The sequence below is a fragment of the Dromiciops gliroides genome, chromosome 6 (assembly GCF_019393635.1).
Source record: "Dromiciops gliroides isolate mDroGli1 chromosome 6, mDroGli1.pri, whole genome shotgun sequence".
NCBI classification, from domain to species: Eukaryota; Metazoa; Chordata; class Mammalia; order Microbiotheria; family Microbiotheriidae; genus Dromiciops; species Dromiciops gliroides.
Window position 1 is genome coordinate 87906578 of NC_057866.1, and position 121896 is coordinate 88028473.

Genomic DNA, 121896 nt, shown 5'->3' on the forward strand with positions numbered 1-121896 from the left:
AGAAGAGGGACAGAGGATAAAAAGCTTCAAGGGACCTGAGAATCTATTTCTCCACCCCTTCTTACTTATTTTACAAATGCAGAAACTGGCACCATTATGAGGCAGTTAGGTGGCTCAGTGGATAGAGCAATGTGCCTGGAGTCAAGAAGACCTGAATTCAAATCTAGCCTCAAACACTTACTAGCTAATCCTGGTCAAGTCTGCCTTAACTTCCATCTTAATTTCTGTCTGCCTCAGTTTCCTCAACTGTAAAATGAGAATAACAAACACCTACTTTGTGACGATCAAATGTTATCATATTTGTGAAGTTCTTAGCACAGTGCATGACACATAGCAGTTGCATAATAAGTGCTTGTTTCCTTCCTATCCAAGTAAAATCACTTGGCCCAAGCTCACAGAGCTAATAAGCAACAAAGAATTCAATCTGACTGGTCCTCTCTCTCGTAGACCATGCTGATACTTCATAATAGTTGTCAAGTCAAATCCACAGGCATTTACTAAATGCTTACTATGAGCCAGGCACCATGCTAAGTGCTGGAGATTCAAAGAAAATAGTGTTGATTAGAAGAATTGAACCAATTCTGTATCGCTCCAGGAAGAGTAGAGCTAGGGTCAACCAGTGGAAGTCACAGGAATGGAGATTTCTGCTTAATGACAATTAGAGCTGTCCAGCGAGGGCATGAACTAATTTCGTAGGTAATGAGTTTGATAGAAAAACATAGAAATTTGATTGGCTATCTCCTCCATGACCTCCATTCCTGTGCCCTTTTAACATCCCTCCACTCTGAGCCGGTGACTCCCTCATCTACCTGTTTGTTTTTCATATTTAAATGTTTCCCTTGGTTTCTGTAGAAGGATCCAGCAACACACAGAGCCCTAGAAGCACTGAGTTTGCAGCATCCATCCAACCTGGACTCAGGAACTTCCTCTCCTCCTCCCCCAAACACAGAGCACTACTCTGACTTGGGGGAAGAGATAAAATAATTGGGCCACTGAGTAAAGAGGTGTATTCAGAGCAGGGGCATGGCTCCCCTGAGGAAAATCTTTATTAGCTCTAACTGAGGTCCTGCTCAGTTAGAGAGGCAATGTAATAGCAGCAGCAGCAACAACAGCAACAGCAACAATAACATTTGTATAATGTGTTGTTTCCTAAGCCCCTTACAAATATTATCTCATTTTATCCTCACAAGATCTCTAGAAGGTGGATGCTGTTATTATGCTCATTTCATCCCCAGGAAACTGAGCGATAGGAAGGCTAAGTCATTTGCCCAAAGCCATACTAGTTCGTAAGGATCTGAGTCCAGATTTGGACCCAGGTCTTCCTGACTCCAAGCCCAGTGCTCTTTCCACTTTGTCATCTAACTGCCTCACTGATTCTGTTAAGTATTTGAATCCAAACCAGAAATACCAAGTGCAAAAGGAATCTTGGCAGGATCTGGGATAGGGGAACATCTTGGAGCTATTTAAGGGACCACATAACCATTCGTTAGGGCTGTTGTGAAGGAGAATTATGCTTCAAATAGATAACCTGACTTAGGCAAGATGATACAGGGGAAAGAACACTGGATTTGGAATTAGAAGAGGACACAGTTTTGAATCTCAGCTCTACTACATGTTCCCAGTGTGACATTGGGGAAGTTCTCTTCCCCGTCTTTGAGCATCCATTTCTTTTTCTATAAAATGAGGATGTTAAACCTGATGGTTTTTAAAGGCCCTTGCATCTCTAAATCTATGATCCAAATAATTCTTACTCTAAGGTTGTCTGATTTTAGTGAAATATGAAAAGAAGATAGAATATAGGACTGGGACAAGGAGATAAAGAAAAATTCGATTATAGGACATAGCAGTTTTCAATAGATTAAGGATTTATGGAAATGCTTCCAAAACCAACAGACACCATTTCACAGAGCTGAAGTAAAGGCTAGTGATAGGTATCTGCCACTGGATTTGTTGAATAGAACCAAAATCCGTTTATCTCTGGATGGAGTCTACAAAATGGCAGGACCCACAAGTGTAATCAAAAGGCTCCCCATGAATGAAAGCAAGCTGAATTGAACCAAAAAGATGTCAATAAAGAAACTTTGAACAATGGCTGCCATGCCAGTTTGTTATGAAATTGTGTGTTGATGGCGATTCAATATTAGGTCATTACCTCCATTCCAGAAAAGGTATCTTTATGGGTACCACATTATTCATCAATGGCAGATTATTCAAGAACTGAAAGTCACAAAAATTCAGCATCTACCAAATACTTAGCAAAATGACTCCTGGTGGCCACTGCCTATGCAGACATTGAGTAGAAAATCTACATCTTACCATCTTTATTTTTCAGGTAAGAAAACTGGAGCTCAGAGAAGTTTATAGGATTACAGATGTAGAGGTTGACAGGACCTTAGAGGTCATCTAGCCCAATCCCATCATTTTACAGATGAAACGCCAAATCCCAGAGGGGTTAAATAATTTGACAAAAGTCACACAGTAATGAAGAGGCAGAGCCAGGAAATAAACGCAGTCAGACTCCAGATGCAGCATTGTTTCTACTGTGCTACATATACCTCTCACAAGTGAACTTCCCAGGATCCTAGAGACAACAAGGATTAGAGCCTGAATTCAGATCCAACCCTTCTGACTCCAAGGTGAATGAGCATTTAATCCACATGACACAAGATTCCAATCCAACATTAAAGATGCAAACAATAAGGTTTTCTGTTAGCAAGTTTAATTCCATCATTACCCAGACTTCCCTTAGGGAATTTCAACACCTCCAAGGATCCCAAACACTTGCCTGGATAATAAGGGGACAGAGATGCATGTGCTTTATCTATTTTTCTTCTTTTTTATGAATTAGATGCAAGAGAGAAAAAAGAGGTGAGTAAGGATGTGCCACCTATGAAACTGCCTCAGAGCCTGGTATCTAGGAAGACAGGATTCCTGTGTAGATACAGTCCAGTTTCCATTGCCATGCTCACCTATCCCATTCCTCCCAGCCCTGTGTGCCCTCCTATACTCCCAACCTTTGTCCAGCTATCTCTGGCTATCATGAATGATGCCACAGAAAAAATGGAATGGTCTCAGGTTTATTTGTAATAATAAATAATAGCAGGGGGCAGATAGGTGGCACAGTGGATAAAGCACCGGCCCTGAATTCAAAAGGTCCTGAGTGCAAATCCAGCCTCAGACACTTGACCCTTACTAGCTATGTGACCCTGGACAAGTCACGGTTAAGTGCCCTGGGGGGAAAATTCTCAACTTAGAAAACAAATAACTAGTATTTATATAGCACTTTACAAATCTCTTATTTTATCCTCAAAACAACTTTGCAAGGTAGGTGCTATTGTCATTCCCATTTTTTTTTTTTTTAGTGAGGCAATTGGGGTTAAGTGACTTGCCCAGGGTCACACAGCTAGTAAGTCTTAAGTGTCTGAGGCTGGATTTGAACTCAGGTACTCCTGACTCCAGGGCTGGTGTTCTATCCACTGTGCCACCTAGCCGCCCCTGTTATTCCCATTTTATAGATGAGGAAACTGAGTTTCACAGAATTACAGATCAGAAACTGAGAAACAAACAACAAGATAAATGACTTGCTAAAGTTCACACAGAGGTTATAAGTGCCAAAACAGAGATATGAACACAGGTCTTCTGACTCCAAAGTAAATAGGGTTTAAAAAAACAATGACACACAGTGATTTCTAACCACACAGGCAAATATTTTTATTTTTATATTTCTGCTTTTGAAAAAATTTGTGGCCATTGCCACCATCATTTTACAGGCACTAAAATTATATCACAGAGTTTGTTTTTTAAATGTAATTATATTTGGAAATTTAATTCACAAATAATCTAAAAGTCATGTTGAAACAGACTTTTGAATATGGTAAATATCAAAATTAATTTCATTTTTACTACATATGATTATATTTTATTCCAATTATTTTTTACCAAGCTGCACATTTACTGTTTTCCTTTTCTCTGTCCCAAAGTATATTAACCATCTACAATGTACCTTCCCCAATTCTAGGAAGGGAGGGGAGTACAGAGCAGCAAGGAGCTGTTTAGGGGCTCTACCTATACCCCAACATTTGTAGAGAAAAGTTCACATTGTGGGGAAAAGAGGGAAGAGGGCTGGGTTGGAAATCAGAAGACCTGAATTTGAGTTCGCTATGTAATTGATCACATTTAAATGATGCTTTATGACTACAAGCACTTCCTTAGTACTGATACCCTTGTGGGGTAGGTAGTGCAAGGTTTCTTGTGGTTATTTTACACAGTAGGAAACTGGAGTTCTGAGAGGAAAGTGAATTTGCCCAAAGTCATTAATAGCTGAACTAGAACAAAAGCCCAGGCCTCTAACAGGCTTTTCCCTACACCACTATCTTAATCATACCTAGATATATGACCCTGGATATGACACTACACCACTGTCGATCTTAAACCTAGCTAGATGTATGACCCCAGGTATGTCATATACTCTCTGAATCCCTACATCACTGCTATTACTGGTCTCCCTTAAAATAAGTCCAACAATTTCCAGAGATGAGGAAGAAATCTTCCCACTGAAGGGTAAGAGAATCATGAACTCACATTTCTCTATGTTCAATCCTCCCATTTTATAGATAAGTAAACTGGGGATTTAGAGAGGTTATGGGACCTGTCCAAGGTCATACAAGCAGTATGGGTCAGAGGCAGGCTTTGGACTCAGGTCCTTTAACCCTAGTCTTCCTTCCCCCATACCATATTCCCTCCCTTCTTCCCTCCCTTTGTTCTCCTATTCGCCCTCTGTCATCCAAGCACCTGATACTCCATTGGTCATCCATCTTCTATTCGAAGACCTCTAATGATAGATAACCTATTACTTTCCAAAGTCACTGATCCCACTTCTAGGTAGCTCTAATTGTGAAGAAATTAATCCATCCATTAAGTGGCCTTCTTCCTTTCTGTAGCTTCCACCCATTGTTAGTTCAGCCCTCTGAGAACAAGCAGAGCAAGCGTAATCTTTCTTCCACGTGGATTGAAGCAAGCAGTTGGATACTTCCTGAGTCTCCTCTGCTCCCTACCGAACAATCTCAGTTCTTCCCATCATCCTATTTGCCTCCTCTAGATGTGCTCCACTAGGTCAATGTCTTTCTTCAAATAAAACAGCCAGAACAGAACATGATATACCCAATGTGTTCCAACAAAGACAAGAACAACGCGGTCCTGGAGACATAGCTTCTGATAATGCAGCAGCCTAAGATCACATTAGTATCAGGGGACTGCCGGAAAAATGGCAATGACCTCAGACACAAAAGAAAACTTTCCAAAACAAACCAGCACAGTGAACTGAAGAGAAGCAATCCTGGGGAAATGGGGTGTCATGTAGTAGAACAGAGTGTCCAGGTCTTGGAGTCAGGAGGATGGCCTGTGTTCAAGTCTCAGACAGATGTGACACTTCTGGGCTCCGTGACCAGGGAAAAGTCATTCAATATTTTTGTTCCTTAGGTTTCTCGTCTTTCAAAACATGGATAACAAGTAATACCCAACCTACTTTCCAAGGTTCTTGTGAAAAGAGGCTTTTTGCAAACAAATCTTTAAAAAGCATGTCATTGAGGTGGCACAGTGGATAAAGCACTGGCCCTGGATTCAGGAGGACCTGAGTTCAAATCCAGCCTCAGACACTTGACACTTACTGTGTGACCCTGGGCAAGTCACTTAACCCTCGTTGCCCCACAAAGACAGATAGATAGATAGATAGATAGATAGATAGATAGATAGATAGATAGATAGATAGATAGATAGATAGATAGATAGATAGATAGATAGATGAATAAATAAATAGATAAATAAGTAGATAGATGAATAAATGAACAAATAAATAAATAAATTCATGAATAAATAGAGAGATGAATGAATGAATGAACGGGAGTTTGGGGGGAGTTTTGTGGAAACCACAAATGCCACAAGAAGGCCAGCAGAAAACACAGAAAAGTTTAGAAATTCAGACAAGCATAAAATATATGTAGAATATTATATAATGTCAACATCTTTTATCTTTTAATATCATAAGAATTCAGAATTCTTCTCTGGTGTGAAAGGAGGGCCAAAAAATGTTATGTGGTTTTTCCAGATCATGGGGGTGCCACACTCCTAGACCCCCTCAATGTTGAAGGGACAACTGTACTTCACCTACATAAGCCTCAGTCTCTTCATCTGTAAAATGGGTCTGATAATAATATTTACAACAGTTGTCTTATAGTACTGATATAGGAAAGTTGCTTTGTAAATCTTAAGTGCTTTAAAATGTGGGTTATGATTTGAGGCAAAATACTCTTTTCAGACAGGTGGCCCAATAGATAGAGATCACTGGGCATGAGTCAGGAAGACCTGAAGTCAAAATCCAGCCTTAGACATTTACTTACCTCTATAACCCTGGGCAAGTTGCTTAACTTTTTTACCTCAATTTCCTCAATTGTAAAATGAGACTATAGGATACAGACAAGACAGACATAAGATGGGAAGGAATGAGTGGGTTATTCTCTGTACCAGGACAGAAAATGTCCAGATTAATGAGAGCATGGATTCATCCCAGGATAAAATATTAGTTATGAGATTTAATTCCTTTAAAACATCTTTTCCCTCCTCCTCCCCAACCCAAATGAACCTCTTTTAGAAATGGGTATAATAAAATGGGGACTAGATTTGGAATCAGAGGGCATAGCTTGAATTCTGGCTCACTACTTACCACCTATGTAAACCCAGGCCAATGTCTAAGCCTCAGTGGGCTTCAATTGGATTAAATCATTTCTACAGTCTCTTTCATCTCTAAATCCTATGATCCTAAAGGCAGCATGGTGTTATGGAAGGAATATTAAACATAGAATCACACAGACCCCCCTTTGAAACCTGGCTCCATGACTATGTGGCCCTAGTCAAGTCTTTTTAAACTTTTCAAGCCTCAGTTTCCTCATCTGTAAACTGGGGATCATAATATTTTCACTGACTACCTCACAGTGTTGTTCAATTCAATTCAACAAAAAGTTATTAATTCCCTACTATATGCAAGGTACAATTCTATATTCCAGGAAAACTTCTTGCCTTCCCGTAGATTGCATTCTACTGGGATATACAATATATAAAGTTAAATAAATATAAGGTAATTTCAAAAGGGAGGGGGAATTACTTGCTAGTGGAATCACAAAAGACTTTCCCTAGCTGGTGGTACATAAACAGAGCCTTTAAGGAAATTAAGGATTCCAAAAGGCAATGGTGACAAGGCAGTGCATTTCCAGTTGTGCAAAGGTATGGAGCTAAGATAATACCAAGATGGGCAATAGCAGAGTAGATCAATTATAAATTTTAAAGCACCATAGAAATAATAGTTTTTGTCCTATCTTTAATTCTTATCTTATGAAAAGATATTTTAACTTCTATAGAAATCTCTTCAACAACAACAACAAAAATCAGTCGCCATCTGGTGGGCACTTTTGTGTTCAAATAATTTGAATTGATCAGACTCCGGCAATTGCTTAGAAAGAATGTGGATGTTGAGGTGATGTCTGAGAGCAAGGAGAGTTAACTTGGTGCCTACTGGAGGGTTATTAAATATCTCCTTGCTCATGACAGCCTTCACTGAAACTGGACACCCAACAGGTGCAGTTATGCCCTTTTCTGCTGTCTTGGGCAAAGAAGCCAGGGTCTTTCTGCAGAACAATGACATTTAAAAGCTATTAGTTACTTTTCTGTCATTGTCCTTTCCTTTCAGGATGTTTAAAATGGCATTCTGGAAAAGTTACAAACAACTCTTGGAGAATAAAAACTCCCCAAACAGGCATACTCGGTACACTTTAGTTGTTTTTTTTATTTTATTTGTGATATATAATTATATTTTATACATATATCAAACATTGATATAATATATACATACACACATATATGACATATATAATGTAAATTTTCTACATGATTACATTTAAATATACCTAGATATATTCTACTACACATAACTTAATATTTTAAATCTTTAAATAAATGTTTTAGAAATAACAGATATATCAATTTATATAAATAATATATATGACAAATTTGTTTAAATATATAAATAAAACCTAAATAACTTACATATGTATTTATGTGTGTGTATAAATACATATATACCTCCTGAACCCTTCCCAGCACACCCCTCCCCCACTTTCTTTTTTTTATTTTTCCAGATCAAACATTTTTATTTAGGTATTTTTGTTCCTCCTGCCCTTCTTCCCCTTCCCCCCTCTTGAGGTGGCAAGCAATCCGATATGGGTTATAGATATATAATCTTGCAAAACGTCATCATATTTGTCACTTGATGAAAGAATGTGAAAAATAGCAGGCTTCAATCTGTTCTATCAATATCAGTTCCTTTTTTGGAGGTAGATCGTATGTTTCATCAATATTCTTTTGGGATTGTCTTGGATTAATGTATTGTTGAGAATAGTCAAGTCATTCACAGTTCTTCACTGAACAATATTATTGTTCTCTTGGTTCTGCTCACTTCCCAATACATCAGTTTATACATGTCTTTCTAGGCTTTTGCGAAGTCATCCTGTTTGTCATTTCTTATTATGCACAGTAATATTCCAACACCATCACATACTGGTTTGTTTAGCACTTCGAATAAGGAATGATGTGTCAACCCTTTCAAGTCTTGCCTCAAAGCTCACCTTCTGCAGGAAGCCTATCCTTCTCTCCCTATCTTCTAGCGCCTTTCCCTCTGAGGTTACCTCTCACCTCCTCTGTATATATCTTGCATATATCTTGTTGTTTACATGTTGTTTCTCCCATTAGAAAGTTAGTTCCTTGAGGTCAGGGACTGTTTTTGCCTTTCCTTGTAACCCCTGTGCTTAACCACAGTGCCTGGCTTATAATGTGTTCTTAATAAATGCTTTTTTGGTAGATTGATTTCAGTGTGGTCTGCTAGGATAGGTACTGAAATTATAAATGAGGAGAGAGGTAGATGGATGGATGGAGGGAGGGACAGAGGGAGGGACAGAGGGACAGACAAACAGATAGATAAGAAAAAGAGAGAGAAAATTTATTATATTGGAGGCATCACAGGTAAAGGAAGAGACAGAAAAATGCTATGGAAATCTGGAACTGGCAAGATACAGCCAAAGCTGTCCTATCAGAGCCCAAGAAGGCTCCAAGGCTCCAGAAATAGAGTCCAATTTTCTGGTGGGGAAGAGGTAGAACTGATAGTCAGAGTGGAGTGATAGAAGGACATCCTAGAGGAGATAGCCAGGGAAAGTAACAGATTGGGCAATATGAGACCCAGGATCCAGTCATGGAATTTTTGTAATATTGGTCAGTTCAAATGAGGCAGCTGGGGGCAGCTAGGTGGCGCAGTGGATAAAGCACCAGCCCTGGATTCAGGAGGACCTGAGTTAAAATCCAACCTCAGACACTTGACACTTACTAGCTGTGTGACCCTGGGCAAGTCACTTAACCCCCATTGCCCCGCAAAAAAACAAACAAACAAACAAACGAGGCAGCTAGGTGGTTGTAATATGATTGCCTTGAATGTATAAAGAAAGATGAGCTTGAATCCTGCCTTGAATAAGTTACTTGCTAAGTAGCCCTGGGCAAAGTCTCTTACCCTCTGCAACTTCAACCTTAGTTTCCCAATCTATAGTATCTGGGGATAAAATAGCAACTGGTTCACAGGGTGAGGATCAAGTGTAAAACAAAAATGTGCAAGGTGCTTTGAAAACCTTGAAAGTACTTTAGAATGTGAACTGCCATTTTCAATTAAGCAAATATTTATTAACAATAATTCACATTGGAGCAGCTAGGTGGCGCAGTGGATAAAGCACCAGCCCTGGGTTCAGGAGGACCTGAGTTCAAATCCAGCCTCAGACACTTGACACTTACTAGCTGTGTGACCCTGGGCAAGTCATTTAACCCTCATTGCCCCACAAGATAGATAGATAGATAGATAGATAGATAGATAGATAGATAGATAGATAGATAGATAGATAGATAGATAGATAGATAGATAGATAGATGAATGAATAAAATAAATTCACATTTTTCTGTCATTTTAAGGTTCTCAGGATGTTTTCCTCCAAACACTAATGATGAGATAGATGGTACAAGAATCTTTAACCCCACTTTATAGATGAGGAAAATCAGACTTCAGAGAAGTAAAGTGATTGATATTCCATCACCATCACATACTGGTTTGTTTAGCACTTCGAATAAGGAATGATGTGTCAACTCTTTCAAGTCTTGCCTCAAAGCTCACCTTTGCCACTGCCACATAGACAGGAAGTTTGGGGGCCCAGAATAGAGCCCAGGCATCCTGATTCTAAGTCCAAGGCTTTGTTCAGGATGTCATTCTGAGAGCCTGTTACTTGCAAAGCACTGTACTATGTACTGGAGGAGTGCTAATCACGACCCCTCTCTGGACCTCAGTTTCCTCATCAGCAAAATGAGGTCGTTAGACTAATTATTACCTAAATTCTCTTCCAACTGGAAGAAGTAATGTAAGGTTGATAAATCTGACCAGACTAGGTTTTGAGGATTCTTCATTACCCTAAAAACATTTGTGATTGCCAAGAAAGTAACCTTTTTCCCAACTTGGAGTTAAGGATTGTACCTGCTATTAAAACTGACATAGGCGACTATTGCAGAGATTGCCACTAGATGGAACCATTCACACTGGTATTTTGTGCTTTGCCAAACTTGAATCACTGAATTTAGAACTGGAAGGGGCTTGAGAGCTCACATGATCTACCCCACTCATTTTACAGGAGAAGAAACTGAGGCCACCCATCCTTAAAAAGCTATCAGTATAGGCATAGAAAGGGAATTCTGGAAGTCTTAGGGCATCCAGGGCCTTCAGGTGAGGGATAGGCTATTGGAATAAGCTAGGCAGCACAATGGCTAGAGCTCTGGCCCTGGAGTCAAGAGGACCTCAATCTGGCCTCAGACACTTGCCAGCTGTGTGACTCAGGGTAAGTCATTTAACCCTGTTTGCCTCAATTTCATCTTCTATAAAATGAGTGGGAGAAGGAAATGGTGAACCACCCCAGTATCTTTGCCAGGAAAACTCCAAATGGTGTTACAGAGTCAGACACCACTGAAAAGGACTCAAGAATTGGAATAAAAGTTAGATTTATAAATACTTAGAAATCAAGAATCCCCAACTAGAGGCTATGTTTATATAGATCCAAAAATCTCTACCAAAGATGCAAATAAAGAGTGAGATTTTTAACCCAGAATTTCTCCTCTTGTACCTAAAAACTTTAAGGACTTTAGCTAGAATGAACACAGTACTAATTAATCCTCCCTGAAAGGGAGAAGAAGGTAGATTGAGGAGTTATTCTGGCAACAAAGACCAATTTCACTTAATTCTGCCTAGGGTACCTATATGCACATCTTCCTCAATTTATGTGCCATACATAGTTATGAACCACATCTATAAATTATTACGTTTTATTTTTTTTTAAAAAGAATTTTATGTTAATATTATGAATTCTGCAAGATTCTGCCAAGATTATTTGGGTACAGTTCAATTAAAATTCTAAGTAGTTCCATTTCCCCACTGGCAAAAAAAGACCTCCCAAATCAGACTTGGCATTTAAAATCCTGGATGAGCTGATAGAAAACTCCAGGAGATATGTTACCATGTATATCAGTTACATGGATTGCTGGCAAGAAGTTTTCTCAGCTTAAAGGAAAGGCTGAAGGGTCCCTAGAGATGGGAATGAGACAGAGGAACCAATGAATGTCAGAACTTTGCTGAGAAAGACAATTGCAAGTTGTGCATTGCAAGCAAATGAATGGTACCGCTACTCTGGACTGACTAAATTGGTGAGCAATTGAAGCCTTGTCTGTCTTGTTAATCTGCTTAAGGAGTGATCTGCCTGAACAGAACTTGCAGTTTGCCTGAACGTGCCTGCCTCTCAGCAGGAACCTGGGAAATGTACCCAATCTCCACTATCTTATCACTGACTAGTGAACCAGCATTACTGACCTTTAGGAAGTTACGTGTTTTTTTAAAGTTTTGTTTATTTGTGATTTGTGCTTTTTTAATGGATTTTCTCTCCAGATAAAATGATTGTTAATATGTTCTGAATAAGGATTGCAAGAGGAATGGGTAAACACCATGTCTAGAGGAGATTTGGGGTTTTTAGTGGTAGCGATGGTGTTTTTTTCACAGAGTGCCAAAGAAATTGAAAGGGGAAGCAGTCTGTACTCAGTAGCTAGGCAAAAGAAAAGATTTCTCCCCTAGTCTGAGGGCTATAAGGTCACCGAGTTACATTAATATTTGGCATAAACAGCTCCACAAAATAGCAAACGGAAAGAACAGATGTGAAACCAGGAGACCAATTGCTTGGACTTTAATTAGAGACAGAGACTGAGAAACAGAGAGGCAGAGAGAGAGAGAGAGAGAGAGAGAGAGAGAGAGAGAGAGAGAGAGAGAGAGAGAGAGCCTTTTTAACTTTCTTATGACATAAGGGGAGGCGGAGTTCGCTTATCTAAAAATGACTTCAACTATCCCTAGTACAACACAAAGTACCCTACCTACACACACACACACACAAGCAAAGATATAGAAAGACAGCTGGATTTGGAGTCAGAAATCTATAAAATGTCAGTTTTGCCACTTTGCCTGGGTAACCTTGAGAAAGTCTTTTCTTTCCCATCTCTGGGCCACAACATCCTCATCATTATATTGATGGGTTCAATTAGATCATGTCAATTCCATTCCAACTCTAAACTTCCAATATTCTATGACCACAATCCTCTCTCTTGGCCTGGAATCTTTCATCCTCCTAATGCAGATGTCACACTGGCTTTGAGCCCCACCTCCTCCATGAAGCCTTGTCTGTCTACTCCAGGCCACAATGCTCTCTCCATCCTATGGCTCCCATAGCTCAGAGTCTAGGCCACTGACTAAGCTGTATACTGACTGTTCTCTCCATTACCAGGCCATGAACAACTCAAGGTCTTATACTTTTCTCCCCACCACATAGAGCCTAGCCCTGAGAGCAGAACACTCAGTAAATATCTGTTTTATTTATTGCATGGTTTTAAAAGTCCTCCCGAATGGAATAGGCTAGGCACAGGAGACACAGTAGTAAATGACATTAGTAATGTAGTGTTTGGTAAACCCAAAGAGTCCATCTTCTGGGATAGGAACTCGGTATTTGACAAAAACTGCTGGGAAAACTGGAATATAGTATGGCAGAAATTAGGCATAGACCAACATCTTACACCTTATACTAAAATAAGATCAAAATGGGTAAATAATTTACACATAAGACAAGATACCATAGGTAAATTAGGAGAGAAAGGAATAGTCTACTTTTCAGATCTTTGGAAAGGAGAAAAGTTTATGACCAAACAAGAGATAGAGAATATTATGAAATGCAAAATGGATGATTTTGATTACATTAAATTAAAAAGGTTTTGTACAAACAGAAGCAATGCATCCAAAATTAGAAGGGATTCAGAAAGCTGGGAAACAATTTTTATAGCCAGTACTTCTGATAAAGGCCTCATTTCTAAAATATATAGGGAACTAAATCAAATATATAAGAATCCAAGTCATTCCCCAATTGAGAAATGGTCAAAGGATATGAACAGGCAGTTTTCTGATGAAGAAACCAAAGCTATCTATTCCCATATGAAAAAATGCTCTAAATCACTATTGATTACAGAGATGCAAATTAAAAAAACTCTGAGGTACCATCTGACACCTATCAGATTGGCTAAAATGACAAAAAAGGGAAAATAATAAATGTTGGAGAAGCTGTGAAAAAATTGGAACACTAATGCATTGTTGGTGGAGCTGTGAACTGATCCAACCATTCTGGAGAGCAATTTGGAATTATGCCCAAAGGGCTATAAAGCTGTGCATACCCTTTGACCCAGCAATACCACTTTTAGGTCTTTTTCCCAAAGAGATCATGGAAAAGGGAAAAGGACCCACGTGTACAAAATATATTTATAGCTGCTCTTTTTGTGGTTGCAAGGAATTGGAGGTTGAGGGGATGCCTATCAATTGGGCAATGGCTGGACAAGTTGCGGTATATGAATGTAATGGAATACTATTGTGCTGTAAGAAATGATGAGCAGGAGGAGTTCAGAGAAACCTGGAGGGTCTTGTGTGGGCTGATAATGCGTGAGATGAGAAGAACCAGGAGAACATTGTGCACAGTATCATCAACATTGTGTGTTGATCAACTGATAGACTAGATTCTTCTCACCAATCCAATGGCACAAGAAAGTTCCAAAGGACTCATGATGAAAAAGGCTCTCCAAATCCAGGAAAAAAAAGAGAAACTGTGGAATATGGACGCTGATTGGACCATACTATCTCTTTTGGTTTTGGAGCTGTTGTTTTTCTTTTTTGAGGTTTTTCCTTCTTGCTCTGATTCTTCTTGTATAACATGACTAATGCAGAAATATGTTTAATGATATATATCACATTACCTGCTGTCTAGGGGAGGGGAGCAGGGAGGGGAAGGAGGGAGAAAAAAATTTGAAATTGGAAATCTTATCTAAACAAAAGTTGCAAACTTTAATTAATTAATTAATTAAAATAAAATAAATAAAATAAAAGTCCTCCTGAGAAAGTTCAAATGACCTGAATAGTTCTCCTTCCAGGTTAGTTTATTACACAAAGGGACAGCTTGGAGCTATACTGAGGACATGCTGCAACTGGGGATAAAGAAATGCACTTAAAGACTGAATCTCTGAGTTTAAGGATGGCTGGTGGCACTTTCTGTGGTAGAAAATAGTAGGAAACAAAGACTTACAAAGTGGCGAAACAAATTATAGTACACAGACATTAGGGAATATTACTGTACTATAAAAATGATTAATTCAGAGAAACTTTGGAACACTTACAGAAATGAATGCTTTGTAATAATACTATAATGTGTAATAATATATAATAATAATATAATAGCAGAACCAAGAAAAATATATAATTGACTATAATAATGTAATTGGGGGGAAAAAAGAAATGAAACTATTTAAATTTATCCTGTCAAAGTTTGGCTCTGGAGAAGAGTCTTTTAAAATGTACCTCCCTCTCTTTTTTTTGAAAAGTGGGGGCCTATGGGTACAGAATGTTGCATTTACTGTCCAAAGTAATTAATGTATTCACTGGCTTTACTGAATCCTTTTTTTTCCTCTCTGCTTTATTTTTTGTTACAAGGGAAAGTTGTCTGAGTGGGAGAAGGAAAGGGAAAATTTTAGAAAGGAAGATGATATAAAAAAATATCCATTTTTTAAAAAATCTATTGTGGATATTAGAAGCTCTCCCTGGCCTTCATCCTGATCTCCACTCACTTAGAAAGCAGTAATAACTTACGTTTACATCGTTTCTCACAATCAGTTTGCAAAGCTTTTCCCTACAACACCATACTATAGGTACTACAGGTATCTTTAGGCCCATTTTACAAATGGGGAAACTGAGGCTTGCTGAGGGAAAGTTATTGCCCCCACGGTCACACTGCAGGTAACCCCCCCTGCTGGTAAGTGGCAGAGCCAAAATTCGAAACCAAACCTTCAAATTCCAACTCCAGCATGAGACTTCCTTGGGATATACGGGGTAAAGCTTAAAAAGCCAATGTCAACATGAGAAATGTACCAGCATAGGTTTTATCAAAACAACCCTATTATCACAGTCAGGCCTTATTGGGACACAACTCCATGCTGTTGAGACAGGTACTAAAGCATAGCCATAGCATACACGCCCCCACCCCGAGGAAGGGAAATACAAAAACAAAAACCCATCTCCCCATTATGTTTTCACTCCAGGAAACTCTGGGAAGACACCTAGACAGACATTCCTTTATCAGGGAACCCAGGCCAAGCTTATTCTTTCCTTTACCCCAACCTAATTAGGAAACAGCAACCATATCAGTCCTTAATATTCCTGGCAGCTAGGTAGTACAGTGGATAGAGCGCTGGGCCTAGAGGCAGAAGACATGAGTTCAAATCCAGCTTCAGGCACTGTGTGACCTTGGGCAAGTCACTTGATCTCTGTCTGCCTTAGCTTCCTCATGGTAAAATGGTAATAATAATAGCACCTACCTCCTAAGGTTGCTCTGAGGATGAAATGAGACAATATTTATAAAGCACTTAGGGCAGTGCCTAGCCTATCAAAGGTTAACTAAGATAGCTAATGATAATAGTAGCTAACATTTATATAGATATATTATTATCTAGCTATAATTATTATTCCTTGTATACTCCAGATAATGCTGCCTCCACTTGCTACAGTTATCTTTCTTTCTTTCTTTCTCTCTCTCTTTTTTTTTTTTTCAGAGCAATGAGGGTTAAGTGACTTGCCCAGGGTCACACAGCTAGTAAGTGTCAAGTGTCTGAGGCCAGATTTTAACTCAGGTGCTCCTGAATCCAGGGCCTGTGCTTTATCCACTGCAGTGCCACCTAGCTGCCCCTCAAGTTCTTCTCAATATAATATTAATAGCATTTTACATTTATATCTCATTTTAAGGCTTGCAAAGCACCTTATGCACATATGAGACTCAAAGGTCTTTGAACTGGGTGCTTGTTGTTTACCAAATAAAGGTTAAGTGAATTGCACGGGATCACACAGCTATTAAGGTTATGAGGACAGACTGGACATGTTTTCTAGACATTGTCCAACCTTCTATCACCTGTGCTTGTTCCTCACATGCCCTTAAGGCTTCTCTGATTACAACACTTACAGAACATTCTTTCCATTGTACCTGTCCTGTTACAAAATTTAAAACAGAAGAAGGGAACCACTGGAGACCATAACTTACTTTCCTTTCATCCTCTCCCATGAGGATGAACAGAGAAGCCTCCCAGAACCAAAGATATTCAGTCTCCTTCACTTCCTGTGACCTGCAGAAGACCTGAAGCTCCATGGCTTCCTTCTGGCCATACATATGTTTACCATCTACAGTCAGTATCTTGTAGCCTCAAGTTTCATCATCCTTCAAAGAAAATTGTGGTTTCTAACCGTTGCTCTGTGGAATGGCACTCTGCCCTAGAGGGCATTAAGTTATCCCTAAACATCCTGTATAAAGTAGTCACTAAGGCTTGGGGTCTGTTTGTTTAAGGAGAGAGAGAGAGAGAGAGAGAGAGAGAGTAGAGAAGTCTGCTAGGTGATACATGGCAAGAGTGAACAAAGCCATTGCCTGTGGCGGTCACAACCTGGCCAATTTTCCATCCTGCTCCACTGGAAACTGACACATCATTTAAACCCCTGTGGACTTGGCTTTCCCTTCTCTTTCTCTTTCTGCTCCCATTGGTCACTACGTGCAAAAATGTGGGAGTCCCCCTTTTGGGGGACAAAAACACCAATGGGGGAAAAGAAAGTACTCAAACCTTATAATGGCTGGAAATAGACAAGGCGATGGATCCTGCCCCAAGAGATGATTTTATAGCATAGTGGAAAAAAGAATTACAAACCTGGAACACAGAAATCAGAGTAATGAAACTGACCTGATAATAATCTGATGATGGTCCAAGTTCTAAATTCCTTATGATATTTGCCCCTTTCCTGTGATCAGAATTACCAATGGGAGGTAGAGACAATTCAGTTCATTTTAATTCAATTCACTAAACAAATATTTTTGAGTACTTCCTTGGTACTCATCTCTGTGGAAGTGGTACAAAAAAAATTAAAAATAAAACCAAGACCCGTTCCCTACCCACAAGAGGCTTAGGTTCCCCTTGAGGAGATAATAATAATGTAATTTATATTTACATAACATTTGTTGGTAGGAAAATACTTTTGTTAAATCATTTGATCCTTAAAACACTTCTTTGAGGCAGAAAATTTATTATCCCCATTTTACAGATGAGAAACTTCTAACTGTATGTCCCTTGTCTTTTCTCCTGCCCCATACCAACTGCCTCTTATCAGGCACATACCCATGAAAGAGTGAACCAGATGGGACAACATCAGAAGCTTAGGTAGGAAAGGATTGCTTAACCTTTCTAGCTCCTAGTTTCCTCAAGATACTTTCCAGAACTAAGACTGAATAGACAAATTAGGTAGAATCAGTTCTTTAGAGAGCATAGCTGGATATAGAGCAGCCATAATCAGAGAATGCTAAGGGTAGGATCAGAACTCAGGGGTCACCATTTCCAACAAATGGCTGTAAACCTCAGTATGAATACCTCCAGGAGTGAAAAATGAAAAATATGAAAAATCTTTCATAGGGAGGCCCTTTTCATTTTTAGAACAGCTTGGTTAAAATAGTCTTCCAATAATAAACCTAAATCTGTCTGCCCGTAATATCTATCCAATTCTCTTAATTCTGCCTTCTTGAATCACATGAAACAAGCCCCCAGAACCTACAATGTTCCCCATTCCAGATGTTCTCCTAGGGGCAAGATCCAACTTATCAATGAATGTCCTTCCTTAAAGATGGCATCTAGAATCAATACTCAAGATGTGGCCTGACTAGGATAAAAAATGGGCTTATCATCATGCTTGTTCTTGGTTCCATCAAACTGTAAAACAGCTTAATACACAACTGAATGAAGAATTTTGAGGCAGGAGGTGGAGAAGAGAAAAGTTCAAAATCTGAACCTTCACAAAAAATCTCTTTAGATGCATCATTGTAGCAAGGAACTGACCTTGGACTCTCAAAGGTCTGGTCAGTAGAGTGAGAAATTGAGTAGGTTTTATCAAGTGCTTTGAATTTATTTCCAATAATACCATCTCTGTTTTCTGAAAACAAGCTTAACTACATATAAAGCAAAATAACCTCTAGACTGACCATTTGGTGATGAATACTTTGTCTATGACAACCCATAAAACAGGTAAAAATACAAGATGGCCCCGAGTCCAGTACAATCCCCTTTTGCTTATATAGTCATGATGGCAGAATAGTTGAAAGGGGGAACAGAGAGTTTTAAGACTCACACAGTTTTTTGAGTACTTTCAAATATTAATCTAACTACCTGTACTCTAAATGTGAGTTCTTTGTCCTGTAACCAAGGAATTGATATGGTTCTGAAGGAATTCAACCACATCAGTATTGGCATTCTTTCTACAAATGGCATTTCTACAAATTACATAAAAAGTTGAAGTTAGAAGAATGGCCCATTTGGTTTTCTTGAAGAATCAATCCATTAAATCACTCATTCATTTGACAAGCATTTCTTAAGCACCTACTACATGGTAGGTGCCAAGGACACATAAATAAAAAGTAATAGTCCCTTCCATCAAAAAGTTTATACTCTTCTGGGGAGGGGATGGGAATGGCAAATGCTTATATAGGTAAATCAAATGGAAAGAAATTTAATCACTCTCAACATAATTATATAATTCCTGGGAAATACTAGTAATTGATGACAATAGCCATGTCCAAGGAGATGATGTATGCTCAAAGACCATAAAAAGCATTGTTTCCTGGGATATGTGACCATCTAACTTGCAGATCTCCTGACAACTGTAAACAAAAAGATTCCCATGAAAAGAACTGCAGTTTACATGCCAATTTCTCTTCAAGAGGATGAGAAGATAAATTCTCAACCAAGTCAAGTCTACTGCAGAGCCATGACGAGGCATTTTTATGCCCTATAAAAGTTTGAAAATTATGCCCTCCCTGAGACTTTGCTATAAAACAAGTGGCTTGACATTTTAAAAAATAATAATAAATCTCTGTAGGCTAAGGAGAGTAGGAATTTTCTGTCAATAAGAATATTGACTCTTACTGAAAGTCATGTTTAAAAGTATCCATTGAAGGAAAATAATCATGAAAGACTTAAGCTCTATAATAAACATAATAATCATTCAAAACTCTAGAAAAGTGATGATAATCATGTTTCCCATTCCTTGGCAGAGAAGGGATGGACTAGAGTTGCCAGATGAGATTTGGCCAAAGTGTGGATTTATTTTGCTTACCTCTACTTATTTGTCGCAAGGGAAAGATTTTATTTTTTGAGAAGGTGGAGGAATTAGAGGGTAGTAATACTTATACTGTGATGATTAAAAATATGAGAGACATAATTTCTGGGTAATGTAATCATTTTATTAATAAGGTCAGATTATTAATAAAAGGATAGGCATTGGCAATTTCTCTTTGACCAAAGAAAAAAATGGAAACGGGCTCACAGTTTATATACCCTCCTAACTATAGGTGGTTCATCAAATCTAATTGGTTAACACAATCAAATCTAACTGGTTGACATGATTGGGGGTGGGCTATATTAAAATAAAGAATGATGGTCACTTGGATTTGGAAAGTATGTCTACATAAGGTCATGGATTAGAAGAATGTAGATCCCACCCAAGATAAGCAAAACATAGTAGCTTCCACCTAGGTGTGGTCTGATGCAAGAAAGTTAGTCCAAATCTAATCAGTAAAGTCTTCCAGATAAAAATCTGAAGGATTTAGAAAGAAGGGGAGAGTGCTGAACTTTCCATGATATGGATTATTAATATTCACTTCTCATAATACTAAAAAAGGAAAGAAAAGAACATTGATAAATTATATAAAATAAATGAAAATAGCAGAAGGAAATTCAAAAGGGATGCAGATAAGCTGAGCAATGTTGAAAATATCAGGTTAAGTTTGAAATAAACCTCCCCATAAAAATCCAAGTTGTGGTGAATGAGCTATTTGCAGAAATACAATGATTAAAGACAGTTACAAAAGACACATGAAGAAAAATGCTATCCATTTCCAGAGAAGTAATGATGGAATCTAAATGCAGAATGTAGCATACTTTTGCTTTATTTTTCTTGGGTTTAGGGTTGAGGGTTTTTTGTCTATGTTTTCTTTCACAACATGTTTTCTTTCACAAATGTGTTCTGCATAACTGAACATGTATAACATCAAATTGCTTGCCTTCTCAATGAGGAAAAAGAGCAAGGAGAGAGGGAAAGAATTTGGAACTCAAAAATTTTTTTTAATTAATATTAAAATCATTTTTGCTTTATTTGGGGGAAAATAAGACAAAAAATTTGAGTTGTATGTGGCCGAGATTCATGGATCTATAGCCAATCTTTTTTAAAAAAATTATTTTCATTCTGATCTTGACAAATACAAAAAAAGGACTCTTCCGTATATGAAACAGTATAAAATTGATCATGTTAAAGTACTAATCTCTATTACATACAGCTTTCATATATACATATGTGTGTGTGTATATATATATATATATATATAAATTTAATGAGCGAATTCAACATGTCTTGCTCATCTGTTTGCTTCTGAACTTCCTTATGTTCTTTTCTGTGCATTTAAAAAAATGCCTCAATGACCTTCTTTTCTTTCTTTTCTTCTTTTTTTTTTTTTTTTTGGTAACACTATTGCTAGCTCCCCTCTCCTCCCAAGTTCTTCCCCCAAACCATGAAAAGAGAAAAGAAATACACAATCTTTGTAATGAATAAACATTTTCCAGCAAAACAAATCCACATTTGCCATGTCCAAAAATGCATTTCATTTTGTACCCTATGTCCACCACCATTCTGTCAAGAGGGGAGAGTCATGTTTTATCACTGGTCCAGAGTTCTTAAGTCTTTCAATATCTGTTTTTCTACATAATGTTGTCACATATAAATCATTCTCCTGATTCTGCTTACTTTACATTGCATCAGCTCCAACTCTCATTTTCGTTTTCCTTCCCATTTGTTGATGTTTACCAGGTTCATAAAAATATAAACAAAATTAAAAAGAATTTGTAAGTGTCCCTTGATGTGATTCTTTTAAGTATTGCACACCAAATGACCTTTCCTTACCTTACCTCTAGTCTTACCTCTACCCAGTTCTCCCCAATATCATTTATGCAAAGCATCTGTGAAATAGACTCCAACTAGCACATTACCTGAACTAAGCATAGGTGGGGTTTTTTTTCCTCCTAGGAGAATTATTTCAACATGCTTTTAAGTTGTCATTTTCATTACACCCAAAGTACATTATCTAGGATAGATGTCTGGGGGAGAATTTCCATCTGATTGCTTTAGCAATCTCTGGAAGAAGAAAGAAAGAGAAAAAAAATCAAATGAGTTAATCTACCTACTTTGGATTGAGCCATTATCTTAAAAAGTTGAGGGTGGGGGGAGGAAGCATTTAAAAAGAGCATTTTTTTTGTCCAAACTACTCAGGAAAAGCAAAGCATGGTCAAGATGACTTCCCAATCACAGCACCCAATGTAAGCTGTCATATCATAAAATGGTACTTCAGTCAATCAATAAGTATTCCTCCTATGTGCCAGCCACTGTTTTAGTTGCCAGAAATGCAAGTACAATGAATACTTGAACTTCAATGTGCCAGAGGTACGATCCGGCATTACCAATTGCCTCCTGGCCATCTCTGCCTAAATTTTTTACAAATATCCCAAATTCATTAAGTGTGAAACATAATTCACTATCTTCTTCTACAACTTATCCTTTTCCCTAACTTCTTTATTTCAGTAGAAGTCTCTATCATCCATCCTTTTGATCACCCAGGTTCACAACTTTGGGATTACATTGAATCTTTCCTTTACTCCCCATGCCAATGTTGTTCTTACTCCTCACTTCTACCATGTAGAATCTCTAGCTTCCCTCAGAGCACTGTTCAGTTGTCATCTCCTATAAGAGGACTTTGCCAATCTCCTTGGGCTCTCCCCCTTTCTGACCCTTAAGAAGTTATTTTGTATTTTCTACATATATATTTGGAATATAATTTAACACTTTAATGGGGTTATGATCCAATCAAGGTGATCTAGGTTAAAATAATTATTTGAGGAGCTCATACATTGTCATAATGTTATGCTTTTGTTCATTGATATCAGTAAATATGCATAAAGGGGAACAGGAATCAGCAGGAATACAATGTTTATGAAGTTAATTTATATGTCTCAGGCACTAGGTACTATATAGGAATTAAACCTAATTATCATGTGGGAATGAAGAACTTTCCAGTCAGCAAATAGTTATTAAACACATACTATGTCCCAGGCACCATGCTAAGTGCATTAAGTATTGGCCAAGGATGGTAGAAATGGAAGGTATTTGATGATTGGCATGGAAGCACTTTTCTGTTCTAGCTGTAGGTGACTGTGGGCCTGAATAATAAAAGAGCTGAAAATTTGTTGATTTGCACAAAAGTAGAAGCACAGAAGTAGATGGTGGCTTTAGCCAAAGCTAATAATAATTGCTAGCATTAAAATAGTGTTTGAAAGTTTACAAAATGCTTTACACATAGAATCTTAGGTGCTATTATTGTCCTTATTTTATAAATGAGTAACTTGAGTCAGATAAAGATTAAGTGACTTGCCCAGAGTCACAGAGCTAGTAACTGTCTGAAGCAGGATTTAAACTCAGCTCTTTCTGACTCCAATCCAATGTGCCACTTAGCTGAATGAAATAGAGCAACCAGTTACTAGATGTGCTGTAGATATCTTAAACTCCATATCTCCAAAACTGAACTCATTATGTTTGTTTTCTCCCCAAACCCTCCCCTCTTCCTAATTTCCTTGTCTGCCAAGGGAATCAAGATCCTCTCAGTCACTCAAACTTCCAACCTCAACTCCCCACTTCTCTTACTCCTCATATGTGATCTGTTGCCAAAGTCTATTTTAGCTTCATACCATCTCTTTCATAAACCTGCTTTTCTCCTTTTTTTATGGCTACCTCCCTGGTATAGGTCCTCATCATCTCACATTTGGACTACTGCGATAGCATGTCTTCCTGTCTCAAATTTCTCCCTACCCCAGTTCATCTTCCACTCATGTGTCAAAAGATCTTCCTAAAGTACAGGTCTGACCATCTCTCTCTCTCTCTCTCTCTCTCACACACACACACACACACACACCACAACAGACACCACACTCAATAAACTCAAGAGGCTCCCTATCACCTCCTATCACCTCTAAAATCAAATATAAAATACTGTTACTCAGAGCCCATCATAACCTGCTCCTCCCCCACCTTTCCAATATTTTTACACTTTATACTCCACCCCCTCCACACATCCAGTGACACCGGCCACCTTCGTGCTCCTCTCTCTTAAGACACTGCGTCCCCTAACTCTTGGTATTTTCACTGGCTGTCTCATATCCAGAATATATATGTAAATGTGTATGTAGGTCTAAAGAGAGAGAGAAAGAGAGAGAGAGAGAGAGAGAGATGAGATAGAGATATAAGTGTAGGTATAGATGAAGATATATGCATAGGTTTTTATACACACATATGTGTGTATAAACATGTTGTACCAATTATCCACAGGACTACATTTGTATGTGTATATATGTATACATGTATATATCCCTTGAAAGAAACTGTAAGAATGCTAGATTTTGTTTAATGGTATTTTGTTTAACCACTAGGGGGCACTGCTGACTAGTTGCCTGATCCTGCTCAGTAACAAGGAGCAAACATTAGCAACCAAATGTTCACCTTCAGAAGTTATATGATCCAATTAACACCAGAAGATGTTCTCTCTGGCTCTCAGTGAGCTAGATACCTATCTTACCTTGCACTGCCCCCTTTTATGGGTGGGTGGCAATGATCATCTAAGGATATAGTGTAGATTTATTTAATCAAGACTCCTGCCTCAACTGTTATCCCTACACAAAGGAAAGTTATATACCTGTCCAGTCCCTGCTGCATTTCTTCTTTACCAGCTTATAACTATGCTGCAGCACTTGCTCCTGCCTTCTAAATCTAGCACTCCTATATATGCTGTCTTCACCTGTAAGAATATAAGCTCTTAAAGGGCTTGCTTGCTTCTATTTGTAACTCCAGCACTTAGCGCAGTGCCTGTCACATGATAAGCATGTCATAAATATTTTTATTCATTCATTTCAATTGGAGTTTCTTTTAGTGTATCATATGCAATTTTTGATCATAAGAAATGCACAAAGCTACATATATCAAAGCAAACACTTCAGATATATCCTTCCAGCCAAAGATCAGGCAGTTTTCCTACTTACTTTGCAAACAAGAGAAAACCAGTTCCTATTCTCAGATACTCCCACACAGAACCAGCAAGTATCCTCCCTAGGGTTTACCCATTGATAACAAATTCTCCTAAATTTTTGGAGTCTAGCCAATGGATGTGGCTCAAGTTCTTCAATTAGTCTCTATCTATCTATCTGTTTCTCTCTGTCTCTGTCTCTGTGTGTGTGTGTTCCACCCCCCCTTCCCCCCACCCCTTTCAATTTGGAGAAGACAAAGATCCTATCCTCCAGGTGACCCTGTGTCTACCTCTGCTATTTGTTAGGTTCTTCAAGCATTTACTACTTGTCCTTTCACCTACTTCATGCCCAAAATCACATAGCCTCCATACTTAAGTCTTTTCATATATAAAAGAATTATAGAACCAGAATCAGGCTAGCTCTGTGTCAAGAGTCATTTGGTTTCCATCTTCCCTCTACCTTTCTAAACACTTATACCATTCCATTTCCCTAAACCTGGATACCTCTCCATCTAAGCTTGTTTCCTTCAGGCAAATTACCTAAGGGGATAGAAAAATAACCATACACCCCACTACATCTGATTTTTTCCCAAATTACATGTAAAAACAATTTTTAACATCAATTTTAAAACTTTGTGTTCCAAACTCTCTTCCTTCCGCCTTCCCTCCCCACCCCCCCTTAAGAACACAAGTAATTCAATATAAGTTATACATGTGTAGTAATGCAAAACATTTCCACATTAGGAATGCTGTGAAAGAAAATAGACAAAAAAAACTTTAAAAAAGGAACTAAAAAATTATGCTTCAATCTGTTTTCAGAAGCCATCAGTTCTTTCTCTATCGATGGATTACATTTTTTCATAAGTCCTTCAGAGTTGTCGTGGATCATTGTATTGATGAAAATAGCTAAGTCATTCACAGCTGATCATCTTACAATATTGTTGGTACTTTGTATACAGTACATTTCACTTTGCATCATCAGCTCATGTATGTAAGTCTTTCCAGGTTTTTCTAGTAGCATCCTAATCATCATTTCTTATAGAACAATAGTGTTCCATCATAATCTCATCCCACAATTTGTTCAGCCATTCCCCAACTGACAGGCATCTCCTCAATTCTGAATTCAACTTTTTGTTTTATATCTCTTTGTGGATAGCAATCAAGTAGTGGTATTACTAGGTCAAAGAGTATACATGATGTTATAGTCCTTTGGCCACAGTTCCAAATTGCTCTACAGAATGTTTGAATCAGTTAACAACTCCACCAAGAATCCATTAATGTCTCATTTTCCCCATATCCCCTATACCTTTTGACATTTTCTTCTGCTGTCCTATTATCCAATCCAATAGGCATGAGGAAATAACCCAGAATTGTTTTGGCCTGCGTCTTACCAATCAATACTGAGTTAGAGCATTTTTTCCCCCTATGGCTATAGGTAGCTTTGATTATTTCATTTGAAAATTTCGTATCTTTTGACCATCTGTCAATTGGGGAATGGCTATTATTTTAATAAATTTGACTCTATGTTCTCTATGTGTATGAGAAACGAGGCCTGTCAGACAAATTTACTTCAAAATTTTTTCACAGTTACTATTGCTAACTGTATTTCCCTCCATCCTATTTCCTCCCCATGGCATTTACTCTATTTTCTATCTTCTTCCACCCTGCCCCTCCTCAAAAGTGTTTTGCTTTGACTTCCCCCTCCCCCAACCTGACCTCCCTTCTATGAACTCCCCCCCCCCATCCCCTTCCCCTCCTACTGTCCTGCAGGGTAAGATAGATTACTATACCCAATTAAATGTGCATCTTATTCCCTTGTTGAGCCAATTCTAATGAGAATAAGGTTCACTCACTCCCCATTACCTCCCCCATCTTCCCCTCCACTGGATAAGCTTTTTCTTGTTTCTTTTAATGTGAGATACTTTACCCCTTTCCATCTCTCTTTCCCTTTCTCCCAGTGTATTCCTCTCACCCATTAATTTAATTTTTTTAAGATATCATCCCTTCATATTCAATTCACACCTGTGCCCTCTATCTAAATATGCTCCACCCAGCTGCCCTAATACTGAGAAAGTTCTTATGAGTTACAAGTGTCACCCTCCCATGTAGGAATGCAAACAGTTTGACCTTTTAATATCCCTTATTTCTTTTTCCTGTTTACTTTTTTTATGCTTCTCTAGAGTCTTGTATTTGAAAGTCAAATTTTCTAATCAGGGAAGCTAGATGACGCAGTGGATAGAACACTGGCCCTGGAGTCAGGAAGACCTGAGTTCAAATCCAGCCTCAGACTCTTAACACCTACTGGCTGTGTGACCCTGGGCAAGTCACTTGACCCCAATTGCCTCACCAAAAAATAAAATAAAATAAAATAAAATAAACAAATTTTCTACTCAGCTGAGGTCTTTTTATCAAGAGTGCCGGAAAACCCTTTCTTTCATTGAATTCCCATTTTTCCCCCTGAAGAATTATACACAGTTTTGCCAGATAGATGATTCTTGTTTGTAATCCCAGTTCCTTTGCCCTCTGGAATATCATATTCTAAGCCCTCTGGTCATTTAAAGGGGAAGTTGCTAGATCTTCTGTTATCCTGACTATGGCTGCACAGTACTTGAGTTGTTTCTTTTTGGCTGCTTGCAATATTTTCTTGTGACCTGAGAACTCTGAAATTTGGTTATAATATTCTTGTAAGTTTTCATTTTTGGATCTCTTTCAGGAAGTGATCAGTGGATTCTTTCAATTTTTATTTTACTTTCTGGTTCTAGAATATCAGGGCAGTTTTCCTTGACAATTTCTGGGAAGATGATGTCTAGGCTCTTTTTCTGATCATAGCTTTCAGGTAGTCCAATAATTTTTAAATTAAAAATTTGAAACTAAAAATTTTATAAAAACAAATGTTGAAAACTATCTCTAAATGTAACTGGAAAATAATAAAATATTTGTGTGGAAAAAATATCTCTCCTGGATCTATTTTCCAAGTCAGTTGTTTTTCCAATGAGATATTTCACATCGCCTTCTATTTTTTTCATTATTTTGGTTTTGCTTTATTATTTCTTGATTTCTCATAAAGTCATTAGCTTCCATTTGCTCAATCCTAAATTTTAAGGAATTATTTTCTTTAAAGAGCTTTAAACCTCTTTTTCAATTTGGCCAATTCAGCTTTTCAAGGCATTCTTTTCTTCATTGGCTTTTTATACCTTTTTTGTCATTTGTTCCAGTCTGTTTTTTAAGGTGTTATTTTCTTCAGAATTTTTTTGTGTCTCCATTACCAAGCTCTTTACTTTTTTTGTCATGATTTTCTTGCATCACTCTCATTTCTCTTTCCATTTTTCCCTTACCTCTCTTACTATGATTTTCAAAGTTCTTTTTGAATCTTTCTATGGCCTTAGACCAATTCATATTTTTCTTGGAAGTTTTGGATGTAGAAGCTTGAACTTTGTTATCTTCTTCTGAGGGTGTACTCTTCCTTGTCATCATAGAAACTTTCTAGATTCAGCATTTTTTCTGCTTGTTCATTTTCCCAGCCTATTTCTTGTCTTTTAACTCTTTCTTAAAGTGAGTCACTGCTTCTAGTGTGGAGGGTGCACCATACCAAGCTTCAGGGGGGTTGTGCAGCTTTTATCAGAGATACTTTTAGAAATTTGTAAGTTTTTAGTTCTTCCAAGGTGGTATGATTGAAGGAGAAGTGTATTTACTACTCTGCTGGCCAGTGCTCTGGTCTGCAAGCCACCACAGGCCTGCTTTTCTGCCCTGGAACTATGAAACCTGCTCCACTATGGCTATAAACTCTTATGTGCTTGTGCTCCTCCCCCATCTGAAACTACCACCCAAGACCACGACCTGGATCTGACCATGGGCAAAGCAACAGAGTCATGCCTCAGTGTGAGCAAAGACACCACTGCAATCTCCCTCTGGCCAGTTGTTTGCCCCCTTTACTATCTGTGGGCTGAGTTCTGCTGCTGATTTAGGGCTCCCAAGAGCCTGTTCCTGGTCTGCTGGGGCTGGGTCTGTGCTGTGGCTGGATCTGTGCTGACATAGCCTGCACTGAGCTTCACTCTACCCTCACCCTGGTACAACAGAACCTTCTTGAAAACCTTCTAAGTTGTCTTTGGCTGGAAAATGACCTCACCCTGTCCTTCTGTGGGTTCTGCTGCTCCAGGAGTTATCCTATGGCATTATTTGAAGGTATTTTAAGGGGTCTTGGGGAGAGCTCAGGAAAGTCACTGCCTTTCCTCTGCCATCTTGACTCTGCTTCCTACATCTGATTTTTTTTAAAGTAAGGACTAGCCTTAATACTTTAGAGTTTCTTTAATTCCACAAAAGTTCTCTTCTGATGTCTTATTATTATATGGATGTGCCTCTTGGTTATTACAGGCTAATTTAACAAATTGCAAGCTCTAGAAGATGCTACCAAACTGGAAAGACTTTGAGTAGGGTTCAAGGACCAGCCAAGCTAAATTTAGCAGGTTAGTCAAAGGCTGATATCTACTATGGGGGTTTCGGGGGTGTAGTGGAGTCTTTTTGGCAACACTTTAAGACTATCTATTAAGTTACAGAAAGGTTTCATTCAATCCATGAACTTGGATTCCTTAAAATATTGAAGCAAGTAATAGTTTGATATCTAGCTTAACCAAGGAATATTCTTGTTAATGAAGAGTTACTATGAATCCTTTATAGGGATGATCAAGTTTCAAGGCCTTAGAACAAAATATATTCAAACCATGCTGAATAAAACATATGTGGCATATTTAGTAGAATGCACCCTGGACTGTGAGTCAGGAGATGTGATTTTTGGTCCGGGTTCTGCCAAAAAAACATTGATGTATAGCTTTAAGTAAGTCATCTTATCTCTCTGGGCCTTAGTTTCCTTTTTCTATAAAAACAAAATAAGATGATCTCCACATTTCTCCATCCACTCTAACATGAATGATTCATAAATCTTTCTTTGGTGATTCGAAAGGCACTTGGAGGGTTTCATGATACACAGAGGCCATTGTCCTGTATTATTCCAAATTGTCCCATTATCATTGTTCTATAACTGAGGGGAAGTGCTGCCCAATTAATCATGGATAGGCAGCCTGGTATGGGGGGGTGGGGGGAGCGTTGGATTTTAATTCAGAAGACTTGGCCTCCAATCTTGGCTATGACGCTAACTCTGCATCTCATTTTTCTCATTAAAATGCGAATCATAATACTCTTACTGCCTATATCACATAGCTGTTGTAGGGAAAGTGCTGGGTAAATTTTAAAGTACTATCCAAATGTGAAGTAATGTTATGATTATAGACTAGCCAGATGAATTTTAGCTGTTACCATGAAGATCACAGTCAAAGCTAGAAATGGAAAGGGAAAGAAATGTAAAGTTAATAAGAAAGAAAACATTTGGCATAGCAATAAAAGGGAGAAATACAGATAAGGCCAGAAGCAAGAAGGGATAATTGAGGAAATTCACATGGATCCTATTACCCATCACACCCATAAATATTAAATTATGGAAATAATAGACCATAATCACAATAATGGTTAAAATGCAGTTCATATTTGTATAGGACTTTACAACAGTCATGTGAGCAATCCACCGCAAGTATTATTTAATATCACAATGTTATGGTAGAAGAGACTGAAGCTCAAAGATGTGAATTATTTGTGAAGTCATCAGAAGCTTGGAGGCTTGCCCACAGGAACATGGTTAGCAGACTACCAAATCTGGACTTTAACCCAAATTTTTTAATTCCTAAGTCCATGGCACTTTCCTTCATATCAAAATGTTTTTAAACAGCCAGGTGGATTTAATTGTTGTTTTGTTTTGTTTTGTTTTGTTTTTTTGCAGGGCAATGGGGGTTAAGTGACTTGCCCAGGGTCACACAGCTGGTAAGTGTCAAGTGTCTGAGGCCAGATTTGAACTCAGGTACTCCTGAATCCAGGGCTGGTGCTTTATCCACTGCGCCATCTAGCTGCTCCCGTTTTTCTGTTTGGTTGTTTTTTTTGTTTTGTTTGTTTAGCCAGGTGGACTTAGAGTCAAGAAGACCTGGGTTCAAATCCTGCCTCAGATATTTGCTGGCTATAAGATCCTGGGTAAGTCATTTAAACACTCTGTGCCTTGGTTTCCTCATCTGTAAAATAGGGATAATCATAGCAACAACCTTGCAAGGTTGTTGTATACAAAGCACTTTGAAAATCTTAGTTTTGTGTATATTCTCGCTATTATTATTCATCTAAATCTTCATTTTATGAAAGAAGAAACTGAGTCCAAAGTGGGAACTCATTTGCCCATGTTCATGCAGCTATTTATTAAGTTGTAGGAGCAGGATTAAAACCCAAGTCTCCTGACTCAATGTCTAGTTCTCTCTCTTCTATGTCACCCTGGTTTGTAAGGATCCTGTATTGTGGGTTATCTGTAAGAAGAAATTTTGACTTCATGCAAGGGGAAACTTCTTAATAATTAGAGCTGCTCTTAAGTAGAAGGCTGGATGGCTACTTGTTAGGGACATTGTAAAAGAGATTCTTGGGCTTCCCAGGTCAGATTAGGTGGCCTTTCAGGTCCCATCCAACTCTGAGTCCCTGTGCTTCACTGAGTGCTCACTTGATCCTTCTCAGTGATCATTAATAAATGCAACATGATACTGTGGAGAGAGCACTGAATTAGATCTTTGTTCAAACCCATTCCATCCATTTGCTACTTGCTTAATCATTCCAGGCAAGGTAATTTCCCCTCTCTGAACCTTGTTTTTCTCATCTATAAGAAATGAGTTATATTAGAAGATTTTTAAAAAATTTTCAGTTACAAATTCTCCCCCTTCTTTCCACTTTCTCCTCTTCCCACTGAGAAGGCAAGAAACATGATACCCACTTTACATATTAAGTCAGACTAAAAAATTTCTGCATTAACCATGTTTTGAAAAATAAAGAAGTGAAAAAATATGCTTCAATATGCATTCTAAGTCCATCAGTTCTCTATTTGGAAGTGGATAACATTTTTCAGCATGAGTGCTTCAGAGTTGTGGTGGTTCATTGTATTGATTACAGTTGCTAAGTCTTTTATAGTTGATCATTTCTACAATATTTCTGTTACTGTGTATATTGTTCTCCTGCTTCCACTCATTTTATTTTGCATTAGTTTATGTAGATCTTCCCAGGATTTTCTGAAACCATCCTGCTCATCATTTCTTATAACACAATAGTATTCCATCACAACCTTATGCTATAATTTGTTCAGCTATTACCCAATTGGTGGGCATCTCCTCAGTTTCTAAATCTTTACCACCTCAGGAAGAGCAGCAATAAATATTTTTATACCTATTGGTCCTTTTTCTGTGATCTCTTTTGGGGCATAAGCTAAGTAATACTACTGCTGGGTATACACAGTTTTCTAGCCCTTTGGGCATAGTTCCAAATTGTTCTCCAGAATGTGTGGAAGTTCACAGCTTCACCAACAATGCATTTGTGTGCATGTTTTTCCACATCCACTCCAGCATGAGTTATTTCCCTTTTCTGTCATCTTAGCCAATCTGATGGGTGTGAAGTGGAACCTCAAATGGTTGAGGCAAAGTGGTTGCTTTAATTATTAGTGATTTAGAGTAAATTAAAGTTTTTAAATTTTTGATGTCATAGATTTTTTTTCAGCAGCTTGATGAAACATATAGGCCCCCTCTCAGAATCATGTTTTCTTTCAACGAAAATGCTAAATTTCAGTTAGTCAATATAAAGATATGATGTTTTTCCCATCCAAGTTCACAAACTTCCTGGAATCTAATCTCATGCCTATAAGGGCCTGGGGGCTTATGAACCCCAGGTTAAGAATCCTTGGACCAGAGGTTCTATAAAACCTCTTCCAGCATAAGATGCTGTGACCCTATATTAATTGTCTGTCATCCAACTAAATGATAGTTTCCATATCATCTCCAAAATGGTCTCTTCAGCTCCATTTCACAAAAAAAAAAAGAAAGAAAGAAAGAAAAGAAAAGAAAAGAAAAGAAAAGAAAAGAAAAGAAAAGAAAAGAAAAGAAAAGAGAAGAAAGGAAAAGAAAAAGAAAAGAAAAGAAAAGAAAAGAAAAAGAAAGGAAAGAAAGAAGAGAAAGAAAAAGAATCTTTTGTACTCCACAAAGAAATTTGAAACTGTAGCTTGACATGTTCAATTGTATTTGAATTTCAGGAAAACAGTTATTCAGTCAGCATCACCAATTTAAGCTTTCAGGCTAATTTATATTCCCAGATTGTGTCAAAAACAGTATTACATCTTTCAGAGTCTAAATTGCATCTACAAAAATCAGTTTGCTTCTGCCAATCTCCAGCAGCAAAATAGGGAGTTGTCATTTTCACCTAAGATATAAAACCAAGAGGGTATCCAGAAAGTTCTAGGGAGAATGCTGAATTTGGTAATTTGCATTTCTCTTGGCATTTTCCAAGTGCTTCACTGCAATGAACAACATTTAGAGTCATTGTCTTTTACTTAGTTGAACATCAGGTTCCCCTTTCCTCCCCCTATTCTTTTAGTTTTCAAAAGGCATGGGGCACATGTCATTTCAATACACTTCAGAAAAAAAAAAAGCACTAAGACAACTGCAAGCCTGGTAACAAAAAGTCTCTACACCCTAGTATTTTCCATGAAACAGGCTCTCCATGACAGGTTGTTTATTATTTCCATTAGTTGTCGTTCAGTTGTATTTCAGTTCTATCTGATTCTTCATGACCCCATTTGGGGTTTTCCTGGCAAAGGTACTGGAGTGGTTTGCCATTTCCTTCTCCAGATCATTTTATGGATGAGGAAACTGAGGCAAACAGGGTTAAGTGACTTGCCCAGGATCACACGGCAAGTAAGTGTCTGAGGCTGCATTTCAACTCAGGTCTTCCTGACTCCCAAGCTTTGTGCTCGATCCACTGTGTCATTAGGGGGCAAATTAAATCCATTTTGCAAATTCTGAAATGCCAGCCTCTTGCTTTCTGAATATTTGTTATGACTTGTATGTGCACTTAGAAAATGGAGTGTTAGAGCTGAAAGGAACCCAAGAATATAGAATATAGAAGGTAAGAGCTAGGAGAGATCTTAGAACATAAGAACATAAAATGTCAGAAGGGGAAGAAACTGGAGAATTTACAATGTTAGAGTTGGAGGGGACTTTAGATCAAAGAACAAAGGATGTTAGTGCTAGAAAGGACCTTAAGTCCCAAGACATATTTCAGAGCCAGAAGACACTGTAGGGATCATTTAGTGCTTATTTTACTAAAAAAACTGAAACCCAGAGAGGGCAGGTGGTTTTACCAAGCTCAGAGGTGGAAATACTGGCAGAGTCAGATTAAAACCCAAGCCTTCAGATTCCTATTCCAGTTCAATTTCCAATAAATGAAACTGATCTTATATCCTTAGTAAATATTTATACCACGTATTCAGTTCTGATTTTTAAGTCCCACTTCCTTCATGAACCCTGTCCAATTAGTCCATGCTGAGATCTCATCTTTAAAGTACCCTAACCTTTATTGTCACTACTAAATAATATAATACTCCCCCCATTTTTTTCTTACATGTGTCTTAATCTTGACTTCCCAACCAGACCATAAGGTTCTCAACATCCAGAACATAGCATATATGTCTTTGGTATTCCCTATAGTAGCTTGATGAGTGCTCTAATTGGTAATAATTGATAACATCTCACTCCAAATTGGTTGGGGTGGTGTTGGGGTTGGAGGAAGTGGTACTGACTTTCGATTCTTATCACCAAGACAAGTGCTCCTACCCAAAATGAGATTTTGCCCTGCGGATTATTTAGGACATTATTATGTAGTGAATTCTCCCTCTTTCAGGGCTAAGCTTGCCTTTTGCCTCTTTTTTGTTTCCCCAGCGCCTCGGACACAGATTGTTTCATTGATTGATTGAGGTATTTAAGCAGAGGACAGGTGATCACTTCCAGGTGTTATTGTAGGAATGATGCAACCATCAGAGAAGCAATTGTGGCCTAGTAGAAAAGGATTCTGGACTTAGGAACCTAGATTCAAATTCTTTCTCAGCTATTTAGTTATTAGCTTTGCAAGTATGAGCAAATCACTTAACCTTTCACATCCTTACTGCATTTGTTTGTAAAACAAGAATAATGACATATCTACTACCTACTTTACAAGATTGTGGAGAGGACAGAGCTTCACAAACCTTAAATTCTATAGATAGATGATGGATGTAAATAAATATATGCATATATAATTATATATGATACATATGTTTAACATAACCTATATATATATAAGTGCAAGATATTATTCAGGGATTACTCAACTACTCAGCTTCTAGCAATAAGAACCTAGGAGACTATAAAAGAATCAAGGTTCTTTGGAGTATCTCCTTTATATTCTACACGTGGTTGTGCTTTTTTTCCAACTCAAAGTTCCATCAGTACAAATTATTGTTTTTCTTGGGGTTTTTCCCCCCAAACTGAAAGTTCTGTAAGTGCTTAGTGAATCATCTCTCTAGGCAGGTAAATGTCATCGTTCCTGCCTACTCTGATGAGTAAATGAAGACACCCTCACATTATCCAGAAAAAAACCAGATTCCAACTGATTTGGGGAAGAAAGACACCTGAAATAGCAGCCAGCCAAGCTGATACACAGTCCCATGAGCTGTAACCACTCATCATCTGATCTTTGGTCTCAATAGTTCTGCACTAAGTCTGTGACTCACTAGCTGTGTGACCTTAACCAAGTCATTTGATTTCTCTGGATCCTCATTTCCTCATCTGTGAAATAAGATAATAACCCTTGTACTACCTACCTCACAAACCTGTTACCATGAAATGATGCCAGTTTTAGGTACTTAGCTAAAGTATACACAGGCCTGCATTTAATCCCAGCTTTGCCTCTAATTAGCTAAAGCACTTTAGAACTTTAGACCTCAAGCTTTACAAAGCACTTTCCTCACAACAAACCTGGGAGGTAGATGGTTATTATTAATCCCATTTATGGAAGAAGAAATTGAGGCTTAGACAAATAAGATGACTCATCCATGGTTACATAGCTAGTGTCAGAGCTGAGATTGGGATCAGTACCCTCAAATCTCCCAACTCTTCCCAATACAATACACTACCTCTTTTGGCCTTCATTTCCTCAACTGAAAAATGAAGGGGCTAGACTAGAAAATATCTCTTGGGATAATAGATTCATAGTTGAAAGGGATTTCAAAGAATGTCTAATCTCTCTCATTTTATAAAGAGGAAAATGAGAGTCCCATGGTAATTGACTTGGCCAATTAATCTGTACATACAGTGACAGAGATGGGGTTAAAACCCAAGAAAACCTATCTTTAAGGCCCCATACATCTCTAACACTTCTGATGATGCTATTATTATCATTCTTATTATTCCAAAGAGACTGCCTTTCCAATGTTTAATCAATCAGTAAATCAATTAAAAAGGTATGTATTAAGAGCCTGTTATTTGAAAGATGCCATCATGGGAAATATAGACAAATATAAGGCAAGATGACCTTGGCCTAGGGGAGTTTACAATCTTGTTGAATTTTGACAATGATTTGAAAACTTTAAACATTCTAAGAATCTGTGGTTTTATCATAGCTACATCCTTTTTCCTATAAAGGTCTACTTTGATTCATCATGTTTTGGATACGGGGGTCTCAAAGGCTATGGGTGTGGAATTCATTCTCCACCATGCTGGAAAGGAGTGAAGTACTGTCCTGGCAATGATTATAACTGCTTTCTGAGACCTAGCCCAGGAAAGCACAAAGGATCACATCAGCAGTAGGCTAGTCACCTGGAAATTAATTCTTTGTCCATAGCTGTTCCAGAAACAAACAAAAAATATGTAGACTTGTTTTCAGCCTATGTGTGACTTCCACTCTTCTAATTTAGAGTAGCATATTGGTAGGAAAAGGGACAGAGTGTTAATAATCACATTAAAAAATAAATATTAACGGATCATTTCTTTTTTTTCCTTGTCTTTTTTTTTTTTAAGTGAGGCAATTGGGGTTAAGTGACTTGCCCAGGGTCACACAGCTAGTGTGAAGTGTCTGAGGCTGGATTTGAACTCAGGTACTCCTGAATCCAGGGCCCGTGCTCTATCCACTGCTCCACCTAGCTGCCCCAACATATCAATTGTGAGATCCTTGTGCAATGAACATTAAATAGATATGCTATTGAAGGAAGTGAGTTATATAAGTCTTCACATTCTCACAATAAATGAAAACAAAGGACAAAAGGAAATTGCAGCTAAATGGAAGGATGGTTCCCAGGTTCTCATTGGAAAAGCAAATAAAGGAACTGACAGTTAATTTTATCATGCAACCGAAGGCAAAAAGAGGCATTATTTTATTGGCCATTTGGCCGTTTTGCATCACAGTGTTTATGATATGTATGTATATATATATATATATATTTGCCAAAATAATCAAAGCTTAAGTGTCAATATTTGTTGCAGAAGGTGAAGAGATTAAAAAATGCTATGAAGAATTTGAAGACTCTCCAAATCAAACCAAGATACATTTTGCTACTCTGTGATTTCAATGCAAAGGTAAAGGGAAGTGTGACAATAAATGTTAGAAAATACAGTTAAGAGGTAAGAAAAGAAAAGCCAAAGTGTTGGAGAATTCACAGAAGCCTCACATATATCACTCTACCTATAGACATAGACAGACACATATCTATAGGTATCATGATCTTTTCTTGGAAGGTGTTGGACATAGCAAGCAAAAATAACATGAAAATTGAAATCGTAACATTTTATAGGAAATAACTTCATTCATGAATCAACTGTATACACGAATCAGTCCCCTGACTTGTTACACCAACTATCCAAATCAATTTCAGCCAATACTAAAGAGAAAACTTATGGCATGCAATTGAGACAATTTCAACCTGACCTATTTAAATTAAATGTTGAAGCCAAAATGGGAAATGGGGGGAAGAACACACATTGATGTGGATTATAACTATTACGAAGTTTAAACTAATATAAATCAAGAGCTATAATAAAGACACCCAAGAGAGCCTCAGGAGACTTAATTGTCTTAGCCAGCAAAGATTGACTTCCTTGCCAAAAGAGGATAATAATACTTAAACAAGCCATCTCACTCCTTATCTTCAACCGTGTGATTTGTCAGTTTTAGAGCTCTGTAGAAATAAAACTTGTTCTCAGTATCCTATCCTCAAGGCTGCCCTGATGGCAGTTTTTGCTGCAATCTCTGGTCTCCAGTGGCAGGACCAAAATACTACATAACTTTGCTTTCCTTAACCACCAGGGGCAAAGGCGAATGGTGATAAGGAAGGAGAGCGTGATAAGGTAGTGATGAGGGAAAAAGATAGGGAGGGGGGAATGAGGAGGAAGAGGTGGAAAGGATAATGGATGATGGAGTGGGGAAGAAGGAAGGTAAGGAGGAAGGGATGGAGAGAATGATGAGGAAGTAAAGAGGAAAGACTAGGGAGAACAGAGAAGAACAGAACAATGAGAGGGAGAGAGAGAGAGAGAGAGAGAGAGAGAGAGAGAGAGAGAGAGAGAGAGAGAGAGAGAGAGAGAGAGAGAGAGAGAGAGAGAGAGATGTAAATGGAGCATTTAGTACAGAGTTCCAGAGTTGTAGCCATAGTCCTGCTGTATATATAGGTGGTACATTGCATAGCTATGCTGACCAGGATTGTATACTTTTCAGGAATTTAATAAGAGGGAACAGAAGAAACTCATTAAAAAGCAGAGGACTTGGATACATATTTGTAGTGAATATGAAAGGACTGTGGCTATTAGGAAGCCTTCATTTATCCTCTAGGTTAATTAACTTATTAAGTTCGGTTGAACTTAGAAGCTAAAGGCTGGCTGCATTGGCAAGGGATCTGACTGGTCAGCTGGTCAAACCTTCTATTTCACAGAAGAGGAAAATGGAATCCGGAGACGTCTAGGGGCTGAACCAAGATCCCTGCTGGCAGAGCCTGCAGCAGGCCACCAGCTCGCCCTCTGGGCTTCTGTACAAGGAATGAGGTCGACTAGATGATCTCTAGGGTCTCCTCTAGCTCCAGCTGTCAGCCAACCCCGGCTTCTGAAGCAGCGTGGAGGGAGGAGCCACGAAGGAATGACGTCAGCGAATCAGAAACTTTCGCCCAGAGCTGACTCGTGCTTCCTGGGCGCTCTGGCTCTTCGAGCGCTCTGGCTCCCTGGTCACTGAGTGGCGGAGGCAGAGGGAGGGAGTGGGACCTAACCTGACGGACGGACGGATCGGGCCTCTAGGCACGCGGCGCCTTGTTGCTGTGTTCCAAAGGTCGGTTCTGAATGGAAGGTTGAGATGGGGCGGGGCGGGGCCTCGGAGCGCCTGGGTCGATTGTGCAGCGAGCCTGCCCGCCGGCTAGTCTGCATTCAGCTGTCGCGCTGAAGGCTCTTGCTGCTGCTCTTGCTGCTCCCGTGAGCTGGGGCGGCGGCTGCCTGCGGCCGGACGCACGCAAGCAAAGCTCGGGCTCCCGAGCCAAACTTCGCGGGCGGCCGGAAAGCGGGGCTTCCCTGGGGGGCTGATTCCTCCCGCTGGGCTGGGTAAGTTTCATCCCGCGGGGAGAGAAGAAAATAGTCATAGGGACACCTCATAGGGAGGACTTGAAGGGGCCGGCCCCTTACACTTCAGCACCCATTACTTCTATTTCTGTAGCGCTTTCAGGATTACAAAGCTCTTGTCTCTCAATAGCACCGTGAGGTAGGCAGTGTACGTATGTTTGCCCCCATTTTACAGATGAGAAAACTGAGGTTCAGAGAGGCGACTGTGACCTGCGAGCAAGCCACGCCGGCTTAAGTCCAGTCCTCAGTCTTAAGTCCTCAGTCTTAAGTCCAGCGCAATTTACATTAAGCCCAGCTCCCTTCTCGGGGATGTTTCCGGAATCATTAGCATTAGAGCTGAAAGTGATCTTAAAAGATCACTTCTTATCCTTAAAGATCACTTTGTATCCTTAGCACAAGTACTTGGCACTTAATAGATAGATGCTCAATAAACTCTTGTTGAATCGAACCCCTTCCTTTTGCAGATGTTCTGCCAGGGATGCTTAGGTCATTCTTTGGCTGTCAGGTCGGGGTTTGGGAATCGCATCTCTCTGTGACCCCTTCCCACTAAGGGCATTTTCTAAGCGGGTGAGCCCCGCCAGTGCTTCTGGTTTGTGTCTGTGCCTGAGGTATGCAAGTTTGTGTGCTTGGCCTCCAAGGTGGGGGAGGGAGAGCAGAAATCTCTCCCAGGTCTGTGCATCCCTTCTCTAAAACATCCCCTGCACTGTTGGAGCTGCTAGGCTATACTTGTTATCTGGCTCTCTTGTGTTCAGAGGGACTCAGAGGTCCGGCTGTATGGGCTATTGGTTAGTCTTAAAGGAAGAGAGAGCTGCAGACCAAGTTGAAGGGCTTTCGACCATAGCTCCCCTCTCAGCCCTTTGATCTATGACCCGTTTAACTAACTACCTGAGGGGCGTGCCGGGACGGGAAACTACCTTGGTTCTTGTCATGTAATGGTGGCCATAGTAAAGCAGAGAACTAGAAACAAGAGGCAGAGCTGTTGTAAGTTGCAATTTAGAGACTGGAAATCCTTAGAGTGAGGACCCTGGGGTACCCAAAAGAAGCCTTCTGTGTATATTCATCCTCTCCCTGCCCCTCCCCAAACTTCTTAGAAGTTCTCAACTTAATTCCAAGGCTTTGTTAACTATTTCCTTTTTGTCCTGCATATAGCTTACTTTGTATATGTTTTGTTTGCATGGTGTCTCCCCCCTTTAGATTCTAAGCTCCATGAGGGCAGGAGGGTCTTTTGCCTCTTTTTGAATCCCCACCATTTAGCACAGTGCCTGGCACATAGTAGGCATTTTAAAATGTTTGTTAAATTGATGCTGAATTTTCCAGAATGGAGGAGAAGAATAGAGACACCCTCAGTTTCCCTCTCTAAAACAAGGGAGTTATACCCAGTAGTCTAGAACTTGACTAGCTCTGGATCCTGTAAACAGTTGTTGAGAAGGTTATATTGTGTTTTTTCTCCAATCTCCTTACTTTTAAGGTATCCCTTCACCCAGCGTTTTAGACTCAACTTAGTGAAGGTAGTGTTACCAGGGCTTTCTCCCTCCTCTGTCTCTTTCAGTTTTTTCTGAATGGTCTTTTTGAGCTGAAGCTAGACTGTTTTCTGTTGCCTTTCTTACTAAACTAACATGTTGGGCCTCAGAACAGAAAACATGCTCAAGTATTGCTTGATTCTATTCCTGCTTTGTCAGTGATGGTTTAGGGTTTCATTAGCTTGACTTTTTCCATGATAAAGCTTCTGCTTTGGTGGGGGAAGGGGAGTGAGAGGACATCATTATGTGGTGGAAAACCCTGCTTTTGAACTTAGAACACCTGGGTCCATCTCTTCCACTGGCTACCTATGTTACCTTGAACAAATTATGTTGTCTCTCTGGGCCTCAGTTTCCTGGCTCTAAATTTATGTTTCTGTGATCAGAAGATCCCTATTTATCAATGCATGCTCTCTTTTGGTCTATACCTGTGATTCATAGGATCATAGACTTTCCTGAGGAGGAAACTGAGGCAGAGGTTAAGCAACTTGGCCAAGGCCACAGACTTAATAAATAGCAGAGCCAGAGAGAGAGAGAATGTGTGTGTGTGTGTGTGTGTGTGTGTGTTCCCTTTCATACCACCTCTCCCTTATTTCATGCACTCTTGGTCTTCTAGCAAATTAGGTAGATAGTTTCTGCCTCTGTAAAATAAGGGGTTGGGATAGATGATCTTGAAATCTCTTTCCTGTTCTTGAATTCCAAGGGTCTCATTTTTGAGTGAGTTCCATTTGGTTTAGCTGTACTGTCCTGTCCTTGCCTAAGCTCTTAATACCTTAGGGCAAAATAAGTAACTGGGATAGACCAAGGACATTGTAACCTTTTCTTATAGAGAAACAGGTCAGAGATCAGAGTGTAAGTCCAGTGTCCTGTTACCTGGAAGGACCCTCTGAATTTACAACATAGGCTGCTACAGGGGTTCTCCAAAATGAAGCCTTTTGTCCCTTGACCTCTACGATGTGGCCAGGAGCTCTCCCTATGTAACACATAGAAACTGATAATGGCATAAATCAATTATTCTATTATATACCATGATAGGATATTCTCTTTGTTGTGTTATAATGAAGATATTATCTCCCTGGGAAAAGAGGGGCCTGAAATCCTAGACATAATCTTTGAGAATGTATCAATTTCCATAGCTAGTGTCCTGGGGAATGTTATTTTTGACACTCAGATGAGACGAGAGTGTGCCTGTTGTTTCTCTGGGAAAGATTTTCACCCCTTCACTCTGATTGGTACCATCCTGGTTATAGACAGTATTTCTGTATTCTAGGGACTAGCCAAGTCAAGTTGCAAATACCTATCATTCATTATCTGGGACTCAGGTTAAGCATGTCTTAGGCCAGGATTTCTGTGGCATCTCAGCTCTGACTCATAAGACAGGGAGGGTTGGATGGATTGGTGTAGAGGATACCAGCACCCACCAAATCACAGATGCTCCAAAAGTGTTCAGCTACCTCTCTTGCTAGATTATGTTCAGGAATACATGAATTGTCCACACCCCAGAACATGTAGTTAGCTTCACTCATTTTTGTTGTCCATCTTCCCCATTTAAGAGAGGTTAAACAAGGAAGTTAACCACAAATAGGAACTTAAATAAAAATCAAGCTGACTGGGAAAGGGAGTGTCCATTCTCTCCCATTAGATTATAAACTCCTTGAGGGCAGGAACTGTCTCTTGCCTCTTTATCCACATGTGTATTTAATAAATGTTTATTAATTGAACCCAATTTCCTATTCCTCCTACATTCACATTCCTGAATCTGATGGTGGTGGTTCTGATTTACATATTTACATAGAGCTTTGAAATTTGCAAAGCTTCTTTTTTTTTTTTTTTTTTTAGCAAACTCTTGAGGGCAGCAAGGTGGCGCGGTTGATGGAACCCTGATCTTGGAATCATAAAGACTCATCTTCCTGAGTTCAAATCTAGCCTCAGACACTTTCTAGCTGTGTGACTGAGCAAGTCACTTAACCCTGTTTGCCTCCATTCCCTCATCTGTAAAAATGAGCTGGAGGAGGAAATGGCAAACCACCCTAGGATCAACCCCAAATGGGGTCATGAAGAGTTGGATAAGACTAAACCAACTCAACAATGACTCTTTCTTGACGCTCACAATAACCCTGAAATGTAGGTGCTGTTATCTCCATTTTACAGATGGGAGAGCTCAGTTTGAGAGAGTTTAAGTTTAAAACTACCGTTTGGTGTGGGATTTGAACTCATGTCTTCTTGACTCAGAATCTGCCATAACTATTCTCTCCCCTCTCTAATTCATCTTTCACATTTCAGATAAGTTGTATCCCCTCTCTGGGACTCAGTTTCCTCATCTGTAAAATAAGGGGTTTGGACCAAATCAGAAGTTCGTGACCACACCAGAATGGTGTAGATTTGCCACTTTAGATAGAGTGTGTAGAGGACATGAATGAGAAATAAGGTTGGAAAAATAGATCGGAGCCAGATTACAGGGAGGACTAAGGAGTTCACATTTTAGGGATTAGTTATTAAAGGCCTATGTGTGGTTTTTGAGTAAGGGAGGATATTAGTCATGTTTGGAGATTTGGGGACAAAGCCATGTGTCTATGTGAACGTACTCACTAACACAAACCCAAGTTGATGTGCACTCCTGCCTCATGGTGATCCTGAGGCCCTCTTTTGACCTTTGAAGAAGAAGAGCATGTGGGCATGGGTGACTCTAGGATTTCCAGCTGGCATATGGCCCACAGATGTTAGGACAGTGGGGTTTTATACTGAGGAATACAAAGACTGAGCAAAGCCAAGCCATCTTTGGGTGTGAATAGGTCAGATAAGCATCTTTGGATGTGAATAGGTCAGATAAGCATAAATACTGTTAGGATTTCTATGGAGTCCAGGATTATACTCATGGTTGTTCATTAGTCACCCTCTAGCTGTTACTGTGTGAGTCCTTTTACCTACCTTGAGTGAAGGAACTGATATAATCCACCTGCATTAGGTAGTAAGAGCACAGTACTACCGTTTGGTCACATTCAACTCTTCCTGACCCCATTTGGGGTTTTCTTGGCAAAGATACTGGAGTGGTTTGCCATTTCCTTCTCCAACCCCTTTTTAGAGATGAGGAAACTGAAGCAAACAGGATTAAGTGACTTTCCCAGGGTCACACAGCTAGTATGTGTCTGAGGCTAGATTTGAACTTAGGGAGATGAGCCTGGTGCTCAATGTACCCCTACCTGCCTAGAGCACTGTACTAGCAAGATTATATTGGTAAGTGGTTAAGGTTATGTTATTTTTAAAGCTGAAAGAGACTAGAGAGGTCATCTAGTGCAGGGATTCTTAACCTTTTCTTTGTTGTGGGCCTCTCTTTAGGGTAGTCTGGTGAAGCCTGTGAACCCCTTCCCAGAATTATGTTTTTAAGTTTGTAAAACAAAAGGGATAGGAAACCTCTTATGTGCAGTGCACTGTGTTCTGTACCGAAGGAAATCCAAAGATAAATAAACTGTAGTCCCAACCTTCATGGAACGTATCTTCAAAGGGTTCCCGCTTCCCAGGGCATTTAAAAACCTTAGTTTTCTTCTTTATTTGTGAAATTACCATTCTGATGATCATTCCTATCTTTTTAGAAAACAAATTTTTGACCTATTTCTTCTGAATGCTATGGAAAGTTTCAACGTGTACTAATAACTCACATTCCAGCCATATTAGACTATGAGCTGTTCCCTGTACTTGAGACATTGCTTCCTCCCTCTCTATTTGCACAACCCATCTCTTATCCCCAAGAGACAGTGTGTTAACAGTGGAAAGAGTGTTGGATTTGAAAACAGAGGACTTGGGGTCAATACTTGGCTCGGTCACAAGGAATTTACACACCACTGTGGTCTTAGAGTCAGCTGGAAAACTGATATGAGGTGATTTGCCTTAGGGTCACAGACTTGAACCCAGGTCTTCCTGCTTCCAATGCTGGCCTTGTACCCACAACATTGCTGACTTTTCCAATTTATAAATGAGAGAGGGGAAGTAAATTATACAGCTTCACACGTTTAAGAGTAGGGGACTAGAACCTAAGTCTTCTAATTTCACGTGGAATCATACTTTCCACTGACAATTTTCTATGAGCATAACCAGTTGTCTTTGCCTGGGTGGGCAGTGACAGAACACCACTGCCATGCTCATTGCTTATTTTTATCTTCTAAACAGCTGGGTGCGTGTTTTCTGAAATTCTCTAGTTAGTAAATATAGTTTAATATTGATTTCAGCAGAAGTTGCTTCTGCATGTGACTGACATTCTTTCCGGACTTGAATCCATTTAAAGGTTGTGAATAGCTTCTTCCCTCAGCATCCAGTTTTGGCCTCCAGGGCCTATGTTCCAAATGGTCCCTTTAAAAAATATTACTGTGCACACATGAATAATTTTCTCTGGTTGTCATTGGCAATAGTAGTAGTATTTTTATTTTTATTTTATTTTAATTTTTGTGGGGCAATGAGGGTTAAGTGACTTGCCCTGGGTTACACAGCTAGTAAGTGTCAAGTGTCTGAGGCCAGATTTGAACTCAGGTCCTCCTGGATCCAGGGCCAGTGCTTTATCCACCGCACCACCTAGCTGCCCCGGTAGTAGTATTTTCTAAGATTAAATGATCTTGTTTGCATGGTGGTCCCATAAAAGGGGATAAATATGAGGAAATTTGAGGCATTGAGGACAATTTTCAAGGTTATATATTGTGGTAGAAACTCCTCTTTGGGACGGTATGGTAGAGTAGACTGAGAATCAGAGAAGTTGGTGTTGTTCGATCCTATCTCTAGCTCTTACCTTCTGTGTGACCTTGTATCAGGGTGTGATGTGAAGAGCATTGAATTTACAGTTAGAGGACCTCAGTTGGATTCTTGGCCCTGATACTTACCTGTGTGACCAAAGACAAGCCCTTCAACTTCCTGGGCCTCAGTTTCCCTCAATGTAAAATGAGGCAGCTGAGCTAGATGGTCTTGGAGGTGCCTTCCAGCTCCACTGAGATCCATGATCCTGAGTGACCATAGTGGTCTTCCTAAAGCATAGCTCTCACACCCTATCTCACCTCCACTTCCCCGGACTTCAGTAAACTCCAGTGATTCTCTAAATATAAAATCCCGTCTTTGGCTTTTAAATCCCTTCATGATCTGGCTCCCTCTACCTTTCCAGTCTTTTTCGTTTTCTTTTTCTTTCTTTCTTTCTTTTTTTTTTTTTTTGTGAGGTAATTGGGGTTAAGTGACTTGCCCAGGGTCACACAGCTAGTAAGTGTCTGAGGCCAGATTTGAACTCAGGTACTCCTGAATCCAGGGCCGCTGCTCTATCCACTGCGCCACCTAGCTGCCCCCTTTCCAGTCTTTTTTTTACAGCTTATTCCTCTTCCTACATTTGACAATCTAGCAACTCTGGCCTTCTTGTACATGGCGCCCCTGTCTCAAGATTCCATGCCTTTTCAGTCTGTCCCCCATCCCTGGAGTGTTCTCCCTCCTTACTTCCACCCCCTGGCTTCTTTCAAGACTCAGCTCAAATCCCACCTTCCTCAAGAAGCGTTTCCCAGGCCTCTTCCCACTGCTAGTGTCTTCCCTCCAAGATGACCACCCATTTACACAGTCTATACCTTCTCTGTACATGGCTGTTGGTTTGTTTCCATTAGAATGTGAGATCCTTGAGGCTGGAGAATTGTGTTCCCCTTTCTCTGCATCCCTAGCATGTAGCACAGTGCCTGGCCCATAATCAATGAAGCCTTGTTGACTCACTGGCTTAGTCTGAGATTCTGTGATCTCAAATTCAGCTTTCTTGCCATTTTGTAAATGAGTTACTTTGATTGTTATGGATGTTATATGTGTTTGTGGATTTTTTTGGGGGGGGACTCCAAATAGAATCAGAAGAGTTGGGGGACTGTGGTTTTGTCCTATTTAGACACTTGTTTTTTTGTTTGTTTCAGGGAGTATGGAGCCAGACCCTCCACCAAGTCCCTCTCACCTCCAGACACAACATGGCCGGTCCCAGCTCAACGCAGCTGCTGCTTCAGAGCCAAGAGAAGAGGCTAAAGATCAGAGGCGTGGGCCTCTGTCAGGAGATAGCCCATCCTCATCCTCTTCCGCTGCTCCAGCTGCTAGGTATCCAACTAGCCAGGAGAAAGTAGAGAAAAATGGTAAGAATAGATACAAAACTACTATGAAGCTGGGTGGTTTTTTTTTGGTCTTAAGTTTGTTCTCTTACTCTAAAATTGTACCTTCTAACTATTGTGAAAACGTACTTGTCTTTTACAAACTCTCCTCTCTGTATTGTAGGCAGATAGCTAGCTAATTTGATAAATTAGCCCATGCCAGCGTTACTCGATGCAGAAATGTAAGCAGGACCATTCATTATTATGGGCTTCAGAACTTGAGGATTTTATAAATCATTGCATACAATATCCTCATTTTACAGATGAGGAAACTGAGGCTCAGAGAGGGATAGTGATTTGCCTTAGGTCATACAGGTGGCAAATAGCCAGGTCTCCTGCTACTGTATTGAATGAGTGCTCTTTCAAAGCCACCAAGATAAATTGCCGTCTGTAATGTGAACTTCCAACCTCCCTAGAAAACCTACTTTTTAATCCAAAGGAGTAACGCTTTGAGGACTATGGTGAGCTGGCTTGGTCTACGAAAGAAAGGTGATTTGGGTGGTATGGAACTATCAGATCATGCCGCCCTATACTTAGGGCCTACTCTCCTTTTGAATAATAATTGTGATACATACAGGGTGTCCCAAGAATCTTAGTAGAATTTGAAGCTTTAATAACTTGCCATCCTCCTTGTCACTCAGGGAGGAAGCTCACTGTTATGCTCTGCTGCTCAGTTGTGCTCTCCTCACATTTCCAGTCTTCTGCCAAGTCTTCAGTACATATCTCATAGGTGTCCTCTTCTCTCTCCTCACACTCACGCCAGCAGCCACCCTAGTGTAAACCCTCATCATCTCACCTCCAGATTATTGCAGTCACCTTCTAGTTAGTTTTTCTTCCTCAGTCCTCTTCTCTCCTCTAGTCTGTCTTCCACTCAGCTACTATCTTTTAAGCTATTCAAACTTAAAATGGCACTAAGACTTTTGTGACACCTCGAATACCAGTGGGAGTTGAGAAGGGAGCATGGTATGGCCTCATTGTCTCTGAGGCATGGTATGATCTATAAAAGGGTGAGCTGCATTTGTAGTCTGAGAACCCACCTATCCCTGCCAGCTGGGCCACCTCAGGAAAAACATTTTCTCTTTTGTTGAAGGATCGATTAGATGGGGCCGACAGTGATAAATGACAGCTCTGTGAGACTTTGAGGCTTGAAAGATGCCTCATAGACATTATTTCATCTGAGCCACACAGTTTTGGGAAGTAGGTACTGAAGGCCTCCTTGTTCTATTCTATGGAGAAACTGAGGCTTAGAAGTTATGGGGCTTGCCCTTGGTCACACAGTTAAATGCCTAAGCTCTGGATCCTATGATCTCTCTGGGTTATTGTGAGGCTGGAATGAGATAATGCAAAAACAGCTCTTACCTCCAACTCCTTTCCACTCACACAGCTTAGGTCAGGTCCTTGTTCATTACCTGTCACCTAGATTCTCCCAATAGCCTCATAATGGTCTCCCCTCCTCATGTTCTCTTACCATTCCAGTCCTACTACACACAGTTGCCAAATCAATATTCCTTAGATGCAGAATTAACCATGTGACTCCCCTTCTTTACTGACTCTTTGCCTCTAGAATAAAATAAAAAGTCCTCTGTTTACCTTTTAAAGCTCTACCCAATCTGAGACCAGCCTAACTTTCCCATCTTGTTAGATAGAACTCCCCATCCCCCACTCTGCTTTCCAGCTAAACCGACCTTCTCTCTGTTCTTGAAATCAGTCATTTTTTTTTTCCAGTCACAACCCACTCTTTGTGATCCCATTTAGGGTTTTCTTGGCAAAGATGCTGAAATGGTTTTCCATTTCCTTCTCCAGCTCATTTTAGAGATGAGGAACTGAGGCAGAGTTAAATGACTTGCCCAAGGTCACACAGCTAGTAAGTGTCTGAAGCTAGTTTTGAACTCAGGAAGATGACTCCATCTCCCATTTCCATCTCCTAACTTGCTTTCCATGCCTGGAATATTTTCTCTCTTTCCCTATGCCTTAGAGTCCATCTTTTCCTTTTTGATGTAATTCAGTCCCTGTCTTCTTTATGAAGCCTTTCTTGACCCTCCCCACCATTACCAACAACTGCTGGTGCCCTCCTTCCTGACCTATCTCATACTTAACTAATGAGTTTGCATTGGTACTTATTAATTTTATATTCAAATTGCATATATATATATGTATATATGCTTGTTTTCCTCATTAGATTAGAATGTAAGCTTCTTACCAATAGAGATTGTTTTAATCTTTGTACTTGTATCCCTAGCACCTGGGACATAATAGGCACTTTGTACGTACTTATTGATTAATTCGAAGAGCTTTGTAAGCATCATGCAAAAGTAGGGTCATATTAATTCCCCCTCTTTTGAGCTCACTGATTGTAAGAAGAAATGTCAAGTTTGTAGTATGAGTATGGTCTCTTTGGGATGAATTCAAATTTTCATTTTCATGGAAGGGGATTATCAGATCAAGCTTTGGCCACTCTTCTCTCTTTTTGTTTATCATCTGGTTTTCATGAGCTGTCTTCTTAGGGTTTTGACGTGGAAAAGAACCTTTTTATTTTGGTAGAAGGAAGCCATATCCTTTGATGCTAAGCCTCTGGCCATGGTGACCTCTTATTGAGTGAGATTGGAATTAATTCAAGCAAGCCTTAGCCAATTGAGTTCACTTGTACCCCTTTTAAAGTTCTTGCCCTCACACAAATACCTAAAATCCCATTTCGTCCTGTAGCCTCCATCATTGTTCTTGCAGTTGCATAAGCAAATTCTCCTGTTCTTAATATTTAGCTGCGTAGTGTGATCAAGACCAAAGGATCATGGGATTTAGAGTTCAAGGGAACTTTGATGAATCTTCGTCACACCTTTCTCCTTCCTTAGTCAGAGAAGGCCTCATAATAGAGGCCAGAAGAAGGATTCCTTCTCTGAAAAAGAGGGATAAACTGGATCCCTTCCAATGCCCGTTATCAGGCCAGTGATTTGCAGTAAATTTTGAATATCAGTTTCAGGGAAGGGGTAGGGTTCTTCAGGGACAGGAGGCTATTACTGATGGATGAGAGGGGTTATTTGGTGTAGGGTCAAAGAAATCAGAAGAAGATAGGAGAACTTGGAGTTCACCCAGACCAATCCCTTCATTTTATAAATGACAAAACCCAAGTCAGAAAGGTTAAGTGACTTGTTATACAGGTTTACACGGGTAATTAAATATTGGGGCTGGAATTTTAACCCAGATCTTTTTATTTTAAATTCAGTGTTCTTTCCCCTTCTCTGACCAAGATAGACTTATGGTGATTGACGATCAATAAGTAAAACTCAGCCTCCTTGAAATTCAGTGTTGGTTATAATAATACTAATTCATGTTTACTTTATGGTTAATAAACCATATGGTTTTGGTTAGGCATTATGGTGAGAGAGTGCTTTGCATAGATCAACTCAAGATTCACCAGATTACAGTTAAGCCGACAAACAAAATGTATCCAATAATATTACTTTGTTGTGCATAACACGATGGTAATGAATCCTTTAAATTTGATTTAAAAAAACCAACACTCTTGTACATGTTAGTAACTTTGTGTGTGTGTGTGTGTGTATGTGACAGAGAGAGAGAGAGAAAGAGACACAGACAGACAGAGACAGGGGTTTGGGGAATGGAGGGCATGAGGAATAGAGTGGAGAGATTGTTGGACTTGAAGATTCAAGAGACTTAAAAGTTCAGCTTCAAAACCAACCTGCTGTAACTAACTAGAAGCAAGCCACTTTCCCTGACTCTTAAATGAAGTTAAGAATACTTGCCAGATAGTTGTGGGGAAAGTGCTTTCCAAATCTTGAAGTGAGGGCTGCTGTTACCTGTTCATGGCAGGTGCGTGGATGGGGAGCGAGGTGGTAAGAGCAACGTCTTATATTCATGTGGGACTTGGAGGTTCCAAATTGCTTTTATTTTCAGCATTATCACATTTGATTTTCCCAACAGTTCTGTGAGTTAGGGCAGGGATTATCATCCCTCTCTTACAGATGAGGAGACAAGCTTAGAAAAATAAAGACTGTAAGAGGTTCAGTTGATGAGAAAGCTAAATTGAAGCTATTTCAGATAAGTGAGAAGTAGTTATTGTGATGGATGGAACATGAGCTGGTTCTAAACCAGTTTCCATCAAAGATCAGGCTCTTCTAAGCTTTCATTCGATGGGAGAACCAAAAAGCTAAGGGAGCCATTTTACAAGATGTCCACGCACACCCAAGACACAATGGTGCTTGTGGTTGCAAGTCACTTTGGTGGAATGCCTTTAGAGTCAGAACATCGGAAAGAAAGAAGTTGGACTCAAGTCCTGACTCTTGATACTTATTCATGGTTTATTCACTTCAGATCCTCCCTTACTTTATCTGATAACTGGGGATAATGCTATCTGCACCCCTTACCTCAGAGGGTAAAACACAAAGTAGTATCGCTATTTCTGCTAATAGTTCTTGGTATATTTTTGTATCCTTATGAAGGAGGTGGTATTTTAAAAAACTGGGCTTTTATACATGGGTAAGGTTCAAGAGGGTGAGGAAGGGAGGAAGTTATAAGGTTTAGGAAAAGGCATGAGCAGAGAAAAGGAGCTGAGAAAGCTCAGGGGAGTGAGTCAAGCTCTTTGGCCCCAATGTAGACTAAATATGTAGAAAAGAGCAGTATGAGTGCTAGGTAACAACCTTAGATCTTTAACAGCAAATACATTTATTAAATACCTACTGACTGCAATAGACTGTGGTGGTCTAATCAAGATATAATGCCTACCTCCATGGAACTCATGGAATGCAAACTCCCTCAGAGGAATTGCTTTCTTTTCACTTCTCTTCCCTCCCTTCCTCCCTCCTTCCTTCCTTCCTCCCTTCCTTCCTTTCTCTTTCCCTCTCTTCTTCATTCCTTCTCCCTCTCTCTCTTCTCTCTCTCTCTCTCTCTCTCTCTCACTCTCACTATCATCTGTATCCCCAGTGTCTGTCACATAATGATCACTTAATAATGTTTGTTAATTGACTGATAGATTGAAATCAAATAAGTCCCTTCTCCTCTCTGAGCCCCAGCTTCCTGCTTGACTATAAGGAGCCTTTGTATGCCAGGCTAAGGAGTTGGGATTTTACTTGATAATGATAATTACTAACATTTGTGCAAAACCTTGAGCTTTGCAAAACACTCTACATGTGTTCTCCCATTTGAGACTCAGGACAACCCTGTGCAATAGGTGCTATTATGATCCCCATTATACAAACAAGGAAATTGAGGCTGGCGGAGGTTAAGTGTCTTGCTGAGGATCACACAGCTGATAAGTATCTGAGGCAAGATTTGAACTAGGCTCTTTCTGATTCCAGGTCCAGTGCTATAATACAGAGCCTAAAAAAGGGTTGAGCAGAGAATTGACACGAGCACACTTAGGTATGAGAGATTCTTCTGGCAGTGGTGCCAAGGATGGATTAGAGCAGGAGAGGGGAGGCGGGAAGGCCTGTTAGGAGGCTATTGCAATCATCCAGAGAGAGGTGGCATAATGAGCACCTGTACTAGGGCAGTGACAGCAGGAATAGCGAGGAGGAGGAGGAGAGGAAGAATGCTGTGGAGGTGGAATTAAGGACTGGCTAAGTGATCAGATTTGGGGGAGGGGTGTGGGGGAAGCATCCAAGGCAATTCCAAAGTTATAGACATGAGAGACCTGGTGAATTGTCAAGTCACTAATAGAAAGAGGAGAGTCAGAAGCAAGTTCAGGGTAAAGAGGAGAAGGTTGATTTGGGACAATTTTTTGGTGCCAGCGGGAAATCCCAGGGCAGATTGCTCGGTGGTACTTGGACAGAGAGGTCTGGAGCGCAGGAGGATATTCAGGGAAGAGTTTTTGGAGGAAAGAGCGTCGTGCCTGGTTCTTGAAGGGAATTCAACTGGTGGAATAGGCAGCAGAGGAAGAAGGATAGGAAGAGCAATTAAATTATAGGGAACAGGGCAAGCAGAGGCTTCGAGAAAAGCCCCAGTGCCCTCAGAGTCCCTCAGTGCTCAGAGAAGGACATAGATGTGAGAGATTTAGAATCAGGTTTTTTTTTTCCCCCTCTAATCAGTTTCCTTCTGATAACAGAACTTCTAACCAATGCTCAACACCCTTATCTCTAGAGGAACCCAATGAGAGGAAACCATTGCCAAGGGGACATCTTGCTTCTGTTTGGAGTGTGAAGTAACTAGACTGGTTTCCTCTGTGGCTTGTGGAAGGAAATCTGTTTCATCACCCTGTGGTCGGCCTTAGACGTTCAAATCCTTGGTCTCTCCCTACTTTCTGCATCCCTTCCTATCAGTTTGTAAGGGAACACTGCACACAGAGAAAGGTTGGAAAATTTTTCTCAGCAAACTCAGTCTTTCAAAATACCCACTGCATGTGTTTTAGCACCCTGTGGAATTTTTACAAAAAAATGAATTGTGTATTAGGGCACAGAGATATTGCAAATAAGGGTAAAAAGGCAGAACTAGTAAACACGACATTCTAACACAAGGCAATGAAAATAGCTGTTCGAGGAAAGCAAACAAAAGACATATACTCCCCCCACCCCCCAACAAACAAACAAATAAATAACTGGAACCACCTGAGCTAGTCGAATTGAAATCTTAAAGTGATGCTTTAATTAGGAAGAAAAATGAAATTTGCCTTTCATCTCATGTGGTAAAAGTACTTTATGAATTCCCTACAACAGGAACATAGGTGGATTTGATTTGCAGTGTCCTTTCGAGGGGATCAGGTCAATTAGTCCCTTGGCATTTCATTCATCAGTGCCTTACACTGAGAGCCGGTATCCGCCCCTGTCACCAATGCCACTGAGAAGTCTTTCCTCAGGAGGCCTTATTTCCCCCTGTTGTATGACTCCATCTCTGACAAGTCCAGTTCCTTATGACCTCCAGCTTGGCATTTCCATGGCATCTTTTGTTTTGGGGTGTTTTTTTTTTGGTGAGGCAATTGGGCTTAAGTGACTTGCCCAGGGTCACACAGCTAGTAAGTGTTAAGTGTCTGAGATCGGATTTGAACTCAGGTCCTCCTGACTCCAGGGCCAGTGCTCTATCCACTGCACCACCTAGCTGCCCCTCTATGGCATCTTTTGACAGAATGAAGCCCTTCATTTCCTCCTAGTTTAGGACCTTCAGGATCAAGATGACTCACACTCCCCCTTCCACCCACTAGGAGTTTTGACTTTTATTGGAGAAGTTGGATAAACATTCTTCTCCTCTTAATTCCTAAATAAATAGTCTTTTCAGAGTTGCTTATTAACCTTCTGCTTGTGAGACAAGAGCTGCTCTTTTTGATTGTAGGTCCTATCTCTGACACATACTCCATAAGTAGCTTAACTTCTGTTTGCCTCAGTTTCCTCATCTGTAAAATTAGGATATCAGCACCTACCTTAGTAGAGCTGTGAAGACCAAATAAAATAACATATTAAAGCACTTTGCAAACCTTCAAGTGCTATATAAATGCTAGCTTTATAAGTTATTATGTATTGTAGAACTTTTTGCACTTACACTAAATGGCTACCACAAATTGGCTGAGTATCTGGTTTTTGTGTTTATTTTTTTATTGCATTAACTTAGAAGTTTTATTGCTATTTAATTTTTTTTTTACATTACCTTCATTCCCCAGTAATATCCATTCCCTTTCTCCTTCTCAGAGCCTGGCATCTGGTTAAAAAAAAGTTCACTCATTGCTATTAACCTATGTTTCTCCTGCCTTGAAATTCACTGCTTCTCATCTGTTGTGAATTTGGAAAGGAGATAACCAAAACTCTTTCCATTGGTATATAAAATAGGCAGAAGTAACCTTCAGTAAAAAGACCCCCTGTAAGTCTCTTCTGAGGAGATGAACAGCTTTTGTGTGATGTTTTTTGGACTTTGGAGATGGGGGTGGGGGGCTTTCCTTCTCCAACCTTCCTTCCTAGGGTCATGGAATAAAACTGGAATAATCCTTAAAGACCATCTACTCAACCTCCCTACCCACCTCATTGTATAAGTAAGGAAATTGATGCCTAATAGAGATGGAATAACGTGCTCAGGGTCACATGTTAGCAGAGCAGGGGTTAACCTCCTTTTCTTCAATGAGAGAAGGGAAAAAGGAAAGAGTGGGGGTGGGTGGGGAGGGAAAGAGGAGAAAGAGAAGAGAGGAGGAAATGGAAAGAGAAGAGAGGGAGAAGGGGAAAAGGAGAGAGGGGGGAGAGAGGAGAGGGGGGAAAGGGAAAGAGGAGAGAGCTGCACATGTGTACATATGTTAATACTAATATATATATACTTATATGTGTGTGCATATTTAAACTTCTCATATATTTGTGTGCAGTACATATATATATATATATGTACACACCTACATATTGTTGTTTACTCATGTCCAACTCTTCATGATCCCATGGACTCTATTGTCCCTGGGGTTTCTTTGGCAAAGATATTGGAATGGTTTGCCATTTCCTTCTCCAATGGATTAAGGAAAACAGAGGTTAAGAGACTTGCCCAGGGTCACACAGATAGTAAGTGTCTGAGGCTGGATTTGAACTCAGTTCTTCCTGAGTCCAGGCTCAGTGTTTTATCCACTGAGCCAACTAGCTGCCTCCAGCTAGAGAGACAGACAGACACACACTTAAATAGATACATAGATACATAGATATAAATACATATAAAGATATAGATTGATACAATATGTAAAGTTATATATATATGTATATTTCTCATGTGTGTATATATGTATAGATATATACACACATAAGAAATACATGTGTGAGGAATCTCTCTCTGTACTCATACACACTTAAAGGCACATGCATGTAACAGAAGCTTCTGTTTCAACAGATGAATGTATTTTAAAAATATGTACCCATCTATTTTCTTACCATTCCATTGGGGTAGGTAGGAAGGCATGTGCTAGACTCCGTTTTATTGATTGACCAGAGATAAAATCTGTGACCTTGTACAAGCAGCGAAATGGCAAGCCTGGTTTGCAGTGGGTCAGTGTGCTGTCTACATGTGGGCCCAGCAGCAGACAGATTGCCATCCCTAACAAGTCACTGAATGGGACTGAGCCCTTAAGGTTCACTTAGAATCCCAGAACCATGGAATGTCAGAGCTGGAAAGTCCCTGAAGGCAGACAATGTAAAGGATGGACCATATTCTGATAGTCTTAGAACACAGAATATCTATCAGAGCTAGAAGGGACCTTAGTGATTTTGTCTCCAACAAGTTGGGTAACGTTAAGGACAGTAAGGAAAGTGCTTTGTTAACCTCTGAAGGGCTGCACAAGTCAGTAATTCAGCGTATTTAATTTAATATAATCGTTAAGGTTTATGAAGCAGTTTTATTATCATCATTATTAACTTGTCTTTATTCAGTGCCTGTGTGTGTTTCAGCATAGAGGAAGATGTAAAATGCTGAGAGTTTCTTTTTTAATTTCCCTAGTGCCTTCTTCACAACCACCCTATCTGGCAGGTGGTTGCAAGCATTACCATTTATGAGGAAAATTTGGGTCAGAGAATTAAATGAGTGGCCCACAATCACACAGCTAGGAAGAGCTGGAACTGAGACTTGAACCCAGGTCTTCTGCTTCCCCAAGCCCACTAGAGTATAGCTTCTGACAATGAGGAGTTTATGATATGGCTTGATTTTTGTAACACTCCAGGGCTATCTCTTTGTGTAGAAGCCGGGACTTGCTATATAGTGGATCCCTGGATGCTTATTTGAGTTGACTTGTCAACTAAAAGTATAGCTTCATTTTCAAGATTAAAGTATAAGTCTTTGATCTTAGCTCTTAAACAAGTCACTTTACTGCCTTCCTGACTCCCTCTTTTGCTCATCAGTGCAAGGAAGAGGGGCTGGCCCCACCCATCTTGGCTCTACGTTTCTTTCTCTGAATCTCTTACAGAACAATGTTATAATAACTTGTGCTAAGTTTTGGGCGGTGGGGACAGGGGAAGAGGTAAAAAGTACTTTCTTAAAAATATAACAGATTATGGAAAAAATATATAACAGATGGAACTGATACTTTATTGTCTGGTAGCACGACTGCTTTAGCGACAGATTTCTCCAGATGGTGTAGAATAATTAAAAGCAATCATAGTTGTTCACTTTACCTGGTCAATCTTAACCTTTTCCAGAGCCCCCACAGCATAGCGCTCCATCCAAAAACAGGCCCACGCTACAAAAAGATGAGCTGCGTCTGCTGTTGTAATTATTATAATTACCATCACACAGAGCTTCATAGCATACAAAGTTATTTGCTGTACCTTCTCCAAAATAGAGATTGTGACATTGACTTGTCTATATAATCAAGTCCATTTTACAAAATTCAAATTAAAAAATAAAAAATTTAAAACATCCAAGAGAATTTAGGTAAGCTGCTAGGAGGCGTGTGTGTGTGTGTGTGTGTGTGTGTGTGTGTGTGTGTGTTTGAGAGACAGACACAAACACAGAAAGACACAGAGAGAGAGAAAGGAGGGGGAGGAAAGGAGGAAGAGAGAGAAAAGAAGAGGGGGAGAGAGAGGGAAGGAAGGAGAAAGAAAGGGAGGGGAAGGTAGAGAGAGAAGGGAGGAGCAGGCAAGCTGGAGAATTTGCTTAACTGACTTGAAAAAAAATTGACCATTTTCCATTCAGACAACATAGGCTTGGTGGTCAGGGGTTCATGAGATTGCTCAGATCAGTGATAACTCCTTTCCCTTTGGTGTGGGTCTTTATGGGATTCACAGAACCTCAGTTGGAAGGGATAGGCAGGCAGGCAAGCAGGGGGCAAACATTTACTATAGCCTTCCTTTGTGCCAGGCATAAGGGATACAACAAAAGACAAAAACAAGTCCCTGCCCTCAAGGAGGTCACATTTTGATGGGGCAGTCATGGAAATAAGTAGGTGTGTAAGAAGACACACACAGAGAAAGCCATATCAGAGGGGACGGCACCAGCAGCTGAAGGGCCTGTGAAAGGCTTTCTGCTGGAATTCTGGAGGCCATCTCATCCAACCTAGCCAGAATCTTTCCTACAATTTGCCTGAGAAGTGCTCATCGTCCATTGCTTACAGAGCTCCCAAGGCAGCCCATTCTGCTTTGGGATGACTCCTGTAGAAATCATACGCAGTGCTCCAATTTCTGCCCTGTTGGACCGAGAAGAACGAGTCTAAACCTTATTCCATATGATAGTCTTTCAAATAACTGAATACTATTGATACCCCTCTCCTCCCAAGGCTTCACTTCAATGCAGTTTGACCCATACTGACATTTATTGAATCGAGAAACAGATTTGCATTGGCATTGAGTGGAGCTCAAAGCCAGGAATACTTGGGTTCGAGTCTCACCTCTGACACACTGGCTCTGTGAACCTGGGCTAATTACTTAGAACCCACACCAACCCCTTGCAACTCTGTCACTGTAATTGCAGCAGGAGCGCCATCCTGTATTGGTGGAGAGTTTCTGTACTCAGGAGTTCCCTGTGCCAACGTAATCAGAAGTCCAGCCCTTATTGCTATCTGTGCATTTATGTGTCTCCTGTGTACAAGGTTTTTGGGGGGGTGAGGAGAGGGAGTCAATGTATGGAGAACAAAAGGGAAGTGTTACCTGCCCTTGAGGGATTTACTGGCTCTGGAATGGGAAGCCCCAGTCCTCCTATGGCATGGTATCAAGACCCTTCAGCAACCTCATTGCCCTCTCTTGGATGTTCTCCACGCCGTTGGCATCCACAGCTGAACACAGGATTCTAGATGAGCTCCGTCCAGCCCAGAGTATCAGCTTCCTATTCCCAGGCCACTGTGAGAGATGTTTAGAACCTTAGAGGTCATCTCTCCAACCCCCTCATTTCACAGATGAGGAAACTGAGGTCCAGAGAGTCACACAAGATCACAGAGCAAGGTAGCGACAAAGGGAAGAGAGGGCCCCAGTTTTCCTCAGTCCCTGGACAGTGCTTTCACCTCTGTACAATACAACTGTTGTCTTTGTTCAGTCATTCAGCCATGTCCAACTCTTCATAACCCCATAGAACATAATACAGCAAGGCTGGGGTTTTCTTGGTAGGGATACTGGAGTGGTTCGCCATTTCCTTCTCCAGTGAATTAAGGTGGTAAACAGAGGTGAAGTGACTTGCCCAGGGTCACTTATCTAGTAAGTATCTGAAAGTGCATTTGAATTCAGGTCTTCTTGACTCCAGGTCCAGTGCTCTATTTACTGAGGTACCCAGCTGCCTCTCAGTACAGTTAGTACCTTCTTTGGCAGCCACAGGGCAAACCAGATTACTGAATGACCTAGGGACCATTGTCAACCTTGCTTTCAAAGAACCTTTTATAAGAACTTCAGAGTAAGAAGGGACTTGAGACCACTGAGTACACCCCCCCCCCCCCGCACCCCTGCCCGTTTTAAAGATGAGGAAACCCAGCTCCATGTAGTATATGACTTGGCCAGTATCACTCTGAGTTTTCTCTGCAGAGGCCTACTTGTGATCCCAGGTCTCCTGATGGCTGGTGTGTTGCTCTTCCAAATACACCAGGTTGTTTCTCCCTGCTTCTCCCTTGGGAGTGTCTCTTTAAAGAACAAAGCTCTGAAATCGGCAGCAGGCTTTGAACTACTGTTATGTGTTTTCAAAAAAGACAGCCACCTCCCAAGTGGCTTTTAAAATGCTCACTGTGCAGCAATGAGTACAATAGGGGAGAAAGTACAGATCACTGCCAGAATGCTTGGTTTAAAAATTCCTCCTCCATTCTTTCTTGTGACTTGTAGAAAAATCATTATTAAACAGTTGATGCAATTCCCCAAGTCTCATCACACCTACACCGTGTACGATTTAAACTTGTCTTGCAGTGGGGAAGCAGGAGAGCTGCCATCAGTGGGACTCGATGCACTTAAACCTCATGTGGGCCCAGCAGCAGACAGATTGCCATCCCTAACAAGTCACTGAATGGGACTGAGCCCTTAAGGTTCACTTAGAATCCCAGAACCATGGAATGTCAGAGCTGGAAAGTCCCTGAAGGCAGACAATGTAAAGGATGGACCATATTCTGATAGTCTTAGAACACAGAATATCTATCAGAGCTAGAAGGGACCTTAGTGATTTTGTCTATTCCCCTCTTTTTTTTTTTCCTTTTTTTTGGGGGGGGCGGCAATGAGGGTTAAGTGACTTGCCCAGGGTCACATGGTTAGTAAGTGTCCAGTGTTTGAGGCCAGATTTGAACTCAGGTCCTCCTGAATCCAAGGCTGGTGCTTTATCCACTGTGCCACCTAGCTGCCCCCCCATCCCCCTCATTTTACAAATAAGGATTGGGACATTTAATAAGTGTTTTTTCCATTCTTTTTCTACCTCACTATTTTACCCTGTGACTGGTTGCTTCCCCTTCCATGCCTCAGTTTCTTCCTAGTAGAATTTTATATAGCACTTTATCCTTCCAACAACCCAATGAGGTAGGTGCTATTAATATCCCTTTTTGGGGGGCCAGCTAGGTGGCACAGTGGATAAAGCACCAGCCCTGGATTCAGGAGGACCTGAGTTCAAATCTAGCCTCAGACACTTGACACTTACTAGTTGTGTGACCCTGGGCAAGTCACTTAACCCCTCATTGCCCCACAAAAAAAAAATCCCTTTTTTACAGATGAGGAAACTGAGGCACAGAGAGGTTGAGTGATTTGCTTAGAGTCACACAGCTAGTACTTGTCCAAAGTAGAATTTGAACTAAGACCTTCCTGATTTGAAGTCTAACCCTCAATCCACTATGCCATCTATCCACTTCTTAGGTGGGCTCTGAGGGTCTTCTAGCTATAATATATTTTTTTCATTCTTGTTAAAATTAATTTTTCACATTCATTTTTTAAAAATTTAAGTTCCAAATTTCCTTTCTCCCTCCAGCTCCTTCCCCCCACCCACTAGAAAGATAAGCACTATGATACCCATTATACATGTGAAGTCATGCAAAATATATTTCCATGCTAGCTATAATATTTTTCACAATGACTATGGTTCCATGTAGACCTCTGCTCTCATACCTTAATGCTCTTGGTTAAGCTTTGGACCTGGAATGCTCCCACACCCACTCTGTTCTGAGGTCCCTTCTAAGCCTTCCCATTTCATCCCTAAGCTTGTGCCTGACACATGGGCACTAACTGACATTCTTTGCACTAAGGCCCTTCTAGCCTTCAAAGCTTGGATCTCTTCATGGAATTAATACCAATTTAAGCATGTCAGATTACATCTTAGTCCAGATTATTTCAGATGATGAAACCGTTAGAAGTGGTCACATTTTTTGAATTTTCACTGGATATTTCCATTAGGTTGTGACCTTTGACCACATCTGACATAATTATAACTTCAAAGTATGAATGAGAATCCCCACAGCCATTTTCAGGACTTCCATTGTTCCTACCAATCAGGACCTCACTGCTATGGAACTTGGGCCACTGGCTTCTCTTGGGGGGTTGAAGCTGGTTCCTCGGAAAATCAAATGCAAAATAATACAATCAGATGACATTAAAAGCTATTAGAATGCTATTTCTTTCCTGTTATACAATGAATAGAATCAAGCATTCCTTTTTTTCCCCCTTTCTTTTCTTTTCTTTTTAAAAGCACATTAGTGTGGCAGCTCCGGCTGCCCCACAGTAAATGTTGCAAATCTAGTCCCTGATGACTGTGTTCTATTTTCTGTCCCCGTCCCACTTCTTCCTCCATTTTCCTCTTCTGCTAAGAGTTGTATGAAGAGAAAAGGAATGTCCTTTTGAGCATATGACCCCCCCAAGTCCTTTCTAGCACTAATATTCTATATCTAAAACATGTATTAAAAATTCATGTATAGTATAGTATATACTATATATATAGCATACACTATATATAGCATATACATACATACACACATATGCATCCATCCATACATATATACATACATATCTTTTCTCTGCTCAAAAATTCTCAGTGCTTCCCCAATTGCCTCCTAAATAAGATGCAGATTCTAATGCCTGGTTTTCAGGGCCTTCTGCATCCCAATGCTCCCTTGCCATCTTGCTACTGGACAGACAACTTGGACTGTTCTCTGTCTTCTTTCACATGTCACTGCCTTGCTCAAGCTGATTCAATACACCTGAATGTTTTCCTTCTTTGTCTCTTGAATCCCTCCATATCCCTTAAAGCCCATCTCAAAGACTGCTTTCTCTGTCGTCCCTCAGGTGATAATGGCCTCACTCCTAAGACTTCAGCCAGCATTTATGGCGTAGTATTGTCATTCCTACTTTGTTGGAAGTCTTATCCATGTGTTGGTCTTTGTGCTGGCCATGGTCCCGACTCTGTATCTCCTCCAATAGCTAGCATCTCATGAGCTTCACTTCCAAATAGCCTGTAAGCCTGCTGAGGAAAAGGACCGTGTGTTCTTGATCTTTTTTATTATCCAGGGCGCCCAACACAGTGCATTATGCAAAGTAAGTGCCCCAATCCATGTCATTTATTCAGAACCCAAAGTACTTCCGCCCTAGAGCTCTCTAACTTCAGGGACAGACACTGTACTCAGCACACAGTTCTTTGTTAAGCATTCCCTTTGGTTCAGGTGACCTCCACTCATCTAAGGCAACCTCTGCCAGCCACAAGCATGACTTCAGTATGCCATTATTGAAGGGGTTCATTGATGGCAATTGGGCCTGCAGTTTCAACAAAATCATGAGCACGTGAGCAGGATTTCCTTATGTCTGAGGAGGTCACATCAGGATCTTTCCATAGACTCACTTTGGCCAATCCTTAGCCCCATGACTCTGAGCAGAATGCCTTTTTTCTCTGAGGGACATTCAGAGAAGTTCCAAAAGGCTGCTTCTTCCAGCCAAACACATGACTGTTCCCCATGTAGGACACGCTATCCCCTGCCTTGGTGCTTTTTGTCCCCTGTACCTAGAATGCTACCGCCCCTCCCATACCTTTTGGAACTCGTGACTCCTTTCTTCTACGTTAAACTTCTGGGCCTCTTCCTCCAAGAGGCCTTTCCAAATGGCCCCAGTTGTTGATTACCACTCCCCCAAACCCCTGGGCATTTCTCATGTATTCTTTTTCTTTTTTTAAGTGAGGCAATTGGGGTTAAGTGACTTGCCCAGGGTCACACAGCTCATGTCACATGTCTGAGGCCGGATTTTGAACTCAGGTCCTCCTGAATCCAGGGCCAGTGCTCTATCCACTGCGCCATCTAGCTGCCCCTCTTATGTATTCTTGTGTTTGTTTTATCTGTTAATATGTTGTGTCCCGGGAGAATGTAAGTTCTATGAAGGCAAAGACTGTCACTTTTGCGTTTAATGCCTACCACAGTACCCTCAGAGGTTATGGGATTTGCCCAGAATCACAAGCCAGTATGTGTTATTGTTACTGATAATATTATGATTGTAAATATGAAATGCTTAAATATAAAAATTAATACATATAACATGGAATGTAAAATACTAGATATTAGTAATAATAATTGCTAGCATTTATATAGAACTTTAAGGTCTGGAAAGGACTTTATATATGTTAACCGGACAGGGATTGTATTTTAACACTAGTTCACAATTTCCTAGCACATTTCAGTTTATATAAGCTTTTCCTCTCAGTAGCTCTGAGAGATGAGTCAGGAAATCAGCTGATTCCCCATTTTACAGATGAAGAAACTGATACCTGAAGAGGGGATGCTAGCTAGGTCTCAGCTAGAGAGGACCATATACATCATCTGGTTGAACATCCTCATTTCACAGACCAAGGCCCAGGGGCAGTACCTTGTCTAAGTTAAAAGTGGCAGAGGTGGCACTTAAACCAAAATCGTTTGACTCCTGGGTAGTCCTGTTTCCACTATGATTAAGATGCTTGCCCCTTCTTTAAAAGAGGCCATTCCAGTTAGATTTCATAATGCTTCTTCCTTCCTCCCATCTGCACTCATGCATTTGACTCTAAGGAGTTTTCTTCATTGAAGTTTTCAGTTTTACTTTATCAGGTGCAAGTGTTTGTCAGTCTTTTCCCTTAGCATCTCAGTTTGTCTCCTCCCACTTTCTGATCCCCCTTTCCTCTTAGCATCTCTTTTTCATTAGCCACATGAAGCAACAGTCGTGATCACAGAGCACAGACATGCCACCCAGGCTTCTAGCAGATCCTTAATATCTGTGGGTGTTCCTTTTTCAAATGTTGTACCCTCAAATCTTTCCTGAGTAACCCTCATTTTTCCTCTCACGCTTTTTAAAGACTTGTTTTACCTTGAGGTTTTAAAACTGAATTAATTTTAAAAGGAGGGGAGGGAAGGGGGGGGTATCTTACCTGCAAATAGAAAAAGAAATGCCCCCTCCTCTCTAAATGATTTGCAATATTGCTTATCTGTAGCCAGTGATGAATATTTTCCAGATCAGCGCTAAATTTGATGGTTCATTGACTCTTAGGTTTAGGGTGGGAAGAAACCTTGGATGCCATTTAGCTCAGCTGTTGTTTCATAAAAGAGTAAACTGAGTGGATAGAGCACCGACCCTGGAGTCAGGAGGACCTGAGTTCAAATCCGGCCTCAGACACTTAACACTTACTAGCTGTGTGACCCTGGGCAAGTCACTTGACCCCAGTTACCTCACAAAAAAAAAAAAAGAGAGAGAGAGAGAGAGAGTAAACTGAAGCCCAGAGGGGTTAAGTAATTTGACCAGGCTCATACAAGTAGGACAGAGTCAGGATTCAAATCTGGGTCCTCTGTCTCCAAATCCCTGTCTCTCTCCACTGTATTACACTGTGTCTCCACTACTTTTCTGTAATTGGTTGAACGGACCCTGTGTTACTGTCTTTTGTTTTGTCTTGTTTTGATGACGAAGACAAATATTTGTGCCTACTGACGGCCGGTATTGGCTCAGTTCATTCAGGTCAGCAAACACCTATTAAGCATGCCAGCCACTCAGGGCATCCAGATACATTCTCTCCCTCAGGGAGCTTATGTTCTAGAGTGGTGGTGATAGTTCTCTGGTGGCAAACCATAAACCCAACAACCACACTTCTTGTTGTTGTTGTCGTTGGTCCTTCATTCTCAGAGAGGACCAATGACATCAGGAGGTTGACTAGCAAGTGAATTGGACTTGAGGGAGGCAGAGCTGTGCAAAGTCATTAGCTTCTCTTTCCTCCAGAGTTGTTCGAGTCCAGTGGCAAGACATAGGTGAAGGATGACTGGAGATGGCCCAGGATGCAGTGGGGGACCTTGGCCTTTTCGAGCTAGGTGAGAATGGAGGCAAAAAAAAATAGCCTAGTTTGCCTTCACAAAAGCATCAATCTGGTGGAAAATACTCTCCACGTCCAGAGAAAGAACTCTGGAGTCTGAATGTAGATGGGGGCATACTATTTTCACTCTTCTGTTTTGTTTCAGTTTTTCCTGTGGTTTTTCCCTATAGTTCTGATTTTTCTTTCACAACATGACTAATGTGGAAATGTTTAACATGATTGTATTGTATAACCTATATCATATTGCTTGCTATCTGGGAGAGGGAAGGGAGGGAGGGAGAAAAATTTGGAACTCAAAATCTTACAAAAATGAATGTTGAAAATTATCTTCACATGTAATTGGGGAAAAAATAAAATACTATTAAGTGTGGGGGGGGGCGGGGCGGAAGCAGTCTGGGAGGGTTTCTGGCCAGAACAGAAACAACTGCTATTTACACACACTGTGAGCTATCTAAACAATATCCCTGACCTTTGCCGAAGATCTCTGGGGAAGTGGCAGCCCATTCCACTTTGGACAGCTCAGATTATTTAGAATTTTTTTCCCTAGCATCAAGCCTAAATGTTCTGTTTTGTAACTTCCGTCTAATGGTGGACCTGATAGATGTGTCCTAAACCAGAGGTGTCAGACTCAAGTAGAAATGGATCCCCAAAGGCACATGTTAACTTAGAAAACCACAAGTTAACATTATGCGTTTTATTGTATTCTTATTTATTTTGTTAATAGATATATTTTCATCTGAGGGGCAGATAGGTAGCATAGTGGATAGACTGCCAAGCCTAGAGTAAGGAAAACCTGAGTTTAAATCCATCTTCAGATACTTGGTAGCTGTGTGACCCTGGATAAGTCATTTAAGCCTATTTGCATCAGTTTCCTCATTATGAGCTGGAAAAGAATGGCAAACCAATCCAGTATCTTTGCCAAGAAAACCCAAAATGAGGTCACAAAAAATCGGGCATGACTGAACAATAGCAGCAAATTTTTAATCTGGTTTGGTCCCACTCAGGAGTGTTGGGCACCAGTTTGATACCTCTGGTCTAGACAATAGTGCTGTTAGGTAGATTTGGAACCAATTGAATGACTGGACCCAAAGATAGTCATTAATGGGTCCTTGTTGGGAGGAGATTGCCAGTAGAGTATCCCAGAAATCTGCCTTTGTTGCTGTGATACTCAACATTTTTATCAATGACTTGGACAAAGGCATAGATAATGTGTTTATTAGATCTGCAGATGACACAAGGTTAAGAGGACTAGCCAGCACATTGGAGGACAAAGTCAAAATCTATCCAAGATCTCTGCAGGCTAGAATGATGGGCCAGATTTAAGAAGATGAAATCCAATGACAATAAATATCAGATCTTTCACTTGATATTCAAAAAATAAATTTCACAAGTACAAGATGGAGGAGGTGTGGCTGGCAGTTCATGATTTTGCTTTGTCTTGATTTCGAAGGCTGCAGGTCCAGTGTGACTCAACAGTGTGGCTTGACAGGCAATTTTTTTAAAAATGAGGAAGCATTGAGAAGCATGGCATCCAGGACCCAGAAGCTGATGGTCCTGCTGTACTCTCCTTTTTTTTTTTTTTTTTTTTTTAGTGAGGCAATTGGGGTTAAGTGACTTGCCCAGGGTCACACAGCTAGTAAGTATTAAGTGTCTGAGGCCGGATTTGAACTCAGGTCCTCCTGAATCCAGGGCCAGTGTTCTATCCACTGTGCCATCTAGCTGCCTCTTGTACTCTCCTTTGATCAGCCAATATCTGGAGTAGAGTGTGGAGCTCTGGGTGCCACATTCTAGAAAGAACATTGACAACTGGAGTGTATCCAAGAGGGTATTGGCAAGGGTAGCAAGAGAACGGGAAACTGTGCCTTACATGGATTGGCTGTCATTGTGGCAAAGGGATTAGGATTGTTCTGCTTGGCAGAAAGAGCTAAGAACAATCAGAGGCAACTGCAGAGAAACAGACTTTAGCTTAATGTAAGGAATAGCTTCAAACGTATTGAAAAAAGGTCCAGAACTAGAATGGATGCCCTGGGAAGTGGTGGGTTCCTCCTCCCTGGAACACTCCAAACAAAGGCTGAATAGCCACTTGTCAGCAACCCTGTAGAGGGAATCTCTTTTCAGAAATGAAGATTATATGATTTTAGAAGGCCCTCCTAATTCGAGTTTCTATGCAAAGAAATTTCCTTAGTTCATCTAGTCCTAAAATACACCACATAATTTGACGGTAGAGTAGAAAATCACTAGGCTTGGAATTGGAAGCTCTGGATTCAAGTCCTGGCTCATCTACATAATAGCCATGTGACCTTGAGCAAGTCACTTAACTTGTCCCAGCCTGAGTTTCCTCATCCATAAAATGGAGATAATAATAACACCCACCTCAGTGCTTTGTTGTTATGGAAATTTATTTTGATTTGGGGACCCTACCTTTAGGCTGAGATTAGAAAGCCTTAGGCCCTCAGGGTCTCTTCTGTGTGGGAGGCGCTGGTGCCCTTCCCCCTCTGCTTCAGCTGAGCCAAAAAGCCCCGTGGGCTGTACAAGATGCCAGGTCAGACAGCTGGGGGAAAAAAGCCCCCAGCTCCCTCTGACCTGCGTGGAGCTATCCGAAAGATCCCAGATAGCCTGTGCTGTAGCATGTGAGGCTCGAGCACACCCCCGCCCCCCCAGCCACAGCCCTGGCTGGAAGATTAGCTTGGTCTGTGGGGGCACAGGAAGCCCCGAGATTAGAGTAGAGAAAAGAAAGATATATATAGACCTGAGGGTTAGGCTGCTGGGGAGACGGACAAGATAGAGAGACTGGGGGCTGCTGACGAGATTAGAAAGGTTGGAGCGCGGCCGACAAGAGGGGGCAGATGAGAGATGGGGGCTACAAGGACGCAGAAGGCTAAAGGACTAGGAGCAAGGAGGAAAGGCCGGCAGACAAGAAGGAACTAGAAGAGAGAAGAGAGGCCGAAGGGCAGACTGACGGAGCAGACAGACAGAAGGTCAGTGAGAGAGAAACATAGGAGTTCAGTGGTGGCAGTAAGGAGAGAAAAGTTAGAAGCAGGGGGATTTACAAAGTGAAAGGGGCTAGGTGTTAGAATAAAGGACCTGAGTGCCCTAAGGCAAGAAGCAGCTAAGACCCTTATTGTATTAAAGAAGTTCCAGGCACAGCAGGTGGGAAAGAAACACAGTGGAAAGAGATGCACCTCAATGCAGTCAGGTTGTACATTTTATTTCCCTGTATTCTTAATTTTAAATAGTATCTCATAAATAAACTCTGCTTTGATTATTTAGTTAAGAGGCTTCTTAATATTTTGCTTATCAATTTGGGAGTGGAGCAGTGTGGTGGAACTTTATAAACGGCCCACATTAAGTTAATAGCAGTCAGCTAGTTAAAAGTCCTAGATTAAGTACCCCAGTCAGCTTTAGCCCCCAAATCAGCACAAGTCATCAAAAATATTTCTACATTGTGAGGATCAAGTAAGATAATGTGTGTGAAACATTTTACAGTCTTAAAATGCTAATAAATACTATTTATTATTATTATTTTATTAAAGTTATGACCCTCCTACTAAAAGTATGACCTAGTGCGAGTCATTTTTTATCCCTTCAGGGCCTCACTTTTCTCTGATAACATGAGGGGCTCAGAACCCTTCCAACTCTTAATCTTTGGAAATTGTAGAAGCATTCTCTCCGCATTGGTTCTGGGGAAAATGAGTTGTCACTATGTGCTCCTCTTTTTATTATGATCAGTAGTTTCCATTAGCCCACTAAAGCAGTTCAGCTGAAGTTGCTCAGATCAGTACTTAACTAGATGAATTAGGGAATAATAATAGAATCTCATTAGTCACATAGAAACTTTCTACTCAGTACAAAAACCCATTGCCAGACAGTTATCCATTCTCTTCTTAAAACTTCCAGTGATAGAGAGTTCATTATTTTCTGAAATAGCTAAATTCCACTAGGGAGAGCTCTTACTGTTAGAAAATACCACCCTTGCGGGCGGCTAGGTGGCGCAGTGGATAAAGCACCGGCCTTGGATTCAGGAGTACCTGAGTTCAAATCCGGCCTCAGACACTTGACTTACTAGCTGTGTGACCCTGGGCAAGTCACTTAACCCCCATTGCCCAGCCAAAAAAAAAAAAAAAAAGAAAAGAAAATACCACCCTTAAATTGTGCTGAATTCTGCCTTCTTGTAGTTTGTACTCACTGGTGCCATTTCTGCCCTCTGGGGCCTGATAGGGTTAGATCCAACATTATGATAGCCCTTCAGATGTTTGAAGATGCTGATCCTGCCTTCTCTGTTTTCTCTTCTCATGATTAAATATTCCTTGGGGTTGCAATAGATTCCCTTATGCTATGGTATGCAGATCCTTTGCCACTGTTGTCCGTTTCCCCTACCCCCAGTCAAACTCCCTTGGAGCCACTATAGTTTGTCAATATTCCTCCTAAAACATGGCCCTAGTATAGAATGGGGTACTTCATATATGCTTTCACAGATATTCGGATAGTTGTTTCTGTGTTTCATAATGTGTATTGGGATAGATGTTTGTAAAACATGGATGCATGCATGTATGGGTGGATGGATATATGCATGGATGCATGGGTGGATGCCTGGATGGATGGATATTTTAATGTGTTTCAAATTCGCTGAGTCAAATTTGTGATTTATCAGCTAAAAAGCTAATGCAATCTTAGGTTACATTAAGAGAAGCACAATGGCCAAGACTAGGGGAGCAGTAGTCCTAATCTCCTCACTCCAGGTCAGACTGTATGTGGAACAGCCTCTTCAGTTCTTTGTTAACATTTTAGGAAGGACATCGATAGACCCAGAAAGCATCCAAGAGAAGGCAGCCAAGATGTCAAAAAGTCTTGAGCTCATCATGACAAATGAGTATCAGTTGAAGGAACCAGGAAGTTTCTTCTGGAGAAGACCTGCAGGTGGGGAAGAGATTATAATGGCCAGAGTAGAGCAGTCGAAAGGCCTTAATAAGGAAGAAGGTTTAGACGCTCTCTGCTTCATGCTGGGAGCACAAGAAGGTGTTAGAAGGAAAGATTTAGGCCCAAGGTAAGCAAATGCTTCTCAACCCTTAGAGCCGTCCTTAAGCAAAGACTGCATGAATACCTATTGGGGAAGGTACAGAGGTGATTCTCTGTCAGCTTCTGGGATTCCTTCTAATTGTTGTTATTCTATGAGTCTGTCAGATCAGGGAATGGTTATTACCAACCAGAGGGTGGTACAGGGTTGGGAGATGGGGAGCTGGGAAAGCTACTTGGACAAAACATTATTCGAGTTGGGCTTTAAAGATGGGCATCAATTCAGGTAAAGAGAGTGGGAGGGCAAAATGGCACTAAGACTTTTGGGACAACCCATATTGTCCATTTGCACAGTGACTTGGGGCTCATTCTAACTGATTATCTACTTTGTCCTGATAAATTCTGCCATTCATTGATTTCCCTTCAGTAATAAAGAGAGAGGTTGCTATTTTATGGTTCATTTGAAGAGTTCTATTCAACTGAATTGTACTACAGCTTGTTAGTTTGGCAGCAATATCACAGAATGTAAACAGTTGACTGATCTCCCCCATTGACCGTCTTGGCTTGTTGCAAATCTCTTTTGTCCAGAGAGAGTAATGTATGTTTATTGTGTGGATGCTTTCTTGCCACCCACATATTCCTTAATTTCCAACATTTACCTCTTCCCCAAAGGGCACTGCTGACCTCATTACCAGCCCCAGTGGACTTTTCCCAGTCTTCATGCCCAGTCATTCCATGGAACCTGACGCTGTTTACTAGTACTAATATTAATATTTGTCCTTCTGTCTTCCAGGATACAAACTTGTCTATTGTCAATCCTCCTACCTCTGTGACCACTTTATCTCTATTCTTTGGCTGTTCTGATTTCCCCATGTCCCCAAAGTGTAGTCGCTCTGCCCCTTGACTCTGTCATTGCCTTTCTCTCTTCTCTTTCCATATTTTTAGGAATCCTGATTCAGTCTGTTACCCTGGCTTCAGTTATCTCCATGTAGATGATTCCCAGATCTGAACTTTTAGCCCAGATCCTCGTTAAAGTTGAGCCTCACCTTTCTAACCACTAGCCTGACATCACCTCCTGGTTGGCCCACCAGCTTCAAATTCGACACATTGGGAACAGAGCATACCTGCTTTCAAACCTATAGTCATCTGTGGATGGGAGATGGGGAGGGGAGGCTGTTGAGTGAGAAGATTCAGTCACTTGTCTAACCCTGTCAATTTTACCTCCAAATATTTCTATGATCCTTTCTTGTCCCCTCCACCATTACCATCCCTCATTAATCCATCCCTCATTACTTCTTCCCTAGGCTACTATTGGTAATTTCCTAACTGGTTGTCTTCCTTCTATCACTTCCTTCCCCATTATTTCTATGGTTGCTGATGTAGTTTTCTTAATCAATAGGTATAATCCTTTCATCTTCTTGCCAAAAACCGAAAATCCACTGCCAGTGGTTTCTTATTGTCCAACAATAAAATACAGCCACCTTTGCCTGGTATTCTAAACCTTCTACAATCTGGTTCCATTTTACCTGATCAGCCCTATTTAACATTGATTCCCTCATACACTCCTTGTACCACCCAAATTAGATGGGCAGCTAGGTGGCAAATTGCAGAGCACCAGCCCTAAGGTCAGGAAGACCTGAGTTCAAATCCAGTCTCACACCAGCTGTGTGACCCTGAGCAAGTCACTTGATCTTTCATTGCCTCAGTTTCCTCATAGGGATAAAAATAGTCCTTCCCAGGATTATTGTGAGGAGCCAATGAGAAAATTTTAAAGTGCTTCACACAATGCCTGGCATGTAGTAAGCACTATATAAATTGTAGCTATTATTATTGTTGTTATTCTTATGAGAAGCTTTTTCCTGATCTCATCGTGGCCTTCTTTTCCTCTGCCTTTGATCTGGAATAGAACTCTTCCTCCAAGGCCCAGTCAGAAGCGAGCACCTTTTTCAGGGTCTCCCCTGATTTCCCCTCTATCTTTCCTCTGCAGGCTGGATATTACATCTCTCTCCCCAGATCTCCCCTTGCTTCTCTTTTTGGCTCTAGCTTTAGAGTATTGCCACATTACAACATTCTTGGTGAGGAAATTTTCCTGCCAAAAAAGATCTGTAACTAATACAGATAATCCTAGGTTCATAGATTTAGAGCTAGGAGATGCCTCACAGGTTGCTCATATTAGTAAGGAAGCAAAGACACAGAGAGGTTACATGATTTGCCTGTGGTCACGCAGCTGGTAAATAGCAAAGCCAGGCCCCTAACCCAGGTTTTCTGGGTTCTGTGCACTCTATCAGTGTCTTTCTATACCTTGTTTAATTGGAATATACAACCCTTGCTGATAGGCGTGAAACACAAATCTGTCCAACTTTGCTCTGTTTTTTTAAATAAGGCAACAGCTGTCTGCAGCTGTGGATATGGAAGTGTCATAGTAGATTATGGATGAGGGAGGCCTCTGCTCCAGTGAGGGCTCACCCCATTCCACCACCGGTGTGATTCTCATTTCTTAAATCTTGTCCAAGTTATCCCCAGAACCTGAGAAAACTCGGAGGATGCACCTGCAAAGCTTGTCCCCCCCAAAAAAAAACAACCTAAAAAACAGAGCAGAGCCACTCCCACATGGTACCCCTGCTCTTGGCTATGAAAGTCGGGTAAATAAACTTAATGCTTCAGAAGTAAAAGAAAACAGCCAGGAAATTGTAAGATCCTCTATTTGGAGCTGGGAGAAACCTTAAAGATCAACTAGTTCATCCCCTTTATTTTATAGATAAAGAAACTGAGGCCTTTAGAGGAAAATGCCCCTTATTATCCAAGGGGACACAGCTGGGATCTGTTTGAGCCTTCTTTAAAGGCAGGGAGAAAAGGGAGAGATTTCAGCAAATAAGCAAACCCATGTGAATCAGGTGTGTAACCTTGATTGCTCAGTCTTGTAGTCTGAAAAACAAAACAAAACAAAACAAATTGGCCTAGTCTTTCTATATATATCTTGCTCACTGCCCATGACTTGGCAACTCTCTTTCCTTCTGTTGGGTTGGGTACCACTTCTTCAAGACCCAAGTGAAGTGTCACCTTCTCTCTCCATTTAAGTTTACCAGCTTTACTTGTGTCCATTTCTCCTACCCCTACTCAAGTACAAGATCTTTGAGGCCAAGTATTGGGTCTTATTTCATTTCCCTTGTGCATAGCACTACATCTGGTGTGTCGGGGATGCTTGATAAAAGCTGAATTTTCATTTACAGGGGGCAGCTAGGTGGCAAAATGGATAAAGCACCAGCCCTGGATTCAGGAGGACCTGAGTTCAAATCTGGCTTCAGACACTTGACACTTACTGGCTGTGTGACCCTGGGCAAGTCACTTAACCCTCATTGCCCTACCAAAAAAAAAAAAAACCCACACACCAAAAAATTCAGCAGTGACCTTTTCCCTTTTGTTCATGTTATACCTATGTGAAGGATACCAAAGGATATTATCTCAGGAACTCTGAATGATGGAGTTAATGCCTGTTTCTGAGAACCCAGCTTGATGAAAGGCTTTTGAGTCTGTTTACCTAGTCTGGGAGAATCATTATTCCATTCTGGCATGACTCAGGCAATCATTATGGTAATTTTAAGTGACATCTCTGTGGTGAAGGACTTAAACATGCCTTTTATTCTTTGCCTAAAAGTGGTGAAACTAACTTTAGCTTCAGGAATCAATTTAATGAGTCTCGGTGTAGAAAAGTACTTCTTGTACTAGTCTGAAAGTGACTATTATCTGAACAAGGATTTTATATTTTTATAGATTGCTATATTGGAGAGTTGAGCATCCTAGATTGGGTAATGATATTATGTACAAGTCAACCAAGTTTTATGAACCCCCTTCAATTTAGGCATTGTACTAAATTCTGGGGATATATAGTCCAAAACAGGCCCTGCCCTCAGGCAGCTCACTCACTATCTGATGAGGGAGTAACAAGGTACAAACATGCTAAATATAGGATAAATTGGAGATTGTCTCAAAAGGAAGGCAGCTGAATGGGACATTGGATAGAGTGCTGGATCCAAAAGACCTGAGTTCAAATCTAGCCACAGACACTTACTAGCTGTGCAATGCTAGGCAAGTCCCTTAACCTTGTTTGCCTCAGTTTCCTCATCTGTGAAATGAAAAAAAAAATTCTTTGCCAAGAAAATCACAAATGGAGTCACAAAGAGTTGGACACAAACAACTGAACAGTAGCAAAGATTTAAGGAGAACTGGGGAAGGGTTCTACCACGAAATGGGACTTGAAGGAAGCCAGGAGGAAGTAATGAGAAGGAAAGAGCATTCCAGGCATGAGGGACAGCCAAGGAAAATGCAGTGAGAAGGTGAAGTCTCTTGTTTGTGTAAGGAAAAGCATGGAGCGCCTCATTGCTGAATCATAGAGTATATGGAAAAGAGAAAGGCATTAGGAAACTCTGGAGGGGGGAAGGGGCCAAGTTGTGAAGGGCCAAATAGAGGGTTTCATATTTGATCCTGAAGGTAATAGGAAGCCATCAAAGTGTACAGAAGGGAGTTGGGGGGGAGAGACGAAATGGTAAGACGTTAACTTTAGGAAAATCACTTTGATAACTGAGTGGACGATGGACTGAGAGACCTGAGGCAGGGAGGCCAGTGTGATCATTATAAACTTCATATTGTTTGATTATGGCTTGATCTCATATTATGATGTTAGAACTCCAATATGGAGCCACTTAAGTGATCCTAATTGCCCATGGAAACATAGAGGCAAAAACACTATCACTGCCACTAACCATACCAGGTGATAAGGCTTGCATTTTTGATGAGATGAATTCTTGACCTGCTGCAGAGGCCCTCAGTCATTCTCCTCCTTCCCCCTTAGTTAACATAAAACCCCACCACCAGTTGGTGGTTCTGATAAAGAAATGTCCTCTTCCCTAACTTCATGCAAATGTGGTATTAATAAGAGACACCCCCCCACAACTTTCCACTCTATCTGGATCTGATGAGGAATACCCCCTCCTATGTCTGACACTCATTACCCGTTCTCAACCAAGCCCATTTTTAGGATGTATAATCTTGACAGCTGAACCCCAACTTTGAGAGTGTTTCCTACCCAACTCATCTCTCTCTTGGGTTGGGTTGAGTTTCTTGTGTGTAAAGATGAACCTCTGTCTACTTACATCACCATATAGTATATGTGTGTATATTATTTATTTAAACATTATATGTGTGTCTGCTTTGTTTGCTTGCTTGCCAAGTCACATAACAGTAAAGCTCATGATTATATAATTTCTTGAGTATTTTTTTTTCTAAAAATTCTTAACCCAGGTATTTCCTTTGACTCAAACTGTTGAAGTCAAATAAAGCAGCCATCCAGAAAGTTATCACAGTGATCAAAGAGGGAGGTGATGAAGGCCTAAACTAGTGGAGACTTCTCCACATGTTGAAAAGGGTAGAATCAATAGGATTTTGCAGCAATCAATAGACCTCCATATTGGGGGTTGGGGCAGAGGTGAGAGTGTGAAGTTGATGACTGGAAGGATGGTGGGATCTTCAAGTTGATTGAAGAGGGATAGCATTATCAGACCTGTGCACTAGGAAGTTGACTATGATAGCTAAAGAGAATATGGGCTGGAATGGGGAGATACTTGAGGCAAGGAGACCAACAAGTGGGGTATTGCAGTGCACCAGGTGTGAGGTAATGAGGGCCTGCACCAAAGTGCTGTCAGTGTCAGACGAGGGAAGCAGATGTGAGTGATGTTCCAAAGGTAGACTGGAAAGATCTAGGCTTAGATATGGGGAAGTGAGAGTGACGAGTACAGGATGATACCTGGATTTTGAGCCTGAGTCACTGGGAAGATAGTGGCACCCTTTTGGTACAGTAATAAGTAATAGGGGTATTAGGAAGACGGCAGGATTCAGAAGGCAAGATGAACGAGTTCGATCTTAGATGTGTTAAATTTAAGGTATTTACAGGACATCAAGTTTGAGAGATCCAGTAAGCAGTTAGAGATGCTTGCATCTTGACTAGAGGTCAAGAGAGAGGCGGTTGTGGTGGTGGTTGTTTCAGTCATTTCTGACTCTTCATGACCCCAATTGGGGTTTTCTTGGCAAAGATACTGGCATGGTTTGTCATTTTCTTCTTCAGCTCATTTTACAGGTGGGGAAACTGAGGCAAACAAGGTTAAGTGACTTGCCCAGGATCACACACCTACTAAGTATCTAAGGCTAGATTTACTCAGGAAGATGAGTTTTCCTGACTCCAAGTCTGAACTCTATATACTGCGGCTTCTTAGCTGCCCAAGAAAACGATTAGGGCTAGATAAGTAGATTTGAGAGTTATCTGCATGGGCATGATAATGGAATCCACTTGATATCATCAAATGAAATCTAGAGGGAGAAGAGAAATAGGTACAGAGTCTTGGGGAGCAACTAGGGTTAGCAGGTGTGACTTGGATAAAGATCTAACATAGGAGATTGAGAAGGAACAGGCAGGCAGACAGGAGGATTACAAAGAATTTTGAACTACATATACAGTTGGTCTTTGGAATTACAAACGTAAGGAATTGATAATGCAAGAGATGGCTTGCTTGTTTTGTCTCTAACCCTAATAGGATGGGAGGGCATACCGACAAGGGAGGAACCCGAGGACCAGAAGGATTAGAACCCTGGGTTGTATGGCTAGCCAGGGAGTAGCAGAGCTGCAGCTAGACACCAAATCTTGTGCTCTCTCTCTTTCCTACTGATGAAATTTGGAAGGAGTGAATGTATACCATGTATATTTGTTAGAAATATAAAATTATATGCTTTAGCTGGAAGCCTTTGGCATGAATCCCGCCTCCCTTTAAGAAATCTAAATGTATTGACAGCAGCAATAACGTTAATGGGGGAAACAGCACCAAAAATATGTCTTATTGTATCCCTGCCATCTGCATTGGGCTTTGAATAAAAACAGAGCAGGGGAGAGTACCACCAGATTAGACTTGGGAGGACGTTCCAAAGGCGAGACCCCTTCACAAGAGACACCTTTTGTCTTTCTGTATCCCTCTGTTGTCATGGATTGTACATCAAAAAAGGGACACACTGGTCCATCCTGGCATTGATTCTGTTTAAAGGAGGAAGCTGTTCTACAAAATGATTCTCTGGAATTTCATTTAAAAAGTGATTCACAGAAACATCATTTTCTACTGAGTTCAATACGTGTTTTCTGGGTGTCTGTACTGTTGTGCGGCTTTATGCTACCCTGTGTGCCAGATTTCATTAAGGATATTGACAAGCTAGAAGGCAGCCAGGATGTTAAAGTGACTGAACCTCGTCCTAAGAGATTGGTTGAAGGAACTGGGAATATTTAATTTAGAGATGACTTAAAGGGCCCTTGTGTTCAGCTATCTAGATTGTTGTTTTTGTTGTTTGTCCTTCCTTCTTGAAGAGGACCAATGACATGAATTGGATTTAAGTGAAGCAGGGCTGTGCAAACTCATTAGCCCCATTCTCTCCTTCAGAGTTATTCAGAGTCCAGGGACAAGACATAGGTCAGGATAGCTGGTGATGGTGCAGGATGCAGTGGAAGACCTTGGCCTTTTTAAGCTAAGGTCTTTCCCATGTCTCAGTTTGTCTGAGGCAACACCCATTCAGAAGTTAAAGGCTAGGTAAGAATTGAGGCAAAAGATGGTCTACTTTGCCTTCACAAAAGAATCTGTCAGGGAGGGGTAGATCCTCAGTCTTCAAGCAAAGGCTGGATATCCACTGGTTGGGGACTGTTATAGAGGGGAATTTACATCTTGGGTAGAGTTTAGACTAGAGGCTTTTTTAACTTCAGAAATGTGTGAGTCTATAGAAATTATGAAAAGGTGGCCAGCCATTTGGATGTATCTATCTGACAATATCGTTTCCTCCTTCCCCAGCTCTGAGAACTTTCCGTCTTGAGAAAAGGAAGAGATGAAGTTTAAAAAAACATTTAACTTATCCTTTCCCAACCACCTCCTGCCCCCATCCATGACAGCTGGCCTCAGTAGAGATCGGGGTTAGGATTTTTCCTGACCAAAAGCCAACATATTGGCAAATGCCTTGACTTTGCCTGGGCAGCCATTATTATTAACCCTTGACTCTGTCATCCTCCCAAGCATGTCCCACACTGTCCTAGCCTCAGCTTGGTTTGTCCAGTTGCGTCATTGGCACTTAGATTTTTCCTTGGTCCCTTCTGGATAGTGCCCCAACCCTGTAAGACATTCCTACTCTCAAGTCAGTGAATGCCCTGCCTCTGGCTGAGTTTCTAAGTGATCCTTTCCAGCCTTTCTGATGTAACATTTTAAAATAAAAACTGTGTAATTGGTTGTACTCTTCTAGTAACCTGATTTCTTTTTTCCCTCCTGTATAATAACTGACCATCTTTGAGTTGAGGGTCAGAAGACCTGGGTCTAATCCTAGCCTAGATGCACTTCATAGCTGTGTGACCATGAGCTCAAAGTTTTGCCTCTCTGGGGGCCTCAGTTTCCTCATTTTTAAAATGAGAGGGACCGGCCTAGAGGGTCTCCGAGGGCTCTTGCAGCTCTAAATCTGTGACCCCAAGATATCAGAGCTTGGACTATACCGTCTGCAAGTCATATAGTTTCTCCACTATGAAAAGAGGAAATCGGACCTAATAATCTTTAAGATCCCTTCCTGTCTTCCTGCTCTGTTACTCTGTATTTCCCAATTCTTGTTTTAGTTGTAAGGCATTAAACACAGACTGGTGTTTTCCCCAACTTTTCCTTTAGCGGAGAAGCTGGAATTGATCTCAGCTATTAGTTTGGCATTTGTGTATTTGCCGAAATATTTTGACTTGTCAGATTGAAGCCAGAGTCATTTAAAATTTGTTGTGGATTGTTGGCTTTAAAAAACAAACAAACAAACGACTGTATTGGGGGCAGTCTTGGAAATGCCATGCTATAAATAATTAACTGGTACAAATTAATCATGAACTAGAACCATTGTTTCAGCCAACAAATCTTTCTAAAGAATCATTTAATGCCTTTTTAAAATGACAAGAGCATGAAATCCTATCTGTGGCCAATTATATCTTACTTGACAATGTGTAAAGTACTATATAGCTTCTTTGATTCTCACAGGAGCCTTTTGAGATAGGAACTCTAGGTACTTCCCCCCCTTTTAAAAAGGGGGAAAAAGGAAGAAACTGAGACCTGGATAGAGCCTAAGAGACTGCCACTGAGTACATAGCTTGAAAGTAGTATTTGAACCCAGGTTTCTCCTGACTCCAGGTCCAGGACTCTATTATACCACATTGGGTTCATCATCATGATTTAAGTGAAAGGGGTACAAAATGGAATTCTCGTCTTATCTCTGGCAGTCTTGTAAAAATCACTTTTCATCTCTGGGCCTCAGTTTCCTCGAGTGTAAAATGAAAGTTTTCAACTATATTCCCTTAGTAAAATGTCACAATAACTCGCATTTAGGATTCTATTCATTCCCCTGGCAGGCTTGCTCCCACTGAAGAGATATCCTGGTCAAGTGTGAAGTTTGAATTTCCAAATCCATATGTACAGAAGCCCATTTACAAAGCAAGTGCTGAGAAGGGGGGGAAATAATTGTGTGTGTATGTATATGTACACATATATACTTTAGAAACAAATATGTACATATATGTGGGTGTGTATTTTATATATAATTATATTGTCTGTGTACTATTATGTAAACACAATGTAATTATACACACACACACACACACTATATATATATATATATATATATATATATATATATGGTGTATGTATATTTACACATAACCGTATAAATCAGGTGGCCCTCTGTACTGTGTTGCTTTGTGAGATGGTTGCTTGCCACACTTCTTGCAGTAAGTCAGACAATTTCACAAGAATTGATACAATGAAAACCAGGAAGTCAACTTGTTTTCTCCCCCGCCCTCCCCCCAGTTCACTTGTTTCCATTGTATCTGTTCTTGCAACATCCCACCTGATTTCACAAAGAAAAAGCAGAGGGGTTTTTATCCCACTGGGAAGATGCTTTGAGCAGCCCTCACGTTGTAGCCTGTAGTTTGGATATTTGCTCATGCCTTTATAAGCCTCCCAGGAGCAAGAATGTATCCATTTTATCTTTAAAGCATCCACCCACAGTCCCCAGCAGGGAAAGTCATAATTTTTACCAGGTAAACAGGACATTGTGTGGTAAATGTTAGTTGAATGAATCAATGAATGGAAACTAGCTTTACTTTTAAAGTTCTGACCTGTGCTTTGTATCTGGATTTTCCTTTTAAAGAAACCATGAAAGAAGAGGTAGAAATATCCTTCGAAGACCTTCTGGAAAAGGCCAAGGCAGGAGATCCCAAGGCACAGACAGAGGTATCTACATTCGTTGTTTTTTGTAGTGTTTTGTTTATAGCTTCAACATTTTGTTTTTATTATGAAAACAAAACAAAACAAACAAAAAAAGAATGAAACTTAGAACAGGGCCACTTGGTCCTTTCCCTTCTCTTCTCATAGTTCAAAATGCTTAGCCCGATGAATGACCACCAGCATCCTCTTAGACTTGCAGTTAGGCTCAATGCATTCAATTCAATTGGTTCAGTCTTCCCTGAGGTCTTGGCCTTTTTTTTTGAGAAAATCAGCTTTGTTGGATCCCCATAACCACGAGCTTCTGATGAGTGTTGGCCCTCTTTTTGCTGTGTTACTTTGTGAAATCAATGCTTGCCACACATCTTGCAGTAAGTCCGATGATTTTACAGACCTTTGCTCTATCACCTGTAGTGAGAACAGCACAAAGAGAACTTATCCGTTTGTTAACATTCCCGTTGCTTCCATTTTATAAGTCTAATTTTCTATGGGAGAAAATACTGTAATTCTGCAGCAGTGGTAACAGATAAAAACAGATCATCGATGTTGCCACTTTGATGAAAGGCCAAGGGACTGACCATGCTCAAAGATGAATGAGAACTTGGAGTTCTTGAAAGGAAGGCATTAAAGGGTGGGTGTGAGCTAAAGGTGGTTAAGATGCTATTGTCCCGATAGAATAAGACCAGGCGTTGGTGACGTCTGAATTTGGCCAGGAAAAACACCACCTCTGTAATATAGTTGAAGCTAAATTACTATCGTAAATTTCTTTAGAATTAGGTAAATTAGGGCAGCTCTTTGGCACAGTGGATAAAACACCAGCCTTGGATTCAGGAGGACCTGAGTTCAAATCCAGCCTGAGATACTTGACACTAGCTGTGTGACCCCGGGCAAGTCACTTAACCTTCATTGTCCCAGCCCCCCCAAAAAAAGAAGAATTAGGTAAATTACACTGTTCCTACTCTAACTTAGACACTACCAGAGGATTCCAAGCTGTACTGAGCTTACTTAATTATGAGTCATGAATCAGGTGATTGCCTACCAACCGTTGGGGCTGTTCCTTCAATATCATTCATCCCTTCACCAAACATGTATTAAGTACCTACTATATGCAGAACACTGGACACAGAACTGGAGAATACACACAGACTTCAAGTAACTTATGTCTTTGTAAATTGTATTATGATGTTAGTTGACTTCTGTTAGAGCAGTATTGAATTTGGAGTACCTACCATGTTCTTTTTCAGTGTTCCCTGAACTTTGCAGAGATTTCAAGAGGGTCATAATAAAAGATCCTTGAATTTGAAAGTTAAATGACCTGGGTTCAAGTTCTCGCAGCAGAATAAAGTGGAAAGAGTACTTAGTCTGGGGTCAGGACTTGGGTTCAAATCCCACCTCTGATTCATGTTACCTGTATGACCTTGGACAGGTCATTTTAATCCCCTTAGCCTCAATTTCCTCATCTACAAAATGAGGAGGGGGTGAATGATATGGCCTCTGAAGTCCTTTCCAGCTCATCTGTGATCTTGGAAGAAGCTGTGTTCCCTCTCTAGGTCTTAATTTTCTCATCCATGACATTAGGGAACTGGATAGTCTAGATAGCTTGGTGGGACCACTTCCAGCCTATAGGCTCTGGCATGTTGCTATTTTAGGGATTCCTTTTATGATTTCCAGTGGCTTTCTTTGCCAGTAACACAAAGAAGTATTTTCCAAATCTGTTTTTTTCTTCTCTTGTTTTGTTTTGTTTTGTTTTTGTGGGAGGTAAGGGTAGAATACTGCAGCACTTGCTTCAAGGGTTTGTCTTTGTTTTGTTTTATCAGTGAAATAGCTTTATTGTCCTTTTAATAGCTCCTTTTGGCTATTTTCATTTCTGCTGAAATATACTTTAACAATAAGCAGTTTCAATGTATATACTTTCTATTTTATGTATGTGGCCCGTTTTTAACTCTAGGCCAGAGATGGTTCATGGCCCCCACGATGGGCCACAACAGCCCTTTCTGAGTAGCAAAGTACAACCCTACCATTGTCATGGATTTGCTAGTGGAGAAAAAGGACATGGTACTAATGGGAAAACAAACTTGATTGAATTTAAGAGAAGGAATGGGGTGTTGAGAATTCTTTATGGAATTAAACAGTTTCTGCTTATATTAATTCTTCTCCATTTTCCAGGTAACCAAAAGGCAATCAAGTTTTGTTTTTTAAAATTTGTATAATGAGGATTCATAGACCTAGCTTCAAATTTTAACTTACTACTACTTGCTCTTATGGCTCTGGATAAGAAAAATCCCTTGCCTGAGCCTTAGCTATAAAATAAGGAGATAAGATCAAGAAGCTGATCTTCAGCTCTAAGTCCCATAGTTTGAAGAAGCTTCAAGACAAGTTAGTGCCACTTAAAACAGTTGGTGCCCTTTACTATACCTTCCCTTCAAAGGTGACACAAACTTATTTAAAGTCTGGCACCTGGATAAGAAGTGGCCTAGTGCTGGGAGGCAGTGGTGAAGAAGGCTGCAAACCCTTCATGAAGAGCTCTACTGAGCTCCTTAGAAGCCCCAGGAACACATTTTGAGTAGGCTAACAAGCTGGACTCTCTGAGAGCAGATGGCAAGATTTATCATTAAAAAAAAAAAAGTGAACCTGATTGTAAAACAGCATAAGTCCTTAGGGTATGGCTCCCACACGCTGGCTCTCTGTCATTTTCACAGGGCACAAGCAGATGTGGCATAAGGGAGAATATGAGGTAGTGACTTAGGGTGGGCTGATAAGAAGACAAGCAACAATGTGTGGGCCCGGACTCACTTCGAGCCTCAGAAGAGGGAATTAAAGAGCCAAAGTTCCCATTTATTATAAAATATTTGATTCATCAAGGAAAGGATGTGGAATTTTATCATTCTTCTCTAGTCCTAAGGTTGAGACACAAATCATATGGGGATTTTACCTGGTCGTGTATAGTTCTATTATAATATCAGGTCATATTTCTGTAATAGCATGGCATAGTAGATAAAGATCTGGCCTTATCAGCAGGACTGCCTCTGACACGTGATGACTGTTCCACCTTTGGAAAATCATTTAACCTCTCTGGTCCTTGGTAGCCTGATCTGTAAAATGAGAGCCTTACACCAAATTATTCCCAAGGTTCCTTCCAGCTTGAATTCTGTGATCCTTCGATGACTGATGCTCTGATTCTGTGTCTAGATGTTTTGCATTTGGATTGTCTTATTTTTAGCATTGTCTTAATTTTGAAACTATAAGTTTCCTTAGATGTATGAAATTCTCCGAGGTTTTTTTTTTCCTTCCATGCCATGATTTTTATGTCTGGCACCCCAAATGTTTTCAGAAGAGCACACTTCCATTTTCATAATGCCAGTCAGTCATTGAGGAAAATGGGATTCAGTATCAGAAATTTCCTTTGTAGTTTGTGTAAAGAAGCATCTGTTTTATAAAATTAGATATGTTTGTCCTTAATGTACATTTTATGGTGCTAAACATTCTAGAAATTTTCAATTTAGGAATTAACCATGTTCTAAAGAAATAAGTGGCTCTCCTGCAAGCTGTGTGACTTTGTTTTTCTCTTTTTTCCTGTATTTTTCTGTTGTTTCACTGTCATTTCAATCATGTTGAATTCCTTGTGATCCCATTTGGGATTTTCTTGGCAAAGATACTGGAGTGATTTGCCATTTCCTCCAGCTCATTTTTTAGATGGGGAGACTGAGGCAAACAGGATTAAGTGACTTGCCCAAAGTCACATAACTAGTTTTTTTTGTCTATTCGTTTTTTTGGTGAGGTAATTGGGGTTAAGTGACTTGCCTAGGGTCACACAGCTAGTAAGTGTTAAGTGTCTGAGGCCGGATTTGAACTCAGGTACTCCTGACTCCAGGGCCAGTGCTCTACCCACTGCACCATCTAGCTGCCCCCACATATCTAGTTTTTGAGGAAAGATTTGAACTTAGAAAGACAAGTTTTCCTGACTTCAGGTCTGGCAGTCTATCTACTGTACCTCCCTAAAGTGAAGAGATTTGACTATATGGTCTCCGAAGTTCTTATCACTCTAAGATTCTCTTCTACCTTTTCCTGACTCTGACTTTGAGGTTCCAGGAAATGTACAAACTGAACTTCCTGAATTTTCAACCAATATTGAGATAGACATTTGGACATTTCAAGAAGAAAGCATGGGAGAATGACCAGGGACATTCATTAGGTAGAAGGAATCCAGGGGGGTTAAAGGAGATTGAGTGGGGCATAGAGACAGGAAAGAAGGGAGAGGAGATAAGAATATGTGGAATAGGAATGGGGAGAGGGATTTGGCAGACAGTTGATCATCAGAGAGGGTAAGATGGTGGGCCAAAAAGATCGTGGAAAATGATGAGCTTGGTGTATAAGCCAACTGAGGATTCTGTTAATTCAGGGGCTGTCCACCATCTTCTGTTGGGTTCCTAGGTGGGGAAACACTACCTTAAATTAGCCGATGATGCAGATGAAGAGCTCAATAACTGCAGTGCTGTTGACTGGCTAATTCTTGCCGCAAAGCAAGGCCGGCGAGAGGCTGTCAAGCTGCTGCGTCGGTGCCTAGCAGACAGAAGAGGTGAGTGTCAGGGCACTTTATTGGGAAAGCATCTTGTAGATCTGGACAAAGTTTTTTTGTTTAATATTGAGAAGAAACATCAACCAGGTGCCCATGAAATATCTTCCCTGGTGTTTTCTGATAGTTATTGAAAAGAAGTAAAAATATGGATGATCTCTTAATAGTGTTCATCTGGTTGGGGGAAGGAGGGGGAATTATTGGAATGGGGGGAAGAAAAGGAACTTAACTTTGCACAGAGGCATGAATCTCCTTGGCCAAGGACTTTGAAACTAAATTGATGGAGTAATAAATTATCAGCTCTTGTGTAATGACTTCCAGCAATGTGGGATAATGGTGGTTAATGTTCTTCATTGTCTTTTTTTAGGCATCACTTCGGAAAATGAGCAGGAAGTGAAAAAATTGTCCTCAGAGACCGATTTAGAGAGGGCTGTGCGAAAAGCTGCCTTAGTCATGTATTGGAAACTCAACCCAAAGAAGAAAAAACAGGTGGCAGTTTCAGAGCTTCTAGAAAATGTTGGCCAAGTCAATGAACAAGGTAATTGGGCATTGGGAATGATTTCCTAAGGAGGACCAGAGTAGTGGCAAAAGTACTGGGTTTCATGTCAGAAGGACCTGGGTTCTAGTCCCAGCTTTGGGTGAGTGAGTTCACTTTTTGGCAGCCATTTTTCTCTTATGTAAAATAGAGATGATAGTACTACCTACTTTATCGGATGGTTCTGAGAATCAAATAGGATGACATGTGGGAAAGTGCTTTATAACATTATCTGCTGTACATAGAATGTCAAGGCTGGGGAGGATCTCAGAACAAAAAAATGTCATATTATAGAGTGGGGGAGACCTCCCTCTATCCAGGGAGGACCTCAGAACGTAGGATTCAAAGATAAGAGTCCTTTAGATCCTAGGATAGTCCTTAGTACTGGAATTTTCGAGATGAGAGAGACCTTAGATCATAGAATTCAGAGCCTGAAAGGCCCTTAGAACATAGAATTTCAGAGCTGGGAGAAAACCTCAAAGCATAGATTTGAGTTGGTTGGACTATAGAACTTAGAATATCAGTGCTGGCTGGGAGGGATCCTAGAGTTCTTTTAAGCCTAGGTATACCTGATAGATGAATCCTTTCTGCAACAGACTGCATAGAATACATGTGCAGTGTTCTCCAGTGAAAGTTTAAACAAGAAGTTTTTTTGGTTTTGTTTTTGCAGGGCAGTGAAGGTTAAGTGACTTGCCCAGGGTCACACAGTTAGTAAGCGTCAAGTGTCTGAGGCCGGATTTGAACTCAGGTCCTCCTGAATCCAGGGCCGGTGCTTTATCCACTGCGCCACCTAGCTACCCCCTAAATACGGAGTATTAATCTGATATGCTATTATTAATAATCTCATCACATTACATTTGTCTAATACTGTATAGCTACAGAGCACCTTCCCTCCTATCATCTCATTTGGCCCTCACTTTGAAGTAGGTAGGATTATCCTCGTGTTCAGAGGAGAATGCCAAAGCTTTCCCCACAAGGAATCAAAATCAAAGTGGGTAGTCAGGGAAGTCTTCATGGAGGAGGTGAGGAGTTTAGCTGGGCCTTGAACAATGGGAATTTTTATGGTAAGTGGAGGTGGGGAATCTGAGGCAAGTTCCTGGTATTTTTGTTTCTTGGAACTGCTTGTCGACCTTATCTCTCAGATGTTTGTTCACTGGATGACTGACTTTGATTTTTGATAAACTCGTTGTCATACAGATGGTGCAAAGCAGCCTGGCCCCATTCCAAAATCGATCCAGAAACAGAGAAGAATGCTGGAGCGTTTAGTCAGCAGTGAATGTAAGCAAACTTCTTATTTGCTCTCTCGCTTTTAATTTAAGCACCTTTTATTCTGCACAACCCGCCCGCCGCCCCCCCCCCCCCCCCCCCCCCCCCCCCCCCGCCACCCAACTTCTCCTGGCTGTGGTCAGATTCACCAGGGGCCTGGTCCCCTCACTGCACTGTTATCTCCTTTTCTGTAAGGAAGGCCTTGCCATTTCTTCTGTTCTAATTATTTCCAGAGATGAATGAAGGATTTTGTATTTTTTGTACTTTTTTTTTTTTGTATTTGTATTTTGTCTGTTTGGAATGATCCATCTTGGTTGTATTATCTGGGTCCTTTGAGAAGAGCTAAATGCAAAGACCCCTTCCAGCTCTGACATTCCATGTTCCAAGCTCTTTTCCAGTTCATATGTAACTCTTCTAACTCTGACTGAAGCCGATGAATGATTTTCACATTATGTCCCCCTTTAAAGAGAGTTATTCAAAGAATACAAAGCCCTTTGGAAATATAAACACCTTCAAGTCCTTTTAAAAGAAAAATTGTGTCATGAGTGAGAGCCTTGTCTAGTAAAAAGGTCACAATCTCAGGTTACTATGGATTTTTCATAAAAATAATAACTGATGGGCAGCTAGCTGGCGCAGTGGATAGAGCACCGGCACTGGATTCAGGAGGACCTGAGTTCAAATCCGACCTCAGACACTTGACACTTACTAGCTGTGTGACCCTGGGCAAGTCACTTAACCCCAATTGCCTCACTAAAAAGATAATAATAATAATAATAACTGATCATACTTCTCTAGCAGCTAGAGTTAGTACTTTTTCTCCTAACAACCTACTGAGGTAAATAAACAGTTATTCCCATGTTATAGAAAAAGAAATTAAGGGCCAGAGAGATGAGCTTAACCACCCAGGGACACATAGCTAGTAAATGTTAGAAGCAGAATTCCACCCCAACTATCCTGACTGCGAGTACGGTTTTGAGAAGTGAGGCTGATGACTTTGTACATCTCTGCCTCACTCAAGTCTAGTTCATGAGCAAATCAAGATATCACTCTTGTGATGTCATTGGTCATCTTCGAGAAGAAAGACCAACAATAAATGGAAAGGAACCCCTGGCACCATGTAATCCAGCCAACACCTGATCAAGTCATACTCTCTATAGCATAGCTGAAAAACCCTAACTCCTTGAAAACCTCCATTGAGAGGAAGCCATTGACTCTCAAATCAGCTCATATTCCCCTGCTGATGAACTCAGCTCAGGACGTTTTTCTCTCAAGTTTTACCCATCCATCCTGATTTCTACACAGTGTTCCTTATTCTTCTCTCTAGGGAAAAACAGGGTAAGTGAAAGCTCTCTTTCATGTAACAGTCCCTCAAAAATTTGGAGGTGGCATGTCCATCCTAAGATTCTTCCTGACCAGTTGTTTCTTGGTTATTTGACCCAGATCCTCATACTGCGTGGTATCACCAGTGCTTCCATCTTCCTACGTAATGTTCAGTCTGAGGACCTGGCCAAATAACCAAGGATGTAATTGGTCAGGGTTGGGGGAGGGGAAAGGGTGCAGCTTGTCTTCCTAGAACTGAGCATAATAAGGGGCAGCTAGGTGGCACAATGGATAGAGCAATGGCCCTGGAGTCAGGAGGACCTGAGTTCAAATCTGGCCTCAGAAGCTTGACACTAGCTGTGTGACCCTGGGCAAGTCACTTAACCCCAATTGCCTCACCAAAAAAAAAAAAAAAGAACTGAGCAGGTTGGTCTAAGCAGGCCAGAAGAGAGGTCTCCTTTTATTCCAAATCCTGTGCTTCTCTTGATACAGTTTAAGCAAACATTAGATTTTCTGTCCTCTGTGGACATGAAATACTAAACTTGGAGTCAGGATCCTTGGGTTGGAGTTCTGTTTCTAACATTTACTCGCTGTCTGCCCCTGGGTGCATTGCCTCATCTCTGTGGCCTTTAATTTTCTCTTTCTATAAAATGGGAATAACTGTACTACCCACCTCACCAGGTTGTTATGAGGAAAGTTCTTCTAACTCTTAAAGCACTAGAGAAGTAAGATCAGGCATTATTTTTGTGAAAAAAATCCATAGTCGTCTTCTTTCATTATCTCTGTAAATCAGAAGTACGAGACTTGCTGGAAAGAGAGGTATGGTTCACAAGAGATCATTGGCACAGTGCCTGGTATACAGGAAGCACTTAATAAATACTTGTCCACTTGACTTAGACATGAAAGTTCTTTGTCACTACGAGCACCATGAGGAGCCTTGCTCCTTTGGCATCTCTTAAATGCCCGTGTAAATAATTACAAGGTCACCTGCCTATCTTTTTCCTACCTCCGCTCTTCTGAAGTGGTACCAAGGAAGTGAGATACATGAAATAATGACAACAGTTTGAATTTTACAAGGCACCTCAATATTTACAAACAACTTTCCTGAGACATCATAGTGTAATACCAATGAGGAAGAGGAGGAGGATTGATGATAGCATGTATAGAGCACTTAAAGGTTTGAGGAGTACTTTACAAGTATTATCTTATTTGATCCTTACAACAACCCTGTCATTATTCCTATTTTACAGATGAGGAAACTGAGTCTGGCAGAAGTTTGCCCAAAGTCACATAGCAAGTGTCTGAGACTGACTTTGAACTCAGGTCTTCCCAACTCCTGGTCTGTTGCTCCATCTCCTGACTCATACAGTGTCGGACTCAGAGTCTGGAAGACCCAGGGTTCAAATCATGCCTCTGAGACTTGCTAGCCATGTTATCTTAAGCAAGATGTGTAATTGCTCTATGCTTCAGTTTCTTCATTTAAAAGATGAGGGGAGAAGATAGCCAGGTGGCACAGTGGATAAAGCACTGGCCTTGGATTCAGAAGGACCTGAGTTCAAATCCAGCCTCAGACGCTTGACACTAGCTGTGTGACCCTGAGCAAGTCACTTAACCCTCATTACCCCGCAAAAAAAAAACCAAACAAACAAAAAAAAAAAACACAAACCTTTGGGCAGCTAGGTGGCGCAGTGGATAGAGCACCGGCCCTGGAGTCAGGAGTACCTGAGTTCAAATCCGGCCTCAGACACTTGACACTTATTAGCTGTGTGACACTGGGCAAGTCACTTAACCCCAATTGCCTCACTAAAATAAATTTTAAAATAAAATTAAAGATGAGGGGATTGGACTAACTGACCTTGAAGGCCTCTTCCAACTCTGAATCTATAATCAGTCCTGTGATGTGATCTTAACAACATCCCTGTGAAGCGTACAATGGTGTGATACCATTATGCCCCTCTTACACATTCAAAAAACACTAGAAAGGGAGACACATTGATTTTAATTCAGCAAAAAAATGCTAAAGTTTATACTCATGATTAATTAGTCTGATTAATGTGGTTATTAACTAGTATGATTCATTTATTCTGATTAATTCATATTAGTAGTGATTAATTAAATTCATGTATACTAATACTCTGCTACTTTATTCTTTCCAGAGGGCAAGTTTAGCCAGGGGAGAAATGGGAATTCCATGGGATAAGGCTGCAAGCACTGTAAGAAGAGAGTCAGTTATGATTGGGAGAAAAAACCCCTCTGACAGCTAGGAGACAGCCCTAGTCTGTTCCAGCTCTGGCATTCTCTACAAAGTGCACTGTTTTCCCTAAAGGTCTCCTATGTGCTCCCTCACCAGAGCTTGGGGGGCAGGGCTTGGTGGCCAGTGCCTCCCTTGCCACCTTTTTCCTGCTCTGTCAGCCCCTCACACCCAAAACACCTTTTCTCAAGAAGGTCATCATAGTTTGGCCTTGGTTCCTGGAGCCCAGCTTCTTAGAGGGACCGTGAAGGAATTTGGTCAAGAATTTTCTGTACATGTTTAAGTAACAGCTAAAGTAACAGAATATGAATCAATGAATTGACACATTCCTGTGGGCAGGCATTGGTGCACCCTTTAAAAAAAATAGAGATGTTGGGGAATTTGTCATCAAAAAATTGAAAAGAAAAGCTAGGAAGAATAGAAGCTAGAGAATATGTTTAATATCAATTTTAAGTTAAAAAACTTTTTGGTGTCAGGTTCCTAATGGCATTCAGAAGAGAAAATTTTCTGTAAGTCACTTAGAATAGGAGCTTATTAACTTCCTGACAAGAGAATTGGAGAGAGACAATGGATATTGCTGGAAATAAGTCCTCCCACTCCATTCAGCTTTGGCTTCCAAACTAGATATGATTGGTGCTTTGTTGATGGAGTCTTATGGGCAGCTCTTTTCTGGATCTACTGCATACTAGCTGTGTGACCCTGGACAAGTCACTTCCCTTCTTGCTCTTTAGAGCACTACGTGGCACAGTGGTTAGAGAACTGACTATGCTTGGAGTCAGGAAGTGCAAATCTGGCCTCAGACACTAGCTATGTGACTTCTAATTTTTAATTTTTTAATTTAGTGAGGCAATTGGGGTTAAGTGACTTGCCCAGGGTCACACAGCTAGTAAGTGTGAAGTGTCTGAGGCCAGATTTGAACTCAGGTGCTCCTGACTCCAGGGCCGGTGCTCCATCCACTGCGCCATCTAGCTGCCCCCTATGTGACTTCTGAGCAAGCCACTTCACCTCTGTCTGCCTCAGCTTCTTCATCAGTAAAATACGGGTCATAATTGCCCCTCCCTCTCAGGGCTGTTGTGAGGATCAAATGAAATGCTCTTTGTGAAGTGTTCTGCAAATCTTAAAGCATTATAGAAATGCTCGCTGTTGTTGTCATCAATTGTTATCGTCGTTCCCTAGTCCTCGGTTCACTTCGTGGCTTAATGAGGATGTTGGTGTCACTATGACGATCTCTAAGGTTCCTGGCAACCCTGGGAACTGATTATTTAGATAAAATAGCGCCCCATGCACACGCAGGGCTGGCTGCTTTTCAGAGTGCTTTCAAAGTCTTGTTTGACTTCATCATCCTCACCAACATGCTTTCCTTACTAAGTGCAGGGCTCACTACTAGATGCCGAAGGGGATACAAGCTTATGGGTCAGCAAGGGAGAGCAAATGTGGGAGAGAGAGTGCTGAGTGGATTGGTGAATAGAGTGCTAGGCCTAGAGTCAGGAAGATCTGAGTTCACATCCAGCCTCAGATACTTACTAACTGTGTGACCCAGGGCAAGTCACGTAACCTCAGTTTGCCTCAGTTTCTTCATCTGTGAAATGAGCTAGAGAAGGAAGTGACAGATCACTCCAGGATCTAGCAAGAAAACCGCAAATGGGCTCACAAGCGTCGGACACAACTGAAAAACAACTAAACAACAAACAAAAGACAGATTTGTGTGAGTATACTAGACAGACATGGATTTATAGTTTTATAACTATAGCTATGGGTATACACACATGTATATGTGGGTGTATTACGTGGGTACCTATGTACATATCGTGTACATCTGTATATATGTGTATACGCATATGCATGTGCTCCTATGTGTTGGTAGTATATAGTAAGTACCAAGGGAATGTTACATGCTCTCTGGCTCCGCCCTTTCCACCTTCACCTCCTTCTACCCCCTTTCCTTTGACAGCGCTTGCTGTAGGTGCCAGACAGTGTGCCAAGTGTTGGGTATACAAAGTGAGGCACAATCATTGCCTTTGAGAAGCATACAGTCTAACAGGGGAGATAACGGTCAAACACTTGAGTACAGACAGTGTAAATGAGAGGAATCTCAGAGGGAAGGTAGAATGGGCAGAAGGATTGGGGAAGACCTCTGGCAGAAGGTAAGATTTTAATTCAGTCTTGCAGGAAACCATTAGGCAGAGGTGAGGAGGGCAGGCGCTCCAGGTGTAGAGTACAGTTACAAAGGCAGAGTTGGCAGATGCATTGCCACGAGCAAAGACAGTAAGAAGCCAACATTAAACATATTCCTGTAAGCAGGCATTGGTACGCTCTTTAAAAAAAATACAGGGGAATGTGGGAAAATTTGTCTTCAAAAAATTGAAAAAGAAATCTAGGAAGAATAGAAGCTAGAGAATATATTTTGACTATCAGTTTTAAATTTAAATGTGTAAGAAGGCTGGAAATGTAGGAAGGGGTCAGGTTGTGAAGGTCTTTAAGAGCCAAACGGGATTTTTTTACCAAACAGGTAATAGGGAGCCACTGAAGTTTATTGCAGAGGGAAGTCAGATCATGGAAGATCTTTAGGAAGGTCACTGCCAACTGAGTGAGAGATGGATGAAGTGGAGGAGTACTGAGGCAGGGTAGGCATCAACCTCCAAGGTTATTGTAGTTGTTCAGGTTCTAAGGAGATGAGTCTTCATAGAGTGACAAGTCATTAGCCCAAAAGGTCTCCTTTTAAAGGGAAGTGAATCATTTGTATGTTGTTGTTTGTTATTTAGTCATTTCAGTCGTGTCTGACTCTTCATGACCCCACTTGGGGTTTTCTTGGCAAAGATACTGGAGTGGTTTGCCATTTCCTTCTCTAGTTCATTTGTACAGATGAGGAAACTGAGGCAAACAGGGAGAAGTGACTTGCCTGTGGTCACCCAGCTAGCAAGTGCCTGACGCTGGATTTGAACTCAGGTCCTCCTGACTCTAGGTCTGGCACTCTCCACTGCTCTACCCAATCATTTGTATACCTACAGGTAGACAAAATGGCTGGACTGATTGACGTACAAGTTGTTTACATTCATGGTCATAGCATTCTTTCCCTTGACGTCATTGCATTTTGTAAGGGAATAGATTTAGCAGTGGTACCTGGGGCTGATGAGACAGGAGCAGGATCTCAAAGCAACGCCCACCACCACCACCACCACCACATGGCCCGGAGGCAGTCATTAGTAACTCTCCATTTCACCTTCCCATGTATCATTTTCTCTTTCCCATCTCTTCTCATAAAACTCTAGCCTCCCACTCTTCCCTGTGTGCTTTTCCCAGCCCCTTTCAAAGTTTATGTTCCCGCCAGCATTTATTAGAGTGATGATAACTGACACAGAGATAAGTTCTTCACATCCATTATCTCATCTGATCCCCCAACAGCCCTCTGTGATTGGTACTGGAGGGGATCATTATCTTTCTCTTACAGCATAGGAAGCTGTCTCACAGCTAGTAAGTGTTGGAGGCAGGATGTGAGGGCAGGTCTCCCTGACTCCAGGTCCAGTGGTCTCCATTTCCCTCCCCAGATGTTGTCTACAATGCTCCAGAAACCTTTTAATCCTGGAAACACACTAGAAGTCCCCTTTGGGGCAGCCAGGTGGTGCAGTGGATAGAGCACCGACCCTGGAGTCAGGAGTTCAAATTTGACCTCATACACTGACTAGTTGTGTGACCCTGGGCAAGTCACTTAACCCTCATTGCCCTGAAAAAAAAAAAAAGAAAAGGAAAAAACAAGTAATCTCCTTGAGGCTAGAAGACTTCGTCTCTCCTTGTATTTGTATCACCAGTGCTTGGCACCTAGTAAATGTTTAATAAATGTTTGACTCCTTCCATGATATCATACTTCATTCAAGTGTTCTATGGTTCCCAGAGCTGTGTTCTAAGCTCTAGGGGAGACACAAAGTTTAGGGAGAACCCAGTCCCAGCCTACATAGAGCTCCCAGGCTGGTAGGGAAGATCAGCATGGACAGAAGTCATCCTATGGAAGCTCTCCTAAGTGCTCCCTGTAGAGAGGTACAGACCAGGGCCTGTGAGAAGGGCAGGGGCCTCTTTTTAAATTTTCAGTGTTCCCTTTCTGTTTTAGGGCTGGCTTGCCCACTGCCTCTGTAGAGAGGGCCCTTTGTAAACTTGCTTCTGTGGTCTTCTCTCATAACCTAGCTAAGAACTACGTTGCCCTGGATGACTTTGTCGAAATAACCAAGAAGTATGCCAAGGGCATCATCCCCAGCAGCCTTTTTCTGCAGGACGACGATGACGATGAGCTTGCAGGGAAGAGTCCAGAAGACCTCCCCTTGCGCCTGAAGGTCAGTGAGAACTTGGGCCCCCTCCTTGCAAGGAGATAGTGGACATAACGATGTTCCTTTTTTGTAAAATGAAGGTGGGGTGGAGGAGGTGACCTCACTGAGGACCTAGAACTGTGATCCCAATCAAAACAACCAAGAGGAAGCAGGGTGCATTTGTATTGAGAATTCAGCCAATAGTAATGATAATAATAATGATGATGATGATGGACCTGGATACAGAACTTTACAATTGGCAAAGCACTCTGCATACATTATCTCATTGGAGCTACATGGCCATTCAGGAGAAGTGCTATGGATATCATTCCCATTTGGAAGAAGAGAAAACTGAGACTTAGTGGGGTGAATTGAATTGACCGTGTTCGCATACAAGCAGGATTTGAATACAGGTCTTCCTGATACTCTCCCCACCATACTGTGCTATCATCCCAGGTGGACGCGAAGACTTAGAAGCTCCCCCGAGGCTAATATAGAAAGGAGAGTAATGAATGATGAGGCCGGAAAGATAGATTGGGGCTAAGTTGTAAAGGGCTTTAAAAGCTCCAAATGCTCATTTATGCAGGGCATTCCAAAAGGGCATTGAGAAGTTTGGAATTATTAAAACTTAAGGCTGGGACACTGGCTTTTATCCTAGAGGCACAATGAGCCCCCAGGGTCGATTGAGAAAGGGAACGTGGTGTGCGACAGGCACATAAAGGAATAATGTGCTCAGATACAAGCCACGCTTAGTCCTCCATTTGCCACGGACTCAGGTTCTTCGTGGAACTAAGCCGAGCTGACTCTGCCCCTTGGACCTAGGGAGTCTTCTTAGTCTTGTCTAAACCTTGCTAATCTCTGAGCTCTAGCTTGAGACAGAGTGCTCTAATCTTGATCCCCAGACCGTGGGTTCCCAGGCTGCCATTCGGGTCACTCATTCCCCCCATACCTCTGCCTCATCCATCTTGGATGCCTATGGTGCCCTGGCACAAGCACAGCGCTATCCCTGCGCACACACTGTGGGCACAATGCTGAACTTGGCTATCAGAAGACTACTGGGTTCAGATGCCAGCTCTGTAACTTAATACCCATACAAGTCACTCAGCCCCTAGGAGCTCGGACCTCCTCAGTAAAATGGGGACCATCATTCGTATTAACTCACCCATTTTATAGGCTTGGAGGGAGGGAATGAGGCCATGTATTATATGCCCTACAAGCCTTCAAGCCCCATGCATTAGTTACTGGTATTACAGTCCTTGTACTAACTATACTCCTGGTTAGGTCAGATCACTAGAGCTTATGTCGTGTATCCCATCTAGCTTCTTTATCCCTTGATCTTCTCTAAGGCAGTGGTACGTCATCTTGCCACTTCTCCTCACAAACAGAAACAACAATAATAATAGTTAGCATTCATTTGGCACTTTAAAATCTGCAAAGCAATTTACACGGATTATCTCATTTTATCCTCAAAGAAACCCTGAGATAGAGGTACTTTAATTATTCCCATTTTGTAGATGAGGAAACCAAGGTAGGCAGACACAAGTTGTCAAGGTTCACATGGGTAGCAGCTGAGGCAGGCTCTCAATTCAAGTGTTCCTAACTCCAAGTTGACCACGCTGTCCACTGTAATACCTCACTGCTTCTCTCTCCCCCGAACACCTTCCATATAAGTTTAGAATTTGCTCCTCACCTAGGGTCTCTTAAAGGAATTCATTTGTCCATTCTACCATCACAGGCTCATATTTTGCCTCTCGGGAAGGTTTTTGACTGTTTACTGGCTTCTGGTGTTTTAATCACAAAGATTTTAAGTGCTTTTTATATGCCAAACGCTGAACTAAATGCTGGGGAAGGAGAAAGAAGGAAAGACAGAGACAGGAGAAAGGTCCTCCTCTAAAGGAACTCTCATTCTAATAGAGGGAGAAAAAACATTTGAAAGGTTTCTGATTCAGGATACATAGAAAGCTCCAGAAATACTAGGGAATTGGTGGCAGATTGAAGTTGAGACTCAGGTGTCCTTAAGATGCATCAGCAGATCAGATGGGAATGCCTGGAGACCTAGAGGGTGTAAAAGCAGAGCAGCTGGTAAGGCCCAGAGGAATCTGTGCCCAGACGTGTCCTAGAAATAGGGTTTGACTTTCTAGAAAACTGGAAGTACCAGCAAAGTCCAGAACAGTTGAGTGGGTCTTTCCATTTATATTCTTTCTTTCCTTTCTTTTTTCTTTTTTTGGTGAGGCAATTGGGGTCAAGTGACTTGCCCAGGGTCACACAGCTAGTAAGTGCAAGGGTCTGAGGCCGGATTTGAACTCGGGTCCTCCTGACTCCAGGGCCAGTGCTCTATCCATTGCACCACCTAGCTGCCCCGGTCTTTCCATTTAAATGTCTGAAAGTGTTATGGTTTTAGAGGTGGAATGCAACGAAGTGGCCTTTATGACATACTTCGCATCTCAAACATTGGTTGCCCCCCCACACACACACACACACCCTCTAAAAATTTCATTTTCTTCCTTCCTAGGTTGTGAAATACCCACTTCATGCCATCATGGAAATCAAAGAGTATCTGATCGACATGGCTTCTAAGGCAGGCATGCACTGGCTCTCCACCATCATCCCAACCCATCACATCAATGCCCTCATCTTTTTCTTTGTCATCAGCAACCTGACAATTGACTTTTTTGCATTCTTCATCCCATTAGTCATCTTCTACCTGTCTTTCATTTCCATGGTGATCTGTACCTTGAAGGTTTTTCAAGATAGTAAGGCCTGGGAAAACTTCCGGACCCTCACTGACTTACTGCTGCGCTTTGAGCCCAACTTAGATGTCGAGCAAGCCGAGGTGAACTTTGGCTGGAACCACTTAGAGCCCTATGTCCACTTCCTGTTGTCTGTGTTCTTTGTCATCTTCTCTTTCCCCATAGCCAGCAAAGAGTGGATCCCTTGCTCAGAGCTGGCTGTCATCTCCATTTTCTTCACTGTGACGAGTTACATGAGTTTGAGTACTTCGGCCGAGCCATACACCAGGAGAGCATTGGTGGTTGAGGTCGCCGCCGGCGTGCTCTCCTTGTTGCCGATTTTACCTGTCGATTCGCAGTACCTGAAACTCCTTGGTGAAACGTTTTTTACTGTGCCCATCGGCCACTTTATCATACTGAATGTGAGTGTCCCGTGTTTCCTATTTGCGTATCTCTTTTACCTCTTCTTTAGGATGGCTCAGCTGAGGAATTTCAAAGGCACTTATTGCTACTTGGTCCCTTACTTGGTGTGTTTCATGTGGTGCGAGCTCTCTGTTGTCATTCTTCTCGAGTCCTCCGGTCTAGGTCTTATCCGAGCATCCATTGGCTATTTTCTCTTCCTCTTTGCCCTCCCAATTCTGATTGTTGGCATTGCCTTGATGTGTATCGTCCAGTTCTCTAAATGGTTTGTCTCCTTGGAGCTCACCAAAATCGTGGTGACCATGGTGCTGTGCAGCATCCCCCTGCTCTTGCGCTGGTGGACAAAAGCCAATTTCTCCGTGGTCGAGATGGTGAAGTCCTTAACCAAGAGCTCCATCGTCAAGCTCATCCTTGTGTGGATCACCGCCATCGTGCTCTTCTGTTGGTTCTACGTCTACCGATCAGAAGGAATGAAGGTCTACAACTCCACTCTGACCTGGCAGCAGTATGGCTTCCTGTGTGGGCCCCGGGCCTGGAAGGAGACCAACATGGCACGCACACAGATCTTGTGCAGCCACCTGGAAGGACACAGGGTCACGTGGACGGGGCGGTTCAAATACGTCAGGGTTACCGATATCGATAACAGCGCTGAGTCTGCCATAAACATGCTCCCGTTCTTCATCGGAGACTGGATGAGGTGCTTGTATGGTGAGGCCTACCCCACCTGCCTCCCTGGAAACATCAGCACAGCAGAGGAAGAGCTCTGTCGGCTCAAATATCTTGCCAAGCACGAGTGCCACATTAAGAAGTTTGATCGGTACAAATTTGAAATAACAGTGGGCATGCCCTACAGCAACACGGGAAACAAGACCTTTGAGGAGGACGATATTACCAAAGATATTGTACTGAGGGCCAGCAGCGAGTTCAAAAACATCTTGCTCAACCTGAGACAGGGCAGCGTCATTGAGTTTAGCACCATCCTAGAAGGTCGACTAGGTAGCAAGTGGCCAGTCTTTGAACTGAAGGCTATCAGCTGTCTCAACTGCATGGCCCAACTTGCCCCCGCGAAGCGGCATGTGAAGATCGAGCATGACTGGAGAAGCACTGTACATGGCGCCATTAAGTTTGCCTTTGATTTTTTCTTCTCCCCCTTCTTATCAGCAGCTTGACAGGCTCACAGCCTACCCAATGGATGGTGCCATTGAGTATAAGTAGAAAGCACCGCTCCTGTTACCTTAAGCTTGGCTTCTTCACCAGGCTGGCTGTAACATTATATTGAAGAAGCGTGTGTTCATTCAATGTGTGTTGATTCTGCACTTGGCAAAAAAAAAAAAAAATTTAACTTTTTTCTGTTTACGAATGCAGATTTATCATTGGAAATTGCATGCACACAGACTTCTCTAAAGCCCAAAGTTTGCTGTGGCTTATGTATGACATTGGAATTTAAAAAAAAAAAAAACGCTTGATATTAAAAGCACTTTATAGGTAACACCCCTCCCCTGTTATATACCTTTGGATTTATTGTTATTGTTGTTTTAAAAATATGAGCAGAAAGTATCTGGTATGCAAAGAAAATTATGTTGTATTTATTCAGTTGACAACACTAGTTCTAATTGTATTATTTGTGGTGACATATAGAATGGACTGAACTTGGGTGGGTTTTGAATTGATCTCTGGGTTTATTCCACAGGCCAGAGTTTTCAGTTACAGTGGGACACAACTGTGGTTGAGAATAGATTCCATGCCAGATTTTAGTGTACATACAGTGAATGGTTTCAGAGCCCTGTATAAAGTGACTATTGTGTGTGGGAATGTGCCAAGTCTAATCCTTATTGATTTGTGAAATACACCTCGGCGCTGGGCGCTCAGCCCCAAGTATTCATTAAAGTTTGGTGAACTTTAATCTGTATAGCAGAAAAAGCAGGGGCCGGAAGAGGCTAAAATAAAAATATTTGTGGTCACATCCTTGGTTGGTGCAATTGGAAAACTTTATTGCGACACACGAGCACAAAGAATAGAAACCATTTTCACCAGAAATTAGGACCCTTGATTTTGAATATAAACAACTTAAGTAGTTTTGTCCATAAACCTTTTTGTTCTTGGAAAAATGAGCACCAGGTTGGAAGGTACCCGAACCAAGCATTAAGCATTTTTTAGGTGCTGGTGGTACAAAAAAAGGGAAAAACGACCCCTGCCCTCTGGGAGTTTACATCCCAATAGGGGGAGCAACAACATACACATATACAGATATGGACAATATACACTCCTATTAGATACGAAGGAGAAGGAAATGGCAAACCACTTTGAGATTTTCACCAAGAAAACGCCAAATGGGCTCATGAAGAGTCAGACATGACTGAAAATGACTGAACAACAACAAACTTAGCTTTGTCCCCAAACAACAGCCATGCAGCTAGTTCCTGGGCCCATATTCAAACCTTTTTTCATCTTAACCCATCTGTGCTTGAGTTCTGATCACAAGACCTTCAAAAGCCCAGGGTCACTTCAGGCCACAAAAAATGGGAAGGATATACATGCACACTGTGGTTTGTATGCATGTAGATTGTATATAACTATATTTTTTTTAGATTCCTCATTGTATCTAAATATCGTATATTCACTACAGCAGAAAACATGGGTGTTTCCTCATATGATTTACAAGTTGAAAAGGATCTTAGTATCCAGTCCAAAGCCCTCATATTACTACCCTTACTCAGTAAGCTCCAGTGATTCCCAGTTACCTCCAGGGCCAAGTATAAAATCTGTTTGACTTTTAAAGTCCTGCATAAGCTGTCACCTTCCGATTTCCTTGCACCCTACTCTTCTTCACATATTCTCTTTTTTTTTTTTCTTTTTTCTTTTCTTTGGGCAGGGCAATGAGAGTTAAGTGACTTACCCAGGGTCACACAGCTAGTGTCAAATGTCTGAGGCTGGATTTGAACTCATGACCACCTGAATCCAAGGCTGGTGCTTTATCCAGTGTGCCACCTGGCTGCCCCCTTCTTCACATATTCTAAGATCCAGAGACACCGTACTCCTTGCTGTTCCTCACACAATACCCTAGCAGTGTCACTGACCATTCCCAAGCCCGGAATGCCCTCCCTCTTCAACCCTGCCTCCTGACTTCCCTAGTTCTACTAAAGCCCCAGCTAAAATTCCACCTGCTGCAAGAAATCTTTTCTTGATCCTCCTTAATCTTGGTTCCTTTCCTCTGTTGATCATCCCCAATTTATCCTGTATATATCTTGTTTTTATGTAGTTGCTTCCACGTTGTTTCCCCTCATTAGACTGTGAGCTCATTTAACAGCAGGAATTACAGCAGATGCTTACATGTTTATTAACTGACTGAGGTCCCAAGAATCTCTTATCCAGTCATACAGAACCAAAATTTGAACCCATGTCCTCAAACTCTCCAGTTAATGCTTAATCCAATACACCAGGCTAACTCACGGTGAGAAATGAACCAACTGTTCAATGTCTGAGCATTTACCTCAGTGTTCTCAAGGGGACATGAGTCACCTTAGCTCCCAATTTATAATGACATTTTAAAATTCTGAAATGTCCTTACTGGCAAACCAGCCAACCAACCAACATGTCCCTGCTTCCCCTGTATTTTGCATTAGAGAATTATCAGCAGATGAAAATCAAGTCTAAACCAAATTGAAATCTCCCCACTTGACATTTTAATCATGTCCACAGTTCACTACTACAGTCTCTGGTGTTGCTAACTTTCTAGTTTATCCATTCCCAGCCTTCTGTTGGCTCACACATGGGACTTCACTCTTTCTTTTCCTGTTTCAGCCCAAATTGAGGCCCAGATATTACAAATGGAGATCACACACGGAGCTATTACAAATCTCCAAGTGCTATAACCCTTCCATTTCTAAGTGTTTAACATAAAGGAAAATGGCTACTTTCCTGGATATTAAGGGACTTTTTCAGACACATAGAACAGAAAGTTCTATGCATGTGAGTGGCCCTTACCATCTTGCATTTATTCAATTATTAGTAGATATTGGAATGTGACTTTTGAAAACTGTTTTGCTTAGGCTGCTTTTTAACTCTTGACCCAGCCTCCAAAGTCATAGAGTCCTATAAAGCCTTGGAGTTCTTCACATGGGTATCCTTGCTTGGACAGGAATCTGTGAACTTGGATGGGGAAAAGGCATCTTTATTTTCACTAAACTTTAATTGAAATTAAGCATTTCCTTCAATTATTTAGAAACATTATTTAGAAGTTTCTGGCCAAGGATCTAGACTGTCTTTGCCTCTCCACTCCCATTTTATTGATGAGAAACATTGAGGCTCAAATTGATTATTAAGTGCTTTGACCACAGCCACACAGGTAATAACAGAATTTAGAATCCAAGCCCAGCCCTTAATTCCAGTTTCGGTGCTCACCCCATTACTTAGCCTAGTGGCCTTGAGCAAATTGCTTCTTTTTTTCTGAGCCTCAGTTTCCTCTTCTGGAAAATAGGGATTGCAATAGTTACCTCATTGGGTAAGCCTTAAAAAGCAATGGAGCAGGGGGCAGCTAGATGGCGCAGTGGTTAAAGCACTGGCCCTGGATTCAGGAGGACCTGAGTTCAAATCCGACCTCAGACACTTGAAACTTACTAGCTGTGTGACCCTGGGCAAGTCACTTAACCCCCATTGTCCCTCCAAAAAAAAAAAGCAATGGAGCCAGGGGCAGCTAGGTGGCTCAGTGGATAGAGCACTAGCCCTGGATTCAGCAGGACCTGAGTTCGAATATGGCCTCAGACACTTTACACTTACTAGCTGTGTGACCCTAGGCGAGTCACTTAACCCCAATTGCCTCACCAAAAAAAAAAAAATTAAAAAGCAATGGAGCCGAGGGCAGCTAGGTGGTACAATGGATAAAATACTGGCCCTGGATTCAGGAGGTCCTGAGTTTAAATCCGGCCTCAGACACTTGACACTTATTAGCTGTGTGACCCTGGGAAAGTCACTTAACCCTCATTGCCCCACATAAAAAAGCAATGGAGCCAATTGTGACCTCTCTTCTTGGGTTACTCAACACTGATGATGCTAAGCTTTAGAATCTTGGGTTGTCAGATAATGATAAACCTTAAAATTTTAGAAGTAGAAGGGGCTCTAGAAGATTCTTACAATCCTAGCTCATGGCTCTGTAGTGCTTTATACATCTCCACAGTCTTTCCTCACAACCAGAGTGTAAGGAAGGTAGTTCATTCCCACCACCACCATTTTATAGGTGAGGAAACTGAAGTTCAGGTTAAGGATTTGCCCTCATTCTTGGGCTACTTGGTGGAGGAAGAGGACCTCAAAACACAAGCCTCTTAGCTCCAGGGCCAATGTCCTCCCATTGTGTTGTTTGGCCTAATGGAATAATTGTTGATAAGAACCCCAACAGGCTAATAATATCATAGTGGGGAAAACAAAACACTAGGGGCTCCTTCCAGAAATTCCATCACTTTGTCTTTCACACATCTGCTACCTATGGTCTATGCCCTCTCCCCTCCCTACAGACACCCTTTCCCATGCTGCTCATGGGCTTTGCTGGTGTGGCAATCTGATTCATTTATCTCATGATCTTGGACATGACCTTTCTACCTCTTCCTTTCTCACTTCAGCTCACAGACCAAAATTTACAAAGGGAAAGTTTGATGCTTCCCTGCCTACCTTAGTCCCTGTTCTGAAGGGGCCCCCTCTTCTTAAGAAACCCCCCTCACTTGGATGCCTCATATTGTAAGGGCCACTGGAGGTCTGCTATAAGTAAGCAAGCTCCATTCATTTGCTGGGCAAGGCGTAAACCTTGTTCAATAACTGTGCCCACCCTATTATGCCACCAGGATGAACATTGAGCATTGAGTGCAATGAATAGAGCACCGGACCTGAAGTCAGGAGGCCCTGAGTTCAAATCTCACTTCAGAGACTTACTAGCTGTGTGACCCTGGGCAAGTCACTTAACTCCAATTGCCTTAAAAAATACTAGGACCATCTCCAGTTGTCCTGATGTATATTTTGCCACTGGACCCAGATGGCTCTGGAGGAGTGATGTTGGTGACCTTGCATGCCCTTCCCTCACTTCAATTAAGTGCAAATTGTGACATCCTGATATCATGGTCATCTTTGAGAATGAAGGACAAATAATAACAACAACAATTGAGCATTGAAAGTCACCTTGGAAGTCATCCATCAATAATGAATCAATAAACATTTATTGAGCACCTACAATGTGCCAGGCACTATGCAATGCCAGAATCTCCTCCACAGGCCTCCCTTAAACACCCCTAGTTTTGAGAAATCCAGTCCCTCATTAAATGCCCATTACATTGTTACTTCTAAGCTTATGTTGTCCTTTTCTATATTGAATCTAAACTGCTTTCCTGGAACTAATATCCACATGAGATTGACAACGTATAGAAGGCTGGCCTTGGAGTCAGTGAGACCCAGATTCAGGTCCTGTGTCTGGTACTAACAGGGGAGACACTGACAAGTGACCACCTCTCTGCACCCAGCCAAAGAAGACTATAATTAACAGATTAGTTGGCTTCCATGGGAATTCTCTATAGAGATCAAATCATAAGTCCCAAACAAATGGGGTGGGGGTAGGGGGCAACCTTCCACCCAGTTCCCCTAGAATTAATATTTGTTGAATTAAATGGGAGCAAGGCAGAATGAATCTAATCTCTTTTCCACTTGACAGCCCTCAGATAACTATCATATTCCTCCCAAATTGTAGTGCTCTAGGCTAAGAGCCTCAACAATTTTATTTGTTTAAAGGATGATATGGTTTCCTGATCCAGGCATGGAGTCAAAAAAAGAGCATCAGATTGGGAGTTGGATTGCCTGAGGGGCTTGAGTTCCCAGTCCCCCACTCCCACTCCCACACTATGTGACCTTCCACTCCTCAGCCTTAGAGTTTTCATAAGCAAAAAGGAGGGGCGGGGAAGGAAGGGTATGGTTTGTTCATTCCAAGGTATTATTCTCTGATCCTGAGTTCATCAAACACCATTTAGTTTGGCCTGGAGAGCATTAGAAGAAAACAGGCATAGACACAGGAGGGAGAAGATCACTGTGGACATGCTTTATACACTTCACAATTTGTTTCAATTGTTGTTCGGTCGTTTTTCAGTCGTGTCCAATTCTTCATGACCCTGTTTGGTGTTTTCTTGGCAATGATATTGGAGTAGTTTGCCATTTCCTTCTCCAGCTCATTTTCTAGATGAGGGAGTGAGGCAAACAGGGTTAAGTGACTTCTCCAAGGTCATACAGCTAGTAAGTGTCCAGAGCCAGATTTGCACTCAGGTCCTCCAAGGCAGTCTATCTACTGCACCACCTAGTTGCACACAATTTGTACCTGAGGACTATTGAGGTTAGAAAGGTTCAGAAGAAATCCTGAAATTGGACAGGTCCTCAGATTAGGGATAAATAATAATAAGAAAAACCTTAAAGTTTACAAAACACTTTTATCACAACCCTATGAGATAGGGAGGGCATGGGATTTTTGCTTTATCAGACCTGAATTTCATATCAGGAGCTTCCACCCCTGAGGAAATCCCCCTATCAATGCAGACTAGTATCTTCTCAGTAATTTAATCTTTTTTTAAATAATATTTTATTTTTCCCCAATTTAAATGTAAATACAATTTTTAACATTCATTTTTTAAGAAATTTTGAGTTCCAAATTTTCTCCTTCTCTGCTCCCTACAATGGTATAAAATTTTATATAGGTTATACATGCTCAATCATGCAAAAGATATTATCATATTAGTCATGTTGTGAAAGAAAATGCAGACCCAAAGGAGAAAAAACATGAAAAAAATACAGAAAATGAAAAATAGTATGCTTTGATCTTCATTGAGACTCCATCAATTCTTTCTCTGGAGATGGACAGCATTTTGAGTCCTTTGGAAGTGTCTTGGAACAGTCTTAATATAGTTGCTGGGTGGGGCGGGGGGGGGGGGCAGGGGCAGCTAGGTGGCACAGTGGATAAAACACCAGCCTTGGATTCAGTAAGACCTGAGTTCAAATCTGCCCTCAGACACTTAACACTTACTAGCTATGTGACCCTGGGCAAGTCACTTAACCCTCATTGCCTGGAAATTTTTTTTTTTAAAGAGTTTCTTGGATGGCTGAGAGCTTGAGGGGCTTACCTGTCAGTTAACAAGCATTTATAAAGCATCCAATGTGTGCCAAAGCACATGCTAAGACTAAGAATCTAAATAAAAGGAAAAACAAGGTCCCTGTCCTCAAGTTCTAAATGGGGAAGAAAATATGCAAATGACTATGTACCCAACACACACACACACACACAGCTAGGATGTGTCAGAGTTGGAGCTTAGACCCTGTCTTCCTGACTCCTAGGTTACCCCTTTCTCCACTCCTCCCATTGCTTTCAGCAAATGTTACCCTCCCCCCTTTTACAGAAGAGGAAGTTACTGCCTTGCCCAAGGGTTCAAGGACAGTAAAAGGCAGAGGCAGCAATCAGTGACATACCCAAGCACGTGTCCCATCCATCAAACTGGGAAGAGAATGACTAGATCTAACTTCAAAGGACCCCTAACCCTGATAAGAAAAGTAAACTTCTGAGTATTCATCAGCTATTCCATCCATTCCACATACTCTCATTAAGTACTTCCCAAGAGCCAGACACTGTGCTAGGACAAAGATTAAAGGGTCCCTGCCTTCAGGGAACTTTCAAAGGAAATACCATGTGCAAATAGAATACAAGATTAAAACGAAGTCAAAAGGACATATTTTGGAGGGCGAGAGGGGAACCCTAGCCACTGGCAGGGTATTTGAATTGAACTTGAAAGACAATTAAGGATTCTGAGAGGCAAAGGAGAGGAGGGAACTCATTCTAGGCATGGAGGAAAGTCTGTGTAAGACAGAGTGTCATGTGGAAGGGTCAAAAAGTAAGGGAGTGGGGGCAGCTAAGTGGTGTAGTAGATAGAGCACCTGCCCTGGAGTCAGGAGGACCTGAGTTCAAATGTGGCCTCAGACACTTGACACTTACTAGCTGTGTGACCCTGGGCAAGTCACTTAAGCCCAATTGCCTCACACACACACAAAAAGGTAAAGGAGTGTGTATGTGTGTGTGTGTGTGTGTGTGTGTGTCAGAGACAGAGAGAGAGAGAGGGGGGCGAGGGAGAGGGAGAGGGAGAGGGAGAGAGGAGAGAGAGGAGTCCTGGGTAATGAGCCTGGATTATGGCACTGGGTTATGAAGAGTTTTAGATGCCAGACAGAGGAGTTGGTTGGAAGATAAGAATGCATCACCAGAGCTTTCTGAGCTTCAGGAATATCACTTTGGCAACTTTGGCAGAAGAAAGCATCATTCATGGCAAAGACTTAGGGCAGAAATCTATTATAAAAGTCCAGGTGAAAGGTGATGAGGGCCAGTTCAAGGGACAGGGGTGTTGTGCAATGAGGGGAGAGAAGGAGGATATGAAAAATATGAAGGTCAATTAAAGAATAAAGCTTTGGTAACTAGTTAGATATGGGTGGGGTGGCATGAAAGGAAGTGAAGAATCAAGGATTCTTGCCAACTTGAATAGCCCAAAGAATGGTGGCACCCTCAATAAAAATAGAGAAGTTAGGGAGAGGGTTGGGTTTTAGAGGAAAGACAAGTTCTCTCTTGGGTAAGTAAATTCAAGTTGCCTATGGGACATCCAAACTGGAGAGAGGTTATAAATATCTGGATATCATTTGCACAGAGATGATAATTGAATCCATGAGAACTGATGAGATCAAGAAAAAGAGAGACACAGAGACACAGAGAGACAGACACAGAGAGGAGGTGGAGAGGGAAGGGAGGGAGAGAGAGAGGGAAGGGATGGGGAGAGAGAGGGAAAGGAGGGAAGTAGGGAAGGAGAGAGTGAGGAAGGGGGAGAGAGAGAGCGCACACCTTGGGGACACTCACAGTTGGGGGGGGGGGGTCATACATGGATGATCCAGACCAGGCAACTGAGAAGGAGTGATCAGACAGGAGGAGAACCGAAGGAAAATAATGTCATGAAAACCCATAGAATGTCAGTTACCAAGAGGAGAGACAGCAGAGGATGTGGACTGAGAAAGGGCCAAGGAATTTAAGACCCTTCCTTGACTGTCCCTCTCCAGCCACTTTCTTAGCCTCAAAGACTAACAAATATTATTAATTACCAAAGCTAGACAAAGGTCCAGTGAGCTTGCTCCCTTTGGGCGTCTTGAGCCTATTATCTATTATATATTATTTCTAGGAGAGCAGAATAATGACCCTCTGCTCCATCAGGTGGCACTCAAAGCCTGCACTGGGTCTCTCTCACAGACACACACACACAGAGCTAGCCAACTCCTAGCATGATGCTGGAAGAGGCCACTTCAGGATCTCTAGGCATTCAACAGCAGTTAGGTTATTGAAAACAGAGATCCCTGGTAGCCTTTCCCACTGGGGTCCAGGAAATCTGTTTAGTTAGTCCTGTCCATCCAGTGTGTCTGAAAACTGACTCTACTCCAGTGAGAATGATTGAAACAGAGCTCCCAATTTGGGTCACTGTCAGGAAGATGGTTTATCTGTTCAGTTCTGAACAAAGGCCCTGAGCTTAAAGGGGAAGGAGGAAGGGAATAGTGGTTGCCAAACCTTCAGAAAAGTACCCAGGTTTGGAAGAATAGAACTAGAATGTTCTTAGAACAAAAGAAATAGGATGTTATAGCTGGGAAAGCCTTTAAACATTGAGTGTCTGAGCTGGAAGGGACCCTAGAACATAGACTATCTGAGCAGGAATGGGTCTTAGACCATAAAATGTCTGAGCTAAAAGAGACTTTAGAACACCGAATGTCAGTGGTGGGTGACACTTTGGAATAGACTGTGCTCAGAGCACATGCTATGTTCAAGGGGCTCTCTGTTATGAGCAGTGGGAAGTACAAAAATAAGCAATCTGTAACCCCTACCCTCAATGGAGGTTTTAGACTAATATAAATGTACTTTTTGCAAGGTTCGTGTTTTCTTTGGGGTGGGGGACTGCCAGGGAGGAAATTCCCTCCAACAATCCACATTATGTTATCTAGACTTATAGTCAATGAGAAATGCCTAGAGGGTGGACAGATTAAGACCCTGAGCCTTGCCCAAGGTCCCACTGCCAATGTGTTCAGAGAGCAGACTTGAACACACGGGTCTCCTTGGCTCTAATGGGAGCAGCTTTCTATCCTCTGGAGCAAAGTGGCTTGCATGTTTTATTAAAAAAGGTCATTCCCTACTGTGATGGACTATATTCTTCTCACCAATGCAATGGTACAGAAGAGTTCCAGGGAACTCATGATAGAAGAGGATCTCCAAATCCAAGAAAAAAAAAGAAAGAAAGAACTGTGGAGTATAGATGCTGATTGAACCATATTATTTCTTTTGTTTTGGGTGCTGTTGTTTTTTTTTTTTCTATTTTGAGGTTTTGCATCACTGCTCTGATTCTTTCTCTTGTAACAGGATTAATGCAGAAATAGGATTAATGTTATTATGCGTATATATATGTGTGTGTATATATATCTATATGTATAGATATATATAGATATAACCTATATCAGATTACCTGCTGTCTAGGGGAGGGGGGAGGGAGGGGAGGGAGGGAGGGAGAAAAATCTGAAATTGTAAAGCATGTATAAACAAAAGTTGAGAACTATCTTTACATGTAACGGAAAAAATAAAATATCTCATAATGTAAAAAAAAAATAAAATAAAATAAAAAGGTTGAATGAAGGTGCAAAAAAAAAAAAAGAAACAATTTTTAGAATAAAATAACACCTCAAAAACACTTTTTCCAAAAAAAAAAAAAAAAAGGTCATTCACTGAACCCTACTCTAGTGGTCGCACCCTAAGAGGTTGTCTATCTTGCCAACCCCTAGGTAAAGCTCTATTCTGAGCCACTGGAAAGGATTTAGAAAAAGGTCTCAGGTTCAACCCAGAGGCCAAAACTGGAGGATCTAGATCTTTATTACTTCTCACATGGACCATTTCCAAAGCCTCATAATAGGTCTCTCTTTCTCAAGTCTTGATCCTCCCGAATATGTCCTTTATACATCTGGCAGACTGAGTTTCTTAAATTATACGCTTGACCATGTCACTCCTCTCAATAAATTCCCTATTGGATTCCTACTGACTCTGGAATCAAGTCTTTATCTCATTGTTTTCATTTTTGTATGTTTTGTGTTTTATATATATATATATATATATATATATATATATATATATATATATATATATATATATTATATATATATATATATATATATATATATTAGCTTAGCAAACACATACACAATTTATAAATAAGTAAATGGTGCATGGAAAGTTTTGCTCAGACATCTTTTACTCATCAAAGTAGTTTGGAAATCAATCATCTAGAAGTTGGAAGCAAGATAAGGAACCTGTTAGAAGTGTCAATGGGGTCAAATGTCAAGGTTGATAGCAGTTTTTATATGTAGAGGTTCTAATCAAGGCTAAGCCACTAACTTATTGTTTAAGCCTTAAAACATACAAAGTCAAGTTATGATTACTACCATTTTCTTTTTTAAATTAATCTTACTGTTTTTCAATTAGTGATCATTTGTTTTTCTTCTTCCCACTTCCTCCTCCTTTTCCTTTTCCTTTACCACTGGACTAGAAGGAGGAGGAAGAGGAGGAGGAGGAGAAGGAAAAGAAAAATGAAACCCTTGTAATAAATATACATAGGTTGGCAAAATAAATTTCCATTTTGCCCATGTCCAAAAATGTGTGTCTTATTCTGCATCCAGTCCATCAATTTTCTGTCAAGTGTCGGGGAATATGCTTCATCACTAGTCTTCTGGAATCATGGTTGGAATTTAATGGAATAGTATTGCACCATAAGATGACTACAATTTAGCTGTGAACTAAATTCTAGTCAAGCTGACTCAGTCCCAGATCCCATGCTGCCCTCTCCTGGCTTGTTCACACTGCCCTGTTAGTGATTTGGTCTATGCTTTCCAGTTTCAACATTATCCTCCAGAGCATGGAAAAAATAAGCAAAAGAAGTTGAAATCCTTCTGCCTTCTCTCTCTCATCCAGTCATCCTTTGTCCTTGAAGGAGACCAATGACATCATGCGGTTCAAAAGGAAAATCTTAGACTATGAAAGATAAAACCTCAAATGTAGAGTAATGCTAGCTGATAATGCATATATAGCCCTTTATGGTCTGCAAGGCTCTCTTTACCTGTATTCTCTCATGTGTTCTTTACAATAACCCCAAGAGCTAGGTGCTATTATTATCCCCATTTTACAGATACTGAAACTAAAGCCCAGAGAGGTTATACTACTTGCCTAGGGTCACACAGCTAGTATCAGAAGCAGAATTCAAACCCAGGTTTCAATTAGAAAGTCCAGTGCTTCATCCACAATCCCATGATGCCTTTCTAGAACAGCATCTAGAGCTTGTCTCATTCAACCTTGTCATTTTATAAATGGATAAACAGACCAGAGAGAAGGGAAGTGACCTCCATGAAAAGACGAGCCTGGCCAGCAGCAAAGCCAAACACAGCCCCGCCCTCCTGTCTTTGAGGCCAGTGCTCTCTCCACTTTACCACATTTCTTGGCGGCTTGGGCCAAACCTTGTCATTCAGATGACATTGAGGCTAAGAAAACTGTTTGGCGAAGATGCTTCCCTTCCCAGGGAAGGGCTGTCACTGTTAGATGCGACTCACTGAAGCTTGGCATTCTCCCCCCAGGTTGCAAGAGCTTCTGTGGTTGCTAGGAGATGGTGCTGGAAATCTTCCAGAGGAGATTTGTTAACCTGCAAGAAAGTATAACTTCCAAGCCTAGAGAAGGTGCAATGACAACAAAGACTCTGTGGGTTTTCTCCTTTTCTTTTACAGGGGTGCTGGAGAGAAGTAATTGAGCAACTATACAGGTGTTCCCACTACATCAAAGTAACTCCATCTTGTTTTCCTTTCACTAATTAGATCATTTGCTTTTGATTTAAATATTTAGCCAGAAGGAGTATTGTCTTCCCATTTATCAGCGAAACCTTCTTCAGAGGTTCCTTGAAACAAAGAATTGGTTAGCCACCCAATTTGTTTTCTGCTCAGGGAAGATATCCTAACATTCCTTCTTGATGGAATAATCCCAGGGAGGGAGATTGTTTCTACAAAGGCCATTCGTGTTTGTTTGTTTGTTTGTTTGTTAGTTAGTCTCTCTGGGCCCTGTTAAAGGCATTTGGACCTATCATAATCATAATCATAAGACCTGAGTTCAAATCCCAGTATACTATTAAATGACTCACTCCATCTCTTGGTCTGTTTCTTCCTCTGTAAAACAAAGGAGCTGGACTCATGGTCTTTAAAGCCTTTTCTAATGCAAAAGTATATCTTTGACATACAGTTGGCTTTGGGGGTTTGGGAGGGGTATTGTCTCTGTAGGATTTGAGAATGAGGAAATTGGGGAATTGAAGGCCTTTTCTGATCCCCACTGTGTAGTTTTGCCCCCAAAGCTAATCTCTCATTCTCACCTCTTCCCTTTCTCTCTTCCTCCATGTTTAATCATAACCTTTTCTCTCAAGCACCTTCAACCTCCCTCTCTCCACTAGCTGGTACCAATCAGTTTGTTTCTCTGTGAATGGTGGGGAGAATGATTCCTATAGGATAACCGATGGTAAAGTGTTATCAATTATTAGAACCTTCCTCTTCCTCCCCTGGGAGGGGGGCAGTGACCAGAAAGTTAGTGATTAAAAGGAATGTGTAGGTAGAATGCCAAATACTCTCCTCCCTCTCTTAGAAAGTGGGAGGCTCCCTCTTTAGCTGATCTTAAAAAACAAACAAATGACCTCTGTTTCAAGATAGATGGATCCTAAAACTGAGCTGTCATGGGCCATGTCTAAAAAAAAAAAAGGAAGACCTTCTAAGCTTTGAAAAAAAGGTAAGGATGAGGGGCAGCTAGGTAGCACAGTGGATAAAGCATTGGATTCAGGAGTACCTGAGTTCAAATCTGGCCTCAGACACTTGACACTTACTAGCTGTGTGACCCTGGGCAAGTCACTTAACCCCCATTGCCCCGCAAAAAACAAACAAACAAACAAACAAAAGGTAAGGATGGAACTAGAAAGTAGAAAATTATGGGGAGCCATTAGAAGAGAGAGGAAGTTGGGAATGAGCAACGAATTTAAGCTAGGATACATTTAATAAATGATAAGAGGAGGTTGCCTTGTACCATAATGAAAGAATTGGGCAATCTGATCCCTGCCAAGTGTGTTATCTTGGACAATTAATTTGATCTCTATGCATCTCAGTTGCCATGTTTGTAAAATGAGAGAACTGGACCAAATGAGCTCTAAGGTCTCTTCCTGCTCCAAATCACAGGATTTAGATTTTCTCATCTGCAAGATGAGGGAGTTGGACTATATGATTTTACAAGCAAGAAAACTGAGAGGTGAAATAATCTTGCCTAGAGTCAAACAGTAAATAGCTGATGGGATTTGAACCCAGGTCCACTAAGCCAAGTCCCAACATCCTTCCACTGTACCGCAACCACACGACTTCCCCCCAAAATCTATGTAAATTCTATGATACAGATGCTCAGTGCAATCTGGGTAAATTTCTTGTACACACTTTGAGATGATGTATTATAAATAAGATTAAACATCAATAACGCTAAACGCGCTTGACAACTATTTACATTTGAATAAATGAATTTCAATATACAAAATGCCCATAACAACTTGTCAGCTAGCTAAGTCTCCTTTGAATTATGCATTCCCCTTCCCTGTTCCTTTTGCAGGGTTGTCTTGCTCCTACACATACTTCTAATTATCTGTAATCACATGTTGATATTTCTCAAATGACTCTTTTCCTTGTAAATACTTCTTTGGTGTTTAAAAAATGCCATGATTTAGCAGTAGTATATCCTGAAACACCAGTAGTATTCAGAAACACCAGCTATGGTCAGGCAGTCCTAGGCTCTTTCTCATGATTCCTTCCCTTCTTCCTCCAAACACACTCAGCTATGCTATCGACACAAGAGTATGCGCTCCCAAAAAGACACTTTGCTATGCAAAATCACACAATAATAAAAACCACAAGGTTTATGGGGAAAATAGGGGTAGGAGCACATCACTCAAAAACTTTCTTGGTGACACAGAAAAAAGATAGGGACTGAATAAAAAAAGGTAGCACACTTTTGTAAATGTCAGATGATTCAGAAATAAAGATCACAATAAATGATGGCAGGGTCCAAGGCTACTCAGCCTGTGCTGTTTCCCATAGTGTTAAGGACTAAAATTCTAGCTAATCTGTCTAAAATATCTAATGAGTGGTCGCCAATCAATTATAAGCTTTAGCAAGAGTTAGACTTTTAAGCATTTATTAAGGAGAATAAGAATTTGGTAAAGAGAGAGAAAAAAGGCCTAGATTCCTATCTATTAAAGGGAGAGCACATTTCTAGCTCCCTTCTCCGCCAGAGTCCAGAGGAAAGAGCCCCGAGACTCCGCGCCAGTCTCTTCCTTCCTCCTCCCACTAGTCCGCGTCACTTCCTGATACCAAAGACAAGACTCCTGGTCTTGCCCTCAAAGACCTTCGCTTCATGGGCAGAACTCTTCTACAGTTAGTATCCAGCAGGTGGCGTTATTCCAATCGTTACAGTCCCCCCTGTTGTTCCTCAAGAAACAAAATGTTTCCTTGACAGAACAGTAAAAAGAATATAATAACTATTGATAACTAATAATATGTGAACAACAATATAGAAAAGGAAGAGAGGAAAGTTTTGTCCAGAGGGGCGATTTTTTTTGTCCTCATGAACCGACGCTTTGACATTAGTCTTGCAAAGGGAGGGCCTCTACAGAGAATACATGTTACAGATGGTGCATATTATAACAGAAAGAGAAAAAAACCAACAAAAAGAACAAATCAAAACTGTTCATTTAAAGTCTCTGAAAGTCTTTTCTCAGATGTCCTCTAGGTGTAGTCGTGGAATGGAAGTCTTTTCAGGGGTTGATGTGTGGATGCTGGTAATCAGCCAGGAAAATTTCCTACAAAATTGAGCTTAACAGAACTTTAAAATAGCTTTGTCAATAATCAAATCAAACAATGAAAGTTCTCAAAAACATGTCTAAGGGAATTCAGAATCTTAGTTGTTACACATGAAACATATAATAAAACAAAAATTGAACCATTCTTTAAAATTATAATATTACTATAGTCCCCCCCTTATGGAGGGTAATTGAGAAGACAATTGCTGCGATATTAATTATTAAAAATAATTTTTTATCTTTGTTTCATCACTTTTTGCATCATCTGCCTAATTATCCTCATGCCATTATGAGAAATTTAAAAATCTAATATAATTGGTAACAGGTGTCAAGGCCAAATTCAACACTGTATTTATCATGACACCTGAGATAATTATGGGGGTTACCATAAAAGAACAGAGAAATGATGGGATATGAGCATTCCCACACTTGAGCAATATGTACTGCCCATACAGTATGCCAGGCTTAAAATAGGTGGATGGAATATATGTCCATGCCACCGAACATATTGGAAGAAACTGAGTCAGACTTAATCAGATGCATGGGACTGAGATGTCCATGGCATCAGGCATATAGGAGGGAGCATAGAAGCCAGGTGTAGGAGTGAGATGGGTGGGATGAATACTTCCAGCCATCTGTACAATATTGTGGGGAAAAAGAGAATAAAATATTAAACCAAGAGAATCCAACCTCAACATTTGTCAAAAGCCGTTCCCTCGGCCATACCTTGACTTCATGCATGTCTCCCCTCATGTGACAGTTCAGTGTCTGCTCTTGCATGTATTCCTCTTGTGATTGGATGGCATCTTGGCCAGCTGGCATCTGATAACTCAGAATAAAGGCAATTAATGTCTTAAATGATAAGTTCCCATAATCCAAGTCTCATATGGATTTAAAATTGAGGATAATAAATGATTGCAAAAAATGTGAATACATCTTGACTCAAAATATAATATATAATTATGCAACAATTTCAAATAATACCCTTTTTTTTACTTAGTATACAATTACTTTTGTGAAAAATCAGAACATACTTAAATACAAGTTAAAGCACAACAGAATCTCAAAGAACTTTTTTTTTTTTTTTGAAAAAAGAAAACTTTTACAAATGTTCCCCTCTTTTTTTTTTTTTTGGGAATATGCTTATCAAAAATAATACTTCTAGAATCAATTTACACTTACCATGGCAACCAATTTGCCAGGGAAATGCTTTAAAGAGTTTGATCAAATAATCAGTTGAGGAAAAAAAATAACAAAAACAAACAACTCAGAATATGGGAGCACAATACTCCTAGAATTAACATTGTATTATGAAATCAAAACCATGTTTCAAAATTAGATAGATGAATGAATAGAAGAAAATACACGTGGAATAATAAAAGACAATGAAATTCAAACTAGGGAAATCTAAATGAATATGAATTTAATAGTAATAAGAGTACTATAAAATATAAACTTGATCACATGACTATAAAAAGCTTTTACAAATATTCTCCTTGTTTTAAAAACTAAGTATAAGACACAATCTCAAAAGCATGAAAATCTCTATGAAAATAAACCCATACCATTAATTTCAAAATGTATATGTAATAGCATAGAAATCCTATGTAACCTCTGAACTGATACTATTAATAATCTGAGTGAATTTAGAACACTTTTGATTCCGATATCTAAAATCCCCAATACTCATATCAATACCTTGCTGCTTACTTCTACATTTCTGTAAAATATATACCCTTCCATGGCAAAAGAAGCGGAGTCTTGAACTATGGTGATTGTCATTCTTATTCAGCTTAAGTTTTTCTTCTTTAACCCCTCTATATTGTCTGTCAGCCTTTTCACCATACAAATGCTTTATAAGATTACTAATTAAAGACAAAAGCAGGTTAGCAAAATTATGAACAAAACGAGTATATCTGGAATTTAAAGGGCTTTCTAAGGTTGTCTCAGAAGCACAGCCAGGCTGGGGAAGGGCTGAGCCTGAAGCTGCAAATGTAGTTAGAGAAAGTTGAGCATGCGCATTAGATCTTTGGACTTCCCAGGCCAGGGAAGCAATGGGCTTGGCCATGGGAGGAGTAGAGGGTGGGGTTTGGAGAGGAGGGGAGGGACCAGAGCAATTAGAATCAGACTTAATTTTGAACTCAGGCCTGGATTCCTCTTCCCCCACTTGGCCTCCAGGTGCTAGGGGATTAAAAGCTTCTAGAGGGTGGGTCATTGCCTCCAGGCATGCAAAATTAGAGCAACAATTAGTGTTAGAACTGGGAAAAGCTGCAGGAATCTCTTCAGGTTTCTCTGAAAAAGCATGGTTGGGAGAGGGGGAGATATTTCCTTGTGTGAGTAAGTTGCTGGCTCTTTTAACAAAAATAAAAAGAAAAATAGAAAATCCACAAAAACAAAGCATTAACATGATCTTATCTCCCATTTGTCTGGTTAAACAGACTAAAATCAAAAATAGGGTAATTAGGGAGTTTAAAAGGTCCATTCGAAAAAATTTAAAGGGAAAACACAGCCAGTGCGCCAGTACTTAGCAGTTTAAAGGGTAGGGGAAATTTCTTACCCAACCGGAAGATCAGAAGTGAGGTTCAGCTTTCCTCTTCGTGGTCAGCCATCTGTTAAGGGTTAAAATTCTAGCTAATCTGTCTAAAATATCTAATGAGTGGTCGCCAATCAATTATAAGCTTTAGCAAGAGTTAGACTTTTAAGCATTTATTAAGGAGAATAAGAATTTGGTAAAGAGAGAGAAAAAAGGCCTAGATTCCTATCTATTAAAGGGAGAGCACATTTCTAGCTCCCTTCTCCGCCAGAGTCCAGAGGAAAGAGCCCCGAGACTCCGCGCCAGTCTCTTCCTTCCTCCTCCCACTAGTCCGCGTCACTTCCTGATACCAAAGACAAGACTCCTGGTCTTGCCCTCAAAGACCTTCGCTTCATGGGCAGAACTCTTCTACAGTTAGTATCCAGCAGGTGGCATTATTCCAATCGTTACAATAGGCTGTGTTGGCAAAGACTCCACTGAGGTGGCCATGGCTCCCATAGTTCCTACTGCTGAGATACATCCCACTAGCTTACTGGCACTGTACCTTGACAAAGACCTCAAGTTTGATTATGGAAGGTAGCATCAGAAGGGTTATGGCTTATGGGTTATTGTGAAGTGGTACCATTTTCTGCATAAGAAGTCAGGCATGAGACAACTTGAAATTTGGGTTCTGCTAAAAATGTTCACTAAGGAATCAATCATGTTGGAACAAATTTGTGTTTTGGAACCAAACATTTTAACAAAACTGATTGTATGCTCAAGGCACCACATCCTGAAAACAAACAAACAAACAAACAAAAACAACCTTTATTTGACCCTTTTCTATCCAAAGCAAAGCTATAGTCCTTTCACTACAGAATATTTCCAAAAACTGCATGGTGGAGTAGAAAGAATTGGTGGTCTTGAAGACCTGGCCCTTTCTAACTAATCATAGCTAATATTATAGAGCACTTTAATGTTTGCAAAGTGCTTTACAAATATTATTCATTTAATCCTTACAACTGTGAAGTAGGTGCTATTATTGTCCCCCTTTCACAGATGAAAAAAACTGAGACAGAGGTTAAATGTCTTTCCCAGGGTCACACAGCAGGTCTTCTTGTCTTCAGGTGCATAGCATCATCCACTGTGACACCTAGCTTCCTCTAGCTAATAGGGGAATACAGTTTTCATATAACAAGCAGGAACACTGAGCATTATAGTGGATAGAACCAAGAGCAGCTGAGTTTGAGTCGTCCCCCTCACCATAGGCAAGTCACTTAACCTTTTTTTTAAAGTCCAGACAACTTTCTAAGAATAAACTGCCAACAAGTAACCTATCTGTATTAATGGGGGGGAAAGTGGGGGAGGAAACAAAGGACTAGCTATCAAAGAGTGAATTAAAATAAGCGTCCAGACTCTGGCTGTTCTAGAAATCATCAGGCCAAAACTCAGAGGGACCAGGCTCATTTCTTTGCACCTTGGGAGTTTGCTTTCCTGAGTTTGTCCTATCTCTTCTATCATTTCGAGGGAATACAGTTTTGTCTTTTTGTTGGGGGTAATCTGGGAGAGCATCAGAAGGGGCAGCATTCTCCTCTAAGTATTATAAATGCTGAGTCTGGGGAGCCTGGAGGAGTTGTCCACTTCCACTTAGGGCTGCTCAGACCACACCTGGTTTGGGCTCTCTGAGAAATTATTATGAGGCTCCAAAGTTCCATGCCCCAAGTTAGCTCTTGGTGCCAGGGTGAGTAACAGAGGTGCCAGTGAGTGAGAGGAAACAAATCCATAGGGTTTATCTGTAACAGAATCACAAAGTTGAGAGGGTGAGGTCTCTAGGTCTCTTTACACTAATCATAAGCTATTATTTGCATAGCAGTTTAAAGTATGTGAAGTATTTGTTCTATGTTATCTCATTTGAGCCTCACAACTCTGAGACAGGTAATAAGGTTTTGTTTCCATTTTACAGATGGGGAAACTGAGGCTCACACAAGCTAAGTGACTTGCCCATAATCCTATAGGTAGCAAGCATCAGAGGCAGTGTTTGAACTTTGATCTTCCTGACTTGGGGTCCATCACCATTTACAACACCACACTGCCTCTCATTAAAACAGCTTGATCATACTCGGAGAGGAACTAGTAAGTAAGGCATACAATGTGACCTTAAGCAAGTTTCTTATCCTCTCTAAGCCTCTGTTTCCCTCATCTATAGAAAGAGGGAGTTGGATTAGGTGACCTCTAATGTCCCTCCCATTTCTAAATCTAGGGTTCTGATTTATGTTCTAGGCCAGCTGGATTGAGTAGCTGAAATTCTCTCTAGCTCTTGCCTCTGTACATTCTCCCAACATTTCCCATGCTTGGCATGGATGGACTCCTTCTTCTCCTTCATGAAGCCCCCTGTGCTCCCCTTAACTAAATACATTTTCTCCTGCCTCAGAGTTTTCCTAGAACACATTGTCTAGAAGCATAAAATATTACCTAGAGTCCTGAACTTGAAGCCTGGAAAACCTGGGTTTGAATCCTACCTTAGATATTAACTTGCTACATAATTCTGGGTTGTCGCCTTATTTCCCTGAGCCTCAGTTTCCACATCTGTAAAAATGGGGATAATAACAGCACAAATCTCACAGGGTTGTGTGGATCAGAGATAATTTGCATAACAGGATGTGGAAACCTTACACTTAACTCTATAAATGAGCTGTTATTAATATAAAATCTATTTTATATGATACTTATCTTTGTCTATGTCATATCTATATCCCCCTGCTCCACCCAACCCCCAGACTATAATCTTTCTTGGAACAAAGATTATAGCCCTTTTCATCTATGTATTCCCAGTGTCAAATTTGGTGCCTTACTTGTAAATAAAAAGTATTTATTTAAAATAGACAGTAATAACATTAATAAATATTAATTATTGATAACATGGATAATTAATCACAAGTACATGATAATATAATTAATCATATTAATTATATGCTAATATCAGTAAAAATAATGTATAATTATGTAATAATTTAATCACTAATAATATTAATAAGTATATGTTGAATCAAATTCATTCTGGTGCCAAAGTCCAATAAATGTAAGTGAAATCCTTTCTGGGTAGAGGAAATGATAATGGCTCCAATTTCTTCACCACTGAGTGTGTTCCTCATCATAACCCTGTCAAAGCAGGGAGGACAAGTATTATCTATAAAGTATTTCCACTTTAAAGACACAGAACTGAGGTTGACATTAAGTGACTTACCTATGGTCACACCACTAGTAAGTGTCCAAAGGATCTGAATCGTAAGACAGTGAAGTGGAACATCAGAGCTAAAATGAACCAACAATGAGTTTCCCAGAACCAAGCCTCTGGAGCAGAAAAAGGCCCTGGAGAAGGCCATGAAATACTTAAATGGCTCTCTGAAAAATGTACCCACAATCCACTTTTAAATTTAATCTGCACTGTGAATATTTTCTTAATCACTTTCTTAAGGGTAGACAATCACCAAAACAATAAAACAAGCCCTGATTTGTGCCCATGCTCACATTTAAAATTTAACAATTGGCTCTCCAGTCATTTTGAGCTGACTCCAGCACCACTGTGGACCTGGATTACAGTATGGGAGTAAGGTTATTATACAGTTAGCTCCAGTTGTTTACTCAGGGAAAAATACCTGAAGAGATCTGTGTCTCATCATGTCACATCTGCTTGCCCTCTTCCTAATCAACCAATTTAATGGAGTTGGCATGTAAGGAAATGCCACTTAATCTTTATACTCTAGTTCTCTCATCTGAAAAATATGGATAACATTGCCTGCATTACACACCCCACAGGGTTCATGTGAGAAGAAACCACGGAACTGGGGATTATTATTATTATTATTATTATTATTCAAAGTCTCTGAGGCTATAAAATAAATACATAAGCTCCCTATGAAAAGGAGGCTTTATAATCATCCCAGTCCCTCCAAATGCTTTCAACCCTGAATTTCTTTTATCAGCATCTCCAAAATGAGCGCCATATTTCTCCCTTGTCCAAATGACTTTTTTTTTTGAGAAGTTCTAGCACTCATGACTCAGTTCTTTTGAATGAGGATGATGTCAAATTCAATTATTTCTGAAAATGTCCCTGCCCACAGACCTGGAAGATTAAGTTTAGAGTGACCAACAATTTCTAAAAATTTTCTGAAGCTAAACTAGTTAATGAGATTTTGTGTGCATTGTCTATGCAGATTCATCATATGCCTGGACAAATATTATTTTGACACTATAATCACATTTGTCTTCTGACCAAAAGCACATGATTAAAGAGATCCAGCAGGAAATTGCAGTAAGGCTTCCAATAGAATCTGAGAACGTCGAATGGCAGGGTGAAGGACAGAGAATAAGAAGGTTAGAGGTGGGAGCTCCCTTACATCTTGTTCAATTATCCCCATCTGACAGATGAGGAACATGAAGCCCTGAAAAAAGAAGGGGACACTGATTCCTTCATAACTTCTCTCATTAAGCA

General features: G+C 40.9%; 1 protein-coding gene and 1 pseudogene across 2 annotated transcripts; one reads left to right on the plus strand and one right to left on the minus strand.

Moving 5' to 3' along the window:
* Positions 1–38986: 38986 nt before the first annotated feature.
* On the plus strand, positions 38987–99875 carry WFS1 (wolframin ER transmembrane glycoprotein). 2 transcript variants are annotated; one of them, XM_043971950.1, is made up of 8 exons: positions 38987–39116; positions 46830–47039; positions 80448–80530; positions 84953–85097; positions 85462–85632; positions 86827–86907; positions 94643–94788; positions 97274–99875. In XM_043971950.1, the coding sequence occupies exons 2-8, from the start codon at positions 46835–46837 to the stop codon at positions 99077–99079; spliced, it is 2637 nt and encodes an 878-aa protein (XP_043827885.1). In that variant the 5' UTR covers positions 38987–39116; positions 46830–46834; the 3' UTR covers positions 99080–99875. The 2 variants fall into 2 exon arrangements, with proteins under 2 accessions (XP_043827885.1, XP_043827884.1); XM_043971949.1 differs by lacking the exon at positions 38987–39116 and adding an exon at positions 39183–39382.
* LOC122730883 lies at positions 80630–80904 on the minus strand (annotated as a pseudogene).
* Positions 99876–121896: the final 22021 nt, after the last annotated feature.

Coding starts and splice junctions, on each gene's coding strand:
- WFS1 (XM_043971950.1), top strand. CDS start 46,835: ATGGAGCCAGACCCTCCACCAAGTCCCTCTCACCTCCAGACACAACAT. Junction 47,040..80,447: donor GGAGAAAGTAGAGAAAAATG/GTAAGAATAGAT, acceptor TTCCTTTTAAAG/AAACCATGAAAGAAGAGGTA. Junction 80,531..84,952: donor ATCCCAAGGCACAGACAGAG/GTATCTACATTC, acceptor TTGGGTTCCTAG/GTGGGGAAACACTACCTTAA.